Raw genomic sequence first — 144,179 nt, forward strand, 5'->3', positions numbered from 1 at the left:
ATTTACTTCTTGTCTAGCCGTAGGTAACACGGAGATCACACCTGAGAAAGTCACTTTTGGGTTCAAATGTCATTTCCAGGGCTACTTCACGGATCTTGGCACCTAAAATAGATCAGGTGACTTGTTTCCCCAAATTTCCTTCCTTTCCACTGTGAAATGCAGAGGACTGCAATGCAGTGACTGGCTCAGCAATTGATGCTTAGAGATACAAGAATGTGTGTTCTGTGGAAGCTTAATGTGCAGCTGCTTTCTACCAGTTTACTGTGCAGCTGGTACCTGGTTGATGCTGGGTCTTTTGGAACAGGGCTAGAAAAGTCACTTACTTGGGTAAGGAACTTTCCTTAAATGCTTTCAGTAAAGATCCTGCAATTGATACCTACATGTTAATTGCTGTCCTTGTTGATTTGGGTCCAGAGAGGAGAGCTCTCTCCTTGCTATGCAGTATTTTCAGCTTTCTGCTAGCTCTGGGATTGATGAAATAACAAGTATTTATAAAAGAAAACAGTAATGCTGTCTTTCTTGAAACTCATTATTTCAGAATGGATAGTTGCTTCTGTAGTGTAACATTTCATGGGTTTTTCTTATTTAGCCTAGATGCTCTAGGATTAAACAAAGTTTTCATTTTGAACAGAGTCTGAACACAGACTCAGGTATCTTGCTATTTTTTCGTGTTCAGTTTGGCCCTCAAATGTTTTCTGCCTGCCTATAATTAAGTTGTTCAACAAAGACATAGTTTTGCTTCTCATTTAGTTACAATAGCTGTTGTGAGCTTTCAGATTTCTAACAGCTAACAAAATACTGTCAGCAGGAGTATCTAAGTGTAAGACAAAGAACTGGAGTCGTCGAAGTTAGAAACTCCATGAATAAATCATTAAGGGTACTGCAGTACCTATTTTGAAGATTATATTATTTTTAAAAATATTCATTTTCCCTCTTCATTTCATTAGATGTTCACCTTTTTTAGGTTATAAAATGTATATTTTATACATTTTATAAGAGAAGAACCAAGACTTTTTTTAAAAAACAAGTGAATTTGGGTAGTTTTGTACTTTTGCTTTCTGTGTGGTATTCTTTCTCAAGTCCCCTCATTCCATCATAGCCATATGCCTTGTGTATTCTGGGAGGCTTTAAATGATGTCCTGGGAGGTTGTTGTTGCTTCCTAGGACTTGGAATTTCTTTCTTGGGTTACTGTTTTGGTTTGGGGGCTGTTATGTGCTTGGTTGAAGTAGCTTTTGCCACCAGACAGAGGCTGCTTACAGCTGTTGTGTGGGAGAGGCAAAGGAATTAACATGTGCCTGTTTCGGAGCATTTCTGGGAAACAAAGGACAAGGAAAGCAAATTGTGTCCTTTCACCACTCTAGGTCATTCAAGGTCTCATCTGAAGGTTGCTGATTTCAGTGAGCTTTGGATTACTGTGTTAGAGGCAAATTAATTCAACAGCTTCCATTTCATTAGAAGGGAAAGGTGTAAAGTCCCTTCCTGACGGCTGTGGATGAGCACACCACAAATTGGCTGGCTAATAAATTTCAGTGGGGCTTTTGTTAATCCAAGAGTGAGCTGTCAGTGAAGAGGACACCTCCCTGGTATCTTTCCTGTGCAGTCCTCTCCTGGCCAGTCCTGGAACACTTGCTTGGCAGCCTGATGCTCCAGCTCACTTCCTTGCTCCAGCTAGAAGCACGTCCTATGGGAAACTGCTTTCAGCTGAATCCCTTGCCCTTTGCTCTGCTGCTGGGCTCCACAGGCACCAGCAGCACTGCAGAGGAAGCACTGGGGAGGCAGGAGGTGGGACTGTTTCTTTCAGCAGTAGTGGGGTCTTTGTTGGACTTCTTAGCCTTTTGGAAAATATGTTCAGTGGAGCTGCATGGCAGATGAGAATTAAGTGGAGCACATCTTAGAGATTTTCACCTCCCAGGAGAGCAGACGTTTCTTGAGATTTGGCAGTTGTCCTTGAAGTTTGGTTTATGTGCTTCCTATCTGCAGTAATTTTATTTTACTTTTTATTACATTAATCTTTTTAGATCCCTCTTATCTTGCCTTTGCTTTTTATGCCTGTCAGTTCCCTGAGCAGAACTAAAATAGCTCCAGTTAAATAAAAACAATGAATAACTAAAATTAAGTAGTTTTACCTATGAAAGTTTACCTTGGATTTTATGTGAGCTTTAAAATGAAGTTACTATGCCAAAAGTCCTTTGACAGAGATAGGAAAAAGCAGCAATTTGCTAAACAATGCCTTTGTTAAAGTTTTGTTGGAAGAGCATTAAACTTTTGTTTTAAAAAATGGGCAATTTACCAGTGCTTATAGACAATGAATGTCTTGTGAAGTTTAGAATACAGATACAAATTCTTTTAACATAGTTTAGGCTTTAATGTACTATTTATGGAAACTGAATATAAGGATATGCAGACACCCACTGATATATTCTGATGTGTACTTTAGGTTTGTAGAATTTCCTGGGGATGGGCCACTTTGTTTTGCTGCTTTCTTGAGATGGACAGACATTTCCTTTTCAAGAGCTTTGGAAAATACCAAGCTATGGTCTTGGTACATGGAGAGTTACTGCTGTAAAAAACTTGATATTTTTGTCCCCCCCCTTTTTCTTTTTTTTTTAAGCAAGGAATACAAAGAATCATTCAAGTCTACAGCGGTGGTGGGAGGATGTGCCTTCTGTGGGGACACCCTGGTACATTCCATCTCATGGAATGCACTCGGTGTGGCATTTAGCAAAATGTGCTTCTCAACAGCTTCAGGAAAGGGCAGCTGAATTGTGAAGATGAATGCAATGGGAGCCTTTCCTGCGAGGTGGCATGCCTTCCTTGCACTCCTGCAGGAGGCATTTCTTGGCCACATAGGGAATGGGACTCTGCTGCTGGACAGCGCTCTGGAAGCCTTTGTGGATTAAACCAAATTACAGGAGGCACGATTCTGTGTGTCCCAGAAAGCAGAAGGATTACCTGCCCATATATAGTTCCTGGTGAGCAAATTGAAGTGATTCATTTGAGTAAATAGGATAAATTGTTTATTGTTCTTCAGATGTTTATGTAGTCATGTTGGAAACTGCAGCTAATCTGCAATCTTCTGCTGTCTGCTTTTTATGCTAATATGGAGTTATTTTGCAAGGGTTTGGGAAGGAAATCCATTATAGGGTTTATTGATCTTTGTGGTATTGACTGCCTGCAAAATAGTTTCCACAGATGGCAAAACAAACTCATATTTTTAACTTGAGGTGGCAAAATTGAATGTTGTCCTACGTCTATTTCATAATGAAATCCAACAAAGAGCATAGGCATTATGAGCTGTGTTTTGGTGTTTTCTTTCATTGTTTTGTTTTGTAACAAAGCTTACTAGAATATTTCTTAAGCCCTAAGAGTTTTATTAGAGCAAGTGTGGCTGTTTCTGTGCTTTGAGTGGGGGAGAGTTGGGAACAGTAACTTTTTATCTTCAAAAAGAAATTATATTGGTAGAATGTAGTGGTGATTATGGCATATAATCAGTGAGAAATAATTCCAGAATTAAGCTCCAGTGTATCAGTTGTGGGGATTTCTAAATAACAGAGTATTTTTAAATGTTAAAAGAAAAAAGAATTGTAGGAATGAGACATGTTCTTCAAAACAGGCCTGTCGCACATTTTTGATTCTCTACATTTCTTCTTCACTGGAAATACCAGATTGCAGTTAATGCAAGATGGCAATTATTTTTGGTGTCTCTATTTTGATGAGGGGCTACAGTTTTCAGAATTATAAAAATAGTTCAGAAAGAATTCAGTGAGATTGCAGAAGGAAACAAACTGGTCAGATTTAGACAAAATCTTCCTTCTGAATTGGCAGGCAGGAAGAGTATAAAATTTTATGTTCAAATGTGTGCTTTAAAGAAGAGAGGTTTAAGTCAAGAAAATTGGTTTAAAGACAGGTTTAAGCCAAGAATACGATGGTGTATAGTTATATCTGTGGTGTATGGTTATATCTGCATATCTGAGTATTGCTGAGACAGTGGGAAAACAGAAATACTGGAATAAAATGTAATTTGAAAACATCCTCATCAAAGCCTGCTTTATGGGAATGTCATATATTTTTAAAATAGAAATAAATTGTACTTCTTATTTAAAAAATCTCAGTGTTTGTAACTCTCTGATATAGACAATGAGCATCCATGGTGTAATTTTCCATTTCTATCTTTGTTAAAGCTTCATCTTTATTCAGAGTGGGAACATTCAGCTTCATGAAAATAATGGAAGTGTTCTAGTCTTCTGGAGAGTGCACCCAGAGGACCAGAGGAGCTCTGTGTGTGAGGAGGGTCCTTTTGAATTTTGTTGAAACTGATTTTTGTCAGATCTGTTTCCAGGTGATGGGGACGAGGAACTTGCAGTTGGCGAAGTATGTCGAGGCGTCCCTAATTCTTTGTGTCAGCCTGTACTTTTCTGCAGGAGCCCGTCAGTCCTCATTAGAGAACCAGCTCATTGTGGCATGCTGGTTCTTGGTTTTGAGACAAGGACTATCTGTTCCTGACCCTGCCTTCCTGTTCTGGGAAACCTGCAGGTGTGTAATACTCTCTTGGTATTGACTCTTTTGTTGTTTGTTTTCTGCATTTCCCTGCTCTAACGTAGTGAAGAGGTCAAGATGTGGAAGGAAAATAGTGTCATAAATAAATAAATTGTGTTCAACTTCTTCAGAAAGACCCCAGGAGCCCTTTGTAAAATGCTGTTTTGTAGCCACTTGGTCTCCAGCCTTTGCTGCATGGGCTTACTCCATCCCATGAGCCTGCATGTGCCTTTCTTGGGTGTCATGAGGCTTCTGTCAGCATTGCTTCACCCTCCAAGTGCTAGCTCTGCATAGCCTCTAGTCTAGTGTTGCTTCAAACTGTCTTAGCAAGTTTAAAAGGTTTATTAAGCTTGGCTTTTGGTTGAATTTTGCATTGGTTTCCTTTTTAGCTCTATGCTGTGGAGAGTGGCTGTATATGGCAAAGCACCCTTGAAGACAAGCCTGAATTTTAACATCTTGTTTTAGCATCTTATGAGCGCACAAAGTGCTTATCTGTTCTGGCTCAGTTTGCTTAAATAATATAATACAGCTATGAAACTTCATAAATTTGGCAAACCCAGAAGAGGAGTGCTTGTAGTATTGGATTTTTTTTCAAAGAATGATCGAGAGCTCTGTAAGAGAGATGTTTGTATAAATCTTTGTTGTTTATTGGGATTTTCAGTGTATGAGCTGAAATATTTGTGAGTAAATATTTGTTTTTAAAAACCTTTTTTTGTCTTCAGTTAAACCACTGGTACTGAAGATCTCCATTACTGTCAGTGATGCTATAGCAAAACTTCAAGCCAGCTACAGTCAACTTAAAAATGTCAGTGCAGGCATCTGGGATTGTCTTGCTCTAATTCTTCTGTAAGACTTTGCTGTGCTTGGCTCAAATGGTTACTTTTCCATCTGTGTTACTTTGATCTTTGTTGTGAGGGACTACAACAGCTTTATGAGAAAATCACCAAATTCCCTTTGCTTCTTTGTGGAATTTACTTGAATGGATTTTTTCTTTGTGCCACTTATGGCAATAGTTTATATGGCTTGTTTAGTTTTAAAAGGATATGTAGAAATGAGGGATAGATGGGGCAGCTGAGAAATAGTAAAGCCAAAGAATTATTCTTGGTTTTGCTGTATTTAAATTCATTTTGAGCTGCTGTCTCTATGGGGTCGTATTCTTTTTGTTGTAGGGGATTTTTTTTTGTTGTAGAGGAAAAGAAAAAGAACATAAAAGGGAAATTGTTAGGGGTTAGGAGTAACTTCTGTGTAAAATAAAAAAACCAACATAATTGTGCACCTGATTATAATTTATCTGTGGAGTGCAATAGAATGTCTGGAATCTGTTCTTCCTTAGAATTGCTTAACATTTTCTAGATTTACTGGCCTCTTACTCCTTATTTATACCCACATATTTATCTCCTTTTTTTTTTTTTCTGAGCCTATTCAGGGTCTGTTTTTTTCCTCTTAAAATGTGAATATTAGGACCATGCTTATAAGATGAAAGCATGCATTCTTAAGTCATTACATGATTCCAGGAGCTGGGGTCTGAGTAAAGATGCCAAATACCAAAATACCACCTCTGTTTGCAAATGGCAGCTCTTAGCTGCCTGCCAGAAGCTCTTTGTTGGCTTGAGGGCCATGCTGGCTCAGAGTATTGGGAATGTGTATTTCCCTGACTAATGCCACTCTGCGTGACTCTTCTTGCTGAAGCACTAATGAGCGAGTGCCTCTCAGCCAAATTTATTCCAGTGTGGTTGTTCTTGTCAGCTGTTCCATGGCCAAGTCTAGTGCTTATGGTGTCTTGATTAAAAATACATGAATGTTTCATTTAACATAATATTTATTTCTAGCATAAGTAAGAGCTTAGCAAATCCATCCTCTTTCCCCCCCTCCCACCCACACTAAGCACACCTAAGAAAAGCTGTGTGACAAGGATTGTGCTTACATTCTTTGGGGCTTGAAGGGGCTGTAAAAGAACTCCACTCTTCCATCCAAGTACAGCATTCCAAGCCTTCACTGTCATCCCTGAACAGTCAGGAAAGGTGATTCTTCATTTTGGGAACAGTTAAATATTGGAGTAGGTTGATGAGAGGAAGGGTGGAATTTCCCTTGCTGGAAGTAGTCAGGACTCAATTTGGATGACTCTGGATCATCTGAAGTCTCATTTTCAGCAGAAGATTGGGCCAGATGATTGCCTAAAACCTCTTGTCTAGACTTTTCTGTTTTTGTGATTCTTCACTGGGAAAGGGTTGGGCTTCCCCAGATTCATTTGGGGCAAGATTTTGGGTATTGCATTTCTCCTTTCATGGTTGAAGCAGGAATATCTTTTCTCTAGATTTAGATAATTTGATGCTTTTAACATCTGTGCCTCAGTAGGCTGGACATCCTGGCTGCACAGCTTGAACAGCAACAAAGTGGGTTTATCATTCTGGGACAATCTAAGGAATCCAGAGCAGGCTGGGATTCCTGACATGATGGACTTAGGATCATATCAGAAGGAGGTCTATTCCTAATGAAATTCTGTATGATAATTGAGCTCCTACTTTGCCAGCAAGAAGAAAATACCCTTGTCATTTATTTGGTTGGTGGGGGAGTAAGGAGGAGATTCCAGTCCTGTGGCTGGAACCCAGGCAGTTTAAGGACACAAGAAAAGAAGAGTTAAATCTACTTTGCACAGTAGCTTAGCAGGGTAAACTCATAACAGATTATCTTCTAATATGTTACAGATGAAAGACTTCTATTGAGAATTCTTGATTCAGAAGTTTTGAAGTTTGAAACAATTGTTTGCACAATTGGAGAAGTTCTGTGGGTTTAGAGATGTAGCAGAATCCAAAATATTTATTGATATTTACAAACAGCAACAAGTTCTTTGCATGAGCAGTGTTATGAAATACTGGTGAATTGCCTTTTGTTTCTAATGTCTGCAAGCAGATATTGACTCAGTTGTGTCTTCTGATTTTCACCACATTGTTATCTCATGGACTGATTAATTGCATCTGAGGTTTTTTTTTGTTTGTTTGAGGGCTTTTTTCTTTCTTTTTCCTGTATGTACCAGGTTGTGTTAGAAATAAATTTAGGGAACTCAAGGTTCTGACTTGCATTAACTAGTGGCAGTCTGGTATCTACTGGTCTCCTGCCATTCCTGGTTTTTAATGAAGGTATTTGTATTCTCTGGTATTTGTATTCCTGGTTTGTTTTTAAGCAGAGCAGTCCTACACCCCAGAGAACAGAGGGCTATCAGGTGTCACAGTGTCCCATCTTCTGTTGCTCTGCCTCAGACACCAGCTTGGCTCAACTCCTGTGTTCCCTGCCTGTGCTGTGTTTTACCAACCCCATGAGCCTGGGTTTGTTCAAATGGCAGAGTGCTTGATGCATCCTGATCTCTTCCCCAGGTACACAAAACCCTTTTTACACTCACCTATTTGATGGTTTCTGGTTGTGGATCATCTAGAATGTAGCATGATATTCTCAATAAAGACTTACTGAAACACAGCTGAAAGCTGCTTGAAATATTTCCTTGTCTCTTCTGGAAATACCTGTCATGCTGTATGCAGGCATTGAATTTTGTCTTTTTCACTGCCATGTTACAGAGGTGACTTATGCTGGGTACCTCCTGCTTACTGATCAGTTTACTGCTGGGCATTCATTATGCATTATCTCTGCATTGCTCTGCTGTCACTTGTTAGGTCATGCTTTGGATCTAATTTTGAATCTTCTATTTCTCTTGCTTTTTAAACTTTCAGGCTTTTTCTTCCTTCAATTTGTGTTCAACTAATTATCTCCTACATGGGAAAACTTTCAACCCATAATTGAAAAAAGATTGTTAATGCAGTATTTATCATGTTACATCTGTGTTAAAATGAGTGTTTTCTGATAGTTCCTAACAATGAGACACAAGACTAGAGTAAAACAAAATTGGGAGGGAAAGTTTGTCTTGCCAAATGCACCTTTTCATAATTTATTTTCTTTTTTAATTGACAGGCTGTTGTGCAATTCCTCTTGCTTCTTTTAAGCTGGTTGTAGGCTCTCATGTCACAATATGGCCATGAATATTTCATTATATTTTTGAAGTGCCTTGCTGAAACTGGTAGAGAAGTGGTGGTTTCTAATTGCATCTAGGTAGTTCTTTCACATATCTCAATTGCCATAATGTTTCTCAAACTAAACTAATGTTACATAAGGGAACAAAAAGCTGTAAATTCTTATAGGACTGCTATTATGATTTTTTTTAATATAGTAATGCACACAGATGTACATACCAGCAACAGAGTCTTAATTTTAGACTGTGATTTTTAAACCTAGTAACTGTCCCTTCAGATGGAGAACTTGGTTTTTTGCTCTGCTTCATCTATTCTGCTTCTTGCTGCTGATAATGAGGCAATCCTCCTCTGGAGCTCCAGCTGCTCCCAGGCTTTGCTGCTCATTTGAAAAATCCTGTTAAGCAGAGGAAATGTGGTAAAGCCCCGCTGCTATCTTGGCCAAAATAGCTGTACTGTAAAGGTGTATGGAGAAGACAATGCAAGGTTTCTGGAGGGATGATAATTCTCTTAGAAACCATAAATATTTGGAAGATGGGGTGTAATGACGGCTGCTTTTTCTCTGATGTGGTACTTGTTTGCTGCTCAGTGAGTGCAGTGCTTCAAAACAAGGTTGCTGCTGGTTTGTTTTAATCTTCTTATTGTAAACCCTCAAATTAAGATATGGCCAGTCTTTTCAATCAGTGTAATCTGAGTCAGATTTGAGAAAATTAGTGTTAACCACCCTTCTTTCCATAGTGCAGATAAAACAGCCAAGGCAGGAAAAGAGATTGGGAAAGCTTAACTAGAGCCAAAAAGCCTTTGCTGCTGCTTTTGGGTGTTACAGCAATGTTTGCTCTGTCCAGGAATACCAAGCCAGAATAAGTATATCTATCCTGTATTTCATGGGTTAGAAGCATGTTTTGTTTGTGTTTCTCCTAGCCTCTGTTCTATCTATACCAGACTCACAATTTTTGCATTTTTCCTTTCCTTACGGATTCTTTCAGTGTTTGTTAACATTTAGAAGTAGGGTGAGTGGCAGTTTATCTTCATTTTGATGGAGTCTCCAGATTGCTTCCTTTAAGCAGTTGGAAAGTAATCAGAGAGAGTGCAAACCTGCAAATTGGTAAGGTTCTTAGGTATATTTATGCAGAGGTAGTCAGTAACGTGAATATGAAATAAATCAAGGTACACTTCTGGTCTTTAAGCTCTGTGTAGGCATTCTTCAAAATGACTGAGGGCTTAGTGCACTTTTAAAGGCTGTAGACAGATATGAAACTTTTAACTGAGCAGGAGATTTGGGACATCACTCATTCTTACTGGTCAGTCTTTTCTCCTCCAGGAGCTTACTGTCCCCTTGGATCGGCTAAACATAACTTTATAACATAACAGCTGCTGCCTAAGGGATCTGGGTTCCTTTTTACTCTACTGTATGGTTTGAAAAAGTCACATTATTTGGATGGAACTTGGTTGAGGAACAGCTTGTGGTGACTGATCTGAGGGGAGCATTGGCTGACCTTTTCAAGTGGGAAGCAATGAGATTTTGGAAGTAGGAGCCTCAGCAAAGCCATTCTTGCAGCACAGTCTGAAAAGAGTGATTTGCCCTAGTAATAGCTTATAAACAAAGTCTTTCCAAGCATGGTGATGATCTTTTTAACCTCAAACCTATTCTTAATCAACACAGACTTAATTGTTGTAATTTGTTAATAAGCTGAAATCTATGCAGATTTTGAACTCAATGAATTTCAGGCCATATAAAAGTATACAACTGCCTGTAAATCTTAGTGATTTGTACACTGGGGAGGGTCAGTAAGGCAAAGTGCCAGATTTTCAGAATCCTTCTGGCAATGGGATCTTGCAAGTCATGGTCTTGTCCTTTTTGTAGTGCAGAAACACTAAAAGCAAACAGAACTGGATGAAAGGTAATCCAGTCCAGTTTGATTTTAGTGTTTTTTTAGTATATTCTTCAGAAGAATTTTTTAGTATATTCTTCAGAAGGAAGGAAGGTTTTTTTTAGTATATTCTTCAGAAGAACTTCATCGATCTTGACTGAAGCATTAACTTAGTGATTCACACAGATTTGTAGACTGTGCAGTTGTCATAGGCTTTCCAAAGTAGAATATACAAATGAGACAAAATCCAGTGGAATGTATGGGGAAGCTGCATAAAACTATCCCTTTTCAAAATACTCCATAGGGTAGCGCCTTATCTTTCTTCATAAATTGCAGGTGTGAAGTAGAATGGTACTCCTGTGGAATTCTGGGGACTGAATCTAAAGACTGTAAAGTAGTGTAAAAATGGCATTGTAAAGAGGGGGAATAAGGCAGTGAACACAATTTTTAGAGCAGCTGAGGTCGCACTTTTGTATGAGTAGGAATGTGCATTGTCGTTTGGCACTTCATCAGAATGGTTTATGCTGCCATCATGAGGAAATTTTATTACAAGTAGCTGTTCCTGCAGTGTGGTACTTGTTCATCATTTAAACAATTCCCAGTTAAGATTATTGAAGCACCTTTGAAATGTTTTTCGGCATCCTTACAGAATTAATAGCATACTTTAGGTAATTAAATTGGTTTAAAAATATTTAGAAATCTTTTGAGCTCGAGCATTTGGAAGTAAGATGAGGTGTAAAAGTCAATCTGGGGAGATCTGGTGTTTCTGTGCTTTTGATAATTAATTTTTTAAAAAGAAATCTGGTGAAGCCTTCAGTGTACTTCTGACATTTTGAATTAAAGCCCAGAGAACATCTTCTGTAGTCTTCTAGATCATTATTATGCTGTTTTTAGCCTGCAACGCAGAAGGAAAAGTCTTCTGTAATAACACATCACTTATGATGTGAGGTTTATGGTGTGTCTTTAGGCTGTACAAGCACTTGGAAGCTTCTGTATCAGAATTGCAGTGCTTTTCTCTGTCTGAAATGGCAAAACTAATCTGTTGGAATACAAGTAACCTGGGAATGGCTTTGTCATTTTAGTGTGTTAGATGGGAATAAATCAGAATTTGAAGTATCTAAACTCTAGTCTTAGAGGGTAGTAGTTTCACAGTCCTTGGTATTCCAGCCCTAATTTCTTCATAGTACCAAGCATGTCATGCTTGAGGGGATATGTTTTCTTGGTTTAGAGAAATCCATTGAAGAGATTTTTTTTTTTTTGTAGAGCCATTATGATTTTAATTGTAGCATCTTACAGAATTCTGTTTCCTTTGCCAAAAGCTTAGACCTAATGAAAACTGTTCAGACAGCTTCACAAGGCTTCAGAGTGTTTCTCTGTGTAGAAAAGCTGTTTAGCATATTGATACATCCTGTGTCTATTCTGTTTTAGATGTTGTCCCAGAGCTGGAAGACAGGTCCACAAATCATCAGGCATCTTAAGTACAATCCTGTTCTCTTCTCTTCAAAGGCCATCAGTAACACAGATCCCTTAGTTTAATGTTCCCATCCCTTAACTTAGTATAATGATCCTTTGGAAGTCTGAAAATTGTCTCATTTTATACTTAATACTTCCTTTTCCATCGTTAAAGACTAATCTGTCTCCCCTTCCAGCCCTGTTTTTTGAGTGAGAAAACTTGAAGGTGTGCCAAAGTAACCATGAAGTAAGGTGATCTTTAGCTTTTTTAATCTAAATGCTGTGTGAAAAGAGGTGGCTTTGTTTCATTGGGTTTCATGTTTTTGTTTTTTTGTTTTTTAATATGTTCATCAACTATTTCCTCTTAGAATTTAAAATTAGTACGTAGAAAGTTGTGTATGTCTTGGTAATGAGACGGTTCTGATTTTTGAGGAGTGGTGAAATATGAAACAGTATTTGTTCTTGGTTCTATTTTGGCTAAGAAGTAATAGTTCCACTAGGAATGGCCAGAATATCCTAGTCTTCTATTAAAAAAAAAAGAAAAATAAAAAATCTGGTTTGCAGATGCCTGGATATGACCACAAGTTTTCATAATTCAGCCAGTTCCTAAATTCACAAGGTGTTAGGGACAAGGGATGCAATAGGAGTCTTGGAAAATGGAGGAGAAAAAGAGGGAGTCACCAATATGGTGAAGTGGTGTTAGGGAAAACTGGGGGAATCTGAGAAGGGGTTGGTTAAATACCCAAAATAATTGGATATTTAATAATTGAGTCTAATCAACTCAACTGCTAAGTACTGTTTTTTAAACATCCCTACAAGCAAAAACCCCTTTTCAGGCCGGGATTGTAAGCACTGATTTTACTGATGGCTCAATGTGGAAAAGGCATTTTTGGCTGGTCCTGAGGAGCTGTTGGAAGGATGGCAGTGACGCAGGGGTTTCAGCAATCCTGTGCAGCACTGCAGGAAGGCATTCACCCCCTTCTGCCCCGTGTAGTCTGTGGGAATGAGCAATGTGGGAACTGGTGTCAGGCTAAGTGAGTAATTACTGCCACATTTGTATAAAGTTGAAGAGTGAAAGTTTGTCAGCTCAGCTGAGAGGCAACAGCTTCTTCCTGATGTTGCTTTTTTCTGGTCTAATGCACCCCTAGGAAAAGCTGTCTGGGACCTGTTTGCTGCTGCACCATTATGTAAATATTATTTCAAAGCAAAAGCAACTTACTGTCTAAGTGGCTGTCTACTGTTATGATTCCAGATTAAAATGTTCTGCAGGGAGAAGAGATCAATGTTATCTTTTTCAAACTCTGTGAGCACCTGCAATTAAATGCAAATTAATCAAAAACAAATGTTGAGTTAGGACAGATTGTCACTTACTTGCTAGATCTCACCTCTTGGTATATTCTAAGGGAGGTACTTGTATAACATTTGCTCCTAGAACCACTTCTTTGCATGTATTTTCATATCTCATTTATAAGGTAAGTAAGGAGTAATTGGATTATTTCCAAACTTCTGAAGTTTTTCATCCTGTGGTGATGAGGAAAATATAAGCTGAGGTAAAGGTTTAATTTCTCACACGTATATTTGGTGCGCAGGGAAGGAAACAAGGCTTGCAGTACCACAGATTTTTATTTTATTTTATCTTATTTTTAGAATTCTATCCCTTAGTAAAAGGAGTATGGTAGTTTTGCCTTTTTTTGTTTGTGTTGCATTCAGCAATGAGAGTAAAGCCACAGCAACTTGGTGATAAATGACACCCCCCTCAGCCCCCTTCTGCTCCCAAATGCAGGAAGAATTTCAGTCATGCTTTTGTAACTGATGGGATTTTGACAAAGGCTTCTCTGTGTATTTGCAGCAAAACAAAGCTCATATTAAACACATATGATTTGATGCAAGTGGCATTGAGTTGCCTAATATTTAATTTCAAATTAACAACTTTTTAGAGAAATTAATGCCAGCACGTCTCTTGCAACTAGATTTATTAGGAAGAGTTTTAAGGCAAATCTAATTGAATCAATGTGACCTACTTATTTTAGCATAACATGCTAGGTAATTGTTTTAACACAGTGTATTGTTGACACAAAATTTAGTTACCAAGAGCACTAAAAGCGAGTTTTCTGATTGGTTTGTATGGAAGTTGGTAACAGGAAAGTTTTAAACTTACTGAAGTGCTTAGACCAGAAGTAATTTTGTATTTTGAAAGCAATTTCAAAATAAAACATAATAATTCCTGATAATTTAGTTGCTTTGAAGTAGGAGTCGTGGAACATGTCAATGCTCCTCTAATAAATTTCATATCTCACCAAAGTGCAGGGATTTTTAATTCATGCATCTGAGGAGAAATTTACAGGTTTAATCCCCCATCCATAAAGTGCTCTCCAATTTTACAACAATTTCCATTAAAATCACGCCTGCTATAACTGTTTGTGCTTTGCTTCAAGTCGTTAGTCAGAGTAGGGATATTTTCCTGAAAGAATATATTTAATTTGGCTTTACAGAACAAGCTGATTAACTTGTTCTAGATGTGAGGAAACCCAGAAGGTTGTTGTCTGTAAACTTAACTCTGCAAAGCTGCTGTGATCACCACCACAGAAGCTGTGTGGCCAGGGACGAATGCTGACAGCTAATTAAAATGATGCATCATTTAAACACCTGTGCTCTGGGGTTAGGAATTACCTGGGATATAATATCATAATTATGGTTACTTGACATGTCTTGATTTAAATTTATTGCCTTTATCTCAACACACATGAGAGAATGATGGCACCGAGTGGATGCAGTCATGGGAGGATCACATGTAAGTCACATCAGTTAGATAAATCAAGTTAATTCTGGTTTGTTTCTCTTAAGCCAGTCTGAAGCACTGAAACCAACATGGGGACCAGTTTTGGTCCTTTTCCTCTGTGTGGCTGACCTGTTGGGAGGAAATGATGGCAGTGTGGGCGGCGTTCTGCTCTCATCTTCCCTCCCCTTTCTTTCTTTCCCTGGGCAGAAAGAGGAGTGAAGGCATTAATGAATTTTTTCCCAGCTAATAGGGAGAGCCCAAGCATGGTCCTTTTCCATGACTGTGCTTCACTTTTGAGTGCTTATGAATGCTTCAGGCTTAGTGATGAGAACTCTTGAAGGCTGACTGGAGCTGACGGGTCTGCAAACAGTGTTATGGAAAGGTAAACAGGGACTATCTCAGGCATGGAGTAGTGCTCAGTCCTTGCCAAAAACAACAACAACAAAAAAACCTGTAGCATTGCAATTGAAAGTGTATTTTTTCCTGTGTGCTGAATGCTTGAGGTAATATTAGGATTTTGTTCTGATGGCTTGCTAAACCTTTTGAGTTTTCCGTCCTGGAACTGTAAGTGTGCGCTGTTTACTTAATGACGTGTTTTGCACAGTTTGCTTGGTGATTAGAATACCTGTCTGAGAGTTGAGTGCTGTTATCTTCAATCATTAGGGCAGTGAATGTCAGATATTGCTGCCTTTCTCTCAGTAGTTACATTCCAGATTTTTGAGAAATTCTGGTTGCTTCTTGGTCTCTCTAGACTTAGCCTTCAAACTGGTGATTAATTCTTACCAAAGAAAATAAGTATTTGAATGATTTCCAAAACAATTAAACAGATTTTCTTATGAGGGAGAAAGAATGGAAGTATTTCTAATATCTTCTGAAGTAATCAAGTTGCTGTAGCAACCCAGAGCTTAGTTGCAAATCGAATCATGCCTTACCTTGGCTTTTTCTTACAATGCTGAGTCATAGGTTTCATTGTCCAAGTTTGAGTCTGTACCCTTCACTTTGTTATCCTTGTTGTTCTTAGGGGGAGGAAAAAGAAAATCCCTTCTCTTTTGACAAATACATGAGGTTAGGTGGTCAGATGTTGTAAACATGAATAATTTCATAGGCTTCAGAAGATTAATTGGAATATAATTCGTGATTTTTGTGTGTGTGAGTCAGTGTCCATTGTAAGGGATGCCCTGTTTGTCTGCTCTGTTTTGCATAGAGATGCATCTTCTGCCCTTGAAAGCACATGGCCCCTGCTACCTGCTGTGTTGTCATTCCTGGTGCTTTTAGATATTTCTTGGTTTTGTTTTTTGCAAATATCATTGTTCTTTTGGAATTCTCTGCAGTCTGTTCAGTTCTTAGCAGTGTGACTGTGGCTCAGATGTGCATTGTATAATGCCACGGTTAAGTCTAATTTCTTCCACTTCAAGATTGGGTATAATATGGCAATAATAAGCATGTAACAGATTCCCATGTAATGGATATAAAGGATTCTTTAGCACTTTTTTCTGAGATCAATGTAGATTAATATAGAAGAAAATGCCAAAAGTAATTCAAGTTTGTATACCAACACAGAATGAAGAGTTTCAGTGGTTCACTGCTTAAAAATACTTGTATGAAATAGTAACATTTCATAGAATAGATTTAATAATACTTTAGTTTGTAGTCCTGAATTGTCATTTAGTGGCACGTGAATTGACCTAGAAAATGAAAATTTTGCTATGCAAATTAAATTTATTAAGTGCAAATACAAGAATAATAAAAAGTGCCATCTGTCTAATTAAGCAAATTAAATATTTCTTCAGGGAGGCAGGGAAGACATAAAATTGGTTAAAACTATGTATGCAATGTTTCTGTCTCTTAACAAAAGAAAACTCACCCTTTTTAGTAGTCCAGGCGTGCCTGTGGGGACGAATAAGTAAAATCCCATAGATGTAATCCAAGAATGGATGGATATGTTGTTTCATTTTCTTTTAATGTACAGATTCTAACACATTAAGTTGATAACTATAAAAAAATCTTGAACTGATTCAAGTAAGGAGTTTTCACAACACTACTGTGTAGCTTTAGGAATGAATTTGATATTTTCCTGCATGTGAACTTTTATTTGTTTCATCCTTATGACCTTCAACTGGTTTTAATACGCTGGTGTTGATGCTAAAAATATTTTATCAAGAATATTTCAAATTACTTGTAACAGTGGTAATAACTGAATGCAAGCCAGCTCTGGTTTAGAAGCCTTAATTAGGAAAGTTTATTTGGGAAGTGGTTTCATTTATCACCCTGACCTCAGGAGTTTGTACACCCAAGAGTTTCTTTTTACTTTTGTTCTTTGGAGGCAGATTGAGTTACACAAAATGCCAGCTTAGAAGTGAGGTGACAGTGCTACACTTGCCCCTACTTGTAACACTTTTCTGTCACCTGATAGGTGATTTGCACCATTTGCAAGGCGCTGTGGTTACAGCTTATTTGCCAGCTTGAATTTTGAATAGGTTATTATTACAGATAAGAATTTATCAGGGCTGGTAACCTAAAAAATATTTTGATTAAAAAGCACCCTCTGTGGTGGCCCTCTTGTGCAGAAGACTTGGAGTTATCCTGAACTTCAGCAATAGACTCGTGTCTGGATTTGCAGTCCTACAAGAAGTATATTATTTACTCTGGAGCTTCCTCAAGGGCCAGCAAGCTGAGTGCCATTAAACAGGCATCTCTTTAGTTTGTATTGATGAAATGTGTCTGTGGAGAGAAGAATTTGTTACGTTCTGGTAGCCCACACAAGTTAATATTTGTGTCATGATAGAAAGTAACCTTGCTTTCTAAATTCAAAGTAATTTTAAAAATTGCTTATTATAGCAGCGTTCTGACTTCTACATTTGTTTGAGGTGTCTGTTCCAATTAAATCACTTCAGTCCAATTTACTGGCATGCATGCTCAGTAATTATGCAATACTAGATTTCCTGTTTGTTTTTAGTAAAATTTAGTTCCTTTAAAGTTTACTTGGCTGTCTCAGGGTTTTGGTGTGTGGGGTTTTTTTGGTTGTTTGTTTTGGTTTTGTTTTTTTAAATTCAATCATTTTTGTTAGTTTTCTGTTCAATATTTTTATTTCATACTTGACAGGGAGTATTTGTCTCCATCCTGTATAATTAATTTTTAAGTAGGATAAAGTAGCTTAATCCCATTTCTGGCTCTGCATATTTATTTTTTTTCTCTCTGTGTATATAGTAATGCAATGTCTACATGAATGCTATTTTCCTGGGTTTTATAAAAGCAATTTCAGATTTAAGAGTATGTAATTATTTCATACAGTGAGAGACTGTAATTTGATTCTCACATTATCTTTGAGCTGAAATGTGTAATACCTGCCGATTCTACAGCAGGCAAGATTTATACTCCTGTATTTACCAATGCAGTGAGCAGAAAATAGAACTGTCACCCTGAAATGGCCTCTGTAGAAGGTGTAGCCCTTAAAAAAAATAAAACCTTTGCTCTGTAGAGTGAACCTCTGGTTTTCCTGGAAGAGCAGTTTCACGCTTGCTGGTAATGCCTGTGTGGCCAGGTGCTGTTTGCTCTGTTTCCTGGGTAAAGGTCATGGGGATGGCAAAGAGTGAACGTGGTGGTTGAGGTAACATTTCCTTCTAGCCTTAAAGGTGAGATCATCCCCCTAAGTTCACCTAGGTTAGAGTTCAGGGATGTGCAGTGCAGGCTGTTTCACGTGCAGAATAACTGATGTCTGTGTGCCTCAGACTGTCCCCAGTGATCAGGAGAATCCTGGAAGTTAGTTTCCAGTTGTGGGTTACTTGAGGCTAATTGTTTCAGCTGGAATTGGAGTTGGAGAGGAGGGCAAGGCTCTAGGCAGGGTCCTTCACCCTTCTTGTCTCGGTCGTGGCCAATGCCTTTATGTCTGTGTTGTTCCATGACTTGCAGGAGGTTAATTTACAGCTCAGGTGATCTGCCCTGCCCCAGAAGACATCCTGATGTTTTACTGCTGACAAGAACGGTTCTCGTTCCTCCTGCAGATAGTTCCAGGCTGGTTCAGAGGGCTGCAGGGTGGAGTGGCCTGGCTGAGAGCACAGCACCGGGTTACACAGCAACCCCCTTGTGCCTTTGGGTGTGCAGGCAGGAGAGTTCACTGCTCTAGTTCAACAGGACAGGGTTATCTCTGCCAGGCACGGTGCCAGCCCTGCTCAGTTACTCATGAATCCACTGAGAACCTTTGGCCACAATGAAGAGTTGTTTAGCTTCTGCCTGAACACTTGCTGAACAGTAAAGAAACATGCACTGGCTGTCTGACATCTAGATGCAGATTGCAGTGTATTAATCTCAGTTCTAGTGCATGAATTTTACCCATGTTTGATATCACACAACATGTGTGAGAGCCATTGAGAATTTTCAGAATTCATAGCTGGCTGCTGAAACATCTGGTGGTAAAAGTTACCTAAGCTGTGGGGTAAGTGAAGTCAGTGATGATGGCTGTATAAATGTGCAAAGCCTGGAGAGGGGTGCTGTCTCTTTAGCAGCCAGAGGAGAGTAAAAGGAATGGAACCTTCAGCTACCTATAAATGAGGAGTGCCAACTTTCAGGAGGAGTGAAAAAGAAAAGAGAGGGAGGTGTGTCACCTCTGGTTTGGGCACAAAGGCTGGGATGGTGTGCTTTGAGTATTCATGGCAATGTGTGAACAGTGACTTCTGACTTTTTGAGGTGTTACTGGAATGTGTCAGGTCAGTGGAGGCTGTGCAGCCTGTCCCCTAACTCCTGGTACCTTTTGGGTAATGCTGGTTAGGTGGCCTTGCAAGTCAGGGCGATGGTGTTGGACTATGAACATCTTTACAGCCTTTCTAGTAAAGTAGCTAAGAGCAGTTTTATGTTTGGCTAAAAATAGATCTTGTTTAGATAAGACTTCAATAATTCCTTCCCTCTTGTTCCAGATTGGGGGGAAAAAAAATCCATTAAAAATATGACTTCTTAATCCAATAAGAATGTCTGGAAGGACTAAGGTAGCAAGTAGACATGTAAGTCTAGTAACTTCTGGATGCAGAAATGTGACTGTGCCTAAAAAATAACCTACTGCTATTTTTTCCTGTTGCTTTTACTTCACTATTCCTTGAAGGACAAATCCTTAATGGAAATAAATTCCTTAAATTTCAGGAACTTTATATTTCAAGGCTCTTACTATTTCTACTTTATGGAGTTCCATCAGTCTTGTCAGCTTGTGTGATTGCAGGGAGGAGTGAGTTGGCATTTTACCTTGCAAAGGATGTCTTCATATCTTCTTTTCCTGTCTTCACTGGGAGGGCAGTGAGGCTGGCACAGGTTGCCCAAAGAAAGTGTGGATGCCCCATCCCTGGAAGTGTTCAAGACCAGGCTGGATGGGGCTGTGGGAAACCTGATCTAGTGGAAGGTGTCCCTGTCCATGGCAGGAGGTTGATCTTTAAGGTCCCTTCTGAGACATTCTATGTGAAATCTCCTTTTGGAGGAGTTTTAAACTTGCAGTTGGGCCCCATGTTAGCCAGAGAGAGGCTGGGTAGGTCAGATGAAAAAGTACTGGGGAAATTAAAAAAAAAAAAAAAAAAAGATTAACCTTTTTTAACCTTTTCCTTGGTATCCACATATGAGATTTGAACTGTACTGGTTGTTAGCACTTATTAGCAAAAGAAACAATACTTAGTGAACCCTCTAGTCTGTCTCAGGGAGGAGTAAGAGAGACATCCATCAGCAGTGAGGTTAGATGACTTTTTCACGTGTTTTATTTTTCTCCAAAGTACTGATGTTGTTTTTAAGTCCTCTTTCCTTCCAGCCACCGCTTGTTTGGGTTTTGGGAATTTAGTTGGTTTGTTTTTCCCTATATAAATATCTGGGTGAGTTTTGAATTTCCAGTGATGGTGTCCTCCTTCATTTGCAAATTTGCCATTACTCTTTAGTATTGTTGAATAGTTCTTTATTTTTGTGTTTTGTACAGAAAGGAGGAAAAGACTTTCCATTATGTCATCTAAGTACTGCTCATTATATTGAATATCTTTGTAATATTTTCTTTGTGAATACTGCTATTTTCCAACTGCATCTAATTTTATTTTACATGTCTTGTTTTTGTTCTAATTCACTGTCTAATTTATTAGACACTAATACAGCAGGCAGCAAAAATATCAAATATAACACTTTAGATGGGAATAAATTACTGATTTATGGTATTGATGTTACAATAACTTTTGCGTGACACTTCATTCTATTTTTATGAATACTGAACATTTTATGTGATTGTATATCAAAATGCATATAATTGTCTACAGAATGCTCTCAGTTCCAGACTTGATGGAATTGATTGCTAGTTATGAGGTTAGTTTCTTCTTCAGCCTGACTTGGCTTTAAACAAATTTTCCATTAGTTTACCAAGGATGCTACTTGTTTGAAATAGCTGAAAATGGTCATGAATTTCTTCTTTTCCAATCTTTCAGCCTGTTCTTGCTTTTTGAATCTCAGTTAAGTATTTCGTACCTGTTCTGGTAGCAGCATTAAATGCTCTAACAGGTCACTTCCTTCAGTGCTGAGGTCACTGTAAATTCTGGAGCACACAGTATTTCTGTTTCAAACTTACTTTCTTGGTTTAATTCTGTTCCAGCAGAGTAATAAGTGTTACATGGCATGCTGTGCCAAACAATACTAAGGTGGTTATTTTTAAGTGAGCTTGTTGGCTCGGAAACACAGAAGTAAATTTCCAAAAGATGTGACTGCAGTTGGAATGAAACCCACTTGTCTCTTTCAGTGGAGGGGGTGTTTGGCAAGTTAGGTCTGGATCCCAAAAGTAGTTGTGTTCTGCAATCCAGCCTGCTTGTGGAACTAATTAAAAGGGGCACTTGACAAATGCTGGGTTTCATTGTGGGGAGGCTTTCTCTTTGGTCCTAACCAGATTTTCTCTTTCCCTTTTCTCTGTCTTAAGCCACACTTTCCCTTTTTGTTTCCAAATGACTGAAGTGGTATGATGCCTACCAATGAAGGGTTCTCTTTCTGTAAAGATCATCCTAAATACAGTTTTTGTCTGCCTATTGTCATCTCACTTATCCCCATCTTTAAATGCTGTGGAATGCTGTCCACCCATTTAAGAACTGCACTTTCCACCATATTTTAAAATTTAAATGGCTTTTATATTTAAATTGATATTTCAGAGCAATAATGCTTCTGTTGTGTTAGAGCTAGGAGCAGGAGACAAAAAAAAAAGCGCGCTATTCTGAATATTCCCACACATCTTTTCCCTCAAATGCTGCAGCTGTTTTATTCCTTCATAAATCTTTAATCAGAGGATTTCAATACTTAATTACAAAAAAAAAATTAACCTCACATCATTCCTTTGCTGTCAGGCAGTATTTTCCTTATTATGTGGATAAGCTAGGCATTAAGGGACTATGTGATTTTTGCAAAATGTCATGGCAAGCCACTGGCAACCTCTAAGGCTCCTAATATATAAGCCTGTAATCTGCTGACTTGATGCTAACATTCTTTTTCAGCTGGCAAATCCAATGGAAACATCCTAAATCCTGGTTGGGACTAGGAGGAGTTATTCTGAGATGGGAATTACTGCATAAATGTGCTAATGCTGCCATTATCAGTGTTGAGAAGGCACCAAATAGAAGATGAGTAAATACCAGAATAAAAGTGCAAGTGTTCCAGGGCTGTGCACACAAGGGGACTCCTCAGGGCCAGCCCCAGAGGGGCAGAGCAATCACTGGCACCTCCCTCAGCAGCTGTGGCATTTATCCCAATGTCCCTGATTAGGCAAAGGTGACTTGGACAGGTTTAGTAGAGTTTTCTCTTCCTCTCACATGCACACAACTTTTTTTTTGGAGTTCCCCAAGTAGTTTTTGAGAGTCATGAGTTTTTGGACTGAGTGCTCCCTACTAAAAGTGAGAGAGATGATGCTTTTTCAAGTTTGTTTGTAAAATTTCAGCTGATGACACAACATTATTTGTACTTGAATTGCCTTTTCAAGCTTGCTCTTTACAGCCAGGAGAGAGAGAAAAATTTATGCAAAATGATGTACCCAGAAGCTTCTTTGTTTTTGCAGGCATATCAGTTGGGCAAATAAAAAACAAAACAACCCCAAACTTTTTTGGGCAGACCGTGCTCTCTTAGTGTTCCTGGAACTTTTATATGATTTAAGGAATTGGAGCCCTATGCAGTGACTCACATTTTTTAAATTAGACTTTAAAAGGTACCTAGGATAGTGACAAAGTTTTGTACCATTTTTCTTATTATGGTAATGTTCGTTATAAACTTGGGATAAACCAGGTGAAACTGATTATTCTTTTCCAGAACTGAGGCAAAATAATATGAAAGTAAATAGTGTGTCATCGGGTAGAGGTATTAAACCCAACATTTTAATGTTTTCCAGTGCAGCTGGCATAGGTAATGAAATACTTTAAAAAAAAAATCTTTTCTTTAAAATTTTGCTTAAATTAAGGAAATCCATGTGTGAGGGCACTGTGCACCTTCCTTAAGAGTAGTGTAGGTAGATAATCATTTAAGTCTATTTGACATTAGTCATGCCACTGGGCAATACTGTGACTACTCACATGTCTTCCTTTTTCTCTCTTGAGGAAGGCATGCCCAAATAACTTTAATGTAACTTACCATTGTGCTGTATATCAAAAGAAATGTTGCTTTTGATATTTCTTTGATTTAAGCAGTAGTAAAATACTGCAGGGAGGCATGCACATAATTTTATATCTATATTCAGTATCTTAAATACCGTGGTTTAAGATTCCATCTTCCTGCTTTTCCCATAGTTGGGGGTGTAGCATTAGAAGATCCTCCTTTAGCAGGGGAAGCTCAGTATGATTTTTCTGTGCTGCCGTGGCGTGCAGTGCGGTCTGCTCTTGCCTATAAAACAGTAGTGTGCAGTGTCATGTTTAGATGACGTTTTTGTCCCCAAGTCCAAGGTCACGGATCGCGTTGGGAAGGCGATTCCTGCGGGGGGCTGTGAGGATGCTCCACCTGCAGCGTGGCTCCCGGCTCGCCCGCGGCGGGGATTTGCGGCATTGGCACCAAGTTGTGCCGGCTGCTGGCTGCCTGCCAGAGCAGGGCTGCTGCTCCAGCCGCGGGTCCCTGCCTGAAAGGCACCGTGCTGGCAGCGGGAATGCGGTGCGGGGCTCTCTGCCCAGCCCAGAGCCACGGGCTGCCCTCGCCTCGCTCAGACAATTGCGTGTTTATGATTTGGTAGTATGTGATGTCATGAGGGTGTTGGCTTTTAGGAATTTCACTACTGAGGAAGCAGTTTGAAATGCAGGCAGAATCCTCGAGACCTTCGGATGTGCGCTTGGTTTCTTTTTAGTTAGCTCTGAACGGAGGCACAGATGGATACGTGCGAATGTATTCTTTTAGCAAGGAATTAACATATGGAATATAGAAGAGGTTGAAGTGGATACAATACCTGAAGGCAATGTCGAGCCAGTCTGGATTTTCAAACTCCCTTCCTCTACCAGGATATCCATTCTACCAGGTGTCATGCAGGTATATCGTGTTTTAAGTTGTACCTTTTAATGCAGTTGCATGTAGAGCTGTAGCATGATGATGAATGTGTTAACTGATTTTTTTTCTCCCCCCCGTTTATTTGTTCTCAGAAAAAAATTATGAAATTGGGGAGTTAAGCTGAAAACCATAAATACTATTTTAGAAGGCTATGTGCCTGACCTTATAGTTAAGTTCACTTTTGTTTAAAGCAAATATTTTTATTTCTAAGCATGCTAAATATTTTCAGAGTTTTTCTAACTGGAGAAATGAAGTTGTAACCTTGGAGATTTTTTTAAAGTGAGTTACGTATTCAGATATTTCCATCATTTATTGGGATCCAGATATCTGTGGTGTTGAGGAAAGGAAATTATATAGATTTCTAAAACATGAATGATTTTAAGTCTTTTCATGTATAATTATGTAAGGTAAATAAACAGAAGTACTTTCTGAAATTTGCTTCCAAGACAATTCACACAAAACGTGCTCATGTGAAAAGGTTATAAATACCAGTGTTGTGGTAAAGCTAAATTGTAAAACCTTCTTATTTTGTCTTTTTGACTCAACAGTTCTGTTTTATTAATACTCCTTCCTTCTGAAAGGGCTGTATAACAGTTTTGTAGTGAATGGGCTGGATCCTAACCATGAAATTGCTCTTCCTGCTGTAGAATACTGTAATATTGCATAATAATTAGAGGGAATGTGTTACAGTACTTCTGTGGCTGAAAGAGCTCAGGTTTCTGGCACACCTTAATAAAGGAATGTAATCTCTCTTTATTGTGTCTAAATCTGAAGTCCCTGCAACAATAACAGAGGGAGGGGAAAATGGGAGTTAGGACGGGAGTTTTGTGCTATTACTCATCTTTCAGTAAGACATAAGAAGAGAAGGATAAGAGAATAAGTCAGTTATTAACATGCTCAGATCTAGAGAATGAATCTGGCAGCCTCCATAAACTGCAGCATAGACAGTTGTTAGTTTGGGTTAGTTTGGTAAGGCTGCAGTGATGGTCACTTATGAGTAGAAAAAAGAGTGATTCTGCATAGAGTTGATTTAAACATTTTTTACTATGTTTTTTGGAATAAATTCACATATTTGTACCTCTGTAGCACTACTGGGGTTATCTGCTCAAGGGTACCAGATTTAGCCCTTGAGAGGTCAATCACAGTGACTGCTCATAGTTGGTTGTCCTTTCGCCTGACTTCGGTGGATGCTGAAGTCTAGTAACATTCCTCTTTTTTTGTCCGGACATTTTTTGTGATAAAAAGCATGAATAAGCTGGAAATTAGACAAGGGAAATTCAGTAAATGGCAGCTGATGTGAAAACCTTGTCTTTCCACCCATGTGTTTGGTGCTTAGTCAAAGTCACAGCTTTTCACTCCTGCTCATTAAGAGCAGAATGTCCGGAGCCACAGCCCAGCTCCCAAGTTTCCACAGTGACCTTCTGGACAAGAATGAAGGTCTCATGAGTGGGTTCCAAGTCCTCTGTCGTGAAAAGAGAGAGATTAAAGTTCCTGAACTTTTGGATCCCTGTTGCTTATCTGCATTTTGGTTTTAATTCTCTCTTTCTGTTTCTTACATGGTTTTAAATAGTTATTCAGCATTTCAATGAAGTCTGTGTTTAACACGTTTCAGATAAGATAATTAGTTTCTGTTATGTGCTACTGAGCTTATTAAGATCCTGGTTTATGTATGTAAAATTGGGTGGACTTACTTCCTTTAATGACTAAGTCATTCTGACTTTGCAACTCTGCTTCAGTACCTAAGAAGAGACATTCTTTACATTGTCTGCAACCACTGATAACTGGAGAATGTGAAATTAGTACGCCTGCTTTTAGAGCTCATTCTCAGTGCAGAATTTTTCTTTCAGAATAGTAACTCACATCCATTTTTGCTTGTAATTTTTGTTTATAGTTTTGGGGAGTAATGTATCTTACAGAGACAGGGCTGAATTAGTCTCCACTCTAGTTGTCATATTCTGGTGAGTGAACTTTTCCCAGTAAAACAAATAGGCAGTGGGACTACTGTTTATCATAATTGGTTTGTGATCTCTAGTGGAAAGGTTAGTGTACATTATGCTAGACTTTGACTATGCTATATTGACATTATGCTAGACTTGACTATGCTGTATTGACAGAGGTATTCAATCTACTGTGTGGCTTGCTGTTGAGATGGCATGAAAGTCCTGAAGAGAGTTCTGGAAAAGCTCTCTCTTCAGGAAGCTTTTTGCCATTATTTTTGTAGACAAAACTAATTTTCCCCAGATCAGAGTTGTCATTGGGATTGCTTAGTGTTCAGAATGGATTGTGCTTTCTGTTACTCATAAAGAATAATAGTTTTGGAATAATATTTTCGCAGAAATTGGATGGGGTATTGCTGATAGCTGGTTCTGGAGGAATGCACAGTCAGTGTTTGTGGTTTTCTAAGATTGCTCAGGGCATTGTTTATCTTGGAGATGACCAAGATGCTGTCTCCGAAACTGGGTCACTCAGGGTAGCATGGTGTCCTGGTTGGCTGTGGATTATGTCATTGCATAAATCAGGAGTTCAGCTTGGGGACTGTGTTTTTTGTGGTTTTTATTGCAATTCATTTTTGGTATCCATGTAATGCAGAATTGCTGTTTCTTGCTTTTCCATATTTGAGCAAAATTTAGAGATTAATATAATTTAGTTTGAGTGTGATAAAAAATACTTCATTTTTTCTTTTATAAGGGTACAAAAAAAGAGATCTGATCTAGATATTAGTTATAGAAAAGGCTCTAAGTGATGGAAGTAATTTATCGTCTTTGTTCTGTTACTGATTTGGTATTTGATATAGAAATTCAGAGAAAATATGGCCATCTATTATTCATATGCTTCAAGATAGGTAGCAGCAAAAGTAGAATTTGTTGTTAAAATTTAAATGGTAAATTTAGCCAAAGCAGGCTTGCAACTAAACCTGTCATTACTCTGGCTAGTATGGTATCAGCCACAGAGCTTGCGTTTTTTCACCTGCTTCATCATGTAATGTTGGGTTTTCTTTGTATATCATACAGTGTAGAAGGAAGTCTGTTCAAAAGTCTTTCAAAATAGTCTTACCATGTTTGATTTTCATAAACTTAATCAGTAGAGATTAAGAACAAAGGCTGCACTCATGTCTTTCTCCAGTTGCCCTGGTATGGCAAGAGCTGTTCATTGTAAGAACATTTGCTATCTCTCGTTGCTTTAGGCTGCTAGACAAGAAGAGTGGAGTCTTGTGAGTATTTCTTTGGCAAAGAGAAGACATCTGGTATCCTAGACATGTTCCATGGGGGAAGCCAGAGCTTTCAGCTCCGCTGGGCTATCAGCAGATTGTAGCCATTTTAGAAAATAGTTATTGTTTTTGTTTGCCTCACAAATACATGTTCAGATGCAGTTTTGAATGGGAGTTACATCTCCTTCCTCACGTGGAGATGTGAGCTAAGACAAAACCCAGCTATGGAGCAATTACTGATGTTTTTGTAGTTGGAGTATTACTGGTGGACTGTGGTACCCTTCATAAGAAGATTCCCCTTTGTTCTAACCAAACTCAGAACCTTCTGCATGCCTGTGTAACACTGGAATTGCTGCTTCCAGCACTGCCAGTGGAAACCATGTTCACAGCAAAAGTCTCGGAATCGCACAGGCTGTTGTGCCTCTTCTGCCTGCTAATAAAGAAAAGGGGGAAAACACAGCTATCCAGTTGTTGATAGTGAAAACTTGTAATCTTGTGGATTCAAGACGAGTCAATTGCACCCGTGCAGTTGATTCTGAATGCAGTTCATGCAAATTCCATCCAGTCATAGCAATACCTAAGTTACTATGACTGAAACTAAGCAACGAATGTGCAGGGAAGGACATGTTGCAGCGTTAAGCCACTGCTTTTCTTTTAAAGAGGGAGCCACTGCCCACTTCAAATGTTGATTTTTATTAGAATCCGTTTCTAAAAAAAAAAAAGCTGCTGTATTTTAGAGAGAGAAATAAATCTTGATTGCTTCCATGTTGTGCAGTGTTAGAAGATAACGAACGCTTGTAAAGAAACAAATTTATTCTGTTTGCTTTGTAACATAATTTGATAAGTTTACCTAAATTAAAATCTCTTGAGAATTAATGTGCCCAGACAAATAGTAATCAAGAATAACTATATATAATATATATATTTATAAAATAATCAATAATAATAAATATAAAAATATATGACAGCATTTGTTTGTTAGCGTTTAGGGAAGTCCTGGGTAGCTATTTAATATTGCTGTTCTGAATATTCAGCAGCAGGTCTGTGTATGACAGGGATTTACAGTTGCATTTTTCTTGGCATAAGTAAATCAGTTGAGCAAAACTTCCTGTATTTTGTTCTTTGCTAGTTCAGAGCTGTTGCCTTTCCTCTGTGGGGAGGAGAAAGGGGAGGGCAGAGTTTTTGACTAAATGGACAAAATATATGCAAGAACATGGTGTGCTATATTCACGCTGGCCTTAGAAACTGCTTCCCCATAGAATTTGGTTTTTATATATGACTACAACAAAATGTAGCTTTCATGTTAGGAGAGGGAGATTGGTCTTTGGTTTTTAGAAAGATAATTCCTTCTTCAGGGCTTTGGAAGAACTACTAAAGAAAGCTGGTGCTGTAGGAATATATTAAATTCAGATTTAGGTAAGAGAGGGAATGATTAAAATCTGAAGAGGACAGTTTTATGTATTTTATCCTCTGCAATATTTAAAATGTGGGCAGGCTATTTTTATATTAAAATGATTTAAACATGATATATATATATATATAATTGCTTTATAGGCAAATGAAAAGATTTTAAGCAAAAGACCTTTTTCTTTTTTTTCTAAGGGGCCTCATGATTAGAGTGTCAGCAGTTATTTGGGCTTGACAGAACAAACAACGCATAAAAAAGCTTCCCATCATAAAAAGTAACTTGCTAAGCAAGATTGGACTTGAAAAAAGAGTTCAGCTTGCAGGGAATAAATCTTAAGCACAGGGTGCTCTTTGAGAAGACAAAATGATAGTAAAACTGTTAAAGATGAGGCAGGTTGCAAGGTCATCGTCTCTAACTTCTGTCCAGGAGACACAAGCATGAGGTGGTGGAGATGTTGATTGAGGCGTGGGCTGCTGTTGCGGCTCCTCGTGGCGCTGCACGGCTTCCCTCCGTTCTTCCTGGGAAAGGTGGAGCAGGTAGGAATGCATCTCATACAGAATGCCTCTGATATGGCAAATCCCTTTGCTCCTCCTGATCTCTCGCTTTCCTGCCCGTCCTCCTTTTTCCCTCGCTCTGTTTAGTCTCCTTTTATCCATATTTTTTTTCTCTCCCCTGTCTTGTCCCATCCTAATTGGAAATGAAAGGTGAGTGTGAGTGACCAGGAGATGGGCACAATCCTGCCCCTGACTCCCTGGTGACCTGCAGGGCCAGCTGTGGAGCTGTGTGTGCTGATGCTGTCCCAGGTGAAACTGTTGGCAGGGGTGCAGTGCTTGTTTCACCTCTGCTCCCCTGGGTGCTGCCTTCTTGAGGCATCTGCATCACTTGGGGCTCCTCAGGGCTCTCTGTGCACATTGCCGGCGTGGCTCGGGTTACACTTGCTGGGAAGGGTGTCATCAGATGAACGGGTGCCTGATTGCAACAATTCATTATAAATCATTCTGCCAGGAAAGAGGAAACTGAGGAAAAATGTGAGCATTATGATAATGTTGTCTATTAAGTGTCCTTAAAAGGAGGCAAAAAGAATGAACTGCATGTGGTGCAAAGCAATAGCTCTGATGTGGACTGCTTACTTTTCTAATTAATTCTGTCTGAAAGTTTGAATATTTCTTCTTGTTTACTTTGTGCTTTCAGGTATTTCAGGCTCTTATTCACAGAAATATAATTGCAGTTCTTCTAATGACATTGATATTTGGGTGGCAGAACCAGTTACAGCAAGTTCTGCATGGCTTTTTTCTTAACTGCTGTTTTCTAACACATTTTGTTTTGAAGAAAGGAAAAAGTCTGGTGTAACTAGAGATTCAGATGTCAAATGTTTTGTACTTTCATTATTCTGAGGACTTCAGCATGAAGTGGCAGTTTCTTCCTTTATTTTTGGAATATTATGCATTATTTCTGTTGATTTAGGGGAATTTGTGTGTTCTGAAACAAAATTTTGTCTGTGTTGGTATAAATGTAGGCTGACTTGGTTTTGTGAATGGTGATGGTTCTGAATTCTCTTTAGTTCTTTCTGTTACCACTTCTGCCTCAACAGGCTAATCTACTTGCATCATTAAGTTAATGAATTATCAAGGCTCTTCGTTTAGAAGGGTGCTTCCCAAAATTTCCACTCAGATTGATTCTTTTGGAACTGAAGGTGGCTGGATACCTCTTGATTGCTTTTTAAAAATCCTTACAGGGATGTGTGTGGAGGTTTTCTGAGATTTACTTGAAGTGTTGAGAGAGTCCAGGTTAAGCAGTACAACGTGGGTCACAAAATCACCCTGTAACACTCTGAATTTATGCTCTTAATAGAGTGGTTTTGAAATTAAATATGGAAACTAAGTTTGGGTCTTAGAAATTGAGCCTATATAGAAATACTGTTCTTTCCAGTATATATGAAGGAAATTTTGACTGGTATTAAATCCTGCAGTTTAATCCTGCAGATGGTCCTAGAAGTGGTCCTGGTTTGTGAAGCATTTCATTGATAATCTGAGAAATGTAAACGAGGAATTTGTTACCATTTGGATTGGAGGAAAAAAATCGGAGTACTGGCAGAAAATTTGTGAAGCATAAATTTGCAAGTTTCTTCTTTATGCAAATTCAAAACTTATTAAATCATAAATGAGGGCATTGCAAAAGCTTAGAAGTTGTTTATAAAACAATTAAATATAGGAAAATTAAAACTAATGCTGTGATTTATGTTGATATTTGAATAAGTGTCTGCTAATATTTGAGTTATAACAAATTGTTAAATATAGATTGTATCTATTCAAATCAGTTGTAGGTTATATTTAGTCTCACTTTTCATGCTGTTATTTTGGCAGGTGTGTGATTTATGACATTGCTAATCCAGTTTCATGAGTCCTGCAATTCATTTGAAGGACATCTTCCTGCAGAAAAAGAGAATAAATTTGAGCACTTAGTAAATGGATGCTTATATATTCCATTTTTAGACCTTTAGCAGAAAACCAGACTACTTTTTTCTCACATGCTGAGTGAGGAGAGCCATCTTATTTAAGACTCTTCCTTAAGCAGACTGTTGGTCCTGTTGACGTGGAAATGCCTCTGTGCTGCTGAGATGACTGCAATGCAGATAATGCTGATGGTGCTCGCCTTTTCAAAATTTACATCAGGTTTTCAGCTCCTGCAAGAGCTTTCGTTCACCCATGGCTTTGGGTGAGGAATAATCGTCTGCTGAAGCAGACAGTTACAGTGGGGAGGGCTGTGATGGCTGAGATTATGAGCGCACATGGGGAGGGTGCCGGGGCACTACACTGGTGTGTCTGTCTGGGCTCTGACCTGCCCCAAGTGAAAACATCTGATCCCATCGAGCACTTCCTCAGAAACTGACACCTCTGTCGTTTCCAGACGTTCTTGCATGTTGTTCTCTTTCCTTGGAAGCTTGGGTGTTGTGCCTTCAAACTTTGCTTGCTGTGGCATTGCTGGCTTAGTTCTCTGCTCCCTGTGGATCCTGCCTTCTCCTGTGGTGGGACAGCATCTCTGCTCTGTTCTTTCACTTTTCACATTTCAACTCTGCCTGCACTTTGCTGCCCCTGCCCCTAAAGTGTTGCAGACCTGCTCATTTTCCCTTTGGCTTGGTACAGTCTCCTGTTAGAGACCTTGTCTCTCTGCAGGGCTGCTGCAATATTCTTGGAGCTCTGTAGCTCTTCCCCTCCTCTTCCCTGTTCCTATCTAAATAATCCACATTTTACCTGCTGCTTTAACTACAACATCCATTTGAAAAATCCGTTTCTTGGCTCTCCTGTTAAACTGCATCAAGTTCAAGCTTGTCTTTCTTGCTTTAAGACATGTCATTAGCTCTGTCCCCACTCTGGTTTTTTACAGGTTACTCCCTCTGCTTAAGCCTATTCAGAAGTGGATGTAATAAAAATTACTTGCTTTATGCTTGTGTGCTGTTTACCAGGTAAGATTTCTGGATTTGAAATACATCCTGGTTTATAGAATTCATAACTGTCGGTTATTCGTTTATTACTGTTCTGAAAAATGTAATTGTCTGGTCTTTCCCAGCTTTTGGCTTTTAATGTTCTCCATTCCCTCTTCCTTTCCCCTTTCAGGTAAAAGCTAGAGTGTTGCCCTTCATTTTCCTACAGCTGCTCTGTCTTTTCCATTGCTCTTAAAAAACAAAAAAAGATTGCCTGAAGGGAAGAAGGGAAGTAAAAGAAAAACTTGGAGCATTACCCATAATTGTGGAGACTTTGAATTGTGCCTTTTTCTTCTGTTGGAGAGGGTGAGGTTTGAGGTGATTTAACAGGTCCAGAAATACTGTTCACAAGAGTTTCTCTGCTGTGACTTGTTCCCACTAATGAAAAGTCAGCGTGTGTGTATCGATTGGAAATATGTATTTGTATTGCAAATCAGCTGGGTTTTATTTAGAATGATTTTCATGTGTGTCCACCAGCTATTTCTGGTGTTTTAACTCCAGCTTTTCTGAGCTGTTCTGTATCCCTGAAGAACAGTAGGAAGTGTTGGTATAGCTTTTGGATGGCAGAAGATACAGTAAATTTTTCATTCTGATTTTGGCTTTTCATGTGGAAACCTTCAAGGCAGGTTTGTTTTCTCCCTGCACTGTATTACCATAGATGGATAAAATGCAGAATGTGGCCTGTGTCAACTTGTTATACTAAAATCTCAGTTCACAATTCAGAATTAAAGAAAAGCAGCATGGATCTATTAATGCCTACTAAGAGTCTTTCATGTTCTCTGGCAGAAGTGTTTTTCTTTTATGGATTTATTGCTGCTGTCTGCTGGGATTACTTTATTTCCATGTGCTGAAAACATTAGGCAAATGTGCAGTGGATTTGGTAATGTAAACTTTTCTATTGCTTTGCACCATGGGTCTTGATTTTGCTCCATTGTACTTGCTCTCTGTATTCTTTTCTGCCCACTCTCACCCTGCTGGGTCATGATGTGATGTATTTCAGATGCTAAAAGCTCCTGAAGATAAGCCCCTTATTTTTAAGTACAAGCTGTTCTGTAAACCTCAATTGCTTAAATGTCATAATTTTGCATGTTTTAAAACCCAGATTTTCCCAACAATCAAGGCATTGAATGTTTGTACTTTTGAAGTCTGCATAGTCTACTTACTGCAGTGATTTGAAATAAACTTCCTGTATACGTTTTCAGTATTAATGTATATTAAAACAGTATTATAAAATATTCTCTACTTTTTCTGGTTTCTGTCTAAACTTGAGTAAAGTGTGGTTTGTAAAAGTCCACAAACATACTCCTGTAATCTTTGTTTTTTGTATCCTGACTGAATTTTTTGAAATGGAAAGCCTTGCAGGTAGAGAGTCACTGGCAGCATTTATTCTTTTCTACTTGAGTACAGGATGTGTCAGGAACTGCAGCAGGAGTTTGGGCTGAAGTTCTTTGAAGCAATGCTGGTGCCTAATTAGTTCTGTTAAGTAGTTGTGTCCCAATATGTGAATCTATTCTCTGCTGTTATTTTTAAACTCTTGCCTATTCCTTGGTTGCTTTTCCAGTTGTGAATGTCCTCATGCTGCACATTTATTTGTCTTGACAATTTATTCATCTTCTCCTTGCATCACATATCACATAGTAAGCCCTGGTTGAGCGCTAGCCAGAACTTTTTTGGTAGAGTGATGATTGTTAATCTGCTGATCACGGTGAAGTGCACTGATTTGGAAGTGGAGATGTGTAAGTGTTGGGACATGTGTCTTGGATCAAAGCTGTGCATGTGTGTTTATTCACAGAGCTGTGATGAAATACTGGCAGCCTTGACTGGAGCCCAGCCGGAGGCACCTTGTGTTGTGCAAGCAATTGGGGTTCGGGTTTAGAAGTGTAGTTCAGATGGTTGAATCGGTTCTTTCAAAGAAAGAAACCCTTTCTGGACACTGGAAAGAAAAACTGCTGTAGACCAGGATTGATAAACTCAAATGGCCTGAATTGTCCTGTGACAATCTGCAGGAACTGCTTGGAATGTAAGAGTTGCTTTGACTAGGCTGCTGTGCTGCTGTCAGCTTCCTTACCCATGGCAATATTTATTTACCTTTAAAGCCTCCAAGTCAGAGCCATGCCACCCACCGTGGTACTCAGTACTAAGTCCATCTCTTTGAGCTCAAAACATCATTGGTTTCCAAGTGGCATCTCTGGCTTTCTTTCAGCTGCTGATTTATTCTGGACTCAAAGTTGTCATGGTAGGGCTTGGGTCATGATGCGCTCATTTGCGCGTTGCTGGGTTCTGTGGAGAGTTCTCACACGGAAACGGAGGAAGCTTTCTCTGGTGATAGCCAGGACAGAAAGCAGAAGTAGGAGATACCCATAGGACAGAGGTGACTTCTCAATATTCATATCAGACAACGGCAAAACTGCTGCATGCACATCAGTTAACACTTTAACAAAGCCCCCTATAGTTCTGCTATCTTCATCAGATGGGGTTGGTAATTTGGTGGCTGCCTAAGCAGATATCTTGCATTCTTCTGGAAAAATGCTGCCAAAGTAATGAGATCAGCAGCAGTCACACAAATGGTGCTTGAAGAGATGAAGATTATTTCCCTGTGTCCTCACAATATCTACCGTCATCCTTCCCATCCAGCTTGGTCTTCTGCACCCCTTCTTTGATTTATTCTGTTTATTTTGATGGGTGCTTGTTTGTTTGTTTTTAAATGAAAATGGTAATAATTTAGCCTTACTTTTGTAATGTGCAACACTCTTGTGTTTTGCAAAGTACCAGTGCCCTGCAGTGTGTTTCAAAAAATGTGTTGTCTGTTTGCTGCCTGTTTGGATCACTGTGTTTTGGTGCTTGCATGAAATCACACAGAGATCTAATCTGATGCATGTATGGCCACTAGGAATGCTCTTGTAAGAGTATCTCTGGATAAATTCCTTGAGGATTTCTTTTGTTGTTTGATTAGTGAAGAGCAAAAGATTTTTAACTCTGATTGTAGTGCCAAAGGACGCTTACATGAGAGGGACAGCTGGTGTGTCTGGGTACCGTTTTGATGCAAATAATTTTGTGGTGTAAACAAAGGAGAACGTTTTCTCTAAATATTAAAATTTCTAAGTATACAGCAGAGTATAAAATGTGCAGTTTTTTCTATTTCCTACTTTGCAAGAGGTGGTTATAGTTTTAACTTGGAACTTGCTTTCCCTAAAGTTAAACCGCATGCTGAAATTTCGTATCCTTAAAAATCTGATGTTCATAATTGCTCCTAAAATGTTACTTGCCTTTTATAACAAGTAGCCTGATGTTTGTGATTTTGGAAGTTCCTTTAAATCCTTCAGGAAAATGAGCTAATGATTGAAATAATTCCAGTAGCTTGATTAATATGATTAATGCTATAGGTGTCTGGAATCTGTTGCTTCTCCTTTCTGCTAGTAAAACTAGTGCTTTTCATTCTAATCAACAGAAGTGAAATGCTTCTGTGCATAGAGCAAACTAAAGTACTCACAGTATTTGAGAAATTGCCAAATATGAGGCCTTTATAAGCCAACAAATAAAATTGGGGTTGTCTAATTGGCTCAGTTTGTTTTAGTTTAATGAGTTCATGTTGGTAGTTGATGCTGGCTTCCATCACTTCATAATTTTATCTATAAATTTTAAAATATAAGGAAACCAACATAAAAGTGTTGTAGAGCACAAATGGAATTAGTTATTGCTAATAGATGAAGTCTCTTTCCCAGAACAGAGGAAAGCCAAAGACTGCAGATACAGAATTGTTCTTCTTTTCCCTTTTATGTATTATGTTGATGGGATATGATGGAGTTGCAAGTCAAAATGCTAAAGATAGCCAGGAAAATGTTTGGAGTGATTTAAGGTAATAATTGGGTAGTTGGCAGGATGCAAGTTTATTCCTTTATTTTAGATTTGACTTTCAGGGATGCTTCATCTTCAGTTAAGGCTATAGTAAATTACTAAGGAGCTAAGATCACTCCTTTCTCATCCCACATGTGATACTGGTTGAGCTTTAACACAGCATCAAATTTTACTGTGTAAAGGAAAGTACAAAATGAGTGTGTGTGTATTGTTGTTTTAGTGATTATTTCTAAAGGTATCATCTAAAACCACTGCCACACTGTGGATTGTTCATCTTGAATTCTGATCTTTTTTTTCTTTGCAGCGCTAGAAAATCTTATCCATTGTTGAAGTGAAATCCACTGCATCTTAGCAGATGAAATATATTGTATCACAAATAACTTGCACATCTCTGTGTTTCTTCCTAATAAGCACAGCTATGAGTGATCAGCTGTAATACAAATAGCTGGGTCTGACACTTCTTGAAAAGGCTTGTTGCTAGCAGTTGCTATCAATTGAGGCTTGTGTGAAAAAGATTGAATACCTTAATATGTCATAAAAACCTCTATTCAGGCACTATGTTAGGGGTTTGCTGTCATGATCCAACCCAGTCTGGATTCAAGGTATTGATGTAAATAATTCCAGGAATCCCTCTGAATTGTTTGTTTCCTGTAGGAAGTTTGACTGAAATCAGTGTTGGTTTTAAAGCCTCTACTGATTTTAATTATTAACTTCTATAGTATGACAGCTTAAACAAAGTAAATGCAGGTTATTAAGGATACAGATTCTTAATTAGATGATTATTCTAATCAGTACACAAGACAGATTTTTTTTTTTTTTTGGTGCTGATTTGGAGCATTCTGCCTGTAGAACTTGCTGGGCTGTGTGAATGAGCCTGCTGTTGTTAAATGGTGCATTTCAGAAAGGCAGTCATCACTCTTGCTTGATCATGGTTTGGACAATATGCAGAAATAAAGGGCTTTGACTCCCTACCACTTCTTGCCCTTGGAATAATAAGCAATTCAACACTAACTCTTCATAGAAGGCCGCTTCTTTTTGGTAGAAAAATATCTATGTATTTTCTGAGAATAGCCTACTTTTTGTGCTTTTCTGCTTCATTTGGTGCCTTGATGAGTTCTGGATGATAATAAAAGTGATGCCCTTGACTTGGAAAAAGTAATGAACCAAATCATTGAACTACATAGGAAGTTAAATAGTAAGATGAACAATTTTTTATGTACTGCATCTAACAGCCATGTACTTTTGAACATGTACTGTTCCTTTTTTGCCATCTGTGTTCTTTTTAATGACTTCATGGTTTAAATCACTTCCTGTGAAAAAGTTATTTCTAGACATTTTGGAGGCTTCTGCAATGTTTGTGAAGTGCTTGGCTTCTGTTCCATGCTGTCGGTACTATTTGTGGTATTAGTGAAGCTGTTTGCTTCAGACATGAATTCCTCAAATATTCCATTTTATGCATCCTCCCAAGATTTCAAGTTTCCTGCAATGTAGTTTTCTTTCAAGAGATCAGTAGTGAAATCATGATTCTCCATGTAACACTGCCTTCTCAGTCATGTCAGGATCTTACTGATCAATAAGGAGTTACTCTTTCTCACTGTGTGGAACATGTTTTTTGTTATTCCCATTAAACCTGAAACTTGTAGGAATTTATGCCTTCCAGGTGTCCTTGAATATTTGTTTTGGAAATCTTTCATTAGAAGATTTTTCCTTGGTTGAATCCATAGTTTGTAAGGACGTGCTGTAGTATCAGAATATTTGCTTTGTACCTATGTGTTTTTCTTCTGTAGGTTTGTTTTGTTCTTCATGTTGCAGTTGGGGGTCTTTAGCCTGGAGAAAAGGAGGCTCAGGGGGATTTTTATCACCCACTCACTACAGCTGCCTGAAAGGAGGCTGTGGCCAGGTCTCTCCTCCCAGGCAACCAGCGACGAGAGGACACGGTCTTAAGGTGTATCAGGGGAGGCTTAGGCTGGACATCAGGAGGAATTTCTTCACAGGAAGAGTGGTTGGGCATTGGAATGGGCTGCCCAGGGAGGTGCTGGAGTCACTGTCCTTGGAGGTGTTTAAGGAAAGACTGGACGTGGCACTCAGTGCCATGGTCTGGTTGACATGGTGGGGCTCATGGGTTGGACTCGATGATCTCAGAGGTCTGTTTGAATTTTTAATTGTCTTTGTGATTCTGAATCTGTGTGAATATGTTTGCATAATCAAAACTGAACGCTTAGTGGTGCAGTTTGGTTTTTTCCCCTTGTGGTGTGAACAAATGGGATTTTTTCTTTTCTGTGCAATCTATCTTCGTTCCCCATTCATTGATAGTCTCTGAAACATGTACAAATACTAGTTTCCCCATCATTTTGCATCTTTATCTTAATTTATATATTCTTGTATCGTAGGATTTTCTTTTCTCTGTGTTTCCTGAGAGGACATGTCATGGTAGATATAGGCCAAGAAGTCAAGTTTTTACTTTGTTGTGTGATCTAACCTGATCTTCAGTAATCCAGCTCTAACTGTTCACACAAGGATGCTCTTTTGATAGAAAAATATGTTATCTCCTGAGAAGAGCCAACTCCACTTCTTGTCCTTTGCTACTTGATTGATGTTCAGAATTTACTTTAAATATTATTGTCTGATGATAGGCTCTAGGACAGCTACAAATAACAGCAAATTATGAGATTACCAAGGTGTACCCGTTTGTGTGCTGGTTGGAGAAAAGCATGGTTATGGGGTTGTATAAATAACTGCTGGAGTTTGTTCCTTGTAGTAGCTTGGAGAAGAATTAACACAGAGCGTTCTGCTTTTTATCCCCTTGTGTATTTTTAGCAGGGAACTGAAAATATTTTCTAATCCCCAGAATTGTTTATGCATGCTGTGAGCAATGAATAGCCCTGTCAAGGTAGAGAATTATGTTTAATAATCTGCAGGATTCAAAGCATGATGGCTTTTAATTAATTTTTTTAAACAGTATCTAACCCATTATACTTTTAAAAGCTCCCAGCTGCATTTATAATGGTCTTTTTTTTTTTTTTTCTTCCCCAAGACTAGAAAAGATGAGATGTCTTGCCCTCAGTTTTACCTCCACTCTTTTGCAGGTAACCAACCAATCTGTGGGGATATTGGTTTGGGCAATCAGTCCCTGATAAACATTTGAGATTTCCTGCTGAGGTGAATTACAAAACTCAGTTTGCATTGACATGAAAAATATTCTGCCAGCTATCCTAAAAATCATATTTACTGAAGTATTTGATAAATAGCAAGTGTGAAATCTGAACATGCAGAAATAAATAGAAAGAGCAGAATGTTCAAGGGGAAAAAAAATCATATAAATCTTGCCATTTTAAATTGGTAGTTCAATTTTTTATTTTAGAAAGTAGAATTTAGTTTCACTCAAACTGTCAACAGAATGAATTTCAGTAATTAAAATCCCTATTGTCTTCTCCAGGCATGAAAAGGTTTTTGTTGTTGTCATGGTGACAGTTGAGTGACAAGTTAAAAGTAAGTAATTGCTACTGAGAGCTCCATTATGAACATTTGCAGTATTTCAGAAAGGATTTCAGGAAAAAATAGGATTTCAGGAAAAAATAGGATTTCTTTACCAGGTTTTCAAAACACGTGTGGTGGACATACACTCAGCAAGGGACATGCTGCATTCTTGATTTTACAGTCTCCACAGTGCTTTTACCCCTGTAAATTCCATGATGATTTTAAAGATGATGAGGGAAGTGAGATTTGCAAGGTACTGTTGTGTTTGTAAGTTGTGATTACATCAGATAGTGCAGCACCGAAGTTTGTGTTTGTCTCAAAGCTCTGTATTCAACAATAATCTAGTCACACACATCCTCGTTGCCACATACCTGATTTTCTTCAAATGTGAGATACTTTCTTTAAGTTCTGCGAGTTGTTTTAGGGGAAATATTTTAATTCCCAAAGGTCATTGTTATGCATTCACCTGGCTGCCTGAGTTCATATTCTTGCTGTTGGTAAACAAGAATTAATTTATATTAACTTACTGATCTATCAGCTTCCTGATAATCAGCTGAATTGAAGGTTTCTCTTGGATTTCAACTGGTGCAGTTTAACACCTTTAATACCTTTATTACATGGAGGACATTTAATCAAAACCTACATGCTGCTACCACATGTGTAAAAGATCAGCTTTGTGCATTTTGAGAACTTTAACCTTTAGGAAACCTGCGGGACTTCAGAAACATCTAGAGCCTCAAGATGAAAACCTCAAGTATGCACGCGTGTTCATGCATGTGTACATCTTATATGTGTGTTTCTTTTTGCATATGTATCTGCAAAAGTGCAAGAAAATGCACCTGTAAACATATTTGGGGGTGGGAGGGGAATTTTAATTTTTGGGTTGGGCCTCATAGTAGTTCAGGAAGACTTGTTTTGTGCAGACTGCCACTGAAGTAGTTGGCGAGCTGAAGGACTGCTGTGTTTGTGGAGGAAAACTCAATTGAAACTTTGTAATAAAATCTTCTCCATAATTGTGCATTTCACCAAATTGGACAAATTTTTCTCAGAGGTGCTGAAATATCTTAGATCTGAACTGTCATTCTGCGCTTGGTAAACCCTGACAGGATTTGGTTTCATTTGCTAAGGAATAAGTGAACTGAGGATGTTCAAAGCCTTTTTTTCTGTTTGCTTCTGATTCATGACTTTATGAGCTCAGAGATTCGGAACATGTTCCTACATGAAAAGCACTGTTTAAACATGAGGTTAAATACATTACATTAAGAGCACTCAAGTGTATTTTTTTACTGCAGACAAGCTTTAGGTATCATTGTTTTCTATATATATTCTCTCAGTAGACTTACACTTCACAAGGTTGCTACTCTCTGTTTTAACTCTTCCTGGGGGTAATGATTTTTAAGCTCTTTTTGCAAAAAATGGCACGTAAGAATTGTTCACAGACTGACACAAGCTGTCCTGCTTGGTGTCCATTGATCTTAATTCTGCAAGCATTGAGAAATGTGAGTTGTCCCATTTGAAGTGTTTGAACTGAGCACCTCTTTACACGGTTGTACGTAAATCACAGATTACAACTCCAATCAGTTTTTCAGTTGTAGTAGGTAAATGCCATCTCAGTTTTTTCAGGTTTCATTTGTATGGATTTATTTTGGTCTAGGAAGTAATTAAAATATTAGCAAGGCTGTAATTTAAAATATTAGCAAGGCTGTGATACCATGAATATGTCTCAGCTATGCAAAGGGTGTTATTATTATTGCACTCTTGTAAAAGTTCTTGCTGTTCTCTGGAAATTGTGGCTTCTGTCCCTGCAGAAATTTTTCCCTTCCTAATGAAGAGAATACATTTTCTGGTTAATTATCTAAACAATATTTAGTTTGTTTGTTTTAAACTGCTTTCTGTTTTAAACTGCAGTGTGGTTTTTTTCCTTAGTAGTAAAAATACCTCTGATACTTCAGTCATGTTGACCATTCTAATTACTTTCCACTAAGGGAGTTTTTAGTGTGATGGGTCGTTTCTAGGCATTTTCATTCAAATAACATACAGAGTACTGGTTCAGAAATTACAATAGCTGATTCTGTTCTTGTACTTGAGGGAAGAATGCGCACAGAAGTTTGTCATTTAAAGAAAAATAAATGGAAGAATTTCAAAATAGTTTTTTTTCAAACCTGATGAGTATAGGCAATATGAGGCAAAACTGTTTTGTGATCCAGTAAGCGAAAAATGTGATCTCTGCATTTGTGTAAAATAACCATATTTCACACTGGAAAATAATAATAAGGGCCTATAACTCATGCTTCATTCCTTAGTCCTCTGCAGGCACTTGTGCTTCTTGCCAGTTAAAATAATGTGAGTAGACTTTTAATTACAAAAGCATTTGATGGACAAAAGCATGTGCAAGCCACAAAAAATTGGCATTTTACAAGTTCTACCTTAATCTGTACTTTGTTACCTGCTTTGTAGTAATTCTTAATTTATGATTAGGAAGCGTTACCTGCTATAGTTCAGAGTTTTGTGGATGTTTAAGTAAATTATATGGTTTTAGTTGCAGTAAGTGTCATTCATGATTTTTAGAAGTCTTAGGTGTTAAAATTTGTTAGAAACTCCACAATGGAAATATAGAGATGCTGTAGTGCAGTTTTCTCTCTTTGGTAATTCTGACTTTTCAGTAACAAGAAAGTGATAATGAATGGAAACGTCTCTGTAAGAAAATGGTATTCTTGAGAGAGATGAGGAAAGTACAGTAAGGAGGAGAAAGTGTGCCAGAGCAATGTTATTTTGCATCTCAAGGGCTTAGATGCTAATTTTCTCTTTATGTTTTGGTGCCAGCTTGTTGCAGATGCTGATAGTTCTCCATGAATGAAGAGTGTAAGAAGTTAGTGAGAAATACTCTTGAGAAAGGTTGGGATGGGTGTGTCTGGAACTTTTGCTGGCTTTTGGAAGATAAACTGTGTCTCTGCTGTCTGTGCTCCTAGTTCAGGATTTCTATAGTGACCACAGTGTTATGACAGGCTGTTTGGATTTAAAGTAGTGCATAGGGAAATCCTGCTGGAGGGTGAATAGTTTAGAGAGACTGGGGGTAGAAGAGCCTGAAGCAATACATGCATGGTGTTACGTTATTTGGAGGTAGGAATGTCTGAAACATATTTACAAAATGATACTGTAAATACAGGCCCTGAGAAGATTTAAAATGGAAAGTTTTCCAAGACACTATTGTATTATGGAAGTTGCAGTTACAGTGGTGTTGTGAAGACTGAATTGAGAATCCCACTTCAATTATTTCCTGAGAAATCTGCTAATTGATACCATTGAGATTTAATTCCTAGATACAACTGCTGCTGCTAATGTCCCACATTCTGCATTCTAAATTTTCTGCATTTTAAAAAGTCTGCTTAATTTGGAACCTCATAGGTCAGTTAACACTTTGGTTTTGATTTGTGAATTTATGAATATATAGTGATCTCAATTGTAAGTGTGGTATAATTATACATTAATATAACCTATATGTTTATAATTTGATTATAATATTGTTGTACATTAATTGTTGTGTGAGGAAGAGGACGGAGTAATTCTGTGAAGAACTGGAACTACCTGTACTTGGAGCCCCAGGGAGCAGTTGGGAGTTCAAGGAACAGAAGAGAACATCTCAGTTGTGGAGGATTAGGAAGCAAGGAAAATCCCTGCAGCGTTTCTGTGACTTTCTTTGGTTGCTGGAATTCTGTTTGCCTAAGGGAAGGCCCTGTGACCTGAGCTGTGTGTGATGCAATACCATGTGCCTAATGAAGGACATGATATTTTTTGGTAGTCATGGTGGTTTTAGGTAGTAGTAGTTGGTTTCTGATGATAGTTTTCCAGTCAGGTGGGTCCAGAGGGAGGCTGTGAAGATGATCAGAGGGCTGGAGCACCTCCTGCATGAGGAAAGGCTGAGAGAGTTGGTGTTGTTCAGCTTGGAGAAGACCCCAGGGAGACCTTACTGTGGCTTTTGAGTATTTAGAGGGAGCTGATAGGTGGGGATAGTTTCATTATTGGGGTGAGGCGACAGGATGTGAGGCAATGGCTTTCAACTGAAGGGGGCAGGTTTAGATTACACACCAGGAAGAAATTCTTTTCTGTGAGGGTAGTGAGACACTGCAGTGTTTCCCAGAGCAGTGCTGGATGCATCCCTGGAAGTGTTCAAGAACAGATTGGATGGGCTCTGACCCACCTGTTCTAGTGGGAGGTGTTCTGGAACTAAATGAGCTGTGGGGTCCCTTGCAGTGCAAACCCTTCTGATTCTGTGAGGATTGCATTGGAGGGACGTTGCTTCCTAGAAAAGCATCCCATGACCTGAACTGAATGCTGCTTTAGTAGGATCCAGCTGAAAGGTACCCATGCTTTCTAACAGTTATGTAAGGTTACAGTAGAGCTAATACCTACTTCTAGTATCTTAAATGACCTCTTTTACCTATTCCACCAAATATACAGACATGCCAATTCTACAAGCATGTAATGGATGTCAGGTTGTGCAGACTATTAATGCAGCTTACAGGACAATCCTTGAAAAAGTTTAATTATTCCCTTGACTTATTAATGATTTTTTTAAGCTTCAGTTGGTAAGTTAGAAATGTGGCATGTTGCATGTGTCTTTGGAATGCGCCACTTGGCATTAGATGAAGGTTCCTCACTTCCAGAAATAGTTGGTGTTACATGTCATGGATATGGATTATTTCTCTTCTCTTGAGAATTTACTCTTAGCTAGAGCAGAAAATGTCTTCAAAACTGAACCACCATCTTTGCATTTGGGATTTTATGGATAGGGTAAGATCACTTAATAAGAAGAGTACATCTGTCCTTTTTCTTCCTTCAGGTAAACTTCTGGAGAACACTGTTAGGAAACAGCATGATTCTTGGTCCTGCTGTCACGGCTCTTTTTTTCTTCCAGCAGGTTTTCAATGCAAAATACAGGGAGATGGACTCACACACAATTCAGAGCAAAGTACCTGGCTGATTTCTTTCCTTTGTTGTACTTCCCTACAGGGCATTCTCACTAGTCACAAACATTTCTGTTGGAGCTTCAGTCTGTTACATTGTTTATTTTCCTTAGATCCTGTTAGTTAAAACAAAACTCTGTCTATTTCCAAAGTACTGTCTATTTCCAAATAGAACTTTAGTGGGTTTTTTTTCCTTCCCATTGTAAATCTCACTTGTAATTTTCTAAGGCATCAACAAAATAGCTTTTGTTTCTCTTTTGTAGTTCTCATGCTTACATTTATGTCAATAGAAGTATTTGAGAATGAAAAAAAGTATGTAAGGAATCTAGAACCAAACATTTTGAGGTGCCAAAAAGTTCAATCTGCTCTTTCTTTATGTCTTTAGAATACAATGTCTTATTCTGCAAACCTTTCCACATCCAAGGAATAAAGAATACACATGTGGTCTTTACAGGATTATTGAGTTCTCTGATGGTAGTTAAACTCAGGAGCCTTAAAGTTTGAAATCATGGCATATAACATGAGGACTCCAGAATACTGGATAGAAAAAAAGTTTGTGTTATGCAAGTTAAGAATAATGAATTTATTTTTAATTTTCCCTAGAGAGTGTCTTTGTATTCAGAAATGGGACCTTTTCCCTTTTTTCACTTTGATTTGACAGCAATTTGCTTTACAATGTGGCTGTGTCTATCTAGTGTTGTACTTTGAGATGAATGAATATTGCTGCTCATCATTTCTGGAGTTTATTCTGTTGTATTAACACCACTGGCTTAGATTTGGATTCTTAGATGGTTTCCAAAGAAGAGTAATGAAATGACAACACATGATGTTACAGAAGCAAACATTTTCTGGGTCATGTTAGGCTGAACTTGATGTTTCAGTGCAGTTATTTATAAGTTGTATCTGAGTGAATTAAGTTTAGAAGGACTAGGAAGTAACTGAGCAGGAAGATTTGATCTCAGAGTGAGCTTAGTTTTGGAGACTTATATTTGGAGATCCAAGTTTTCAGGTGGCATTAATTGGCTCAGCTTTGTAGAAGTGCACTGACAATTTAATCTTGCCAAATAATTTTGCTGAACTTGCTTTGTGGGTGTTGCAATGCTTTAGGATTCATTATGCTTGTACAGTCGTATCCTGTTTTACAGTGTGTTACCTCACAGCTCTGAAAGAGTACAGGAGGAAGAAAGGCAACCACCTTCTTCCCACATCCATACAACTAGTTCTTGAAGTGAAAAGGGCACTGATGTTGCCAAAATGTTATTTTCAGAATAAAGATGATTTTATGTTGGATGAAAATATTTTAAAGAACAAAGTTCTAGGTACTGGGAGAGATTTTCTGTAAATCCATAAGCAGTTAATCTGGAATGCTGCAGTGGGGTTTGTTCATCTAGATTCAGGAATTTCCACTTGTCCTTGCTTCCCAGCTTTGCTGGAATTCTTTGGAAAGGTTGAAGTAATCCTTTCTGCTGTTGAAAAACAATGAATGTTTTTGCTTGTATGTACTGCAGTAGCATCCTGAAAGCTGCAAATGAAGTTAAGTGTCTAAATTGGTAGGCACCTTTTCTCTCTTTTGAAGATCTTAAATGTTAATAAAACAATTATTTCATAAAGAAAGGAGGACTGTACGGGAAATCTGTTTTAGAGCTGGAATCTGAATCTTGTTCTCCCAAATCCCAATGCAGTAGTGCCAAAGCCATTAACTTTAATCTGTTAATGATGCTGAAGAACTTCAGGTATTGCAAATCTAGACATTTCTTTCACTTTTCTTGTGGGAGAGCTTAATTTCTCTGTAAAGACACATTTCTGAGTCCCAGCCCAGTTTCCAAAATAATTGAAATTCATCACTCCATGAATTCAACTTTTTTTCAACTTTATAATGCAAAACTGATGAATATAACTTCACAGCTGAATCGCTTTGTAAGTGAAGACTTATTCAGCAGAAATCAATTCTCTCTTTTCTTTATTCAGTGCTACTTTCAAATTTCTTATTGGTTTTAAAGTAGACTCTGCAATTGTAGTCTACTAAGTTTTATTTCAGGGACAGCATTCAGGGAAATAATTTGTGACATTTCTATAGTTTGTAAATTAAAATGCAATAGATCTGCTGAAAGCATGGAAAGGTATTGTGTTGCTTGTAATCCTCTTGATTAAATATTAATGGATATGATACTTCTCACGGTGCATTTGGAGTGTTTGCGTTTTAAAAATTAACATTGAATAAAACCCTTTTTACTATATGTTGCTCTGAATTTACCAAGAATGTCTAGCTCTTAGTCTGGCTCTGTTCAGTCATATGCTTTGGAGAACTTTATTTCTGTTCTTGCTGTATCTAAAAGGGAAAAAAAATTAACTCCCTGAATGGTGAAGGACTATTTAGCATCTGTATTGTCGAGAGATTACAAAGTTTTCCGTAAGCTAAAAGAGCCACATTTTTCAAAGGCATTCTATTATCGTATTTTCTGTTAAATAATTACCTGAAGAACAAATATTATTTCATGTGAAGTTACTTCACCCCCTTAGCTGCCAAGTTTCAGTCACATGCTTGATAGAGGCTTTCTTGGCATTGAAAGGACTTAATGCAGGATCTGAAGAAGTTGTTTGGAATTTCTTTGAGTCTCTAATCCCGTTCTCACCCCAGGCCTTGTCAGCAGTGTGAGAGCTCTCCTGCTGGCAGCTTCTCTTGCTCCAGCCCAGCAGAGCCGTGCAGTGCCCTGGCCCTGCTGTTTGACAGCAGCAAACAGGGGCATGCCCCAGGGTCAGGAGGTGAACCCACATGGGGCTGTCCTCGCAGCTTGGGGCATGTGGCAGAGAGCTCCAAGGTGAGACAGAGGTGGGTGTTGCTGCAGGTGCTGAGCTCTGGTCTGAGGGCAGGTCTCTGTAGTGGGGCTGTGCAGGCGGTGCATCCCCTGGGATGAAGCAGCAGCGGCAGGAGCAGCGCTCATGCACCCTTGGAGGTGTTTCCTGCTCCAGGTCCGCTCCAGGGACAAGGGAGGGCTCAGCTGGCGCCTCGGTGCAGATACAGGACAGGAGCCAGGCACAAGTGGCCCAGGAGGAATACAGCTGATAGCTCCCCTATATATAGTGGTGTGCTGAGAGCTGGCTTTTGGCTGGGCTCTGCTGCAGTTTTGCTCCCTGGAGCTAAGGAGCCTGATTGCATCTCTGCTGGCTCTTGGCGTTTTGGCTGTCCTGCGTGGTTGTTCGCTTCCAGCCACATTGTGAAAGGTGGTAGTTGCCTCATTTTCCAGTTACCTTAAAAAATCATAGCAGCCTCCATGCCTAAGGAAGGGATTTCCATCTTCTCCTGTGAAATAATGAAGTGTCATTCAGAACTGATTTTGAAGCCTCATGCAGTCCCCAGAAGACTGCATCCTATCTAATAATGCATATTGATCTTTGCTAATCTAAATAAAACCTCTGAACCACTTCACAGAAAGCCAACAATGCTGTTTTACAAGTGTATTTGCTAACTTAAGCATAGGAAGACTGAAAGTGTGCTTCTTGATATATTGCTTGTGCTGTTTTCCTTAGCCACTAGATCTACTTATTGTCATCAGTTGTGTGTAATTTGGACTTTTTCTGAACTGGTTGTTTGGGCGCTGTTAACGTGTCTTCTTAGTGACATTAACAAAATGCAAATGTTTCTTCTGTGGCTGGGTTGTTTTCAGTGCCACTCTCGTAATTATATTTTATTATTTTATTTTATTCTCAAATTTTCACCTTCTGACAGTACAGAATGTGTTGACCCAAGAAATGTAGCACAGAATGTTATTATATGAGAGTTTTCTTCAGCTTCATTTATGTTTGGTTCACATACTTAGACATTGAGTACACTAAACTCAGCATAACTTATGCCAGTGATGTAAATTGTTATTAACCAGCTGCTGTACGTTATATTGTGACCTGCATGCTTTGATTACATAGTGGGGAGTTGGGGGTTGTGGTGGTGACACTGGATGACTGAAAATAGTGGTGTTTCTGAAGAATTAGTTAATTGGTTTGTTTAGCAATGAAAATTCTGGAGTTACACCCACTAAAGTAGTTAATTTCCAAAAGTTTGTTTGACTTTCTGCATTGAGTAAAATAATGAGAATTAAATCAGAGATATTTTAGAGGTTGGAATTATTTAGTACAGTGTTGAAATGGCTAATGTATTAATGATTGTATTTCTTCTTCTTTGTATAAATGTTGTCTAGAAGGGTTGTGTATATTTTAACATATTTTCATTCTGTAGATGCCAAAGAAAATACCTTAACACTACAGCAATATTTCTCTGAGTGTTTGGAAATGTCTGAGAAGGTTCTGTGCTTGTCTGACTTGGAGCCACTGAGTATTTCTACATCTCTGTAAGGAAAAGTTGGCTCTAGGTTATTTCTTTGGGCAAGTTATACTGAAATAGTCAACTTCAGGTAGCTTTATATCTTTATAGTTGTGTGCCTATAAATGGCCCCTTTTTTTTGTAATGCTGAACTTTTTGTTAAATAACAAAGGTATTTCTGCATCCTTTATAAACTGTGCATAATCTAAAAAGAGACTCTTCCATGTCTGTTTGACAGTTCCAATCCTAAAGCATTAGTCTCTTGGCTCTGTGTGTGATTTGCAGGAGCTTTCTGTGAGCAGATGCTGATGCCATGGCTTTAGAGCATGTCAGTATTTCAGGGCTGTAGGTGCTGGGCTCCTTTGGAAAGGGAAGCAACAATGAGGTGTGTAATTCACAGCCCTGAAGAGTCAGCCTGAAAAGCTCCATTAATTCCTGCCTGTTGCTCTAGGCAAGATGATCTTGCATTGCTAATCTTCTCCGAGTAAAAACTTGGTATTATGTGCCTCTCAGGAGTACTGTAGTCCATTTAACGTTTAAGATTTGATAAGAAAAAACATTTTACAAATGCACTTAACTTTGGAGGAGATGCATTGCATTTTATCCAACACAGTGAATTGAGTGGAATAGGGGAAGTAGGAACTCCTATAAAAAAGTCAAGAATCACACACACCAAAAGAAATAACTTTGTTGCTGTAGTCTTTTCCTTTTTTTTCCCCCTAAACTGCAGATGAATAGAGTTTGAAGTGTTTCAGAATTTAGCCACAAGGATTCCATAGGCTGGAACAGTTTTTTAGGCACCAAGGAACTTTTATTGATTTGTATGCCAGTAAACATTGTGAGCTAACCCACGAGACTAGGTATGCTCTGTGGGAATTGTGCTTTCTTTATGCTAAACATTAATTCAGTTAATGCAATGCTGATATCCTTGTTTGTTCTTTAGCCTGCTCTCTGAAGGGCATCAGGTTTGTAGGATTATGGTCAGTACCTCAGTAGCACTGTGAAGCTGTGGCGGACGTGGGTAGGGCTACAGAGGGACTGAGAGAGACCCATGGGTGTTTTGAATGACCTTTACTGGGAAAGACTGGTTGGAAGCTGTGTCCTAGCAGATAAAAAGCACAGGAACCCAGCCCGCATAAATTCTCTGCTTTAATGGAATATTTATTAGTGGAATGTAAGTGGACTTTGGATTTATTTAGTTGCTGAAGGAGTTAATTAATGGTGTTATTAAAGACTGAAGGAAGAAACCATTTTTTAATGCTCTTTGGAGCTTTTCTTCCTAAATGATGTGGAGCTTTTACATTTTTCTCTCAGCAGAATCTATTACGTGAATCTTGCTTGTTTGTTTTGGGTTTTGTTTGTGTTCTGTGATAGAAATAGGAGTTGTACCTGGCCTTGTGGTAGTTGGGCAGCTTGGACTGTGTGAGGCCTCAGGTCTTCTGTGCAACCCTCTGCCCAGAGCGTGGTCAGTGGTGAGCTCAGACCGGGTTTCTCAGTTCTTCCTCCACTGCAGTGTTGAAAACCTCAAGGACGGGACTGCCAACCTCTCTGGGCAGCCTCTTCCGATGCTTTGCCGTCCCTGCTGTACACAGTTGTGTCCTGGAGGGGAAAAAGCTTCTCCTCCAAGCAGTCTGATGGTTTCTTGTTTCATTTGGTGCCTGTTCCCATGAGGTGCCACAGGGAAGAGCCTTGTTGGCTGGTCCTGGCAGGGCACTCTGAGCTGAGCAGGGGTTCTGCCCTGACTCCGCTCCCCACAGGTGCTCGGGACCATCTTAGCGCCCCTCTGCTGACATCACTTCAGTTTGTTGATGCCTTTCCTGTAGGAGGAAGTCCAAAATTGGAGTCAGTATTCTAGACTTGTCACCCTGGGACTCTGTGATGGATACCAGCTGTAATTCCTTCATTCCGTCCTGGACTCCTGTGATTTTGTATTTGATTAAAATGCCATTCCCGTGGTATAGGTGGTAGATAAAGCATTTCCATTTCATGGAGAGGTGAAAAGGGCAGTGTTTCCACATTGTCTGAGGGCACACACAGCAAAGTCTCAGTTTGCAATATTGTCCTCTGATAGTCACTTCTTTTGTATTATGGATTAAATTTAATAAATAATAAATCAGAAGTGCATTTCTTTTAAGTAAAAATCTATCTTTGGTGTTAAAAAGTCAATGAAGATAAAATGTTTTGATGTTATATGCCTTGTGGCAGCAGAACAAGTTTTCAAAATCTATTTTATTCAGTTCTTGTAGCTGTTGTGTTAAATTGTTTCAACTTTCTACACTGTATGGTTTGCTACATAAGATGAAAACTGGATGCTGGAAAACTTGTATTTGCTTTGATAGTTAGAACAAAGTGGATTTTGTTGTCTGTTATCATATGTTTGATGTCTTTGCATCAAAGTTTAATAGGTTCAAATAGCACTAGAGAGGGTTTTCAGTCTCCTTTGGTAAATTTAGATGCTATGCATGTGAACACCTATCTTGTTTTAACCAGTTTTGTTACAGATTAAAACCTGAGATCTGTGACATTTTTGTGTAAAGTTTCCCTTAAATACTTTTTCTGAAATGGTATCTTTATGTGGCACAGCTTGTTGGGCAGCTTCATCACCAAGCTCTTTGCATTGAGGTTGAGACTGGAATATAAGAGTAGGCTGCTTTTACATGGGGTTTTTAAATCATATTTCTTAAGGATATCACTACTTTTTTTTTTTATTAGAGAGTGAATGAATAATTTAGTTTATGTATCTGTGTTATCAGAGAGATTTTTAATTTAATTTTTGATTTTGAAGGCAGGGACTACAATTCTTCTAAAACTGCAAAAGTAATGAAATAGCATCAAATTCCTCTTTTCGAAGGATTCTATTCTAAAGATTTCTTTTGTCAAGACTTCCTTTTCTGTAAGACTAACATGCTTTCCCCCTTTAATTTCAAGTTCCCTGAATGCATTTTGTTTTTGTGAGTTAATAAAACCCTGATGGTTTCTCATGATATGCATCAAAAAGGATTTGTGAATCAGCAGATGACTTCAGCCTGTATTAGTCATGGAAATCTGTGTTGATCCTGTGATGATAGTGTATTCATCCTCTTATCTGTGCTCTTAATGACTGAAAATACTTGTAGTGATTCTGTGGCATTTTCCATATTAGCTTACTGTTGGTCTATTAGTTCTGTTTTTAAAAGCTTGTTCATTAACAAAACCTTTCCTGCTGAAACTACTACTGGATGGTATGAATTATCTTTGGTAGTTCATTAGGACAGGAAAAAAGAATTTTTTCATTTCCAAGAAAACATGTAGTTCCCATCTAACCTCCTCATCAGTGAGCTGGGTAGAAGGATGACACTATGTGAGGGCATGACTTTCAGTTTACTGTTCATTTCAAACTCTTCTTATCTGCAAGCTTCCACCAGAAGTGAAAATACAATAAAATCTGATGCCAGGCCATCTTGTCCCCTTTCATCTGTCTTTATAAGCCCAGACTCTTGTGTTGACTGCTGCTAGTCACAGACACAGCAGCTCAAGATACAGAATTGTATTTGGACTGAACAGCTAAACACTTACGAATTCTCATCTGAGAAGGATGTAAGATTTGAGAGAATGAATTTTTCTTATGCAGCAGTTTCTAGGTTAAGATACTAATTAAACTCAGTGGGGGGGGGGGGAAATTTTGGCCTTATGAAAGTCTCCTGGACACTGATTACAGTGGGGCAAGGATTTTACTGCTGCTCTGATGAGGCACTACTATTTTAAAGTAGTGCATCAACGTTCAGTGTCTTGAAAAGATGGAATTTTGTGTATGTGCAGCTTGTAGTAGGTACTTTTGCTTGAGTAATAGAATTCTAATCTTTCCAACTTATACCTGTATTACTCTGCTTTTTTCTTCCAGCTTGCAGAACTTTGAGGGCACTGTTTTTCTTGGACTATTTGTTAGTACTTGTTCTAACCAATTCTTGAAGCTAATATCCAAAAAAATACTGAGAAGGCTGAAACTATTTTGAAGCCATTGATGTATTTCAGAAATATGTTATGAAATAAAGCAAAGTATTCCTGGCTGTTTGCCTGATTAGATACAAGCACTTCCTCCTGTTTGGAGTAACAGCTCACTGGCTGAACAGTTCTTCACAGCATGAGTTCTTCTGTCAGCTGCACCCACACCAAAATCACCCATGGAAGTGTGGGTGGGTGCCCACATGTGACTGTCATCACCATTGGGGTATTCAACATAAAGGTGTTTATGCTTACCTTGTCCTATAGGTAAAGGAGCCAGCCTGCCTGGAAAATAAGTGCTGTAGAAATGGCTTGTAATAATTTACAGGGCATCTGCCCAATGACAATGTGAATTTTTCTCACAACTTATAAATTTGCTGTTAATGTGATGTAGACTTCATCAATAGTTGATTCACACATTTCAAGTTTCAGCTGCCTGTGCATTTAAATTACTCCAGAGACAATCTATACACTTGCTTGACTTCAAATGAAAGGTCATCAGCATCAGTCATGTCCAAAAATTAATAATTAGGACTTGGCTTTGACTCAAATACAAAATTAATTGAAGTCATATTAATTATGAGTTCTGCAAAAGGATCCATACAAGCAAAAGTGCCTGCCTGGCTCTGTTGTACTGTAGGGTCAGAGCCTGGTTTGCATCTGTCTGAAGACAGTGGGTGACTCAGTTCTTATGTTGGTAAAAGTTGGGTATACATGCTGTGAAATCATGGAATTTGTGGTGAGGTATCTAATTACAAAGAAATGGGTCTTGAGCTGTGGTTCTTTTATGAAGAGTATGAGTCTTAAGTATTACTATCCTTGAAAAGTGGTGTTCTCTAACTTTGAAATTCAGAATAATTTCTAACAGTCTGTTGTGTAATTTAATAGAGCTGGTAGTGGTAGGTAGTAATCAATGTAGTTTTCTGTGGATTTTTCATGTTTTTATACTTGCTGTGCTTTCATGACTCTGATTACCAGTATCTGTACAAAATCAGAATAAAATTAAAAGATGGTTGCTAGGAAAAAAATGCCACAATTGATCACACAGAAAATTGTAGTGTTGCTAGAAAACTTAGCTTGGCATTTGGAATGTGTGGTGTTGTACTAATGCAAGGTCTGAGGCATTCAGAATTCACATGGTGAAGCCTTTCCCGGTTTTGTTGAAGCTATTACATCTTTCTCTAATGAAAAAAAAGAACAAAGGGGCATGGAGAGTAGAACAGCTTACCATGTCCTTTTATTAAGGCACATTTATTGTGCCTGCTGTATGTGGTGGATTTCTGGACAATAGGAACACGTTCAGTAGTTGCCATTTGGAGGAAATACAGGTGATTAACTTGGGTAGCTGATGTGTGCAGACAACTGTGCCAGGTCTTTTCTTGGTCTGTGCTTAGAAAGGAAGGAAAACTTGCACTGCAACAAGTTTAGAGCACTCTGACTGGTGATGTTATTGTTATCAGTGTTGTGTAAACAGACATCACTGTTAAGCAAATGTTTAAAAGACATGAAAACAACAGCAAAAAATTGCCATTAAAAATCTAGCTGTTCAATTTCTCTCATCCTGATAAAAACAAGCTGCTGCTAATAGTCTTGGAATAAATCCCTTCAAATACTGGGAAAGCTTCAAAGAAGCTTTATTATAAGAATTAAATTGCATTTGCAGAGAAAGGATAGAGGGAGCAGCAGAGAATGACAGAACAGAATGATTTATGTTGGAAGGAAGCTCTGTACCCCATCACATCCAGCCAGGCCAGCTTCAAAGTTGGAACCAACTTACAAAGTTTGATATTTGGCTTGGAGCCTTATCTGGCCACATTTTGGATGTTTCCAAGGAAGGAGATTCCACAGCCTTGCTAGGCAACCTCTTCCAATGTTTGACTGCTCTCATTGTGAAGGGAAATCTCCCTGCTATCTAATTCCTTGTTGCAAGGCATTAGCCATCTGTTGTATAGGTTGTTTTGAATAGTATCGCTTAGTCTTAATGAGTCCTGTGAGGCAAAACACTTAAACTCTCACTTTTCAAATTCAAATAAACCACTGTGTTCTGCAAAACTAATTGTTAGTGGCAGGGGTTTCATTTCTTTCTTCCCAGTGAAGTCCTGCTGTTGAAGCTGCAGAAGTTTTGGGGCTATGTGCCCTCTCCTTGTCTGTGAAATTACCATCTGTGTTTCAGGCAGCAAACAGAGGCATCCTTCTGTTTCTCTGCTCATAGTGTTTGCTTCACATGCAAAACTTGTCCTAAAATGTATTGCTCAGATATTTTAAAAAGTGTTTACTTTCCAGCTGAAATCTTTATTATTAGTAAGTAATATTCAGTCTTGTTAGTAATGTACTTGCTCTTTATTTGCAACTAAGAGGACTAATTCCTCTTCTGGTGAATTTATTTCCTGAGATAGAATAAAGCATTTGTGTACATGCTAGTATGGTGTAATGGGAAACTTCCCTTTCTGAATAACCCTAGAGCACTTCTGGAATACAGTTCTTTTTCTTAGTCTTAATTGAAGAGTGAGTTATTAATGACTGACAGCCTGCAGATGAGAGCTTGTTGGCAGTTCCTCTGCCCCTGGAGAATATAGCTGGCAAGGTCCTTTCATTTTTTTAAGCTAACAGGGTCTCTGCACTTTTTTTGATAGCAGTCCTAACCTAAGCATCTAAGGTTAAACAGACTGCATCAGGCCTGCTTTGAAAGGAAAGGCTTTCAACTCAAAAATGGACAGTGTGACAAACGTGGAGTTCAGTTGTTAGGGTTATAGTTTATTTATTCATGATTTTCTTTGAAAACATCTCAAGTTCCTATCCCACTCCTTGGATGTAGACACAGAATTAAATCTCACATAGGAATGCTTTTTTAGGAAACAATACTCCTCAGTGGTTTTGTGAGGAAATAGATCCTGGTTGCTTTGTAGATGTTATTGTGTGCTTACTGAAGATACTTTCTCTGGATCTCTGATTTCATGGAAAAACTGAAGAGTTAGAAACTTTATTAAACTTTATTAACCCACAGCTGTAGGACAGATTAGTTCTCAGCAGCGTAGGGAGCAAGGGCCATCCCTGGTGCAGTGGAGTAATTGATAGCCCATATCTTGTTCACAGTTTCCAATGCCTCTAGGGTCAGGATTTTTATAATAGGTGAGGCTGGAAAAAGTCCTTCTGGTGTTGCATAAGTTGTTGCAGCTTTCTGCTTATCATTGGAAATGTTCATGATATGGGAAATGTTCAAGATCTGACTTGCTCAGGTGTAAGGAACCCAACCTAGTAGCAAGGTGTGTTGGAAAAGGGTGAAAAGTTTATAACACACCAAACATCCTCTGTGTTTATGGCCTGAGTGGGACTTAACATGAGCAGTTGGTGGGGTTTTTGTTGTTGTTAGGGGTTGCTTGGTTTTGGTTTGCTTGGTTTTGGTTTGCTTTTTAAATCAAAACATGTCCTGAGCCATTTCCATTGGCATGTTATGGCTGTGTGAGCTGTTTGATTGTTAGCTGTCCTTTAGTCAGCAGAGTGTTATCTCTGAGGAACTCATTGTTCTGAAACCTCAAAGTATTTTGTTATGCCTTATTCTGTGCTGGGGGGCATCCTGGTATGCTGGACAACAAGGTCCAATCTGTAATGCTTGAAACCAAACAGGCTTTACAAGAGGAAAAATGCCAACTCTTTAAACAAGAAAACACATCAAGTTTCGTTTTTGCCTATTTGGGGTACAATTCTTTGAATGGCCTCGTTATTTTTACTTTTTGAATACAATCAGATTGTGTTACTATTTTATTACTATTATTTTGTTACTATTTTATTTGATGTGAGTTCTGGTTTTGGGTGTTGTTTACCTAAGAATTGTTAACTAAACTCAGCAAAATTTAGAGTCTTAAATGAGCTCTTGGTTCACAGATAGGTAAGATACTTCTCTTTAATGAAATGTTTCACTGAGGATAGCAAAATGTCTAGATAGTGCTCTGAGGGAAAGTTTATAGAAACCCTTGATTTTAATTCAGTTCTGATGAAATACTAAAGAATGTTGTTTTATATAGACTGTGCAGCCACACAGCTAAGGTTGTATGTTACGCCTCTGCATGGAGGTGTAAAGAGAAATACCTTATTAGAGGAAAAAGAAACATGCAAGAAATGCCTTCCACGTAATTTCTCTCTGACCTCATTAAATAATAAAAATTGTGTAAAATGTTGCATTTCAAATTACTGGTTCTGTTCTGTGAAATTTATGGGAAACATTTCAGAAATGTATGTTGTGTAATTTCTATGCTTTATTTAAATAATCTGGTAACAGCTAGGTGTAAATAATCATAAATTCAAGTGTGTCTCACTAACTAAAGATTGCAACTAGTTTACTTTTAAAACATTAACCTGCTTAATAATTAAATGGCACAGTGTGCCATTGGCAAAGTCGACAAGAACTTTGAAGGAAGGAGCTGAAAACTTTTCAGACTTGAGAAGTGGCTCAGAAATATGTTTAATTTCTGGACTAGAGCAGCAAAACATCAATATAAAAAGTTCTGCTTTTTAGAGATCATATTTTACAGAGCATAGCAATATTAATTTTCTTTTTCCTTTTTTCTTTTTTTTTTCCTTTCAGCCATAATCAACAGACCACGTCATTTAGACATCCTGTGACAGGACAGGTTTCTCCAGAAAATATTGAATTTATTTTGCGAGAAGAGTAAGTAGTTTTATACCCATGTCAAGAGATCTAAAACAGTAACACATTTACCTGCAGCAGATTAGTACCTTAATTTATTGACAGTTCTTCCAATATTGTAGAAAAATTTAATTGAGGTTTGTGCTTAAAATTTTGCTTGTCATTCTGATAGTGACTACTTCCAAGTCCTAGCTTGGAATCAAAAACTGTCATTGTGATAGTTTTTGATTCCAAGCTAAGATTTGAGGGAAAATCTTCATCAAGTCTTCAAAAAACCCCAGACAAACCTAAAAATAAACAAAAAATTGCTAAATATACTTAAACAATAATGCTTTAGTCTTATATAAATATCAGGTAAACAGAACATAAATGTAAAGTGCATATTGGAAGGTTTGTACTGAAATTGAAATGCACATAATACTGCTAGTTTCAATTGTATTTCCTTGGCTTTCCTATGTTTAAGATGTTCTACATTCACCACCTGTTTTTCTTTGTTCTAAAGAAATGGTGTAGAATATATTTGTGTCCAGCATATTTTATCTCGATAGTCTGATCAAAAAAAACAAACTAAAGTAAGAAATGTACATGTTCAGTCTGGTGAATTTGGTCACCGTTGGGTTGGTGCTGGGTGGATCATGCACCATTTCTCTGTGGGCTTCAGCTCCTCCTCATCATCCTGGCTGCCTGCCAGGCTGCTCCTGCCATCCTTCTCTGGTGGAATGACTGGGTATCTTCCCTAGACAGAAAACAGAGTCCTGGACAAAACTCTACATCACTTCTAGAACTGAAGGGCAAGAAGAATGGCACAACACCAGATAGTTGGTTTTTGTTTTTCCAGGCCAATTTTCCATCACTGTTCAAGCAGCCTCTGTCACAGAGCCTGGGCATCCTGCTGTGATGGCTTGGATGTGAGGGTTGTGTGGCTGCCTGCTCTCTACATTTCAAATTCTGTGACCTTGAATTTGCTCTGCATTTTGGTAGGACTGCTATCAAAAGCAGCTGCAGCATTAAGAAAATTGAGGCGTAGAGGAAGGCTGTTCAGCTCTCCCTGGAGACTGAGCCTTTTCCATGTCTTCTCTTGGGACTTGGAGAAGCAGAACATGGCTTTTAGAGCTCTGAGGTTCTGCTGCAGCAATGAGGAGAACTTCTCAAACAGTTTAAAAGCCAAACCAACCAACCAAAACCAACGATAGCAGCAAAACCCCTAAAAAACCACAGGCTAAGCAGTTGTTCTCCCCCAGGGCAAAGCAAAGCCAAGGCCAAATCCTACGTTAAGATCCCTGATGAGAGCTCAGGTGAAATGTAGCGTTGTAGGAGAGGACTGTGATGGGGTGTGAGGGCTGTGGGATGGCTGCTGAGCTGGAGGTCACCCCAGCTGTCCCCAGGCAGGCAGGCACCTGCTCACTTACAGGTATGAAACAAGCTGCTCCACCTCACTGTCCTGCTGGGGAGAAACAGGCACCTTGCAAATCAGCAAGTCTCACAGAGAGCATGGACAGCAGCAGCCACTGAGCCTGTGTTCCAGCTTCCATCCATTAATTGGGTTTTAATTTATCTGTTATAAAGGTTCAGTCAAATTTAATGTGAATTTGAACATGTACTGCAAAATAGGTGTCTGGATAACCTCTTGGAGTGCCTGCCTGGATTAGTCACACTTGCCCGGGCTGTTTTTTGTTTTGTAGTCATGGCAGCTGATAAATTATTGAAAACAGAATTGACAGAAGTACTTGTTGGTGGCACATAGATTTAGTAATCTTTAATGTGTGTTAGAAACTTTATTGGAGGAGAAGTGGAAGTGCTTATTGGAGGGGGGTCTGATGAGCAGGTAGACTTAGTTACTCGCACTGAGATGCTATCAAAACCAGGAAGAATCTCACACTGTATTAGAATTAGTGGAGAGAGGTGGTTTTAATTCTAAAAGAAAAGGGAATGGCTGGAGGGATAGAGAGGAGAGTAAATATTTCTCCTCACTGCTCAGAAAACAGTATTTGCAAGAATGTTTCTCTAAGCTTTGTTATTGGCCTGAAGAACATACAGTGTTTTTAAAATCAGATGTTTTTAATCTGCCAGTTAAAACTGCTTTAAAAATGTCTTTTTCAAATGTGTGGGATGCTCTGGCTTCCTTAGCTTTGTACCACTTCTGTGCAGCGTTGGGGTTTACACAGAGGCTTTTCACCATGGTCCTGTGGAGACCTGAACTCTTCACCTGAGTTCCTGCCCGGTGATGATGTTGGCATCTGTGGATGTGTCTGATGAAACCAGAGGAGCTCTTGGCACCTCCCTGTCCTAAGGCCTAGGAGCTGTGATGGAGCTGTGCTGTGTTTCCAGTCCTTTTCCCTCTGGCACCAGGGATTTCTTGCAATCAGTGGTGGTGGTGGTGTGTCAGTTTGGAATCAGTGTTGTAGATCCCTGTCCTGTGATGAAAGGATTTCCAGCAGCAGGACTCAGGTCAGACAGGCAGTCTCTGGATTGGCATGGTCTGTGGAACCTTTCCATCGTGGCATCCTTTGACCAGGACTGCTTTTTCCTGTAGCTGGAGAACCCTGTCTGAAGCAGTAGCACTCTCAAGGGTTTCATAAAAGGAGATTTGTTCTTTAGTGCTGTTGTGACGGGATTTATTACCGACTGGTTGATTTTAATTTAAGATTAGGGCCAAGGGGTTGTCAGCAGATGTTGACTGGGAGCTAGTGGGGAAAAGTGAGCACAAACTGGTTCAGGCTGCAGCAGACATATCTATTTAAAAGGACACATTTTGCATCAGAAAAGTAATTTACAGTTGTGTAGAAATGATGAATGTGGGGACTGCTCTGGCCATTCCTCATCCTGGAGGCAGTGTGCTGGCAAGAAGATTTGGAAAGAAGTTTTGGAAAATGGCACCAAGGAGTGATGTAATCCTAGCTTGATTATGACTCAGTTGTGAACCAAATGCCCTTGATTCACTTGATCAAATGAGAACTGGACACTTTCAGTAGAAGGCTGGGACTGTATTTCACTAGTCTTTCCCCAGAGTGTTTAAACAATATCACATCAATTTTGCTTTTCAAGCTGTAATCTGGTTTTCTCAACTCCATTGTAGCTGGAACCTGTGACTTTTGAATTACATTTTCTTTTGATCCTTACACTGTTCCTTCTTCCTAAAGGTGTTCTAATTTAGGTTTCTTTTTTCTTTTAAACAGTGAATTAGTAATTCCTTATTTCCTAAAGCATTCTTAGCTGGGACCACTATCAAATCCCTTGTACTCTTTTTCCAAGCTTAGCAGCTTTGCTCACTTGGTGTTTAAGGTGTGTGTTCTGTATCCTTCACTAGCTCTGCTTGAGAGCCAGCTTTTCTGCATGTCACTTTTAGGTTTCTTTTTTCCTCATGGAATGGTTGGTCATACGTGACTGCAAGATTCAGCCTATGAGCTCATTGTTTGTTATAATAATTTATTGGACTTTTACTTCTCTATTCCTTTACTAATAATTCTTAATGTTCTTTGGCTGCTGTTACTCATTGAGCTGATATTTAAAAATAGCCTTTCCTTGGCAATGTTGTTTTGAGTGATAAAAGCTGCAGAGGTGTGTTTTATTTCTTCCTCCTTTGAATTACTTTTCTGTTGTTGGCACTGAATTCAGTTTGGCATCATGGTTTTTTTTTGTATATTAAGTTTATTTTTTTATCTGTTTCTGCCAGCATTTCAGTTTTTGTCTAGAATAATTTTTATTTTCTTTTGACTTGTTCACCTCCCAGTTTTTAGGATCACATTGAAATAATCTGAGTATCTTGCTTTATGGGAAGCCCCTCCATTTCACAACTGCCTCTTGATCTTTGTGCTTTGCTTTCATGATTTTAATGAACCCTTAATCCACAAAGGGACCTTTCTTAAACAACTGCTGGAAAAGTGGGAATTAATGATAAGTCTGCTAGACAGGTGTTTGGTTTTTAGTTAACTACACTGTTACACATGCATTTCTCTGCAAACAGTCCATGATAGAATTACTGATGATAGCTGTATATCATGTTTACTGATGATAGTTGTATATCATGTTTAGATTTCTCCTCTCATATCTTTGTTGAATAACAGCTCTTTAAGTAACTGTGGACAGAAAGGAAGAATCAGGCCCATGCAGCCATATAACTAATTAAACATTACTATTTGTGTATTAGGAGCTGTATAATATTTGGCATAGAAGCATGTTTGCAAATGAGGAGATAGTACTTTAAAAAATACAAGAACATAAATGTAGACATATGGGGGGAAAAAATATAGTGTGCTTAATCCAATGAGTGCTATCCTCTTTCTTGCCTGTTTTTGTGTGCCTGATGAAACCTGTGTACCACCTCTGGGGAGAGAGCCATCTTATTTTATCTATTGCATTTGGTTACTATAGCAGCAAAAATATCAGGTGGAGAGGAAAGAGGAGGCCCAAACAACCCTAAAATAAGTATCTACCTTGTTTACATGTATAGAAACACTAGGAGGGTTGGTTTTTTTGGTTTTGTGGGGTTTTTTTTAATCTAGCTGATTAGGAAATTTATTAGTAATAAAACTACATTGACACAAGGTTATTGCATCATGTCTGATTCCAACAAATAAAATTTTAAGTTGCCAGTTTGGATGTGGATCTTCCAAGTCGACTGATCTTTATGGTCTCTCGTGAGTATTGCATTTTCAATATGGGCTACTGGTGTAGTCATTGTTTTTTATTGTTCTTCTTCAGTGTCAGGGTTTTTTAATAACCCAAACGTTGGCTATGCAATTTTTTCAGCTGGTAAATATGGTTTCTGGAGACATACTAGCAATGTTTAAGTAGAGCAGGGAGTTGCTTGACAGGAGATTTATTATCTAGAGTGTTATTTTCAAGTACTTAAAAATATTTACACAGTATTGGAGCTCCAAATGGACACACTGCAGTTCTGTGTGTGTATTCACACACTTGTGGGAGGCAGTAAAAACTTGCCTGAAAATAGTAAAACAGCATCACTATGAAGACAGAATGGGGTATCTTGGATAACAGGTATTATCAAACATCTTTGGGAATAGTAACTTTGAACTAATGTTTCTGAATGCACAGAGTCAGTGCTGTAGTCACTTATTTTTGAAGTTGAATCTGTAAATATTATTAGGACAATGTTAATTCCCTTAACAGGTCAGGATGTTTCAGGCCTGTTAAGGGAATTAACATTGTCCTAATAATATTTAAAAGCATTTCAAATGCTTTTAAAAACACTGAGAATATTCATTAGCTGTTAAAAGACTTGCATACCTGAGTTTTATGTTCTGATTTCATGCAAAAATCCTACTGTATCCTTGAAATACTATATACAAATACTGAAATGAATTTGCAGTATTGTTTTGTGTTTTCTGTTAAATGTTGGGTACAGCAAATTTGCATCACCAGGTTTGCTGCTGAAGACTTTTTATAGCAGAATAATAATGTATTTTCTCTTTCAATGGACTTGATGTGTCTTTTGCTTGCTGTTTGAATTCTTCCATGGCAACTACCTCACATTTTTTAAAGAGTATTTTTCTTCTTGTGAATTTGAAGTTCATCATTAATTTGATATTACTAGAAAGGGAAAGCCTGGTTTCTTGGCAGTGATTACTTGTAGTATCAAGTGGAGGAGCAATCACAGTATGATCTCATAATAAATGCTCAGAAATTACATTTTTATCATTCTGTATTGTATTATGATTTTCTTATGATGGTATTGTTAAACATATAGCTTATTTTGCTCTGTAATTCTTCTATTTTTTTTTAAAGTGCAGTATGTTTAACCTGCTGTGAAACAGCATTTTTGGGAATAGAGAAAATCTGTTAAATCAGAGTAGAAATTTTAAGTTAAAACCATTCCTCTGGGTTTTTTTCTTCTTCATTAATTTTTTATTGGAAAAAATAATTCCAGTTTGTCAAAGTTTAAATTGTATTTTTCATTTTAATCAACAGGAATAGCTTAGGCAGTGTCATATATGAGAAGTTTCTTAGTCTGAATTTTGCATAGACTGGATTAAAAAGTGATTAAATGTTGAACCAGGGTACCTGGTCCATAAGAGGTGAGGCAAATTGACTCAAACTGACATGATTAAGTCCCTTTGCTTTAAAGGATGGCCAGGAATTTTAGGGGCTTGCTGTAGGTTGTTCTTATATCTTGGACCTGAAGTTATATATAAAATCTAGAAAGAAGGAATTTATGTCAGATATGCAAGATATAAATAAAATAGGACCTAACTTATATTACTTACTTGCAAGCTGCATTGAAACCCTGGTCACAAATGGAAAAATATGGAAAATCCACCTGTCCAAGCTTTTGAACAGATAATTGTTCAGGTTGGAACTGAGGAAGAGCAGAGGTGGAAATTATTTTGTCCTCTGTTAAACTTTCTGTTGAGCTACTAAAATCACAGACTCTTCTCTGTTCTCATGATAACTGTGGTAACTCCCCAGAATTATTCTGTTCTCTGTTGTGTTCAGATCTGGATTTCAGTGGTAGCAGCAACCATGGTTGGTGTAACTTGTATACCATTTTTGGTTTTTCTGATAAATGGCTTTGGTGACTGGGAAAAGGAAAATCAGGTGTTAATTGTTTGTTTTGTTGTGTTTTCTTTTCTGATGTGACTATTGCTACTTGTTATTTGCTAAATTATGTTGTTAATGATTTTTGAAAATGCCACCTGTGGTTTTAATTTCATTCGATGCTGGTGTTGAGTTTGGCTGCTGCAGCTTCTCTTCACAGAGATTTTATTTTGCCCTTCCATTTATCCTCTCAGTTCTTCATCTGGGTGGCTGTGCTGAATTCTTACTTGTTGAACAGGTTCTTCTGGTAGGATTGACCTCACTTATGCTTTAAATGGATATCTGAGCTAGTTATCAGGATTTCTGGAATCTCAGGATGACTCAGAAATTACCCATTTCTAACAGCTATCTGCCTTGAATTGCACCATTTTGCTTAAAAGGTATTTTAATAATTCATATTGTGCTATGAATCATATTTTGGGCAGATTCAAAGATACAGCATTAAGTTAGTGAAAGATCTAACAGCAGTCAGGACTCAATTTGATTTTAAATAAAAAGCCTGTTACTGCCAAGTGCTGATTCCTGTCCTTTTCTCCCCAGTACTGGCTCTTTCACAGGTTTGGCCAATTCTCTAAATTGGGCACTTTGGTTCCACTGCCTAGGCCTTACCTTCTCTCTTCCTGCACTCCTTGTTAGATCTTCATTCTCTCCTGGGCTTGCAGATAATTTGGCAGGTTTCTCCCTCCTGATGCATAGACAAATACCAATCATCAGATGTCACTGCTTGAGAAAGACCTGAGATGGAAATGACAGGAGTGGTGCAAGGGATCTTGCAGACACAGGGAATGTTTGACTAACTTGTTCTTTTCACACTGAATTTTAAACACAAAAAGGCCAAGCTGAATATTTGAAACAATGTGCTTTAGATGATCTGGTTTTGTTTGCTTTCTAGACAGAATTCATCTATGTCCAACCAACAACTAAACCAAAGGCCTTCCAGCATGGTCAGTGAAACGTCCACTGCAGTAACCACGTCTGCTGTTGATACAAAACCTGGCTCTAAGGTAAAAGGAAAAAGCTGTTTTTTTCAGCTTGTTGATCACAACTTCACTGATTTTAAATCCAGTGTTATGCTGATTTAGCTGGAAGTTTGGTAAGACCTCAGAGAAGAGGTAATACCTTCTATGCAGACACAAACCTTCTGACAGCACTGTATACAGCAGTAACAGCCCTGGTACAGCTCTTTCAGAAGCACTGTATACCCTGACAGCATTGAATGGTAACTTCTTACTTTATTGGGACATAGAAAGTTTGAGTCTTACAAAGTAAATATATGTGATATTAGTATTCCAGCAAGTGTTTTAGTACTCCAGTGTATGTGGCAAAAAGTGATGTATGATACCAGGCGTTTGCAGTTCTTATTTTTCCATGAAATCTTACTGCTTTCCTCCTCCTAGTAACAATTAAATCCTTTTCTGCCCTCGCTGCATTGCACAAGCAGTGCAGGCACCAAGTTCACACACATAATGTTTAATAATAGAAAACTCCATTCCTTGTCATTGACAAAGGACCAGTGTCCATTATTGAACAAAATATAATAAAGTGCTGTACTTGAAGTGTCACCATCTATTTTAATACTTCTTTGACCTTACAATAAATTACAGAACAGTGAGAATGGTAGTGGGTGGATAAAAAGGGATAGAGCCATATTGAAAAAATTAACAGAGATAATTTTCTTAACTTTGACTGCAGTTCTTAAATTTCTCAGTTGGTTTTTTTTTTAAATGCAAAAGTGGGCAGCCTCTTATGTAACTGAGTTCAAGAAAGGACTTCACCGAATTGATTGCAAAGATGTTTCGTTTAGTTGGAATATTTAAAATCTTTTACTAATGTTTTGATGTGCTTGAATACAGGAGAAGATACAATTTCATGAGAAGCCTAAAATTATTTTTTAAAACCCTAAGTGTATAAGTTACTGAACCAACACAAAGGTTGTGATGTATCATATCTCAAGAATGCATTTATCTTTAAAGATGAACTTATCACTAGATGAACTTATCACTGCAAAGAGTCTGCTTAGTAGGTTACTTGAATTATTTGAAACACTTTTTTGATTTTTGAAGAGTTGAACTTACTGAATTATGTTGGCATTTATTTTTACTGTATTTATCCTCCTAACTCTGATTTTTTAAAGCCTGCATTAGAGGCAGAAAGCTCATTTTTTCCCTCTCTAAACCAGCAAACTTACTGGGGACCTGATAGGGGTCTTTGAGCTGGGGAGTTCTCCAGTGACACAGTTGGCTTTAACTTGGCCAGGATCACACTTCTGCCAAAAAGTGTGCATCCTCTGACCCCTGCTCCTGCTGCTTCCCTCGGTCACCTGCTTGCACTGATCCAGCAGAGACCAGAAATGGGGACTGGATTCCACTCCCAGGCCAGCCACCTGCTGGGGGCTAATTCACTGGGCATGTCAGAATCACAGAGCTCAACAGGAGGGTAATGCTTTTTTCATCACAGCTTAGAGAATGTGCAGAATCACCTCCCATGGCTGTGGTTGATCTGGTGTTGGTCTCTCTTTCTGTTCTGTTTGCAGTCCACTGTGAGGATGGCTATGCATGCTTCTGGCAGGCTCCCAGGTGTGGATTTTTTTAACACATGGCAGCTTTAGACTTAGAATAAAGCTCTCAGAGAGGCTTTGCCAGTACTTTGCTTCTCCACCAAGTTTGTTTTTATAAGATCCATTCTACTTTGGGTCCTTAATTAAGGTGAACCAGCATCTTTCCTACATATGCTGTGTTTCATCATTGCATGTGTTAACAGGCTTGAAATCACTTCTCTTGTTTTGTAGAGTGAGAAGATCTGTTGAATTCCTTCACATTCTAACACAAAAATTACTTCAAGTGAACTAGCAGTGAGAAAAAAGGATGTAAAATAACCTGTGTCCTCCACTTTGAGGTTGACTTTTAGGAGGTTGAGAATAGATTTTAAGGTCCTTCCATCTATTTCTAAATGTTTTCTTCCTTGAATTCCATAATCATTCTTTCAAAGAGTTAGTTCAGATGCAGACATGAAGCACAGTCATGAAGCCAGAGGCATGTTCATGTCCTCTACTTAGTCATGGGTAATTATAAAATGTTTTTATTAAATGCTTCTATAATTTGGTCTTGCAAATGCCATCACAGAATGGTGTGTTTATAGTGTTGGAATCCTGGCCAAGTTCAGCCTTTTTTCCTTTAGAGCTGTGCACATTTGGAGCCAGTATTTTGATGCAGGAACTGTCTGAGTAAGTCATCTAAAGACTTTAGGCCAATGCAGTCTATGCTGCTCTTTGACATTTGAGGGGTATGGGGTGGAGGGAATGAAAAGCAAAGGGGCATTTTGATAAACTGCAATTATTCTCTTGTCCCAAAAATCTTGTTCATAGCCAATTCAATTACATGATTAACTATATTAAAAGCCATTTATATTGATTAATAATTAAGGTTATGGAGGAATAAGGGTGTGCTTCAGTTTGGCAGTAAGGTGCATTTGGAATTTATTCTGTTGAAACATGTGGTGGTGTTTGGGGGAAGTTTGTAAATGTTACTGTGCCACACAGGACTTTGGTCAAGTCAAAACTGAAAGGACAGTAGGGAGTGTATTTGCAATCTACATTTTGAGAACATGTTTTGGATGGGTTCTGCATAACAGAAGTGATTGAATTGTTGATGACACTGGTAGTTGTTGGTATTTCTCAGAGGTAAACTGGTGAGGAATCCAAGTAAAGAATGTGTCTAGCAGCTGGAACAAGCAGTGGTGACAGGAATGTGATGTGCCAGCTCTGGGACTGTCTGGAGCTGGAGTGCAGCACAGGGTCTAGTTCACAGCCACTGCATGTTAATGCTCAAAATTTGGAGATTTTTGGAGACTTTCAGTTTTTTCTATCTGAAAAATATCTTATTTTCTTGGAGATACTGAAAGGATTCATAAGTTCATTTCTAACTGAAACACTGAGATTTTTTGACATAATGAGTTTGTGACTTAAACAGGTGGCTTTTTATGGATTGATTTTTTAAAATTCCTTCTAGGTTGAAAGTTCCATATGTATTTGCATATTTTGACCAAAATACAGTATTCCTGTTTACTATTTTAAAAATCTGTTCCAAAAAAATGTCTGTCTGTACATTTTTGTTTGTCCTGTTTAAAAGAAAGAAATAAATTACATAACAAGTTAGCAACTTTCCTCCTCAGCTTCAAGCTACTGTAAGAAAGAAGATGAGACACTGATGGAAAGGGATTTGAAAATTTTGGCTTTGACATTTTTGAGTTTTGTTGCAAAAACTCAGCAGTCATTCACAAGCAAGTCAGCATAACAAGTGTACTGAAGTCAAAAGTGACTTTTGTGTCTTCAGTGATACAGACAGCTGTGCTGACCTGCATTTTTAAACTCCTGACAATGATGCCAGAAGAATTCAAGTTGGGAACAGACTACTGCAATGCAGGGAAATAGTTTAAAAATACACACCTGTTCTTTTAAACCAATTTCTTAGTCTAGCCAGTGGAAACAAGGCGTGACTAAGTATCTGTTATGCTTTGTTTTATTCCAGAGCAGAATGAGATGATCAATACTGAAGATTATATGAGAATTTTAATTACATAAAGCACCATAAAATGATAATTTTGTTTCCATTATGGGTATTGGATTGACATATAATACACAGCCTTTGGAAAAATTTTCCTACTCCTGTGCCATAGAAATTATTTGGTCGTTTGACCAAGTCCAAGGATGATTTTTCTACATTGTGGTCTGCATTTTTAAATTATTAAGATGAGAGAGCTTGATTAAAAGATCTGATTAAAAAAAAAATCAAATTTAAATGCTGCTGTAAGGCTAGATCAGCTGCGCTTCAACTGCTTTTCAGTTCCTTCACCCTTCCAAAGATCTACATGAGAGAAAGATTAGGAAATTAAATTCTGTGCATTTTGTAAATTGATTTGTGTTCGGCATCAAAGCATAGATAAAGTAAAAACAAAACCAGATTTTTGACTTTCAGAGCTTTAACAAATTTGGGCCTCATTATTTTTCATCAACCTTTTAAATGTAGCTGTTGCATCTTAACATTGGCAACAATTTTTAAAAACTCACGTGTATTGTTGACTTCTCATTTTTCTTTACAAAAGCCCCTATATGGCTGTGTTTGCCCAAAGCCAGAGCTCTGCAGCCTGTTGGCTGAGTGCCCTAGCACAGGTCTGGCAGAGACACAGCCTGGGGATCTTGGTGGTACCATCCTGACCTGACTCCTGCTATGAACTGCCTTTTGCCAGCTGGATGGCAGAGGCACCTCCTCAGAAACCTGTTCTGCAGCCTGCTCTGCTGGGTTTGTGCCAGCAGCCCTGGACAGGGGGACAAGTGTGGGCTTTTTCCTCAGGCGACCGCCTGTGGTGCCCTGGGTGCTGCAGGCTCTCCTGCAGGCTCTCACTGAGCTGTCTGGGGAGGTGGCACTGCTGGGGAAATCCTGCTCCTCACTCCTCTTAAACCTGCCTTGCTCCTTCAGATGCTGGAGCACCCAAAAATGAAGTGCATTTGTCCATACTGGTTTTAGCTATTATCTTAACCCTGCATTAAGACAGGAAATTTAGTGCAGGTTGGTCAAGTCTGGCCTTCATAAATCAATCAATAGAATCCATTTAAAGTTACAATATTTTGATAGAATTATTTCTATTATATGTTGTCTTCTAGTCCAGATGTTGCCTGACTGGCAGGAGCAGTATACTGAGATATTTTTCTGATGTTATCCCTTGTGTGTGGTGAATATACTTGTTTCAGAACTGCTGTTTGCCTGCAGCCCACATCTGGACCCTGACAAGCTCAAAGATTAAAAAGAGAGACACTGTAGGAAAGAATTTGGACAGCTCTTTTCTTGGAGAAGTTGGCAGCAACTGTTAGAGTAGTCTGTCCTGAAGCAATTGGAGGAGCAAACTGGGCTGAGGCTGGAAAAGAACAGGCAAATTACTCATTGAGTGATTCGTGCTTTTTCACACATGGATGGGCCTTGCTTGTTTGTTTTTGAAATAGTTTTGTCCATGTGGGTCAAAACTGAGGTTTCAGTAAGACACAGATCATTACCTAGTCCTGTGATTCCCACTGGCTGCTGCGTAGTTCTCTTCCCTGGCAGCCTCACTGTCGTCTCCTTTTGTTTGCAGGGCCAGAGTCCAAGCATTTTATTAAGCTATCAATGTTGTTTGAATTTAAACAGGAAGGAAAAATTAAAATCCACCCAAAAAACCCCATCCACACCCCCCCAAAAAAGCCAAACAAAGAGCAAGAGTAAGATTCATCTGCTCACAGTCCTCTGCATGTGAGAGACTTGTGCAATATTTTCCACAGAGACTTGCATGCAGCTCTCAAAAATTCTTCCCAGGCACACTAAAATTTCCACAGTTCTGCCTTCTGACTTGACACACCAGTGCTGCTGCTCTTCAGCAGGAGCTGGCACACCACCTTGATGAAGGTGGAAGATTGACTTTGCTCTGTTGTAAATATCATTGCCTGTTTACTTGCCCTTGAAAATACCGTGAGTACTTTGTGGCTGTGTAATGAAGTGTAAGTTATTGAAGTGAGAGTATTTGTAACGTGAAATGAGTCTGGGTATGGTTTAGAAACCACTGCTGCATTGTACCTTACAGGTTGTGAAGACTGGAAACAAAGTTCACAGCTTTGGAAAGAGGGAGCAAGCCATCAGGAGGAATCCCAATGTTCCTGTGATAGTGAGAGGCTGGCTGCACAAACAGGTATAGACTTCAATGCGAGCATCTTCATCAGCTGGGAAAGCAGAAGCTCCAGTGCTGGTGGCACAGGGCAGTGCTGGGTGCTCCACAGGCTTCCATAATGAGGAATTCGGGCTCAGCAAGCAGGAACACCAAGGTGTACAAATGGGTTTGATTCAGAAGAGGAAACTGATAAATGGACATCACCATCACAGCTCAATGTTCAGGCTGTAACTTGTTATTTTCCCTGGTTTAGCCTGCTGGCTCATTGTCAGGCTGATCTTTGACTCCCTCAGAACACAGGCAGCCTGAGGCTGGCTGTGAAGGCCTTATTCTATCTACTTGGTTATGCCCTTCTATGCTGATCAAAGGCTTAATTCCAGTCCCTATGCCTTTTTGTTCTCCAGAAGTAGGAGGGAGAAAATTGTGGGAAATGGGGACATGTAGCCAGCAAAGACTGGATTATGGAATTTCATTCATTGAACAGAATTCTACAGCTGCTATATCTTGAACTCTTAAGCTGACAGAAACACATCTTTGAGTGCAATAAGTAAAAAAAGCTGTTTGTTATATGAGAATAATTCCCCTGCTTCTCATTTGGCAGCCCGTGTCTACCAGATTATCACCAGAGATCCAGCAGCTAGATTTAGGGGTGGGCAGGAGAAGGCTGAAATCTGAGGCTTACAATTATGGTTTTACATGAAAGTGAAATAGCTGACAGCTGTCTGCTTCCTCCTGGGTGGAGGGATGTAATTCTGCTGTGCTCCACTCCCAGCTCTGTTGACATTCACTACCCAAGTCCATTAGTTCTCAGGACAGAATCAGAACTCAGACACAGTATGTGTTGCCAGCCTTGTGGCATGAAAATGGGAAGGGAAGAAATTCCTTCAATACTTGATTTGATTGCAGAAAGGAGGAGAGAAATAGCTAGGGCAATGTTGTATATCCTATTTCCTTCTGTCCCCTAACCTTTGCTTGTAAACCCTTAAAATCTGAAGGTGCTTTTTATCCTGGTGGTGCCATTGAAGCCTACCTGACCTGAAGAAGTTGCACTTGCCTAGGTTATAGTCTGGCAGTTTTAAAAGCTTCAGAAATTAATTTCAATGCAAATAATACTCATTCTGACAAGGTTATATATATCTATATCTATATATATCTCCACAGGCATATTATATTATACTTCATTAAAATTTGCACATTATGCATCCTGTTTTATTTCCTAAGGAATATTTGATTAAATTATATTTTAGGCATGGGTAACATATGGTGATTGAATTATAGGATATCATTGCCTGAAATGTGAGGTCATACTTCACAGCTGTGTAGTGATTTTCATTTGGTCTGCAGGCAATCTTTGTTGGAGTTTGTGCCATCCAGAAACACTCTTGGTTTCCTTATTGCAGATAAATCTGAGCAGATAAAATAAGTGTTGGTTGTGTACAAGGTTAATCTGAATGCTGTTAGGGGATGAGGGTTTAATTACTTAATGAAAATTAGCATTTGACTATTCTGCCCTCATTATTTTATAGCTGGATGGTTTGACTCTTATCTTTCTTAGTACACAATATTTTGCTAAGATAGAAACCATTTGTTTTGCACTTAGCATTCACATTTAGGTTAACTTCTGGTAAACTACTCATTGGATCAATGCTGTGTCTATTAACTTTCCCTAAATGAAAAGTGTACCACATTTCTTGCATTTCAGGATAGCTCTGGAATGAGATTATGGAAGAGACGATGGTTTGTGCTTGCTGATTTTTGTTTGTTTTACTACAAAGGTGAGTAGGTATTAACTGTTTTGAGTTAGTCTGAACAGTTCACCTGTACAAGCCATGGTGAATGCATGAACTAATTGAACTCTTCAGGTAAAGTTAGTTGTTCTGAGATGAGCAGTCAAACAATTGCTTGGCCAGACCTCTTAAATGCACAGCAAATTCTAGGCCAGATTAGGGGAAGCAAAGGATGCTGTATGATATTTTTTCACATCATTTATGTTTGGTGAGTGCCACAGTTTACATTGCAGAACGTCTGACTGGAATAAATAAGATTTATCCCATCTCTGGTCTGTGTTCTGGTACCTACTTGCTTGCACTTGGATATCTGAGTTTTGTGAGAGTTTGCTATGGCCAGATCAGGGCATTGGTTCAGTTTTAATCCAAGGGACAAAGTAAGAGTGAGAACTTCTGAATCCAGTGATTCTACCAGAAAAAAAAGGTTAAATGTGATCTTAGACCAAACTAGATATTACATAAGGTTATTTTCAAGTTTTGAATGCTTCATGTGCTACAATTTTTGGAAAGCATTACAGAATATCAGACTTGGAGTTGATATTTCTAGACACTGCATTTCTGCTGTCGATCACTTGGAGCCAGCAGTAAGAGAGGTTTCCTAATTATAGCCATTAGCCTAGATGTACAGTGCTAAATGGAAGGTCCATCATGTTTTGCAGCTTGTCACTGTTCATTTGGCACAATAAGCTTTATACTTGAAGTGTGTTCTTCTGGCTGAAGCTAAAAAGCAGCATCCAACCCTGACCTCCCCAAGAAAAAAAGAAAAAAAACTCAGTAAAAACTGAATCTGTTTAAGAAAACAAACTCCAAACTTTTCTTCTTTAAAACGAAAACATATTTCTTCATGTATTATTGGTGTTGAATGATAAGTGAAATTGTGTCAGGAGGGACTTCAGGAAGTGTCCCATCCCAGTGCCTGGTGAAAGCAGGGTCAGGAAAGGAGTCACCCCAGGTTGCTCAGGGTTTGATCAAGTCAGGCACTGGAAAGCTCCAAGGATGGAGATGGCACAGCTTCTTCCTTGCCCTGTGCCCCTGCTGCTCTTTTCTTGGGAAAATGCTTTTCCCTATGTTGAGTTTGAACCACTGTTGTTTCTGCTTAGTGTCTGTTTTCTCTGTGTCCATAAAGGAGAATATACTGTTAGCCCGTTGAACAGGGCAGGGAATTAAATTAAATTCTATTTTTTTATTCTACAGACAGCAGAGAAGAGTCTGTTCTGGGGAGCATCCCATTGCCCAGTTATGTCATATCTCCAGTCGGACCTGAAGATCGGATAAATCGCAAATTTTCTTTTAAGGTACGTTTGCAAATCTTATCAGCTAATCATAGTTTGTTTGCATTAGAAAAGCTGCTGTTGTAAACAAGACACCATCTGTTTTCCTATTTTACTTGTTATTAGCTTTTAAAAGCAGACAGGTTTATTGACTGCCTGTTCAAATGTGACATTGCATTTTTTTTTGCTTATGAATTGGCATTCATGTCAATGTTAGTTTGTAAGTGTCCTTAGAGCTTAATGAAGTGTCTCTGAGTAAAGAGCCTGTTTCTAAAATCAGAAATTAGCATTGACAAGTTGTTCCAGTACTGTGTACAAATTGAAAGAAAAGTCTTATTTACTTTGTAATAGAGTACTTGATCTTATAATGGACTGATATCTGTTTGGTTTTGTTGTGGTTTTTTTAAAAAGAAAAGAATCTACTCAGATCTGAGTTAGAAAATGACAGCACTTAGACATCCTAAGGGATATGGACTTTTTAAAAGGAAAAAGTACTCTTGTTTGATATAGTTTATGGGTGGTTTTGTGTTTTTTCTTTTTCTAAAAATAAATTTAATTTTATAATTTGCAGTTCTAGTCTTCGTTGTAAAAGCCCACAGGGCATAGTTCTTGTTAGTGCCAAAAGCTGACTCCAAATGATTGTCAGAACTGCGGCACTGAGGCAAAGTTCAGAAACTTCCATGCCTGTGGCAGATTCAAAGTCAGAGCAGAACTTGTTTTTCTGTCAAGCAAATCAGCTATGTACTTTAATTTACAAATCAGGTTTTGATCAGGTATACTTTAGGAGACCTAGAAGGAATCTGTTTAAATATTTTCTATGCTGAAATTATGAAAAACATGTGACTTTCTCTTGCATTTTGATTTTTTGAGGTGTTTTAAAATTGAGACTGCCTTTTTTACTTTCAGTTCTATGTTGAAGTGGATAGCAGTTTGAAATTTATTAAGCAAATATTAACTTGGGAAATGTATTTTAAAAGGACCCGGTGCACTTGGTGGAAATGTTTATTGTACTTTTTCAAATGCATTGAGCAGGAGTTATCAGGATAAGGCTACAAAGAAATCTTTGTTTAAGAAAAACATTCCACCTCCAGTATTTACTGAGTGTGATTCATAAAGCCCTCCTTTTCTAGAGCCTTTTCCTTGGAGGAAGCATGTACTGAAAGAGGGGAACTCAGTGTACTCTTCTAGGGTTCCCTGATTTCTGTTTTATTCAAATAGTGTTTACACACGCTCTTAAGTCACCACTGGCCAAGGGGAGTGGAATCCATGGTTTGGTCATGGTTAAACCTTTCCAGAAGCAAATGCAGACTTCCCCTGTTCCTTTAGGGATATCATACCTGTATGAGCTCTACCAGGTATTTAATCTGAGACTTTTTCTGGAAATACCATGAGACTTTCCACACAGGGTCTATCTGTATCTATTGATATAGATAGAAATAGGGTGTTGATAGCAAAAGAAAGTTTATGCTAGAAAACTCTGTAAAAAAAATCAGCATTTCATCCATCAGTTAGTCAGGCCAGTTGTAACTGGTGTTTGATGAGTGACTGCAGGCTGGATGCTGCAGTTTGAATTTATTCAGACCCAGCTCCAAGGGCAGCAGGAGGATTTTGTGCTGTTCCTGTGGCACGGACCCTGTCCAGCACTGATGCTCAGTGGTCACAGACTTGGTGTGGGCACCCCACAGCAGGAGCCCCCCCGTGCTGGCATCCATCACTCAGCAGCCATTGCCTTTATCTCCTCTCTTCAGAACACCTCCAGACCCAGAGCCCAGCTGGACATTCTGTCTCGCAGCGTAGTGCAGCCAGAAATAGAACACATGAGCAGATTAAGCCCAAAATAAAGATAAGACTTTTTTTTTTAATTGAAGACCTGAATGAGTGGGAGAATGTGCCATGGCACTTTTTTACATTTGGCCTGTTCTTTGTTGAGATTGTTGTAAATCTTCTGTTAAAACAGAAGGATTGGCTCCCATTTGAAGTAGCGGTGAGTTTGGAAGCGAGGGAAACAGCAAAACTGGAAAAAAATTCAACTCTTTTGTTTGCAAAACTAGAGGAAGGAAATTTGCTAAGCAAATACATGGGTGCTTTTTGCATATGATTTGGTTAGAAGGAAGCTTGTAAAATACATGCTCACTAGGGTCTGTGTTAAACCCTGCAAAGCGTTAAAATGTGTACTGTAGGAGTTCTCAAAATCCTTTTGCTTTCATGACCTCCTGAGGTCCAGCTTAAGTTTTTGTGTCTCTTTGGGTATTTAACAATTACAGGCCTGCAGAACAGCCTGTAGGCTTTTGAAATCAATCAAACCCCCTACTGTGAAATATATCAGTATTTGCATTTAATTTTTTTTTTGTTTAGAAACTGTGCTTTTAGGTCTCTATCTTAATACAGTTTTTAAATCTTGACAATTTTTTCACTTCCTCTGTTTGTGCCAAGCAAAGTGCTGTGACTAGCTGGAAGCCATTGTCACTAAGCTGTGTGTGAGCCTAGAACTCAGGGTCCTTACTGCATTTTTAGTTCAGCACTCTCCTCCTAAAGATGTTTAGTTAACCTAATAGCTGCATTTTAAAAGAATAGCTTTTTGTTGGTACCAATATGAGTGAGCACAAATTCAGTGTTTAATGTAAAAAGGCTTGCAAAGCTGGAAATACTTCTGTGATTAACAGAGAAATGACTGTACTCTGTAGTAAAACAATGTAGTAATACAATAGTTTTGGATAGGAATAATATCAATTTATGTAGGTTCATGTCATCACAGTCTCTTTAGAAACCTTGTTGTCTTCAAATAAGGAAAATTATTTTTAATTGGTCTTATTAATGGAAGTATTTGCTCATGGCTTAGACCACTGAAACCAGGAAAAACTTCCTGTCTGTTTTTTTGATCTCACTGGTTTTCCTAAAAAACAAAACAAACCAAACAAACAAACAAAAATATTTATTTTGTTCCTTTGTGTTTCGAGTCAGTGTTGCTTCCTTAGGCTCCCACATTCCTCTGGGTGTGGGGAGTTACGTGAAGAAATGACATGGGTTGTAAATTTGAGAGGTTCTCTTTTTGAATTTGGAAGAGGGGAGGGTTCAAGCTTCTAGAAATCCTCAAAATACTCAGTATTATTTAAGGGTGAAGGATGAATTAGGTTTGTTAGGTGTAGTGGGCTGTTGTTGAGTTTGTAGTGAGGGCTCCAATTTTTGCTCAGGAAGCGTTCATAAATACCAAAATTCAGAAGAAGGAAGAGTTTTCTGTATATTATGGGTCATTGACAGAACTAACTTGGAAAGATTACAGTTACTAGAAAACTTTTCCTTTAGTTATTCCTTTGTTCTGTGAATGGTGGCTTTTCTTTCTTAGGTATTTTGAACAAGTGGAGGTGAACATAACAGCTGTAGGCATTAGTTACTTTTAGTACACTCTTTTGTTAAGTGGATTTTGGGGTTTGGGTTTTGGTTGTTTTTTTTTTTTTTTAATATGGATCTTTTAATGATTTTAACTTGTTTAATTTTTTGTCCTTGTCTTGTCCTGTGTTCTTGGGGTTTACTGTCCATTTCTCCTACTGTGCATTATGGGAGAGAGACTGCTTTTCTTCTCAGTCTGTCCACATTAAGGCCTCTGAATGCATGAATAGGTACCAATATTATTTTTTCCCTGTTGTGTGTATGGTGTACACGTGAGCATGTGCTGTGTTCTAGGCTTTTTAGTATGCTGTAGCCATCCTAATAGCTTTGGCTTTAAAAAATAATTCCCAAACCCAAAAAGCCTGCTAGCTTCTGTCTGCCAGCAGGGACAGCTACAGGATGTTGGCACAAAGTTGTTTTCTTGCATTTAAACGCGCTACTAATAAATAACTAAAATAAATTTGAATTTTCCCTTAACCAGTGTTATATATTGTGAACTTCAGGATATTGTGTTCATTGATAATCACACACCACCTCCCCTATCCCCTCTGAAGCTGGGAATGTTTGTGGCTGTGGGAGCTTCAGTCTCTCAAGAGAGAGGGGTGCAGCACAGCTTGCATTTTGATACTGTTTTCACCTGCAGCCTCTTAGGCAGTGCTTGCAGCTGTGTTCAGAGAGAAACCTAAAACACAAGTGGGTTATGTTGATCAGGGCATACAGGTCAATTAAGACAGCTGTTTAAATCCATTTCTTGGTGTGCTATGCAATCTCTACAGAGAGTTCTCCAAAATTCTGGTTTTTTTTAAGCAAGTATAAAACCAGTGAGTGGTTGGGTCCTACTGCATCGTCTGCAGTGGGACATGCCTGGTCTGATTTGCTGCAGGAATTGATTCATTTCTGAATTTTAACACCTTCTGTGGGATCAACCTGCTCCGTGAAGGAACTCTGTAGTCATAAGGTCTCACATTAAAGTCACTGTTTTCCTCTATTTCTGGAGCTGCCAGTTTTTGGTCTCTTCATACATTGAATGGTAATCGTAAATTATAACGAATTAATGCTTCTAAATCATATTTGAGCATTCTCATGTTCTGAAAATGGAGATAAAAGACAACCCCCAATAACAACAAAGAAAAACCAAAGAACTCAACCAGGCAAACAGGAATAAAGTCCTTTGATTTCTAAATATATGATTGATCAGAGCTGTTGTTTAATATGTGTAAATCCTGTTTTCCTGTGTTCAGGTGGGCAGCTAATGGTGGGAATTGAGAAGAAACCACCTTGTATTCCCTTTTTGGCCAATATTGTTGGGAAGTGGAGACTCTTCTAAACAGGAGAGAGTCTTGACTTCTTTATGTAACTTTTCCCTTCTTTCTCTTCCTCCTCCTTTTTCTAGCTGGCTGTTCTACTTCAGTCTCCAGTTTTCAAAACAAGCTCAGGCTTCCTTGCTTGAGGCACAGAAGGGAAAGGCCACATTTCACACATTCAGGGGAACAGCCTGCCATAGGAAGGGAGGAAATTCTGCTCAGAACTTGCTTAAAAGCACTGTAATAGCAAGCACATATTTTGCTCTTTGGAGTTGTTGATGCCAGTCTCTAAGGTCATGGTAATTTGGGAAATTCTTGGTAAACAACTCAAGTCATAATGTTTAGAAAGGGCTGCACTGCATTAAATAGCCCGGGTTTTGGCAAAAGTATTGTATTTCTGAAGCCATCTATGATTGTCTCTACAAGAATTTTTTTAAAATTTGATTCAGAATAACAAGGGGGAGAGGATTTCGTCAATATAAAAAGACCAATTATTTAGGCAGGATTTACAGAGCACATTTACCCTTTAGAAACAGATGTAGCCAAATTAAAAATTTGGTATAATTCTTTTTCCTCTTAAAAAACCCCATCTCAGCAGTATTTAATGCTATTAGTTTTTGTGTGTGATAGCAGGCTTAGTTTTATAAGTTTTAATTACTAATTTCATTTTAATATCATTACAAGAGCTTTCAAGCAGAGTATACTGTCTTCAGGTTTTTTTGGAAAGTAAAGAGATGAATATCTCCCTGCTAATCTGAAATGTTGCAGGGTTTACATGATTTTGTAATATTTATACTATTGCTAATACAAATATGGATGAGATTTTATTAAATTCAACTAGCCTAGAGTTACAAAGATATTCCATATTGAATCCATTTGAATACTGAATATATTTATAGAGAAATTGCTGGTACCTTTAGTTTGCAGTGGAGTATTTTAGTGTGCGGAGATAATTGTCAGTATTTTATCTGCTGTGATAATTCCATCACTATTACTAACTTTATCAGTAAGTCTTGTGAGTTTGCAGCTAATACATGCTCAAGTGCACGCTTTAACCAAAAGATCATAACATGCATTGCAATAAATTCTTAAATTAGCAGTGTAATTGCTTAAAAGATAAGACTTTTGTCTATTTTTTGTCTGAATAAATTTATTTATTAAATGGGCTGGGTAAACTGACTTGCTGATGCACATCTCATTAAGAATTCCTTAAATTTGTTCAGTATAGGGATTTCTTCAATTTGTTTAGTATAGTATTTGTGGCAAATGAAATGTATCAATTTTTAAAAAAAGCTGAAATTTCCCACTGTGAAAATCAGAAGCTCTGGATTTTCAGCTTAGTAGTTCTAGGAAGAGGCAGAAGAATTTCAGTAAAACTTGGAGCGTCTTTTGAGTTTACTGCCCTTTTAGCCCACTGTGGCAGTGCGATAATTCACCCCAAATTCAAGAAGTGGTCAAGGAAAAGTTGGGTTTAAGTTAATTTTTTGGAGGAAAAGGTGAAAGAGCTGTCTGACTTTTACTTCTTTTTTCTTCCAGGCTGTTCACACAGGTATGAGGGCATATATTTATAACAAGAATTCTGTCATTGGCTCTCAGGCAGAGCACACAGGGATGAGGACGTACTACTTCAGTGCTGACACCCAGGAGGATATGAATGCCTGGATCCGGGCTATGAACCAGGCTGCTCTCATGCAGACACGCTCCTCACTGAAGAGGCAAGTTACACTCAGAAGCTTTTTTAAAAAAAAGTTAATATCTTACATTAAAAAAAAGTACAATCTTAAAAAAATTTAATATCCTCCATAAATCGCACCCGTCGTGGTATCTGATGCTGCTGTTTGTAGATATGTAATAAAACTTTCCTATTTTAAATAATTATTTTTAATTTATTTCTCTTTATTTTGAAATTTAATTTCTCTTTAATTATTTTTAATCTATTCTGTTGCAAAATAGTTAACTGGTATTAATTAAGGAAACCTGGTGTTCAGTATCTGTGTATGCCTGCAAGTTGTGTTGCCCACATTTAGTGGCCATGATTAATTTCTCTCTATATATAATACTTTAGGGAATTTCAGGTAAAAAGTTTCAGTTTCTGTGGGCACATTCATACACCTGCCACAGCAAATTGGCAGCCTTTGGGAGAGAGAAGTAAAAGAGAAAGAACAGAAATTTTATGAGTTGTTTCAAAGGAGTGTTTAGAATTAGAATTGAAGTGGTGTTAAGGGGAAAAAGAGTTCTAAAAACGGGTGAATCATAAGTGCATAGAGTTATTGGATATCAACTAATTTATGCAGGTATGAACTGATAATGAAAAAATTCAGCTGTGCCAAAATGTGCTTCCAGATTTTTTCCTTTTCTGTAAATTGATGTAGCCTTCTTGATGTTTTGGCTTTGGAATGTGATTCTTTCCCTGCTCCTCCACATGAAGGAACACTGCAGTGTGAGACAGCCCTGCTTTAGCCACTGTGAGGGTTGAAATGTTATGCTGCAGTTTCTCTGAGTATCTCACACTGCTTTCTTCTGGCCAGTCAATATAAGGAAGGGAGCAGTATCTCTTCCAGAGCTTTACATTCCATATGATATTGTGCTAAGACTTTCTAGATTTAATATAAAGTTCAAGAAACAATCTGGTACTTCTTTCTTTATCTTCTTTGTAGGGACAGGAATAAATGAAAGAAAAATTGGAGAAGTCTGGCACATTAGAAGTATTGATCCAATGTCCTTACTCCTAAGTAGACTATTCTTTTCTAATTAGACTGAAGTGAAAATAATTTTATCATGGCACTTCGAATTTACTTTCCATAAAGCTTTAAAGAAGCTGAACTTAGTTTCAGAGATGGGGTGCTACCCTGAGATCAGTGAGAACCCATTACTTTGTGAGAGGAAAAAAAGTTGCTGAGAAGCTTATTGTTATAAGAAGATGAAGAAAATTGCAAATGAAGTATATGTCAAAAGCAACATGAAACTTCCAGAATCCTCAGACATTTTATAGTGCGTTCAAATTGAATATCAAGATTTCTGATATTATTTAGGCAATGAGGTAGAGAAGTAAACTAGTGTGCACTGCAGCATGGAGCAATTTTTCCTTCAGGAGTAGATCCCAAATAGAAATTCCCTGGGCAATAGTACTGACTTAAATGTTGATATTGCCCTGTCCTCTTGGCCAGAAGTGACTAGTCCCTGAGGCGTCTACAAATATATGAAAGACTTTTTTTATATTTTGCCACGAGCAGTTGGCAGCTTAGTTTCAGTTTTTTGGCTTTCTGTGTTTCTTAGGACCCGAAGATTTTTTTATTTACAGCTTTTTTGTACATAATGTAATGTTGAACACTTCTTCCATACAATACTAATATTTTCAGTCATTTTTAGAGATGTGTATAAGTCATTTCTACTTGCTTGACAGCACAATAAAGGTAACTTTTGTCTAACTGGGATAGCAATTGAGTTTTGCTGAGCATATTTATTGTAACATGTCAAATTTATCACAGTCTGCAGACAGTGATTTTGTGGGGATCCTTTGTAAAAGAGACCACGCCAACTTTTCTCAATTGAACAGTGTTCATCACTGACACCTGTTTTCTTTCAGGGAAACTGAAAAAGTGGATCAGCAAGCTGTTCCCCAAGTCAATCATGTGGATGCCTGCAAAGAATGTGTGAAGGCAGAGATTGCTGACACAAAAGGAAGTTATCAGAAATCAGCTGAAATGCTCGGATACGATAAGCGGGAAGAGATAAGAAGAGAAAAGGAGCAGGAGGAGCGTTACATCCACAGACAAGAAACTCTGGAAAGCAAAAAGGGAAAGGCCAAGCATGTAGTGGCAGAAGCTGATTCATTATTTCCAGACTTGAGGAATGCATCCTGGTCCCAAGTAGCTCAGCCTCAGCCTGCTGAGAAGAATGGAACACTCCCTAGCTCATTGAGTGTGGGTGCTGGCCTAGTGGACCAGAATGGTACTGGCTCATATAAAAGAGGGTTTGTTCCCAGAACAAATCCAGATAAGCAGTTCCAAAGGAAAAGTAACATGGCTCAAGTGGAACACTGGGTAAAAGTCCAGAAAGGAGATACAAAAAGGTTAGTAATAGGCCCATCTTTGAGTAGATGGCCAAGTGGCATTTTCTGAAATTAAAGGATAATGTGTGAAGGAAAATGTAAAAAGACTTACTTTTTCCTTCAGTGCAGAATGGTATTTTTCAGGCATTTATCTCCTGGGAAAGCCAATATGGGATTGGCTAATCAAATGTCTTTAATGTTGTTACAGTGTTGCAAACACAATAAGTGAGATTAGCGTGCTATTTTATTTTCCTTCTTTTAATCACTGTGGATGCTTAAAACTTCTTAAAATTTGCTTAAATTTTGAAGAGCCAGAAAGTGAAATGCAACCCTCAGTTACCTCTTATTCATAAACAATTACACAATATAAGTTACAGGAATTGTTTTCCACTTCAAAAAGTAAAGAATGCTCATTACTTTCTTTCCTTCTTCTATTCCTGTTGCAAACACAAATTCACTGCTCTATATCAGATCACTCAACTCAGAGTCACAGTATATTGAAAGTCTCCATATATTCATTTAGTTAATGAAGACATCCAGGGATGGTCTCTGGGATTCTCTTTTCCATTTTCAGTCCCTGAAAATGACATCAATAGCCCCAGTAGGTGAAATGCACGCTGGAATGCTTTTGTAGTTTGAAAATCTCATAATTGTTTTGCTTTCAAAGTCAGATTAAGTACCAGTTGGAGAAATGAAGTTATGAATATGTGTCTGTTCAGAATGTCACCTTGTGTCAAGTGGCAGGAAAAACAGTTTGGCTTGATGCTACTTGTGAGGATTTTTCAAATATGCTTATTCTACTGAATTAGTGTTTTATAAATCTGCTCAAATCTAATTATAGTATAAACAAACAAGAGACATTGGCATGTGGTTTTTAGGATGGAGAAAACATTTTGGGAATTTAAAAAATTCTTTTTTAAGCTAATGTTTGTCAATTTGGAGCCAGTAAGACACTTAAGGCTTGCTAATTTTGTGTGGAAGTCCATTCTTCTACTCTTTTTTTTTTTTTCTTAATTACCCTTGAAGAAGCTTTCTTATTTTTTTATATTATTTGATATTCTTTTAAGCTGCTAGTCAATTAACTTCCATATTTTTTCACTTGGATATCAATCAGGACTTCCCAAAAGAAAATGAATTTAATGAAAAAAAGTAGGTGGTAAGTTAGTTCTTATTACACGCATTGATTTCCCCAAAATAATACAGAAACCAATTGAACTAATGAGCTAATGCTTACAAAGTTTCTGTTGATGGTTTTTACATCAGAAGTCCTGGCAGTGGCAGGATTGACTGATAGCTAAATAAGTATGGTTTTCTTCCAAATCACTCTTAATTTACTCAAAAGTAAATTAACTTTAGGGGCATGCATGTGGTGCAGTGTTAAGACAGCTTTGTTGCAGGTGCCAGGCTTTGTTCTAGAAGAAACCAGCTACCTCAGTTGGAGCTGCTAAGTATTCAGTGAAAATAAAGATAGATATATGTATGTATGTATGTCTGTGTGCATCTATTTCTAGATGTAGCTCTATATCCGCATATACATATCTCTAAAAATGGCTATTTTGGTTCAGTTGACCTTGCTTTCTTTGCCTTTTCCTGACAAATGCCATTATGTTCTCTGCATTCAGGATAAATTCCATGTTACCTTCCCAAAGATTAACAGAGTCATCTTTTAAATGGCACCTTCTCTTAGCCTGCTGAGGTTGCTGCAGTGTTGTTAAATGATGGATAGAAGTGGAATGTTAGTTGTCAAATATCTTCCTGATTGCATGGTGTAGAAATTTAAACCAGAGATGCTAATTTGATTGACATTTCATTTTGATTTTAGAAGGTGGTAGTAGAGCACTTAATTTCTAAAAGCTCCATGTTGATTGATATTCCAGCTGAAATGTTACAAATAGAGAACCTCTGAGGATTCAGAGGGCTGGGTAGTTCTTGAACACAGAATGAGTACAGTTTTTGTTTGTTTCCTGGCTCAGGTGTGTGCAGATGCAGTGCTTGTCAGCAAGTTGCTTATGACAAGAAAGATCTCTTTCAGCTGAAGGGTTCACACAAATACTGAGGTTGTTCATATGACTGCTTCTAGGAATGGCACCTTTTGTATAGATCTTCAGACCTTTCAAAGAGATGTTTTACTTCCCTTTTTAATGAAGCACTCTCTTGGCTGAGTTGTAAATGTTAGCTGTCACTTTGGAGACCCTTCTCTCTTAGTGACCTCTCTCTCAGCTGCACTCCAGTGGCATCCAGTGTAGCCATCTAATCCCACTCTATTCTCAGCAGATGGGAATACCTGCTTTGGTAAGATTCATGCCAGCCTTTCAGAGAGATCTCAAGAACTGGAAGAAAGTTTGAAAGGAGGCTTTCAGGTGGTTTTGGGTTTTAATAATTAAAGGTCAAGGTCAGGACCATCAAATGGCAGCTGTTCAGAAATTGTTAGGTTTTGATTTGATTCCAGTGGCTAAACTTAGTGCATAATTATGAAGAATTTGCTATTTCTAACAGTTTACTTGCATTTTAGAAATACTAAATCCAGTTAAGCTTAATATTTCCTCACTAGATACAGTCATGTAGATACTTTTTCCCTTGCAAATAGTGTTAAACCCTTTCTTGTTATGCAGAACTTTCTGTTCCTTCCTGATTTGCTTAAGAAGAAACATTACTTGTCTTTGTTAGCTTCTGTGCATTCCCATGAATGGGCACAGTGTTTCTAATAATAGTACTTGTTGTCTTTTGAACATCTTTCTTCTCTTTTTACACTATCTTCTGTGTGATTGCTTCCCATTGCAGACCCTGAAGGTTTTCATGGCCAATGGTCATATAATATGACATCAGGCCATTTATGCACTCTTTAATGTCTGCTTTCCTTTTTATGTTCTCTGTACCTCATCATTCAAATGAGAGAGATTGTCAAGAACAGCTGCTTTTGCTCACTTTTAATCTCCAAAAATAGTCCATTGTGCACTAATTTGAGCCATGTGGGACATGGTTCTTTACCTAGAAATTCATGTGTTGTCTCAGAGCCTGTTTTTATATGATGCAAATTATCTTTTAAGCATCTCAAACCTTGTGTGGTAGAGATGCCACCAGCTTAAAGCCTGTCATCTCATCTTGAGGTTTCTCCCTACTTCAGCTACTGAGAAAACACAATGTGCCTGTATGTAGGCAGTTGCCTCCAAAGTTCAGCTCTGAATGTGACTTTCCCTGTGCAATGTTATCCATATTCAACTTTGTTCTCTTTTTATAGCAGGCTGAAGTATTGCATGAAACTGGCTTGTATCAGCTGCTCCATGTACTGCTTTCAAAATAACAATTTTTAGTTCTTCTCAGAAAAATTCATTCTTTTCTAGAAGGAAAGCATGACTGCCCTTGCCCCCAACAAAACTCATGTTGTCTTTGTTTTCAGGTTGGTTTTGCTCCTAAAGCTGCCAGCCCTGGTGGCTTCATTGTCTGCCACCAATTCCAGCTGATCTCAATATTCTGCATTTTAGTGTCCAGTTAGAAAATAATCACACACAGGTGGTTTGCAACATCTGATAGTTTGCTTAGGCCTTCATGAGATCTTCACTAAATTGGGATATAGAAGTGGTCAAGTCCCCCTTGCCTGTTTTTCCACAGAGAAATCACCAAAGGAATCTGTCTTAGCTTCATGCCTGCCTCACATGTCCTTTTGAAGCATTATCCCCTCCAAGCATTCTTGGTTCTTATTGCTATCTAGAGGAAATACATTTCTACCAACTTTATACCACGTTTTCTTGTAGAAAAATTGGCATCCAAGTACAGTACATTCAAAGTGCGCATAATGCAATGAATTAGAGAATTAAAAGAGGTTCCACGACCACTGTATGCTGATCTTTGATTTGCCTGTGTTCATACTACCTGCCTGAAATTCAAGGTAACATCAAGATTTTGTGGTATGAGAGAGCAGAGCCTTTACAGATTTGTAACCCTCCAGGCAGTGCAGGCAATTATTCTGCTTGCTGGCATGAGGGATTTTGTATCCTCTTGAGATTATCCATATTTCCAGGCAGGCCAACAGTGTCAAATCCTGCAAGTAAAAAGGGATGGTGGCAACTACTGAGCAGCAGTTGCTGCTAGCAATTCTTTCCTCCTTGCTTCAGTTATTCTTGGATGCTGAACAAAGATGTTCTTTTCCATCCTGGCTTTTTTTTTCATGTGGAATTCCTGTATTTTCCAAACCATGAGGTCTCCCTCTCATGCAGAGTGGAATTTATTGAGTGAAGTGCTTAAAAGATGCTTGGAGTTTCTTTATTTGTGTGGTTTTGTGCTGGGTTGGCTTTTTTAATTTTATCTTTTTTTGGTGTTGATGCTTTGTAGCAAGCCTAGCAGAGTGGTTTTCTCTTTGGAGATTCTAAATCAATGGGCAAATGACTCCAAGTACAAAACCCCCAGATATCTGATTGAAGAATCAGAAATTAGACAGGCAGGCTCTTATACATGAGGCTACACAAAGATTTTGTCTTCAAAGGAGGAGAGGGAGCTAACTAGACTTTGTCAAACCTTTTGCCAGTTCTACCTACTAAAAAGTCTAGTTGGTACAGCTTAAGTGTTTTATGGGTCCAGTACTAAAGCCAGGATGTAATACTTCTTTTTATATTCTAATTTGTCAATGACCTTTGTTGTAAAAAGTCTCATGTTGCTCAAATCAGTAGGACCAGTGGCATTAGGTGAAAATTAATGATACAGACCTTTGGACTTTGAGCAGTTTCTTTGTTTTTGCTTCATTATTACGAACAAAAACTATCTGAGATATTCTGGGATTGGTGAGATTTCTTATTGCTTTTAAAGATAGTTATTTTGAACACGCTTTTGTTTTCGTAAACTGCACCACCTAGTGGTCAGCACACTTTCTGTGAAAAGGAATGTTTTAAATCCAGACTCACTCGATAAACATGACAATTATTCCTTTCTTCATGTTCTTGATTTTATTTTTAGTTCAACTACATAATGCTGCCATTCCTTAAGTTTGTTAATAGTAGTTCATCACACTAAATTAAAATCCTGTATTCCTTTTTTTTTTTTTTTTTTTTTTGGCAGCCTCGCTTCTGATCAGACTCTTACACGTCAGGGTCCCAATCCTCCTTTTCCTGAAAACTACCACACTTTGCCAAAGAATACCAGGCAGCCTTCAGGGAGCTCACCACCACCAAACCGCAATTTGCCGAGCGACTACAAATACGCGCAAGATCGCGTCAGCCACTTGAAGATGTCCCAGGAGGAGAGGAAAGCAAGTAAGGATGGAACTGTTTGGCAGCTGTATGAGTGGCAGCAGAGGCAGCAGTTCAAGCATGGCAGCCCCACGGCCCCGCTTTATGTAGGTTCTTCAGACTTCATTGATCGGGCTAAGTCAAAAAGCTCATTAGATGTTCCACGATCGATATCTGTTCCGCCCTCTCCATCTGATATCCCTCCACCTGGACCTCCAAAAAACTTTCTCCCACGGAGACCACATACTCCTGCAGAAAGGCTCACGGTTAAACCATCTGATGAGAGACAGACTGTGGATGTTCCTCTTGCTGGATCCCCCAGGAAGATTCGGAATCGTGCTGTAAAGGTCGGTGTCCGTTTAACTGATTGCAAACAGTTCTGCCTGTGGTGTCACACACGGGGGGTTTATTTATCGTGGTTCATTGCGTCCTTCCTCGTGTAGGAAAGATCATGTGAGTTGTAAAAGCTAATACAAGGAATAATTTTCTCCTCAAGCTCTTGCCATTCTGGTCAGATTTATTAACTTTTGTTGGTTAGGAAAGGAAAATTGGTGTCACGTCGCATAGGTTTGGAGTACTTTTACTAAAAAACCAGAAGGCATATGCTTACATGTATAAAGATGGTAGTATTTTAATGTAGAGAGTATGAAGGCAAGAATATAAAACTCAGCAGGATGGAATCTTCCTTGATTATTTATTTTTGCCTGTAGCTTTGTCTTTGCTCTCTCTACATGTTTTGCTATTGTAGTTAGTCACACAGCTGATTCTGGTTTTAGCTATGGTAAAGCCCATATTATTATTATTACATATATTAATACATATATTACTATTTTAGGTCCATTGCAGAGTCTTTATCAGTGGGCTAACCAAATTCAAATAGTGTTGGTCTGAAGCTTCAACTTTCTGAATAGTTTCAGTGTGAGGATTTTTTCTAGGGACTTTTGTACCCTCTTATCCAGAGGTGACAGAGGTTTCCCTATTCAGTATTCTAAATGCTCTCCTTGCCTAAGGGATTTGGGGAAATTTGTGTTGAATCAAGGATTGATTTGTCTTGGTAGATTTGGAATAATTGGTATTGAAAGCCTCTGTATTCACTTAAATCTTCAACCTCAGCCATGGGCTCTGATAAGGGAAGGTTTTTGCAAAGGGAGAGGCTTGTAAATCCAGATACCCAGTGTGGGTTTAGGACCATGACTTTAGGCTGCAGCTTCATGCACAGTTTAGATTTTTTTCCAGTGTATATGTGGGGCAGCTGTTGGGTGTCTTTCTGCATTTATAGATTTATAATATTCTGTCAGAGGGTGAAATAGTCAAGTGATTTGCAGAACTGGAAATTAATATTTCCAACCTCTGATTATATTCTCCCACATATTGGTTTCTCCACGTGTAAGTTGAAGGACCATTACATCCTTATAAAGGCATGTACAGCAGTCTTTTCCTTTCCTGTGCTATGGAACTGCATAAATTTTAAGCTCTTTTTATGGCATCTTTGCTTTACCAGTATTGGGAAACACAGTTCCTCATCATAAAAACTTCTCTCTGGAACTTCAGTGAAAGTTTGTAGAGAAAAATGCTCATGTTTTCCTATGAAAGCACACAGTATCATTCTACATTTAAATGTGTCTGCATAAATCCATGATACTCCACACTCCCTGTACTGCTTTATTAAATTCCATCCACTTACACTTAAAAAAGAAAACCAAGGCAGGTGAGGCAAATCCAGTGAAATTCAGAGACAGGAATGAAAATAACTGAGACATTAATTTTGCCTTGAGGAACCCACAGAACTTTGGCTTTAAGAGAAAGGTGAAAGAATGAGTGTGCAGTAAGCTTTCTTATTGTAAGCAGAAAGGGGCAGATCAAGAATGATCATTAAAAAACCCCTTGGTATTGATTGCCACAAGGTGTCAGTCATGTCAGTAGCTTCATGTTCCCTGGATAAAAGAGAGCATTCACATGTGCAGTACGAGCCTGCTGTGGGAAGGCATCATCCAACCAAGCCTTTTTCTGGGAGACATTGTGTTGGGGGATGGAAACTTGGTGAATTTCTTTTAAATTTGCCGAGAGCTGCATTGCACATTCTGCTGAAGCATCTCATGCTGCCACAGTCCACTGCTCTGCCCAGCATCACAGGTGCTGAATTTGTGTTTGTTCATTCATAAGTTTTTTTATCATCAAAGGATCAGGCTGGCCAGTGTGCGTTACCCTGTTCTGAGCACGCCACGAATTCAAATAGAAAATCTGTGGCAGGGCTGCAGAGTGAATTTGCCTCAGCTGGCACTTAACCCAATCCTTACCTTGTGGCTGTGCATCCTTGCAGAGCTCCACCCACCTGGACCGCCGCTCCATGCCTGCCATGGGCTACATGACACACACGGTGAGCGCCCCCAGCCTGCACGGCAAGTCGGTAAGTGCAGAGCTCGGCTCCTCTCGTGTCCTCCCGCTGGTGCAGCCGAGTTTTGAGATCCCCAGTCTTTGATCTTAACTGTATTAGCTAAAGCATAAATAACTCGAATGAGAACTTAATCATAACCCAGTAAAACCTGTAGGGTTTTTGCCTTATCTGCAACGTGAGCTTTCTGTTATTACAGGATTCGAGTTTTATTATGTTTGTTTGACCAAATGCAGAGTTAATTAAATAATTGCTTAATCATGTCAAGTAACTGCTTTCTGGGCACTGAGGTGAAAAATGTAATTATAGTTCCTCTCCCTGAAGACTGCTAATTTCCTCTTTACAATGTGTCTAAATACCTGCAGCCTGAAGAGCTAACATTGCTTCTCATTCGATTAAGGAGACATCAGGCTAAGTTGGCTAGTATAAGAAATTACACAATCGCTCAGTTACTGCAGCACTTGCCAACTAATTCCACCTATCAGGTCAGCTGCTGCGTGGCTCATCTGTGACATTTTGTGACTCTGCAAATGCTTCATTAGTGGCATGCTTGAGTCTGTGCTTCCTTGCCCATTCTTTGGTATTCTACAGTGCCCAGGTCGTTTGCGGTTTTTCTTTGCTTACTGTATTTGCTATAAAAGAGGAGCATTTTTAAGTTACAGGGTGCCAGTGCATCTGTTTCAAAGCGTCTTCTTCTTTTTATACTGTGTATTTATACTATTTCTGAAAATGCTGCATCTTCAGAAATGTGGGTTAAAATACTGTATAAGTTCATTCTGAAGCAAAACCATTTCTTTGTGCTGCTTTCATGGTGGGGTTGGCTCCCTGTGCCACGTGCTGCATCACCTGCAAATTGAAATGCATCAGCCAGTCTGTACATTCATATGAGCTTGTGACTGTGTCAGTTCTGCAGGTGAACATTGGTTCATAAAAGCTCAGGAGCGTCTTGGATCATCTACAGTGCTCTTGATTGCACTGGTGTTATCAAACTTGTAAATGTGAAATCAACCAGAAATGTACTCACAGAGCTCTCCGGTTCCTATTAGAGCCTTAAAAATGGAGCCACCTGGGAATAAAATCTGGTGACTCTTCTTGGAATTGGTGAAGGCTTTAGCCCAAAATTAAAGTGATTTTTTGGAATTGAAGAAGTTTAATATCCCGACTACCTCACCTACAGAACAATTGCACTAAGATGGGTGGTAATAACAGGGATCTCTCCAAAAACGGGCAGACTTTCTAGTCGAGTCCTCAGCCAGTCTTACAAGCTGATCTGACAAGAATTGTAAGTGAACACCTCTAAAGAAATGCAAGTGTGATCTATTGATTTTCTGGCATAAAGGGTTTTTCTTTTCTTTTTCTAACTACACATTCTCATTGGCTCAAAACTTGAGAAAAGGTATAGTTATGTTTTTCTTTTATTCTGAAGTTAATTGCACCCAGGATATGAAATGCTGACAAAATAGCAGCTAAAATTGTAGGAAGTTCTGGGCATTTTGGCTAATTACAAGTAGCACATTTGCAACAGTTAAACTTTATTTTGTACTGCAAATATCCTCTCTCAACAGAGGAGAAATAACTTTGTTATGACTTCTGTGCATGTTTTCCTTGAAGGTACTGTAATAAAGATGTTGCTAGATGAGTGTAACTATGAGATTAAGCTGATAGCAATTGCAGGTGAGGCAATGAAAAATAAGGATCAATTTGAATGTTTTTACTTAAAAGACAAAATGGATTGTCTAATCATATAAATGAGATCTTTTTCAGAATTTTATTCACAAAACTTATTTCATACTTTCCCTATCTTAAAATGCATATAAATTGTGATCAAAAGTATTCTAGTGATAAGTTATATGATGCCTTCTAGTTACATTTGTCATTCAGTCACACCACTGTAACTTTTTCATTGAAGGGCTAGTCAGTGGAAATTGATCTTGAAAAAACAACTTTTGAAGATGTATTGTTTCAGGTAGTTCTGTGTCCTGTTAGAGGTGGAAACAAAAATCTAGGTGTTTGGAGGGGGTTTAATGAGGCAGTAATACTCTTGGGAAATATTTTGCCCATGTTTTAGCTGTAAATAGCAATATGCTGGTGGAGCAAATGTGCTTTTTTTTTTTATGTGCTCCTACTCTGTTATTTTGTTCTCTCTTCCATCTGTTTTCTTGTATATAGTAAATCCAACTATTCTGAAATGGTTCCAAACATTCAAATACATTGCACTGTTTTTTCCCTATGTACTTGCCTGAAGGCGGATGACACTTACATCCAGTTGAAAAAGGATCTAGAGTATTTGGATCTAAAGGTAAGATTTTAAGATGACTCTACCTAATTTTTTATCTTTTTTTCAACCCAGTTGTCTTTTTTGCATTGTGTTTGTACCTGTAAATTTTAAAGTAACTTTCTAGTCTGAGATGGAAGCTGTCTTTTGCTTGTGCTTAGAGTACTGAGTGTCTTTTTAGTAGTGACTATACAATTAAAGTGGAAACTCAGAAAATGTGTTTGCTTTAGTTTGAAAGAACAATTTTTGTTCCTGGTACTGAGGTGGATGATATGTGGGTTTAGAGAAATCAGAGAAAAAACAGATTGAAAGTGTTTCTCTGCTGTGGCATTAGTGCTAATATGAAGTCAACACCTGTAAGTTAAAACTCGTGTTCTTTTAATCCAGCTTTTCCCCTTTAAATCTTCTTAGACTGACTTTTCCATTATTTGTATAATGTGCCATATGTTCTTGTGAAAATGTGATTAATTAGCACTGTCATTGTTTTCATGTTATTACAGCTAAAAGATTTCAAATGCACCCATTCATCCATCCATCCATAGAGACAATCTGATCAAGTAATGTTAGGAGATATTTCTTTTTGAAAAAGAATTAAATATTATACTGAGGGTTCTGTCACCTGTCTAAATGACTTCTGTGTCTGGTACACTTGAAGGTTGGCAATTTGAAGGCAAATACAGAATTCTTAGTACCAGGTTTTGAAGGGCAAAAAACCCCAGCAGAAAGATATCATTGTTTTGCTTAGCAAAGTAGTTTGCCACTTTCTGTGGGATGTAGGATGTCTTGCCATATATAAATCACGTGGTGTTCCTGAAAATCAAGGTGAAGGGAAATTTGACACCTTGTTGTCTGTCTGGTTTGCATGTACAGAGCTCACTGATGCCATGGGGTGTTTCCTGTGAGCTGATTGCATTTTGAGGATGTGTATTTCAGTCTTATCTGATGTTTGAATTTCTGAATATATAACCAAATATATACACGGAAAATATTACTATAGAACCATATATGTATTTAGCATATAATACAGGTGGTGTATATGTAGTCTAAATGATCAAGTATGTAAACTGTTGGAATCATTAATACACAAATTTAAAATTGGTTGGACACGTTTCATTTTAAGCCTTGTCCTTGGTTTGTTCATGGCTTTGCCAAATGTAACTGCAGCCCAAGCCATCCGATGAATTTTATGACAAATTTTTTGCAAATTATTACAATTTTTAAAGTCCTGCGAGGTGAGAAATTATTAATAATAGCAGTCTTTTTTCCATTGTAAAACACAATAATTTTCACAGTTGAAGTGACCATGGGTCAAGCTTCTGAAAATGTGATATGCTTAGCAAAATTCTTGGGGTGGGGGGTGTGGTTCTTAACTTTTTGGTGGATTCTGTCCAGATTAATTTGTTGCAGTCTGGAGCATGAGGAGATATTTGGTCCCTTAGAGTTCCCCTTGTGCCATCCTACTGCCTGTAGCACCTAACAAAAGCAGCCAGAAAGAAATATGTGTGGAAGCACCTGATACTTCTGTGCAAAGAAACTTAATGCCAGCTGGGTCCCTTTTGAAAATCTTGACACTCAAAATGTCAAATGTGTTTCTAAAGGAATGATGAAAATTTTCCTAATGGGCATTCCTTAATAACCTTCTTTCAGTCATGGTCCAGAAATGTAAAATTTCAGGTCAGGTTGCTGAGAGATTAAAGAGCCCATGTGAAGCTGGAGAAGGGGTCCCTGTACTGGTTACATTTGTGCTTTGCCACTAAATGTAGCAACGGTTTGATTTGTGATACAAGGAAAAAAGAAGAGTGCACTGCATAAAAGGAAGCAAATTATACAGATTTTAGTAACAGCAAGTTCCCAGGTCATGTGTGTAATATCTTCCATTTAAGATGCTGGAAACTTAGATAGAAAGCCAATTAGTTCAAGTATCCCTTCTGACTACACTGGGCTTTGAATTAGACCCGCCCTGATTAATCAATTTCAGTTAGGACTGAACATTTCGGAACTGGAGTTAAACTTTTTTTTCACTAAATCCATTATTTCTGGAGATCTTTTTTAGAGGTTTTGAAATAGAACTTTTCAGTGTGGAATTGTGGTTGAGCAATTAACTGCAGAGTGCTTAGGTGTGACCTGGGAGTGTGTGATCACTGCTGCTCATGGAGTTTGGAGTTCTGAGGTTTGGGGGTTTAAATCTTGACGTCCGTAACAAGCTATGACTAAACTTTTGTTTGAAACAGATAGAAAATAATGGACCTCTGATCAACATGATATACAAAGTGCTAAAGAACTCAGCACAAGGGTTACTATCCAGTATACATGTAAGACTGCTTGCATTGAAATGTGCTCATCCCATCGCTTTTTCAAGTAGCAGTCAGTGTTCTGGCTTTCTCAGGTGTCTTTTGGTGCACAGTAGTGCTTTCTCTAAGATTTTATTTTTACTTCCCTTTTTTTCCCCCTCCCTCTTTTGGAGTCTGTATGCAAAATTATGGCTGACCTCAGTGTTTGGTTTCATTTTATCATGTTTTGGAAATGAATGTGTCAAGTAGTGACTCCTGTGTGGAATTTGGAAAATGTGAGAGCATGCTTAATCCTCATTATGTTGTCATGTTCACTGCTTGATAGTTAACAAATTCCTTACAGTTCTGATTTTGTAATTTAAAGTATTCCCAAATTCTGAAGACCTGTTTTTGTGTTGATTCCGTTGCTTTGAAAAAGGCTTTTGCATTGTCTTAGCTTGCAGGTAATTAAATATGCAGAATTATTACTTTTGCTATGCTGGTATTTTATGTTTATATTTAATTAATTGTTACAATTATCTATAGGATTTTGCATTTAAATAATTTCATAAATAATTTTGAAAGACAGTTTTTTCTTCTATCTAACAAATTGTTGAAAAAAATCAAAAAATTGAAAGCTTCTAGCAGCAATAAAACTATTGATTTTGGTGGTGCAGAAGCAATATTTCACCACTCAAAAGTACATGAGAAGTCTTCAAAGGGAGTCTGCCACTGGAGGAGAGAAGATGATATTTACCTCACTTAGGGTAAAATTTAATTACTTCTAAAAAGCTAACATGATTCTGTAGGTGACTCTTAGGTTAATAAGTAAAATATGTAGCTTCAAGTCTGGAGATTGCCATTTGGTAAAAAAGCAAACTGCCTCTTTATACCCCTCTTACCTCACTAAAAAAAGCCACAAAATTCAGCTTTTGAATCAAAATCTCTCCTGTTATATTACTGAAGACAATATTGAGGTGAATTTTTCTTCTTAAACTTTTGCCTGTATGTGAATAAGAATATGCTGTATATGAATACTACTAATCACCAGCTGGTCCTGTGGTAAGATAGTATTTGCTCTAATGAACCTTCAAAATGTTCCAAAGAGGTGATTTAAATCATTAGATTTTCAGGCCTTTAAAAAAATGTGTTATTTACAAGCTTTATTATATTGCTCTTCACTTAACCTCATTTATTCACAAAGAGGGTCCTGTGTAGGCAGTGGAAATAATAAACATTTCTACAGACACAGACACAGGCATGCCTTAATTTTTAAGGTTGATGTGAAGGTTGGAAGTACAATTGAGTATTGTTTTGGTACTGATTCTAAAACTGTGTTATGTGAGAAGATAGTCTCACCAGAAATGGAATATGAAACCAGTGATTTATGGAATGAGAGATTTGGTACGTGGCAGCCATGTCAAAATAGATTAATTACATTTAATTTCACTATGGCATTTTTATAGCAGTCTGCCTTTAGTAAATCTGCCCTGTGCTGAGGAAGATACTGTCCTTTGTAGAATGAAGCACTTGCCAAAAGTTGTATTTTTAGTCATTCATGAATGCTGCTATTGTTGCAACCGTGCATTTAAATCAACAATTCCATTCCTTTGGCTTCAAGAAGGCTATTAGAGCAGAACTGTTCAACTTACTAGATCTTGCAGGAAAAGGACTTTTGTAACTAGAGACAGGTGAGATTATGCTGTTTTGTGCAGAATTCCAAGCTGCTGAAAGAGTTACTAAATAGCCTAATATAACTAGTAATCCCTTTTGTTAACACTTCTCAAAAAATAAAGCCAGATTTGAAAGAACTTCTATCCAAATTTTTTTTTTTTCCTTAATAAAAGTGAATATTTAACAAAAGCTTTCTTTTCGCTGCTGAAGCATCATTAGGTTTCAGTTTGCTACAAATTTCTTACGTTTTGAAAATCTGTTCCTCTTAGGTGACAGGACGTGACACGTTGAAAGAAAGAAGCGCAAAACCTGTCAAGGTTGCAGAAAGTGATATTGATGTAAGTATCAAACACCAGCACCTCTTGCACTGATTTGTCTATTTCTTTTGTTACATGATCATTGTTATGCTCCTTGGGGTGAAGTATTACAAGGGGATACTTTTCTGCTTGGTTTTTAAAATCTAATCTTATATATGTGTATGATTTCATTTCCAGGTGAAACTGAGTGTTTTCTGTGAGCAGGACAGAATTCTGCAGGACTTGGAGGACAAAATAAGAGCCCTTAAGGAAAATAAAGTAAGCAGGTTAAAAAGGGCATAATAAAACAAAACAGAAACTTTTATCTAATCATGAAGCATAAAATAGGAAATTATAAACAATAAATTGAATTAATGGATGATGATTGCACTGTATTGTGTATATACTTCTGTAATAACAAGAATTGGGTTTTATTTTAGGATTGAGTAGCCATTTTGAGAAAACATGTTTTTGAAAGTGAATGTTTTAAACCCATCTACTTCACTTCCTGTGAGCTATAGCTGTCAATAAACTGAGGTGATTATAAAAATAATAATTCAAGAAAATGTGTATATCCTAAAATGAAAGTGCTGTTCAGGTGGATCCTGTGGAAGAGCTGCTGTGCAAAATTAATTCCATCTTATTTACTCCTGACTAAATGAATTGGGCCTGTTTAATGTTTTAGACAGTATTTTAAATCCTCACATGACTGTTTCACCCACAGCAGGGAAGGAGAACCTGTCCTTAAACAAACAGCTCATGCTGGGCTGTGGCAGAGCTGTCATAGTTCTATAGTGCTTAAGGGAATTCTTCTGAAACTGTAAATTACACTTTTGTACAGAGGGTAAACACTGCTTTGTGTTTTCAACTGTTTTGGGTGCTTAATGGAAGATTTAATAGGAAATACCTGATAATTTTGGATACAATAGGTAATTCAGGCTGTTGCAGTTTTTGTTTACATGTGAGTCTCCAAAACAGGAGGCCAATGCTAACCTCTGTTGGTTTATAGGGAAGACTTGGGGCATGGAAAACACCTTTCATATTCCTGCAAGTAGATGCATAAATTTCCGTGTAAATGTTGTAAACTTGCTGCTGCCTTCTTTGTTAGGATCAGCTGGAGTCTGTTTTGGAGGTTTTGCACAGGCAGATGGATCAGTACAAAGACCAACCACAACATGCAGAAAAAATATCTTACCAGCAGAGACTTCTGCAAGAGGACCTTATACGTATTCGGGCAGAAATATCCAAAGTTTCAACGGTACGTGTGCTTGGTTGCTTCAAGAAAACCCAGATTAAAATCCCAGTTAGACTAAAACTGTGTTGGTCATTGGATAGGGGACTTAAGACCTGTTCTGAACAGTTTTGGTTAAGGTACAGGATACTAAACCAGACCAAAAAAATGAAACAATCTCTCCAACTTTGTTTTCAATGCCTGCCTCCCACGCCCCCAAACCAAACAAAAACCCCTAACCTTTTTAATGTCTATGTTAAGTGTGGGCTTAAATTGCAAATCTTTCAGCAAGTCCTTTGAAAATATAAATGTGATTCCAGGATGTTTTTCCAGCGTAAAAGGAGTTGGGAAAATCTGTTGATATTTCAGTAAAAATTTACCATTCATATTATAGCTTAATAAAAATAAAATCTAATTTAATACTGGTTTCACTCTATTATTAGTGCCTCTTCATGAATATGAGACTAGCTCTTTGTAAGACTGTTTCTAAAATTGCATGAGCACCATCGTTACAGTGAGGTCTGATCACTAAAATGACAGTATTATTGAAATGTATCTAGTCAGTTTGTGTCTCTAGAAAAATATGTGGCTTTCACAGTCAGTGTGTAAAATTTATTTGTGGGCATAAATAGCAAGTCACTGGAAAAAGGGCTGTACTCTGGTGCAGGGATTCTGTTACATGCCAGTTTGGTTTTTTTTCAGGAAGCTGGCCAGAGGTTTTTAACTACAGGTTCTTGACTTGATCATGCAAGCTACGAAGGGTTTTCAGGTGTACAGTCAAGTCTAAGCAACAATGTAGACTGAAATGGATTCTTTACTTCTTTTTATAATAGAACAACAGTAACTTAAAATTCTTTGGTGCTCAATTACAGGATGGAGAAAGTGGTTTTAAAGTTAGCACTGTATTAGAGTATCCCTTTTGTTAACAGGAGATGGAAAATGCCTGGAATGAGTATCTGAAATTGGAGAAGGATGTGAGCCAGCTGAAAAAAGCCTTACAGGAGCAGATGAGCAGTTCATTGGTATCTCAGGTGAGTCCATTTCCAGACACTGTAAGCACTTAGAGGATGGTTTAGTCTGGACTTGAAGTTACCATTTCATGAGAGAAATTTTCTTGGCCATTTTTGCGGTGCGTTGGGCTGTCACGGAGTTTGGTTTGCAGAGTTCAGGCACTGTGCTCAGGCTGTGCAGTGAGAAAAAGCACTGCATTGTCTTGCAGCACATGCAGTGGTGCAGTAGTTTCTCACAAGTTGTCTATGCAAATTTGTCATTATTTTATTACATTTTTATTACACGCTGACATCTTGACACTGATAACCTATTCAATTTATAAGACTGTGCAGGACTTCTTAGCCTTCCATTTATTTGATCTGACATTGTTGGCTTCTTTATCCATTTTTAAGAGCATCAGTCACTGGTTGTTATTGTCATTACTTGTTCTTTGTCATGTTCTTCTATTTATGGAAGATTTATCTGTGCAGATTGTTTTGTGAAGTGGAAAAAGTGTTTAACAGCCATCAGTAATTGAAAGGCATCTCAGTTTTAAATCAATTATTCACTTTCAAATTTTAAAAAGAAGCTTTGTTTGAAGCTGAGTTATTTTCTTTGCTGAAATGGATGTGGAACACAAGATTATTTCTACATACCTGCTTACAGCTGGTGACTTTATTCTCAGGGAATACTGGATAATTTTTCCTTTGGGCTGAACACAAGAACACAGTTAATGTATACATTTTTCTCAAATCTTAGTCTACTTTTCCAAATGTCTTGAACCAAAAGAGCTCACTAGTTAAATTTTTTAGCTTGTTTGCCTTAAGTATCTGATCAGCTATAATTTGAAGCCTGTTTATTTTCACTATAATGAATAAATGTTTGTATCAAAGCAAGAGTTGTAAAACCTTTTCTGATTGCATCAATCTTCAAAGTATATTTTCATTTACTTTTCATTTTGGGGTGTGGGAAGTGATTCAGTTTCTGGAGTCAGACTATGTAATTGAGCTCAGCTGCAGAATATATTTTAAAGAAAAAATCCTGGGAGAATATCAGAATAAAATGGTCCTTGTATGAAATTGCTTAGTTTAACATAGGCAAATTACACCTTTAAACAAAATACACCTTTTTAGACTACTTTGAGATAAAATTTCCAGTTAGGTGTTAAACATGCTTAAAATACTGGATGTGTGGCATGGGATTCACCAATACCATGGAAGGGAGTGTGGTTTGCCCAGGAAAAAAATGTTAATTCAGTTTGATTATCACTCATATCACATAAGTGATTAATTATAAATACACACACAGCCATAAGCACATTATCAGTTATATGTGTGTATACTTTTATATATCTATATATATATAAGTATGCACAGATATGTTTGGCTAAGTTTTAAAAAAATGTTTCTGAATACCTATTTTGGAGATTCTAAGGGGAACTGTTTTTTTCAGAAAGTACTGAATATTCTAAAAAACTGTACTCCTTCAAAGAAGTCTCACTTGAAGTACCCATAGTAGTTAGAATTTTTTTGATCTCTGCCCAAGGGCATGTAGACTCAAGATTGTTTATTTAGCATTTTCCAATAGAACTAAATTAATACACACTGTATTTTAAAAAAATGCAGTCTTCGTGGAATGTTATTAAAAATTCAGTAAATTTGCAGGCTCAAGTTGCTGTAGGAGACCACTGATGTTGTTTCTATGTGGCATTAATTAGGAGGTTAAAGCCTAAATGTTTAAGCAGCTTGGTCAGAGTAAATCTTGCTTTTTAGAATGTAGCTTCAATTGTCTTTTGCTGAAGGGTTGGGGAGGATCTGGGCATGCTGAATTTAACTGAGATGGGTTATTTTATCAGTGATGACTTCTTAGTTGGTAAGTGTTTCTCCTCTTGCTTTATGTCAGTATAAATTATGTTTCTGTTTGAAAGAAGTCAGAGAAATAAAATTTTCTCACCAAGGTACCTTTTCCTGCTTCCCAATAAAGTGTATTTATACCCCTCTGTAAACAGCAATCTTGGCTTTCATAATTTTAAAATTATTTCATCTGCTTATCGTTCAGCCTAGGTCCATTTTAGATGTAAAATATTCTCTTCACATTGATATTTAAGTAATGGGAAGAAATAATACTAAAAGATCTGGCTTTTCTACATTGCTAATCAAACATTTTCTGAGTGGTTTCAGAAGCAGGATGTTCAGTGCAACATCGTGTTTTTTTCACCAGTTCTGAGGCTTGATTCTTGTAAATCCATCATTTGGTTCCTTGTAGTATGATTAATCTCAGAAAAATGAAATGAAATGTGCAAATTTATAGTTTGTGTCCTGACAATCTTTCAAAATATGTCCTATCTCTCGAGTGAGTTTACTACAGGCAAATAACATTCTCCATCATTTAAATGTTTGTGTTCTTGGCACCCTGTTTGCTGATCTGTAACCTGGCTGAACATATTTCCTGATTTAAGACAGAAAGTGGAAAGCAATTTATATGCCTTCCTTAGCTCTATGAGGTGTAACAGCTTTTACTGAACTTTTTTTCCACCCTCAGCCTTATAGGATTAATTAGTAGCTATTTTGCAGCTCGTGGCAAGTGATGAATTTCTGGAGTTCTTGAGCAGTTTGTGAGCAGTTCTGAACTTAAGTGTTTCACTGCCTTCGCTTTCTTTAATGGTATTGGTTTTACCAAGTTAATTCTTGATGCAAATTTTTGAAATCTGTGTTACCAGGCTTTAATGAATTAGATGACAGCAGCTATTTAAGGGGATTGGAATGACTGAAATGGTGGCTTCAGGAGCCAGGCTGTGATGCAGCTCAGTCTTGTAGACAAAGCTTCCCTTTCTTTCTTTCTTTCCTCCTGGAAAAAAGCCTTGGTAAAGAAAATAGGATGCAAGATGAAACCATGTCCTGGAGCAGCAGCAATATATTGTTTTAACTTGTAATACATCATGGCCAGTAGGCCTAACAACTGAAATATAAGCAGAAATTGAAATTGTCAGCATGTCTGAGTTTGTTCTTGTTTTTTTTTTTTTGCTTTTTTAATACTGGCTATTTCCCCTAAAAGTATTGAGATGCTTTTTAAGGTCGCTTTAGCAGTCTTAAGTTTCAGAGGTACAAGATTTAAGAACAAAGTTCAAATTAAAGGGTTCTGGAAACACATTTTATGGAGAATATTAAACTATATTTTTGCAGTCTGAACAATATTGTAGAAAAATATAGACTTGCCTTTTCCCCTGTCTTCTATAGGAAGTCTTCCAAGAGTCAGAAAATGCTTTAATACATTTTATGGACAAGATATGTTTGGTGTTTTGTCTTTATTAATTTATATTTTAAAATAATTATTTAACTAATTTCTAAACTCCTAATTTTCAGGTAAGTTCTGTAATTGTAGTTTGGTGGTATCAAAAGAAGGAAAGGCCCATCATAAATTCTAACTGAGGTATAATTGATTTTTTTTTTCTTTTACTACAAACAACAGGAGAAAACACAAATACAAAAAGACTTGTGGAGAATTGAAGATGTTACAGCTGGCTTGAGTGCAAATAAAGCAAACTACAAAACCATAGTAGACTCTATAAAGAATCCAGGTAAGGAGAACATGATGAAAAAATAAACAATACACCAATGCAGCTGAGTCTTTGGGTCTGTGCAAATAATCTGGAAATTTGTTCTGCTGCAGAAAATCCAGTGAATTCTGCTACTGGATGTGTCAGAAATCTCTGTTGATGGAGTGCATTAACTTGGTGTTTCTTTGCCTGAGGTGATAGAAAAGTTTTTTCTTGTTTGTTTTCACATACCAATGGTTCTAAAATGTAACAAGCCATAAAAAAAAGGGAACAACAATTACAATAATGTGCTACATTTTTCAAGTTGCAGAAGGGGTTCCTGTCAGGTGCCAGGCCCTTACCAGTGTAGTATCTGTTCTGCATCCTTTTCTCTGTGTTTTTTTCCTCTGGGTTTATTGGTTTTGGTTTATTTTTTTTTTCCCTTGGATGCAGCCCAGCTGCTCTTGCTGCAGTTGTCTGTTCAGGCAGGTGTTTGGTGGGCAGAGCAACATCAGCTCTGGAGGAGAGGAAGGGAAGGTGTGTGTGCTCTGCACTGCAGTGGCTTTATTACATTTCAAAGGCAGGACCTGATGTGCTGGGGTAGCAAGAGTCTGTTAACGCCTGCTGCAAACCTCACCTTTCACATACAGAGATAAAATAGCTCTGAGATGGTCTGGATCTGCAGGAATCTGTGGCATGGGGGCAGCTGTAGCTGATGGACTGATTTCATGTAACTCCGAGGCTTTTCCTTCCTTTGCTCCCACTGCCCTCCACCGGGAATTTTACGGGATGATACCGAACCGTGTGGTTTCATTTTTGGCCTGATCCTCATCAAGAAATGTTTTTGTCCGTTTCTCCCCTAGAGAGAAAAACAGTGCCTTCATTTTCTCAGTCTTCAGTGCCTTCCTTACCAGCTTCCCTTGCTGCCGTGGAGAGCAAGCTTTCCGTCCCGCAGAGCCCTCCGCGCAGCCCGGTGAAATCCCCTCTGGAGGTCAGGCTGTACCCACAGCCTTATTTCCAGACCAGGGCACAGCACCAAGCACAGCAGCTGAAAAAAATCGAGCCACCTCTTCAGTCACCAGTCAAGCTCAAGCCAAAGGTTGTGAGTAGTGCTCTTGTGAGATTGCTCAGCAGTGCTTCCATTTCCCTCTGCCAGGAGCAGTGGGAGTGTCACGGGTGGGAGGTGCACACACTGTGGAAGCGCAGCGGTGGGTGTTTCTGTTGGAGCTGAGCAGCAGTGCTTGCAGCACAACACATGTGGAGCCTATGGTACAGTGGCCATAGACTGGTTTAGAATGGGTTAATATTCAGAGCCTTCCTTGGAAATGCTTCGTGGTTGATTTCTTGGGTCTTGCTTGGTCTTTAAAGCAAGACAAAGTGGTGTGGACAGAGGAGAGCACGCTGAAGCAGTCACAAATACTTCGCATAATGCACCGACCTTGATTTTGCAGTTTATGCCAGACTGTTTTCATGCTCTTTGCCAAATCCCTGCGTTTTCCTCTTCCCAGGAAGATGAAGCACCGCCCAGACCTCCTCTCCCTCAGTTGTACAGCCCTGAGGATCAGCCACCAGCTGTCCCACCCCTCCCCAGAGAAGCCACTGTCATCAGACACACCTCGGTGCGGGGCCTGAAGCGTCAGTCAGACGAGAGAAAGAGAGACAGAGAGCTCGGCCAGTATGTAAATGGAGATTACAGGGTGAGCACTCACACTCCTGCACCCCTGCACTTCAAAGAGATGGGAACCTTGGATAAAATATGTTGTTGTTGTTGTCTGTAAAATATATGGACCTTTCATAAAGTAATCATGATATAGAATGGCAGAGCGATAACAATGACATCATAATAATAATGCCGTATGATAATAATGGCAGAGAGAGATGTAGCAATCCAGAAACAAAGCTTTAGGATTTGTTTAAGGATTATTAAGACTTGGTATCTGTGATTTCACTCGAGCTGATGAGTGTTTTTCTGTATAGGTGGAGCTGCGTTCATACGTCAGTGAACCAGAGCTGGCAATGCTAGGGGGTGACCTCAGCCATCCTTCCAGTGCTTTAATAAGCCCTGACAGTGGATACCAGACATTACCTACCCGTGGTAAGCCAGGAATTTATGGAATTGATCCCTAACATTACTGTCTGTATAGGAGCTTTTCTCTTGTAGGGCTTCCTGGAGATGATCTTTATCACCAGATCACTGTTTTTAGATTAACTATTCAGTGGAAGTTTTGAAATTTTGTGCATTTTAATGGTGCTGTTACAGACAATCAGCCTTTAGCAAAGCAGCTTAATATAGAAGGCTTAAAAAACCCCATAGCAAAACATGGAATTGGTTCTTAGAATGTCTCTTTGAATATTCAGAGTTATTTTTCCTCATAAGTTCTGTGCAATCTTTTGCAAAGTCCAAGTATTTTTAAAACACCTATATTGCCATTGAAATGTAACTGATAAAGTATATGAATATAGTGCTCCAAACGTTATATCTGACTGGAACTCGATCCCCACTGTGCTATTGTCCTGCAACTGTTTTGGAGATGAGGATAGAGATGATATTTGGGCCAAAAGCAAATGATTTCTTAGCCATTTGCTTCTTATCTCTTCGTTTCTAGCTGTGAATGTTAAGGTTTTATTTCCTTAATAGAATGTGATTATTTGTACCATCTATCTACTCTTGTACAGCTGAGTTCAACCTATCCCTCCTTTTCTATGAACTTCTAAATGATTATAGATTTTTCTGACTTTCAATCAGTAGTGACCTGAAGCGCATTGTGTCCAGCTGAAATGAAATTTCATGCCTCTTATGATCATCTGAATTGCAAAATGTGTGCTCAAATACTGACCAGAATGCTACTGAAACAGTATAATAAAATTTAAAAAACCAAACCAAACTGATACTTGTCTTATTTTTTCTGTCATTTGATTTTAAGGCATTCTCTTTTTCCTTATAAAGGTTTGTCTGGATCAACTTCCAGATTGCACCAGTCATCTACCATTTCATCATTTGCAACACTTCGAAGGGATAGGTCCAAGGTAAGTTTTAAATTAACTTCTGAAGGCAAATGTCTGAACTGCTTGAAAAAGTTAAGCCCAGAGTACATTTTGTGTAGCACGAAGTGGGATTGCAGTAGCCTGGGAGAGGAGCAAGAGCTGTGATCTAACGGAGTCTCCAATTCTTCACTTTCCTAAATGAATTGGAAAACAGACAAACAACTTGCTGCATTTCAAATAGATTTATAAAACAAGGTTTAGAACCCAAAATCAGCACTACTAATAGGAAATGCAGAGTTGAGAGAGTATATACAAAGAAATGCAAAGTTAATAGAATAAAATTTAGTAATGAGATAGGAGAAGGAGTTCATTTTTTTTTTGTATACTTCTTATAAAGTATTAATTACACCATGTGTTTTGTGTGCCTTGTGACTTCTCCAGGAGAGACCAAAGAGTGCCTTGGAACGTTTATACTCTGGAGACCACCAAAGAGGAAAGATGAGTGCAGAGGAGCAGCTAGAAAGAATGAAGAGACATCAGAAGGCATTAGTGCGGGAACGCAAGAGAACTCTTAGCCAAGGAGAAAGGCAGCCTGTTTCATCTCGCTCTTTCATCAGGCCCGTGTCTGCAGACGTAGGCTCAGTATGTTAGATATGCCTTAAAAGGACTAAACTAAAAATATCTTTGGATTTATTCTTCTTTTTTTTGTTTTCCCCTCCCGGCAAGCACTTTCACTTGAGCGCGTGCGATGCTTCTAGTCCAATTAAATTAGTGTTCTGTGGTATCAAATGAGTTCAGAGAGTGTGAGGAACAGATATTTTTTACTTATTGTAAATGTAGAAGGTTCAGCAGGTAAGTTGGTCAGAGGTTAGTGATGTGTGGAGATATCAGTATTTTGGGGTGATTTCAGAGCCATGATTTTTTTTTTTCCTCCTTGGAATTGTATTTAGAAAGTGACAGAAGCTTGTACAGTTTTAAAACTGCTTCATAATGGAATGGGCCTTTTAGAATGTTGTTTCTCACCATGGGTGTTTCTCCTTTTAATTCATAAATTATCCTGCAAGATAGTCGGTGGTAATATCAGACAAATGTTTGTTTGTTCTTTTTAAAAAAGATAAATGGATAATCAGTTTTAAAATCTAATCATGCTGATTAGGAATTGATGTGAGAGCCAATGTATTCTAATTGATACAAATTCTTTAAATCTCAAAATGCAGAATATTCTAATAAGGCTCAAATTTAGGCTGCTAAAGAAAAGTATTTTTGTTGCTTTCTGAGAGTAAATGCTGTGCAGGTGAGAAGTTTATAATGATACATTTTGGATACTAACCAAAGCAATTCTGATTGGTGAAGTTACCCAGTTGCTCACTTGGTGCTAAACCAGGACTGTACTGTAACTGCACTTATGCTGTGGTCTTTTAATTTATTGTTTTATTTGGTCCACTAGAGCTTTAGAATGATCACATTGTTCTACCTAATTCATTGCACAAGATCTCTCGCTTTTAAATTTTTAAATTTGTCACTCATCATACCTAATGCCTTTTTTTTTTGTTTGCTTGCTTTTAATTTGCAGAATTTGTAGCTACTTTAAAATTTCTAACTGGACTACTCAATTTTTACCAGGCTTAATTGCATTTAGTACATGTGTGTCAATTGCTGGCATTGAAAAAACCTTATAATCAGCTTTTCATTCCCACTGTTCTGTAGCACTAATTTGCAGCCAGTTATTTGTATTTACTTTCCCAGTAAATACAACTGCACTGCTTGGAGACATTCATCTGTTTTGTCTTCTGTTTTGCAATCACAAAATTTTTAAAGACAGTGCATAATGTTTGGGAATTGTAGTACTATGGTACCACTGTTACTTTCATACTTTAATTGAAAGAAATAAATCTCAGCTTCTCATGTTTTCTGACTCACATAACATACCCAAGTTGAATTGAAATGCTTTCATAATACTCATTATTAACATTTGTGGCAAATACTTTATTTATAAATTTGGGTGCCATCTTGGTCTATTTCTTGCTGTAAAGAATTCAAATAGAGTTTTTCAGCCCTAGTAGTGTTTTGTAGAGGTCATCTCTTGTACCTATGGGGCTTTGATATGCAAAAGCATGTTTGATAGCACAATTACTTACAGCATTACAATTCTTTAGCAGCCACAATGGCAAACAGTTAAATGTATAATTGAAGTGCTGCTCAGTGTGTAACATTTGCTTTAAACATACATTGTATGCGTAATTCTAAATTTTAATTGGTCAGCTCTCAAGCGTAGGATGACATTTTAAGTATTGATCACAGTACATGAATTCATTTGTTATATACAATGCCTTTTTAATGTAAAAGTTGCAACATCAAAGCCAATAAAAGAACTGCTTCATAAGAATGGTTTGATGTTTTTTCTTACCTATTATATAACAACAACTTGAAAATGATACTGTGTATTTAAAATATACTATCTCAATCAGGCCTGGTTCGAATATGAGTAGAAGGATGAGTTTGGAGTACTCATATGAGAAAAATCTTATTTTCTCTGTTGAATTTGGTAATGTATTAATTTTTGAGATATAATTGCCTCTTACCTACTTAACTTTTTAATATACATGGAAGATACTTATCTTATGAGTGAATACTGAGAGCTTGTGCATGAATAGGTTTCAATTAGATTTATTAATGCAAGTGACATAATGAAGTCTAAGGACTTCATGTGGAGTTCAAACTTCATCCAAAACAAGACAAAGATTTGTACTAGAAATACTGGAGATATTTTTAAGAAACATACAAGTGGCACATTCTCCTGCTGATTTCCTCAAAACCTTGAGGAGATAATTTTGTTGTTGTTGTTTTTGTCCCTTCTTTTTCCTACTGCTTTTAATATCATGTATGGTAAAGTTGCTCAGATCTACTGGATGGAATGATGCTACAAATGAACTTAATTTTTTGAAAAAAAGGTATTGGTAGTGTCCTTAAGTGTGAGTTTATCTGTAACTTTATTGTGTGCAGTTTTGTAGGGACTACTATGCAGTGCTATTGAGTACTCTACATTATGCAGCTTAGTTTAAATATGCTAAATTTAAATATCAATAAATATTAAGTATTTATTATAACATATAATATTGCTAAATATTTACATTTTAAAGACTGTGTGGAGGACTTTTGCAGGTAGCTAGAGTCTGCTGAAGAGCTTAAAAGTCAATTTAAAAAAAATTTAAGACAAGTTAATGCTAATATATGAAATATTATCAACTTTAAACAGTAGGTATTATCCTAAAAAAGATACATAAAATTTTCAAGTTGTCATTCTCAACCAGCACTGTAAATAGCCTTCCTGTGCAGTGATTCAGAACCCCACAGCACTGCCTCTTTACAATGCCAAGGACTGCTCTGCCAGCCTCTGGGCTCACTGGTAGTGACAACAAAGGTGTTGTCCTGTGCGTGGCTGGTTCCATCTTCATCAGCAAATGTAAAATTGGGATTAATAAATTTCTTAGAATCTAACACCGCCGAACATGTAAAATTAAACAATACTCTGAATTCCTCACAGCACAGCTAGAGATCAATACTCTCACCCTTATGTACCAAGAAATGCAGTTTTATTTTCTTTCTCTTGTCAGTTCAGGGGTTTGCCCAGCTGAATCCTTCAGCAGTGTAGCCTTTGCTGCCGTAATGTACAATGCTGTATGGTGAGTTTGGCAGTATGCTTGAATGCTGTTAATTGTTTTGTATCTATTACCAGTGGAAACGAGAGCAAGAATTTGATTTGCAGTTACTTGAGAGGGCAATTCGTGGAGAAGACAAGGATGAAAATGAATGGTTAAAAGTTCAGCCAGGAGCAGTGACAGAGACAGACCTGGAGCCTCAAGACTATGATTTAGATATCAGCAGAGAGGTAACATTCACAATCTTTTCCCTCTTATTCTCCGTCCCAAAACATTAACCTTTCTAAGTTTTAGGCAGTGAATTCAGGTTGCTGGAAGTTTGAACTAAAAGGGATCTTTTGAGTACTGAAAATTTTTGACCTGGCACCTTTGAAAGGTTTGTGTTCATAATGTGTTTTAGTAGAAAGAAGAAATTGAAAAGTTGGCTCTAATCTTTTAGATGCATATCTCAGGATTTAAAGGAAAGAGTGATTAAGTTAGGGAAAGTTCTGTAAATTGGGAAAAAAAGATGAGAAGAAAACATAATGAGTATTTAAAAATAAGAAGCAGGAAAGAAGGACAAGTTAGTTCCCCAATTAGTTCTACCTTTCATGCTGACTGGCAAATGATGATAGAGAAGAGGAAGCACTGCTTTATTTGGGCTTGAACAGAAAATGTATTTTTGTCAGCTTTTGGAATGACTTGGTCGGTGTTCTGGGCACACCAGAGGTCTTTGCTCAGCTGCAGTAAGGGAGGAGATGTCAGTTTGAAATGCGATTGAGCCATCTGGTGGGAAGGAGAGAACACAGCAAGTGGAAAGGCTGCAGGGGGTACCTTGTGCTGTGTTAAATGCCGTGGGAGGTGACAAACCAGTACAACTGTTAATGGTAATTAGATTAATAAGCACCTGTACTCTTCTGAAAGCTGTTGAGAGAATATCATTTAGCAGAGATATTTGTAAATGGTTTACTCTGTGAGTTATCTGTTGAACTCTATGAATGGATTTATCTTTCAGTTAATCTTTGTATAATTTTTACAGAAAATACAGTGCTTCTGTAAACTTCAGAAACAGAAAATAACTCCTGTTCTTCTGCCTTTCCTTGTTGCACTCTGCTAACAATTCTTCTTTTCCAGAAGGCCTTTGGGGCTATGGGAATCACTTTGTACTTCCTTTAAGCCTTGAATTGGAGACACTTTTGCTCATAGGCATTTCTGTCCTGCTTCAGAGTAACTGAAGTAGGTGTGAAGCTCTAAGTGTAATGCTTCTTTCTCAGTTTACCCAGGTTAAAATCATACATTTGTGTTGGAAGGGACCTTAAGGATCATCTAATTCCAGCCCTCTGCCATGGGCAGGGACTCCTTCCACTCAACCAGAGCTCCATCCAACCTGGCCTTGTTGTCCTTTTCCATTTCATGTGGCCATTCTCTTCACCTGGCAGGCACTTCTGTGTTTGAGGTACCTCTGTGCCTCAGAAGGAAACATACTCTGTTCTGTCTTTAAGGAAAACCATCTATTCTTGCAATGATTAATGAGTTTGCTATTCTGAAAGTGATGGGATGAGCTAATGTATGGAGATAGAGATACACATTTAAAAAAAAAGTCTGTATATGTCTATATCTAGACCTTCAGAGAGGAATTGGATTCAGAAGTAGGGAAGTGTAGTGGAAAAATGAGGATTTTTCTGAAAGCATTGGCTTTGGGTTTCCTGAGAGGGAAGTCTAAAAACTTGAGGCTGTGATTTTAATATTGTTGAGTGTGCCAGTGTGTGTTCTTGGCATGAGATTTGCTGTGAATTACTCAGCCTAAGCACTGGGGGTTAGGTCAGGCCACTTTAAATAATCCATTGAATTAGCATGAACCAAGGTCAGTGGTGAAAAAATTTAGGATTATTTTCATTGAAAACTTTAAATTTTGAAGACTCATTGCCTCATGAGTGTTTTAACAAAATCCCAATAATAATGAGAAAAAATAGTTATCCTATAATTGATTTCTCTTTATTCACACATCCTCTATTTTCATTTTCAAAAGCAGTCTTTTCTGTATGATAAGAATTGATTTTCAAAGTTTGTAAACTGTATTTTCATTGGGAGGAGTGAAAAGTTCCCACAAAGTAATTTATCTTAGTAAAAAAATGTTTCTAGATTTTTTATGCAGTCATATTAAAACTTTCAGTCTATAGAATTAATTTCTGCAATGTGTTGTTACAGTCACACAGTGTAGCGTATTTCTGTTTGCCTTTTTTCCCCCTCTGCTGCTCTGATTATCCAGTCCCAAAAGAATGACACCCTAGGTTAAAACCCTCAGTAATATTTCCTTTCAGATGTTGGAAGTTCTGGCTGGCATGACACAAATATCATGGCATTGATATCTCAGGGTGTCCTGTCAGTCTCAGAATGGTTGCTTCTTTCTACTGTAAGAGCTTTAGACAGCATCCTATTTTGGGCTATAAGCCTGAACTGAGGAAGGGTTTTCTGTTGATTCTGACTTCTTCTGTAATCCCTTTAAATATTTGTTCAATCTGTCTTCTGAAGTAACAAGAATCAGAGGGAACACTGTTGAAAGGGCATCAGCTAGATATCCAGAAGCAGTGTTAAGCGTCAGGTACATGTACTGACTGTGAAAATCCATGCTTTATTCTTTTCACTCTGTTCTCCCATTGAGGAGGATTTATCTCAATTTCTTTTAAGTCTTTGTTATTGAAAACTCGATGCTTGCTTTCTTTCTGCAGTTGTCAAAACCTGAGAAGGTTGTAATTCCAGAACGTTATGTTGAGCTGGAGCCAGAGGAGCCTCTTTCTACAGAAGAACTGGCGGCAAGGCAGCGTAAAGCAGAAAAGATAAAGAATATTCTTACTAAATCAAGGTTAGGTTTTAGGGTTTTTTTTCCAAATCTTTTTTCCAAATACACAGGAATTCATGTTAAACATGGAGAACTAACATCATACAACAATCTTTATTTCTGTTACCTGATTGCAACTTGTAGCTTTGAGAAAATGCACTCAGAATTTATGTGGCATACTCAGAGCTGCTTTTTAAAGCAAGGTAGGAGACATACTGATGAATTCTGCATATGTCCATTTTCTTGTTTAGAGAGTCCTAAAACAGTAGTAAGTCCTTACCAAACAACTCTCATCTGAGAGTGAGGAGGTGGGAAAGGCACAAAGCTGGCTGGCCAAAAGCAGAAGAAAAGTCAGCGTGAGAGCAAGTTTGTTGTGGCCAGAGAGCTGGAGTTGTGAAACAGCACTTTTGGCTACTTAGAGCTAACACAGTCAGCTGAAACATTCCATTTCCAGAATTTGATATGTCAGGTACCTGCTCTCTCTTTGGAAGGGGTACAGCCTGAGGACCACCAGGTCTTTCCTTTTCTTCTGAGCACTAGCAAGGAATTTTACTAACAATTTTAAATAAATAGCACTTTTGTAGTGCTTTCATTTAAGCACATTAAGGATATTTCTAAAAAAGGACTTTCAGATGTTCTTAAGGCTATGCAGAAATTGTGACTGAATGTGGGGTGGCTGTGTCATTTTTCCTTGTGTGCTGTAGGTGTTTGCATACAACATCAACCCTGTATTAAAGAACCGCAGTAAAATACGGAGCTTGATAGATGAGATCTGAAAACTGCTCTCTGAATCCGAGCTCGTTCTTATCTGCATGGTGGATTCTTTATGTTTGCAAATGTTAATGTTGTTTTTCACTCTCCCCCTAGTATGCACAATCTGCAGCCTACTGTTGCCCAGGACAAACACAACTCGATTGATTTAGATTCACAGCTGCAGGAGCAGGAGCGCATCATTACCATTTCATATGCTCTGGCTTCTGAAGCCTCTCAGAGGAGCAAGGAGGTAGCAGGTAATGCTTAGTTATTTACAAAATAACAGCTATTCCTTACCAGCTTCTCAAGTTGTGTGGGGTTGTTGCTGAACTCCTGGCATGAGAGAAAGTTTTAGTCATTCGTATTCGAAATAGTGAAAAGTGTGTGTAGGTAACAAATGGAGAGGGGCTAATGATTTGCACTGAGTATTTGGCCTCCAGTGGACAGGATAAAGGAGGCAAGATACGATGATCAAGTTAAGAACTTGGAAACTTGCTCTAATAGTACTAAAAAAATTAGCATTTTAATTATCTATAATTGCATTAAATCAAATATTTCTATGTTCATTTTTTGAAAGTAAATGGATCTGTGACTTCAAAAAACAATCAAGGAAAGAGGATTTAAAATATTTTTTTATAGAGAAAAATTCCCTGGTCCAGTGATGGAGATGAGGCTAGAATCATTTGCAGCTTGAGCTGCGTGCAACAGGCTGAAAAAGAGCTTGTAAAATGGGGATTGGCATGTCTGGTCACCAGGATGAGAGGTCAAAGCAAGACAGCTGTGCAGGAATTCTGCTTGATGCCTAGAAATTAATAGATCCTTTGCAATATGTTGCTAAAAGTGATAATTTCACTCTTGATTGCTTTATAGTTGCAATAAGTAAGAAATGTCAAGAGATTTGTATCACACAGTAATCCACGCAGCAGCGATTTCCCCAAGAGCCTGACTGGCCATTTATAACTGGCACCATTCACTGTTCCAGTGGAGAATGGAAATAATGGGAACTTCAACTATGATGGAGAAAAAATATGCACATTTCTCATCCAAAGTTGTCAGTTTAAACTTATGGCTCTTGCCACAGCAGCCCTTAAGACCTTCCCATTAAAGACAGATTATTCCAAGTATCGGGATGCGTGACGTGCATCTGCAGTAACAGTGTTGATTGAACGTGGCTGTACTCTCAGGGCTGCAGTGCCAGCTGAACCTGAGGGGAATGGCATTTTGAGGGGATGGAATGCATTTCCAAGATAGGAATCTTGAGACTTCAGAGAGTTTCTGTGGGTAATTTAACTGACTGGCAGGGAGAAAATGATTCGCTGAGGAGGCCAGACGTTATAAAGCTAAACCAAACAAACAGAAAAACAGAATTGTAAAATCATGGGGGCAGTTCAGGATGAACCTTGTGGCTCCTCAGGCCATGGATGTATCAACAGGGCTTTTCCACAGGTGCTTTGGTCCCAGTTCTAGTGACCAGAACCTTTTAACAGGTTCCTTTGGTTATGGAATGGTAATTTTTTTCATGAGGTGTGAGCCAGTGGAGCATTTTGCCACTTGAGTTCCAGCTTCTGCTGGGAAAAGGTCGCAAATCTGGGCTAAGATCAGCCCAGAAGAACACAGCCAGTACCTGAAATTATTCCATTACTATAGGTTTTCTATTAATATATTTTAATTTTTTATGTTTAATTATCTCAAAAGTGTGATTTGTCAAATTTTTTTAGATACATGTAGTCAGAAAAATCTTCTTAATTCTTTTGTTTCCTCAAAAAAGAAATTAAAGTGTGTATTGGCACTGAAATGTTTAAATGCTGCTTCAGAAAATTTGCAGTCAGTTGTGAGATAAGTTTTAGTTTCATTTTTTTTTGTGAAGCACAGCAGCTGCCTCTTTTGTCTTTCAGACACTTAAAGAACCCCTAACACAGTAGCCAAAGGCTAAGGTTTTTAAGGAATTCCAAGCTTTTATATTTGTGCACAGCTTTTGTTGCCACACTTGTGCCTCAAAAACTCTCTTCTTGAAACACGTCTTGCTTTGATTTCAGTTATTTCTTACTCCATTAAAAGTAAACACCTTCCATGGTATTCTTAACAAAAACCAAACAAACCAGAGTAGTTTGGTTTTAATAGAAAATCTACAAACCAGAAAAGAGTTCCATTTTTTTTAGTTATGATCTATTTTCTGATGAACTAAGGTGATTTACAAAGGAGGCACTGGACACTTTACACAGCTGACTTTACATTCTCATTTAGTCCCTTGTTACAGATTCCTTCGTGTTCTTGTTTTTGGGGTTTGATTTTTGAAGTATTTATTATTGTTTACTCCTTGATCATGAAGCCGACCACTTCTGAAAATCCCAATCTAATTATGTAGATTGTGTTACAAAGATTTGTTTATGAAAAAGACTGTGAAGCTTTACTTTGCCCATTTTTCAGGGGTGAGCAGTTATGTTAGGATATTATGCTAATATAAATCTTGTAAGATAAGTTGTAAATTTATCTAATCTTAGCATTTTAGAGTTTCCTCTGTTCCTAATAAGAAATCAACCTTTTGAGTGGAAATCATGCCAAGAGTCTGGAAGATTAAAGTCAAATACAAGACTACTAAGAAGTCGTTTCCTATGTTGTGTGCTTTGGCCCTCCAAAACATTAAAACAGAATTTTAGATCAAGTTTCAATTTCTTCAATTTTAAGATTGTCTTCCAATACTATACCATTACTCAGGTTTATAAACAAGAATAGTTTTAAGCATTGTATTCTTTATCCTGTATTTTCAAGCTGAGATATGAAAATGTGTTTACTGTATCATGTACTGCATTATGCAAAATGTTTTATGTATATATAATTTTGTGAACATTATTTTTCTATATATTATTTTGGTTTCTGCCCACTAGCATATAACAAAGGAAATGTTGAAAACCTGCACAGCCTCAGTGAAGTCTGGAATTTGAATTAGCAAAAAATAGGTGCTGGTCCAGAGCTTTAAAAGCTTTAAAAGCAGGGCTGATGAGAGTATGTCAGTGTTGTGTGCCTTCATAGTGTTCCTTTAAATTTCATGTCCATATTCTCATGCAAATAGAAATCTTTATTTGTTTGATTTATGCAAGGAATAGAAAAAAGCAGCAGGTAGAAATGTTGTTTACCTTGTGTTCCATGTGGCTACAATAGTGTAGCACCTCATTCATTGCTCATCAGGGGGTAGAAAATTAAGGTGACTCCGTTTATGATGTGAATGTTTGATTGCGCAGCCTAATTCCTGTGTGTGATCCCTTCTAGCTCAGCAGTTGACCTATCCACCCAAAGCACCCTCACCTTCTGTACCACAGCCACCTCACTCCCCCTTAAGCAATGGATTTCACTACACATTTGTTTAAACACCTTCCAAGTAAGAACTAACTGCTCTCGGCATGTCTGATCTGCCATCGTGCCTGTGCTGTGGCTTGCTAAATTTTAACTCCTTTACTAAACCAAGATTCCATCCGAATGAAAGCATGCAGCTACTTTTTCAGGAACCTTTTATTCTTGTAAATATTGCTTCTGATGAGCTAACACATGGGCTGCTGAAGTCTTCAGTTGAGTGCTGTTGCTCTGCAGGTGAGGTGCTTCCTCAGTCCTACTGTGGTGAAGGGAGGAGACGTCTGTGCTCTGGGTAACGGGGGGCCAGGTTTTCAGCAGCCTTCTGTACTCTGGTGGCTGCTCAGGGCATGCAAAGAGAGAATCCAAAGTTCACCCTTGTACAAGCAGGGGCTTCCTTTGTGGGCTGGTATCCTACACATGAGCTGGCATCAGAGTCTCAGCTGAGGTGAGCTGAAAATGTGGCCCTTTGTAACTAATTCCGCAATGTTGTGTTTGACTTCAATCGTGCCTTTCGTTGGATCATGTTAACAAAAGATTGAGTTTCTCTCTGGTTAGGTTATTTTGCCACTTCAGGTATTAAAATTGTGATAATTTTGTTGTCCTTACAAAGAAACATCTGTATCTTTATCTCTTCTTAGTAGAATTTGCAGAGATTTCCCTGTTTGAAATTGCAAGTAGGAAAAGGTGTAAATATTGTATGCAACTGCTGAGTGTGCCCCTAGTTAAGACGGATGCTATGCATCCATATTTTCATTTTATATTATTTTTACCTTTCTGATTTTTTTTTGGCTCAATTTTATTGCCTGAAACTGAACAAGAAGATAAAGCAGAGATGAAGCAGTAAAGAGGGTTGCTTGAGTAAATAATTGTACAGTGCCAGAGACTCAAGCACGGGGCTGGGGCTGACCTTCAGAGTCCCTTCCTACCCCAAATGTGTACAAATATATACACATAGATATACAGTTACAGATGTATATTTATATCAAGTTATGTTTTCTTCAGAAAAAGAAAGTAGCTGTGATGTGCTGGGGACACAGGAGCTTGAGCATCAGTGGCATCATGAGAGAGCTGTTGGCTTAATGTGTCTGTATGAATTGTTCCTTCTGTCAAACTGCAAAAGGCTTAAAAAAAAAAAAGTTCCCAGCAATTTCTTACTGCTTGGCATTGGCTGACTCCCTTCAATATTTAACCCTGTTTTATTTTCCTTCACACCAGCCAAAGCAGTAAGTGAACACTGACGTGAGACTGGAGGCAAATCCTGCTTTGTGACACCACGTGGAGGACAGAGGAGATTCTTTTCCAGGTTTCTGTGGAGGTACTCGTTGGCTGGTGACACCTTCTTCTGGAAAGACATTCAGAGAATGATAGGGGGATTTTCTATGAAAATGAAGAGAACTGCAGGTCGTTTTTTATTTACTTCAGTTTAGTTCACACTTTTTATACGAATAAACGGCACTTTTAATAAACTCTGTAAAATCCTGACAATGTATTTTTAGAACGGTGTATTTTAGGTTTTTTTTTTAATCAAGGGCTGAATTCATTTTAAAAGACATTTGTTGCATAGATACTTAAAGATGCTGTTGCTTCCCCCTCAGGCTCAGATACACATCGTAAAGTTTTGTGAGAAAAACCCTGCGAATTTGAACAAACCTAGAAGCACATTGATAGGGTATGGATAGAGCTAACACGGGTGACAGGTTTGGTGAAAGGGTGTTTCAGATGGAATATTTTTGTAGAGTTAATCACCCACCCTTTTGCCCATTAAATAATCCATTGCAAGAACTGTTAGCTTGAATTTCTAAATATTAGTGACTGCTGTAGAGCTGAAATTTCCCAGGAAAGCCATAACAAAAGCCAGTTTTAACTCCCCTTTTTAATGATCCCAGATGATTAACTTAGTGGTATCAATTCAGTTTGTTAGGTTGCCCTTGAAAGTAGTGCTGCCCCCTCTATAACAAACAGCTAACAAAATTTTTTTTTTTTTGGAAGCTGAGATGTGAAAGAAGATGATTTTTAATTAAAATATGTGAAGTAAGCAATAAACAATTACAATGTGTCATTTGGCTAGTAAATACATATTTTTCTTCTGATATTTTTTCAATAGACATTACAATATGATGTACTGACTAGTGTTTATCCTAGAAACAGCAAAACTAATGGAATGTAGCACCTGCTAATTTCCTGTGTATGTTCACCTGGTGCTTATCTTTGCCAAACTTGGAAATTCTGTGCTGTACTTATGCATAGGGCAAAGGGTGAGCTGGTTAAAATAAGGAGAAAAGAAGATTAAATTTATTGCTGCAACTAGACTTAAAAAAAACCCTGTGTATGCATTGAATGCAAGACAGGCAAAAACTTCCCAATGTTATGTAATTAGTAGCTGAGTTCAGCTCTGGATGAGAAATAACTGAGAAATACTTCTGCAGTATTTTGTGAAACCACTAACTTGTCTATTCCCTGTATTCAAGTAGTAGCTAAAAACCCCTTGGAATTGACCTTTGTGTTTCAGACTTTAAGAAAAATCATGATATATTAACACTATACTCAGAAATATTCTTAAAAGTATATATTTAGCTAATGCAATCTATTTTACCTCAATACTGCCAGTATCAACTTCAAAACCTTTTGCCAAAATAATGATTTATTTTTGCCTTTATAAAAAAAGTTTTGAAAGCATAAATGAATATTTTGCAAGAAAACATTAATTTAAATAAAATGTAACTGTTTGGAAAATGGTATATGTACAGATTAAAATATTAACATAACTGCCTCCTATTGCCTCTGTCTTGTCTGCTCTCTTATCAGTGTCCAGCAAGTTGGAAATCTGGAGTCATTTGTGCTTTTATCACATTTTGCTCTTCTTTGGTTCAAATCCCATTGAAGTTCCCCGGTTTTGCACTTATTTTACTGGGGTTTGAAGAAGGCTCTCTCCACACCAATTCGACATTTTGTTGTTGATTATTATTGTTAGTTGATTTTCTGTTTTGCTTTTAGAAATGTTTTCTAAGCAATTGATGAAATCTGTCTTTACTCTTGAATAGCAAGAGTGGGGTGTTGGCTGAGGGGAAGGTGGTGGGCGCTGGCAAAGCTGCAGCTCACTGGCAGCATTTGACTTTCCAGCAATTCCCTCAAAAGCCACCCAAGTTGATGGGGAGCACTGGACATGTTGAATTCCTCTGAAAAAAACCCAATTAAAAGTGTTTCTGTGGCTTAGTGTTGACTGCACAAACTTGAGGGTGAGTGTTTGAGGCTGTGAGTCCTTGGCTTTTGGATGTGAGTTGCAGAAATTGGGAGCTGAGCTCCTTTAGGATGTGCTCATCCCGTTTTTGTGGGACACAACAAGGCAGTGAAGGGAAAGGAGCACAGGCAGTGCTGCTCTGCAGGATGGGACAGATGCTTATTCTCTTTTCTTTGATCACACACACACAAAATCTGCTCATTCAATCTTGTGTGGAAGAAAAGGATTTTGCCCTAAACAGTTACAGCATTAACATTTTCAACGAAACCAGTCTTGATTGAAAGATTTTGGTCATGTCCCTAGTTAATCCCATATTTGGGAAAAAATGATAAGGTATTTTTTCTTCCAAAACTTTTTGTTAAATATGTGAAATGCTGTTCTTAATGACCATCTTTTGTAAGGATGGGTGTAGTTTTTAAATAGGTATAACTAGTTTTCCTATGCATAGAATGTTTAATTTGGGTCAATTTCCTTTTTCAGTTCTGTTTCTTTTAATCTGTATGCTCTTTTCAGTGTTACCAGCTACTTTCTAATATTAAAACTAGAAAAAAAAAAGTGAACTTGCAGATCAGTATAATTTTGGTCAGAAAGTGGACTTTTTTCCCCTCTGCCTATTGAACAGAAAAGTGTTTGGGACTAATTGAACTCACTCATTAGAAAACAGTGTCAGTTCTTTTGATTGTGCTGGTTTTATACCAAGCAAAAATTTTGGAGGCTGAATTCTCTTCCCATACACTGAAGTTTCCAATTTCTTCAGTCAAAGTTACTAAATGTTTACTGCCCAGCTGCAGTTATAAAAGTACAGCCTGATAGCTGTAAGTGGCACCTCTTTCACCTTTCTGGACTTGCACAACAGCCCCCACCCCTGTTTTTCACTATTATTTTTAAGTTTGTGTGATTGCTGGGCTGCAAGGAATCCTGCTGAGCTGTAGGACTGTCTGTGCATCTGTATTATGCTGTTTGTTTTAAAGGACTGGGCAGGTAAGCAGTACTTAGAGACATCCAGGCTGTTTTGGAACACTTGGGAAGAAAAAAAAACCACACCACTAACAAGAACAAGCCCCCCACAAACAAAACCCACCAGAAGTTAGATACAAAGGTTTTTCAGGAAACTACTGAGAGATTCTCTTCTGAAGAGTATCTTAGGTGTGGAAGGAAAAGCTGCTGAAGGATGCTACTGAACTTGTGTGCTGCTATTTCAAAAGCCCTTAAAGCCCATCCAGGGTGGTCTTGGGTAACCCACAGCCTTTGGAGGGAGGGGTTGGTGTTCTGAGAAGGGAGAGCACTCCCAACCCATTCTGGTACTTAACACCATTGTTTTTCCCCCTGCACCATTTACTCCTCTGACTTCCAGATCTTCAAATATATATATATGTATGTTTTTTATATCAGCATCTGTTCCCCTCTAGGAAACTACCTATTTCCCAGGTGTCTTAGCAATTAACTTCTGGATGTTCTATGAAGGAAAGACCAGATTTACCCAGTGTCAAAACTTAGAAGATGCAGAAGGCAGGATGTGATGTTACCCCTCTGATTTATGTCTGTCTGTGGGTATTTTAAAGTGTTTGCTTGTGCTGTGTGTGTCTGGGTGCCCGTGTACTGCGTGGTTATAAAAAGAACAAAGCCATGCACAAGAAAAACATGAAAAAATTGCTATATTTTCCACACCTGGTAAAGATTCCCATTGGTTATTTGGCTGTATTCAAAAGGCTAAGATTTTTATTGCTCTACTAGCAAAAGCAACCTTTCTTCATAGTGGAGCAGTACAAAGAAAGAGCACAAAAAATCCCCACATCACAGTGCCTGAAATTCTGTTTGAACAACTGTATTGATTGGGTCTGACCCCTTTACATTTTTTTTCCCCATTATTTGAAAAGGTGCATCTAACTGCAGCTGAATTGAACCAACTGCAATGAACTTTCCATGAAAACTTCTTGAGATATTTCTTTAGTTCAAAGCTCTGGAATTTTAAAGAGCATTTTTAATACAAGTCTGTTGAGGTATCCTGTGCAACAACCACACTTGGAATGTTAAACTACAGGTAAATGTAAGAAGGAGGTAAGATTATAAAAGCTGCAGTGAAATTGCTGGGAGATGGTGGAATAACTTCAAGTGCTAATTATAAAGTAAATAAAACCAGAAAGTATTGAATATGTGTAAAAAGTAAGTGCATATAGAAAGTATATGCACATTTGAGCACTGTTGACTTGTTATTTACATGCCAGTGCTCCTGGTTGCCTTACAGAGAGTGGAAAACAACCTCCAAAGAAAACAGAATAAGCATTTTTGGGGCAGCTGTTGGTGAAATTGTGTTACCAGATGGAAGCCTGAAGGACAATCATGTTTTCTTGAATCCTCTTACCAGGAGCAGTAGCATAAGGAAGCACTAAAAGAAGGAAGATATTAAGAAATTCAAGGTGAGTAGTGAGATTGTAGAAAATCATGGCAGAGATGTATCTGAAAGCAAGGTGTAAGTAAGAGGCTGAAGGCGAGGGTGGAGAGCAGCCTGGTGGTGGGAAATGAGACGTAGTAAAAAGATGCAAAGAGCTCAAATACTTAGACTTGGACAGCAGCAAAATGCTTCCATGAAAGGACTTGGTCTAAGTTGTAGTGGAGAAGGTAAGAAGGAATAGCTGGGAAATTAGAATGTTTTATGTCCCAGTACAAAAAATACCTTGTGAAAGAATCAAACAAGGGAATGGGATATTGGTGGTAGTAGTGGATGAAGGAGAATCAATGATGACTTCAGTGTAGTCTTTTGGTAGCAGGACAATTGTCTTTCCTATTGCCAGTTGCTGTGTTTTTTTCCTAGACAGCATTTAAAGTTCTTTTCAGTCTTACCTTTTAATTTTTCTTCACTGGATCCTCATATGGCCACCATAAATGGTGCTGGGTTTGGATAGATCATAGCACAAACTGTAAGTGTGAGCTCCTTCTGCACCTGCACATCAAGTATTACCAAGTATTGTGTTTCTTTAATGCTGTGCAAAAACTAAGGAAACTCACCTCCCATCATGATGCTGTACACCTCTTGCACTAAGATATTTTTCTCAGGAAAAGTGCAGAGGTGACAGGCTTAAAAGCAAACAAAACCAACTTTTGCTCTGTCCCTTCAGTTGAGGGTACCTTGACACATGGTCCCTTCTCTTAATCCCCTGACAGCTTCCAAGAGACTGATGCAAAGAGCCGTGCCAGGCTTTGATTATGAGATATTGCACTGCCACTTATTCTCTTTGTCTCCTGCAGTTTACAGAGGCAGCTTCAGTGCATAATTTAATCCCTGTACTGGGGACTGTAGCAAATCCACGGAGATTTCTACCAACCGTCCTCTCTGGCATCAGAACAACATGTGCACATCGTCTTTGATGTGAATTCCCCAACCAGAGCCTTAGTGGGACCTATGGCTTTGAAGCTGGCCTATAAATTGTGCTTTCAGGAATCAAGTTGTCAGCCTCCTCTTCAGGAAGAAAGGGAGAGTAAACTGCAAAGCAGTTGCAAGAAACTACAGGGCAACTTACAGATCTGGTTTCCTTGGCCTCTGAGAATTCCTGTAGGATGTTGAGAATCCCTTTTTACCTGGCTCAGAAGCACCCTCTGTGGTGACTGCCAGGCCCGTGGGCACAGGGGCTGTGATGGAGCTCACCTGGAGGGGTTCCTGGTTCCAGGGCAAATGGAAGGGGGAGCAGGCACACCAGTGTATTTGACCTTGTTCAGGTGTTTTCAGTCTTCCAAAGCCAAGTGCGAGAATGCACCTGAATTGCTTTTTGCGTAAGCAAATTTTCAGCGTGGTTTAGAAACAGATGAAAACTTAGCAGATGTGATGGTTGTTCTGTGACAACCCTCTGTGGCCTAACTTCAGTCCTTTCCTGAGGTGTAGGGGAACAGGCAGATTTCTGCCTTTCTATTGAGATGGAAATTAACTGGTCTTTGAGTTGAGGAATTTCAGTGGACAAATCTTGTTTTAATAGACAAATGCACTTGCCCTTCTTGTGTGTCAGTGGCTGCTTATGATGTGTTCTGCTGTCATCTCTGGCAGCTCCTTCCATACCAATTTGAAAAAGCAAAGGGCTGCCTGGAGTCAACCAAGACATGGACTTTTAAGTTTTCCTCTGTCCCCTGTCTCCAATGAGCTGAAACCATCCTGCTCCTATCCATGCCACTACTGCTGATACTGTTGTAGCAAATGTTGCTAAAACTGACTCCTGATTCGAAACATTCACTGTACAAACTGAGCTAAATCAGCCTTTCATGGTACGTAGGGAGAAGCTTATGCTGCTTCATCGATCAGTCTGCAAGTTCTTAGAATGTTTATAAATGTTAGGCAGAAACAGACAAGACTGTGTAGAATAACTCTTCCTATTTTGAGCAGGTGAGTCTTAGGTCAGCATCACAGATGTTACCCCAAATCTCATCAGATGTTCACATTTGGTGTTCTACTTTTGGGAGATGGAAGCCCTGCTGATTTTTTCTTTTTTTTTTTTTTTTTTCCAGTCAGAACTGTATCTAGAATAGTTTAATCAGTTTATTTTTTTTTATCTTTGTGTGTTCTATTTATTTATAACTGAAACTGATGGCCTAATCAGGGATGCAAGAGGCTGAGTAGGAGAGCCCCTCATTTTGTCTGTCGGTAAAGAGCTGTGCAGGGCCCGCCAGCTGGATCTGCTTTTCCTGGGTCTTTCCAGATCCCACCATGAATCTCTGCATGGCTGCATCCTGGTGGAAGAGCTCAGAGAGCAGCACTGCTGGGACAGAGAAGGCAGAGAGGTGAGTGGCAGCCGCAGCTAAATGATTTCAACAGTGAAATGCTGGTTCGAGTTCAGCCTGAGTGTCTAACCAGGAAAACTTGGAATGGGTCTATTAGGAAAGTGATCAGCTGATCTCTTAGTGAGGCATCTCCCTTTCTAGGCATCTATCTTTCCTAGATAAAGAGCAGCTTTCCTAAGTCATGGTGAGGTTTTCTCTCTTCACAATGCACAAGCTACTCAAATTTTTTCCCTATGTATTAGAAGCTTGCAGTATTGGGAAAACAGAAAAATCTATGCAAATCAAGTAAAAACGACTGTTAGTGGCTGCTGGAACATGGTTCTTGAAATGGGATGAGTGGAAGAGCTTGTATAAAATGCAGATGTACTAAAACACAGTAATCAAAATCTACACTCAGTTTCTATTTACAATATTACTTTTATTTTTTCCATACTTATTCCAAGTCCTCCTCCAGTAGCTGATGCTGCAATGTTTACATTCAACTAGGCAATGATAGTACAAACTGCTGCTTTCCTTCAGCCGACTGGCTTGGAAATGTTGTCTGCACATCAGGAATTGTACACAGAAACAGAGTCCCCAGGAGCACCCCGAGTGTCTCCTGGAACACTGCTGTGGAGGTACCAGAGGTACAGGGCAGATGTCCTGTTCTCCCAGCCAGGAGAGGCAGGTGATCTGTCTGATGTACTAAGAGGAAAAAAGTCTAAAAAGCTCTGAAATTTTATTCATTACATGAATGCAATGACTTTGCAGAGGAATGGATGTGTTTAATTCTTGCTGGGAGGAGTTGCTGAACTCCTGGCTTTCTAGGCATATCAGCTTGACTTGACAGATACAGTCTTGTGCTAATTGACTCAGACCTCCAAGTGATGCATGTGCAGGGAGAAAAGGAAGAAGGGCTCGCATACTTAACTCTTTATTCTATATTTTAAAAAAGCTAAAATGATTTGTATATCCTTTTCATTATCAAAGTATACTTTCTCTTTCAAAGTAAACTGGTTTCTCTGGGAGGTGTTATTTTTAATAACAGCCCAATGCTCTAGCCAGGAACCAGTAATTCAAAAAATCACTCTTTTATACTGAAAGGTAGAAACAACTACAGCTCCTCCCCCTCATTAGAAAGCCAAAGAAGCAATTAGAGCCTACTGCTGTATTACTCTTTTCTAAAACATATTCTCTATGCAACTGCTGTAGGACTTCAGATGGGTACAGTGATCAACGCTGTCACAAAAGTGAGCAATTTCTCCTCAGCCCTGCCAACACTAGCGTCTATAGACAAAATCATTGTTTAAAGCTCTAGTACATCACAGAATAATGCTGATATTGGTATTTTACAACTAATGCAACATCACGTAATTCACATGTAATCTTAATAGTCAAAAATTCAAGACTGGGGGCACTAACTGAATAAACCACTAACATGAAGCTTCCTTATCTGGCATAGAATAAGGGAAGGGATAGTTCAGATAACATTGTAAAGATTGGGCAGGAACAAAACAAATTTATTTCTCCATCCAGGATTTTATACACTTTACAAAAACCAGTAATATCACTGTGCCCATAAAAATGTTATCCGTGGCAACAGAAAGCAAATACTACTTTTTGTCATCTAACAGGGTCTTTTTAAAATCAAAATACAAAGATCTGTGCTGTAGCAGTCCTCCACTTTGCACTGTAACAATAAGGCTTACTGTACTTTAAATACAAAGCTGTTACATCTGCAGTTATGAACCACTGGCTTTCACAAACATCATTTTATAGTTGCTTTTTGATTCTTTTTTGTTTTCTGGAACCTCAGCTTCCTCATGTTTTTCAGTAGCTTGTAGCTCCTCTGCAGATTCCTCTTGCTCTGAATCAGAGCCACTTTCAGAATCATCTGAACTCTCATCAGAGGAGTGTCCAGCTGCCTCCTCTTCTTGTTCATCTTCCTGAAACTGTAAGTTCAGATTATGAGAGAGATAAAATATTTTAAAGGCAACTCCTTTAAAATTTCCCAGTGAGATTGTTTCACTTAATGGCTTCTTTCATTTTGGTACTAAAATGGGTCATGTTGCTAAACAGAGGCCCATAAGACACAAACTATTAGACAGAAAGCAACTCCCTGAAGTGGTTAATCATGCCAGCTGTGACATGAATTCATCAGCCCCTGGTTTATTTAGTTACAGCAGAAACGCTAAAGACACCATTCAGTGAGTCTGAAGTTCCAGATCACATCAGTTCAGTAATTCCAGTATTGACACTGGAATATTTGTCACAGAGTGACACAATAGAACTGAAGGCTAGGCCATCCAGAATTCACCTTTGTGACTGACGTCTGAAAGGACACTTAGCGAACTGCAGCATGAAGAATGCTGAAGTAATCCAATGATACTGCTAACAACAATGCAGATGGTTATCCTGCCTACTTATACATTGCTCAGCAGCAGCCTGATTTAATATATTAAAACTGTCACTCTGTGTCCTAACAAGACTGCTCTGAAGCAGAAGTCTTCACTTCTCAGAACAACAAGAAGCATTTATGACCACCGCAGTGTACACAAACAGCAGCCAAGTGGCTGCAATAAGTTTGTCCTTTTACCCAAACCATGGAAGTCTGCATGGATTTTTAAACCCTGTACCACCTTGTCTCAGTGAAGTGAAAGCCAAATCATTCAGAAATAAACTCAGTACCTCACTGAAGCCGAGCCCGCAGTGGCGCCGGTTCCGCCCCGACATGGTGCTGTCCATGCTCTGCTGGTACTGAGACTCCAACTCCTCGTTCATTTTCTTGTCTTCTTCCCCTGCATTGTCCAGGGTACTTTTGGTTATGGTCATTCAAATTAACAAAGACACCAAATTACAGGAAGTCACATTTTCAAAGGCAAGAAGTTTAAATGCAACCATTCTAAACTAAGATCCAGTATTACTGCATACAAACCATCAGACTTTAAAGCAACAGTACCAAGGGTGCAAGCAGGATGGCTTTGATACAAAGAGGACTGGGAAGTTCCTGAGACCTGATGCATTCCCCAGTTGCACTATGCAGTGTTATGTTCTACAGAACAAGGTAAATGTAATCAGTGTGAGTTCTCTGTGCTTCCAGCCAATACTGCAACATGCCCCAGCAAGGATAAACTTTGTGACCTTCACTACATAACGTGGGATTACTGTGATGAAATCATCCCTCAGATATAGCATCATGCCTTGGGACAATAGCACCACTCTTGTTTATGGAGCTGTATCTGAAACTGTTTCATGCATGCCAAATCACAAGGAGCAGCTCTGTATTTTTCCATCCTTCCATCCTTAGCAATTAGCAGAAAAACAAATTTTCATGAGCTACTTCTATAGCCCCTTTATTTACTTAAGTAAGTGGTCTAAAATAGTTAAGGTTCCTATGTACTTGGAAAAGGTAATAACCTCTAATTCTCTCCAGGAGGCCTACAACACTAATTTAATTTGTATCTCTGTGAAGCTGAAAGGTTCTACTGCAAATCCACACTTCCTCATTTGGAAATTAGAGCCGTATGTTGGACAAAGAAGTGTTAAAACCCCCCCAGCATTTTAACTTCTTGCTATTAACAAATGAGTAGTGATTCTGTATGACTTCAAGGAGAGGCATCAGTTCCTTCCTAGAAATTCAGGTATGAAGTAGTGATTCTCAGTCTCTGTAAGCTAAGAGCAGCAGCACCTGGAACCAATCCTCAGGCTTATTTTGGGCCACAAATAATTTTTCATCATGTGAAAAATGATCAGTGGAGCACATCAGGGAAAGCTTTCTGGAATATGAGGGAAAGTTTTCTGGAGTGCTGACAGCTGCTATTCCACAAGGCTTTATCAAGGCTTCTCTCAGGCAGTGCAGTCCAACCCAGCTTGGTGCCATATACTTTGACTTCCCAAGAAAGCATGCTAAGGAGTTACCATGGTCCTACAAGACATCCAATTATTGCTGATTGCCTTGATCTTGCAGATGACCTTGCAGCTTTTACCTCACTGCTTTTCAGCTTTTTCCTTATTGCTTTAGGGCAGAGATCTTTCTATTCAATAGGTAACCAGGTCAGAGACAAATCAACCCCTGTTCTTTTCTATGTACATAGTTTGAATATCCTGGCACATACTGGACTTTAAAAGGCAAGTGAGTGCAGTCACAGAAACCATTTGTCAGTAATCTAACAGAAATAAGGAACTTCTACAACTCACAGCCTGACCCATCTTCAGCTGCAGCCACGAATCCTGAAATCCCTCCCTGCCATATCTACCAAGCTCAGAGCACTGGAATGTTCCTAAATAAGGGTTAGATTTCCAACTTTGTATCAGCTCTTGGATAAACTGACCTGTCCTGAAGTGAGAGGTTGATCTGTGGTCTCCGATAACAAGGCGGCCAGTATGTTCTTTCTAAAAGAAAAGGCAGTTTGTTTTGGAGCTTTAGGGTGCACTGACAGCTCTGCCAACATCCTGGACATCTTGAATGGAAAAGGTTTGCTGTCAAACCCTGCCACCCAACTGCAGGACCGGAAGCTTTCCTAGCTAACAGCTGCTGCCTCTAGGTAAGCTTGTTTCATCTTTCTTTTGCTGAATTTTCTGAAAAAGAAACCCCAGCAGCTACACGCTCTTTGCTCTTCCCAGACCCCAGAGATGGCTCTGTTTCACTCTGTTTCTTGCCACTGATACAAAAAATTATACTATACCATGCTAGATGGATGTGTATTCAGGTTCTGATCATGTACCCTTTCTCTGACACTCTGCAACAGTTCAGGCCGTGCATCTTACGATGCTCCCACTTTCAGACTGGTCACAGTGTCAGGTAAGCCCTTCACAGTGATGATTAATTTATTGGCTCAGTAGTTGCTCATTAGCAAATGCGTCCCAATAGGCAAGAACTGGCATTACACAGCAAGCAGCATTAAGTACCCAAGACATATTCAGATTAGTGGTGGTGGGATGCTTAAATGGGGCACTGTCCCTGTCCACTACAAAGTCCAAACTTTCACCTCTTTAACACAGTTAGCTATTTTAGCTTACAAAATTACCGTATTCAAGCAAAATAAGTTACTACAGGTAAAAATGGTTTTTTTTGAAAGTAAGTAAAAGTGCAATACTAAACCACCATTTTATACATGAAAAAATCATTATTACATTTAACCAGTTTTGCAGCAAGCGTAATAGAAATTTAGTTTTAGCATATTTTCTCTTCAAAAATATTCCCTAGGTTTACTACTTGAGTGGTTTAGTCTTCAAGCTACCACTCTTTTAAAAGCTTTTCCAGCGACAGAGAAATCTACAGACCTAGTAGGTGGGTTTGTTAATTTGTAACAAGGCCTGTCTCTCGGAAGCGTCAACAAATAATTTTACAAGCTGGTCCGAAAGCATTTAAGGTGTGGGGTGGGGATGAAGCTGCGGCGCAGGACTCGACAACTTCCGAGCGCGGTTTTGTGTAACACGGCTGCTGACCCAAGAGCGGTGAAACCCAAATCCTCCTAGAGGAGAGCCCCAAAGCCCGGCAGCTCGGGGTTGCTGTCGCTCGGCTCAGCTCGCCCCGCAGAACCCCGGTCCCCGTGCCCGCCCCGGTGGGGGCGATGGGCAGCGGGGCGGCCTCACCTTCGCGGCGCCCATCAGCCGCAGGAACTTCTGCTTCCGCTCCTCGTTGCCCAGGTCCGCCGCCTCCCAGCTGCTGGAGCCCTGCGGGAGCACACGCTCACTGCGCCCGCCCGCCCCGAGCGGCCCCTCCGCCCCGCCGCAGCCCGCCCGGGCGGCCGCGGCCTGCCCGCGTCCCGCCGGGGGCTCCGCCGCCGAGCCGCGGCCCTGCCGCCGCCCCCCGCGCCGCCAACCCCCTCCCGCCGCGCCGCCGCCCCGCGCCCGGTTACATCGGGGGAGGCCGCTCGCTTGAGGCCGTGGTGGCTCTGGGACTCCCTGGCGGAGCTCATGGCCGGGCTGGGTGACCGGGCCGCGCTGCCGCCTTCCTGCCAGAGCCGCTCCTGCGGGGGCGGGCGCGGGGCGCGCCGGGACCGGTAGTTCCGGGCGGGCGGCGGCGGCGCGGCGCGGGCGGGCGCGGACTGCATGTCCCAGAAGCCTCCGCGGCCGTGACGGCCGGGCCGGGCCCCGCCTCGGGGCGGGCGGCGGCACTGCCGGGAGACGGGTGCCGGCACTGCCCGGCGCTTCCCGCTTCGCTCGGTGCTCGGGAGCGGGGATGGCGGAGCGGGGACCCTGCCCCTCGCTCGGCTCGCTTTAGTGCCCGCCGGTCTCTGTTCGTGTGCCCCGCGTGGAGCCCGGCGTGCGCACCTCTAGGTGTGCCCATGAACCCCTCAGGCCTCTGGCTGTTTGCCGCCTGTGTTGTGCCATCACCCCCACACGTGTGCGGAACACAAATTGATGCGCTGTCCCCAGATTTATCGTATCTCAAAGGTGGCTGCCGAGAAGGGGATGCCAGACTCTTCACAGTGGTGCGGGACGAGGAGCAATGGCCATGAACAAAAACTTCCCCTTCACGAGCAGAAATTTCCTTACACTGAGGCTGGCAGAGCACTGGAACAGGCTGCCCAGGGAATCTCCCATCTCTGGAGACATTTAAAACAAACGAGTGATTTTTTTTTTTTTTTTTTTCCGACAAAGAGCCAAAGTTAGTGTCTTAATTAGGTCTCTTTTTGAGCAGATTAGATTCATTCCAACCCAAACTATGATGATGATATTATATATGTCATGAAATATATGTAGAATATATTTATTTTCAAGGGCTGTTTATACAGACTAGCACTAGGATATTGATGTTTTATTTCATGTTTGTGTTACTGCTCTGCTTCAAGGTGCAAAACCAATCAGAAAGGCACAGTTACATTCGCTTTCTACAGCTTCTGTGGTTCTTGTTTAACAATGATAAATAGCAGAAACAATAATTAATTTAAGAGAATCACATCTTTGCATCTTTAACCTCATTTTATGTATTTAAATGTACAGACTATTATATAGAGGCTGTAGTAATGGATTAATTTAAGTTTTAGCATTTAAAAATTGTTTCTAACAAGAGGAGTAAAATTACAAAAAAAAAAAAAAACCCTGAAAATGATATTACTTTGTAAATTAAAAACTCCATTTTTAGTAGTATCTAGCAGTCTTTTTAGTTTGTTTAACTTAATAAGAATTGTGGTAATCTAATACCAGTGAAACTGTATTTTTCTATTGTTTTTAAAGTTTAGTTGTCATTAGAGTTTCTGTACTATTATGCTTAAAGACCTGTATCTCAATTAAAAAAAAACAAGGGTGAAATTTTAACTTCATGGCTATATTTCCCTTGTGGGACAAACAGAGAAGGTTTGTCTGGGAAAAAAGGTGTAAAAAATAACACTGCTCAAATCAACTATTATAACTGTGTCTTAGTTGTGGCTTATTGTTAAGTATAAGTCTTTTTTGGGACAAATAAAATGAACTAATATGTATGTGTCTGACCAATCGTTTGTTAATTTTGTTTTTGTTTATATTTTGAATAATGATGTGGGGCTGATATTTTAGTGAGAGGCTTTTACAATTTTTTTTTCCTCCCTTAGGTTATTGCTCCCTTGTTTAAAATGCTCTGTTTTTACAGGGAAGAGGTACCTTACCAAACAAAGACATCCTAAACATTAAAAGGCAGCCATCTACCTATGGTGGGATCACTTAAAAATGGAGTCATCTGAATGCTAACAAAAAAGCAGATTCTAGTAGCAGAATGGTTATGTGAAGGTTTTGCTTATCTTCCTGAAGATATTACAGATATTTGTGAGAATGCGTGACTCATGAGCTTTATATAATTCCAGTAACACTAATAAATGATAAGAAAGGAGTTCTGAAAATCCTGTCATGCTGGGATTCAGTGTTATATTTGCTGCATTCTTTTGAGCAACAGAGAAATGTCATTATTCTCAGAAGAAGGGACACTGAGTTTCTAAAGAGAAACGTCTTCTCCAATTGCCGGACTGTTCTGGAGTACAGACAAAAACAATAGGTAAGGATTCTGGGCAGTATTTGTGAGCGTTTTCCACTGTTTTGCCATAGTCTCTCTGAAGACACTGTCCTGAAGGTAACATTCAATTCACAGGGGTGAGGTTTTGTCCTGGAGCACAAACTGGCTGTGATGCAGAAACAGAACCTCAAGCAAATGGCTGCCTGCGTAGAGGGAGGAACTAGAGGGAGGAGCAATGAGGTTTCTTTTTGGTCATTAACAGAGGCAATGAGGTAAGAGTGAGATGAGCTGAAATGACAAGTAAGGTAACAGAATTATTTGCTGTCATGTACAATTATCCCTTTAGAGTTTTCAATATATTGCTGCTGCTGTGGTGAGCTGCAGGTGTTCCCTGTGGATGGGAACCATCCGTGTGGGTGCAGGGCAGGTACACACCAGCTCTGTTACAGGACATGCCAGAAGAATCATTTGAATGAGGAGCTTCCAAGTTTTGAAGCTCAACAGTTCAAAAAGCATTATAAAAACTTTCAGGCAGACAAAATCTTGTCAAGGAAAAAAAAGATAGTTCTGGAATTAAGTGAAAATAATTAGATGGAATGGCAGGAGGTGAAGTGCAGTGAAATTAACTGAAACTTGCTGAAATGATACTTGCTGAAATAATGAGATCTCATTTCCTTTCATAGAAAGGGATGGGGGTGGGAAAGCTGAGGCCTAACAAGATCTTGTGGAAGCAGTTTCATGAGTGAAGATCCTGATATACATTCTGCACAATTATTTTTTTATTTAATTGGGTTTTAGCGTTTTCTGTAGAGATAGGGTAGAACCAGATCTGACATCCAAATAATTTGTCATAGCATAATGTGGCAAGGATATCTTTGCCATGCAGAGATTTACTGAGCTGTAGTAATACAACTATCACATAGTGACCAAGATAGTGGTTAGCCCTGGTTTGGAAGCCATGGATACAGGGTTGAATCTTCCCCTGGTTAGTCTTGACTCCACTCAAGACTAAGTGGCTTTTGGCAAATTATCTCGCTTTTCTGATTTATCTGTGAAATTAGGATACACATGCATGCCAGCATTAAGAATTAATTATCAGTTGCAGAGTGTGTGTTCAAAGCAAAGTATAAGTGCTAAATATTAGCTGTAGAGTAATTGGACTACTGTAATTTGTAATATGCTCACTGACATTGGCTTATAAAAGAGGATCAACCTCTTCTCAAGTGCTGTAGAATGTTTAATTGTTACTAATGAACTTCTGATACTCAAAGTCGCTATCACCATGAGGCAGGGAATGCTGCCAGTACCTGTCTGCGAGAAAGCTTAACAAGGAAATTAATGCCTTTTTTTTTAGCTTGGAAAAAACTCAAATATGTATACATACACCTACTTTAGGTGCACAGTTTAAATTACATTCTTTTTAGACAAAAAGCTTTATTTTATATCAAATAGAAACATGACATTACCCTACCGTTTCATCTCTCTCAACCTATTTGAGCTGAAAATGCTTCCTGTTTTCTGAGCAGCTTTGCTTACTGCAATATATGGAGGGTGCCACAGGGAAGAGGGGAAAATATTCTGAAAGTGTAGGAAAGAAAGTGTATATCACTGAAAGTGAGGAAAGAAACTCTTTTACTGAAATCTGACTTGCCCAGCAAACTTATTCAATGCATTTTAGAGGCTCTGTCTGCCAAAAGTTCAATTCCAACCACTTGTCTTCTCTTAAAGGGTTGGGAAGGAGAGACAAGCTGAGAGCAAAGAAAGAGATGTCAACAGAAGGGTTGCTGACAAGGGAGCATCAGTTGAGCGAGGGCAGTCGTAGCTGCTAACATTTAAAAAGCCCTTTCAAGAACTAACAAAATAAAGGATAGAGAGGTCCTCATCCCGAAATGGCTTTTATATTTCTGAACCTGTTGTAAAAGCTTTTTTAGAACACTTCCCATCTAAAACCAAAGTCATTTCTATCATAAACAAGACAGACTGCACATCAATACAAAGACTATCTTCAGTTACTTTTATTTCTGGACTAGCAGAAAAGGCCGTTATTCAATACCACAGAAAAAAAGCATTGTTGCCCCTGTTTAACAAAGGAAGAAAACAAAGATTAGAGAAATTATGTCCTTGAACCTAGGTCTGTGCAGGCTTCTAGTAATCCTGCATGTATTAGGCTACTACAAAGATTTTTTTTTTAATTCCCATTTTTAACACCATAAAAGGTAGGTTAGCAGCTTTGTTTTGATACAGTCCTAGTGCAGACGGTTCCCAGGTAGTTTTTATATCAGTGTAGCCAGGCAAGGCCAACAAAGTATCTCTGACTTGGAGTTCATGTGAACCAGCTACCCCAGAATAAGGAAATAGAGTGGTTTGCTTTCTTAAGATTTTACATTGTATTAAACTGACCAGGCTTCTTCACCTTCCACTGTACAGGGTACAGTGCTGGAATACTGTAGCTGAGTAACAATCATTTTTATTGCAATGAAGTTACAGCTTTATATATCTCACTTCTTTCCTTTTTTTTCTTTTGTGCTTGCTAGCGTATAAAAGCCCCAGTAAAGACAGGACATTTCACAAAAAGTATTTGCCAAGTTCAGTTGTTCTACTGTGTGTCTGAATGAGGAGAAAGTCTTCAGTATTATCAAAATTAATTGTTTGTTTAGAGTGGAAACTCTGTAGATCCTTCCTTGGGTGTATCTTCTGTTTCCTCTGGTATACTGTTTCATCCGTCTGTAGTAAATCAGAATACTTTAGGGAAAAGAGAGTCTTAACATTTTTATCTTTTTTTCTTAATGAATTTATCTTAGGAGTAATTTGAAGATGGTGTGAATAAACCACTGCTTAACATACTCCAGGTGAGTAACACTGCTGGAAAAGGTTGAAAAAAATTAACATTGTCCTTTTTTGAGTCTCACAGTGCTGTGTAAGCCAAAGTCTTTGAAGTCTGCTGAAAATAGTCTGTAAACAGAATTTGTCTCTTCATTTAACTGTTTCTGTTCCTAACAGCTTTGAATCTTTTATTGGATGAACAAAGAGAAGTTGGAAGGAAATATATGTGCTATGGAAAATCTGTGACTCTGTGTGTTCCCCTTTCTAACCTGTATGATTGTAGCAGTTTCTTTTCCCTAGGAACTTCAGTAACATTTGTGGAAATGGTCAGTGGAAAGGAGTAAGAAATAGCACCTGGTATCTTTATCCTGCTGGTTTCACTTGATCGTTAGAGAAATATTTTAAAGCTGTGAAAAAAACAGGTGTGCTAAAGCTCTGATGTATCTGCACAGCTCCCAAGTCAGGGTCCTTTTTGAAAAGAAATATTTCTCCTCAACTTTCATCATCAGTAGAGCACACAGACTTTTCATATGTACCTAGTGTCCAAACAACCATTGAAGACTGCAGAAGACGATTTTTCCTGTCAATATCTGCACCTCCCTGGTAGAGCTATGTTATAATACTGTCCCCTGCCACTGCATCAAAAAGATTTTTCCTGCTGCAAAAATAGTTTCATTAATTTGTGTCCTGACAGTATCTGGTTAAAATGTGTATCACTCATTACCCCTGTTATTTAGCCAGTTTGGATGTGTTCTGTGACTTGTGTTCCTTAAAACACAGGCAGAGTGTCTCTCTGGCAATGCTGATTTTTGCTCCTCTTAGCTGCTGGAAGATCTCTATTCTACAAAGGACATACAAATACATATTTGCTTTATCCCTCTACTGGGCTCATGGGTTATTAATTGTGTTTCAGTCACAGCCTATTGGCTTTGAGTGACTGCAAGAAGCACAAAAATAAAAGAGAAACTCATTACTCTCTTTTACCTGTTTAATACCAACATCTTATTTCTTACATCAAGCCTTTAAAATTAATGTAGTGATCTTTTCAAGATCTACACTCTATTAATAAACTATAAACTACATGGCAGCATTGCCAAGAACCTACTGTACACTCTGCCTGTACTAAAGTAGACTTTACCATTTTGATATTCATACTCTTAATAATAAATGACAGTAAGTTGCAGGTGCAATACTGTAGCAATTTATGTACATTTTGACTTTGAGCATGGAAATTTGCAGCCCAAGCATCAGGATATTTTTATTAATCTGAAATAATAAATTTTAAATCAATTAACCTAGGCGTGAAAGAGTATGTGCACTTTATATGGTGGTATTTATGACAAGCCTGAGACTGTCATGGAATTGTGGGCAGGACAAAATCCTTTGCATTAGGATAGTGGTAGTGACGTACAGGCACAGTGTGACAGGAAGAAAAATATGCTGTTCCACTGACTTTATGCCACCTTCCCTGTTTTGCTGGGGGCATAACAGGAGCCTGTTTCTATGTAAAGTAATGCATCATTTCTAAAGCATTTGGGATCCAAAGTGGGAAGTTGTAGTATAAATGCCATGTCTAATGCTGTTAATTTGCTAGAAATAAGTTCTGTACAAAAGACTGAAGACTTTGTTTGAAGGAAAAGACAAGAAAAACAAATGTAAGGCTGGCTGCTGGCCCTGAATAGCTTAGTGATTGCCTAGAGTGTGACACTCTGAAATGTTCCTGTACGTTATTAAAACCGGGATGTGTATCATACAAAATCCTAGCACATATTTCACAGAAATATGTAGATGGGAAAGCACCACCCGGGGGCCATCCAGTCCTACCTCTTGCTCGGTGCAGGTCCAATTAGAGCAGGTTACACAGGGCCATCTCCAGTCAAGCTGGACTGTGTCCAAGGATGCTGATGCCACAGTGTTTCTTGGCAACCTAGCCCAGTGTTTGACCACCCTCAAGGTAATTTTTTCTTCCTTGTATTGAATTGGAATAGTTCAGCTTGTGTCCATTGCCTCTTGTCATGTCCCTGTGCACCTCTGCAAGGAGCCTTGTTCCATCTTCCCTACACCCTCTTGTTAGGCTGTTGCAGGCAGCAACAAGCTCTCACCTTCAGCTGCTCTTCCCCAGGCTGTGCAAGCCCAGCTCTCTCAGCTTCTTGTCTATCTTGTATATCAAACTGCAGCCTCCCAGTTGTCTTGCTTCACTGTTTCAGTATCTGTCTTGTCCTAGGAAGACCAGAGCTGGACCATTGCTCCTGATGCAGTCTCTCAAATGCCAGGAAGAGGGAAATTACCAGGTCCCTCAACCTGCTGGCAATGCTTCTCTTAAAACAGCCTGGGATGCTGCTGGCTGCCTTTGCTGTCAGGGCACACTGCTGGCTCATGCTCAGTTTGTCCACAGGGGCCTCCAGTTTTTTTCCCTGCAAATAGGCTTTCTAGCCAGTTGGCCCCCAGCCTGTACTGTTGCATGGGGTTATTCCATCTCAGAGGCAGGACTTTGCATCTTAGTGTATTGAATAGTAATTGCAGAATTCAATGTATTGAGTTATAATTTTGTGCTTGTAAGAATTAATAGCTCTGAGTTTGTCATTTGGGAATAGCAGTGGTGTGCCTTCTGAATAGCCTAAATAATGCGGAATTGTGCATAATATGACTCATTTTTGGATAGCCAGTTTAACAAAGCCACCTAAAGCTGACCATGTTTCAGGTACATCCTGGGATAAATAAATTACAGAAATCATAGTAAATTACCAAAGAAAGGATAGCGAATTGTTTCCTAAAAGCTGGTAATTTTTTCAAACTAGCAATGCTTCATTTTTCTTTTGTATATTTATAAATTAAGTAGGCTGTGCTAATTTGGAGTCAAAACCGACACTACTCTGTGGCTATTCTGTTTATTGATCAACGGAATATTTAATTTTTCTTGTTAGACTAATATAGTGAGGAATATTTTTATTAATGAAAGGGTTCAAACTGTACTTCATTCTGAGGATATTGAAATACTATTTAATGTTATCCAGTGTTGTCATTGCATGTTGAATGATTTTTGTGTAATGGCTGTTCATGACTTTCACGTGTACATAAATTCTCAAACTAGAAACTAATGACCTTTTTATATTGTATGTCAGTCTTTATAAAAATATTTTATAGATGTTAAGAATTTTAGAATTATATGAGCAATTTGATTTAAAATAGTTTTAGTTTTGGTTTGGTTTTTTTGGACCATCATAATGAAGATAGTTTTCTTTGTGGTGCTAGAAACCCCCTCAGAGGAAACACAAATCTTTATTTACGCTTTCCCCCCACTGTTAATTCATGTGCCTTTTTTAAGAATCTTGAAATTTGTCATAAATGAGTCTGGGAGGATGAATTCAACAGATCTCTGTCCATGGTCTGCTGCATCTTGCTCCAAAGGGCTGTATGGCTGCAATGTTAGGAAAATTTGGCGTATTGTAAATTAAACCTCGGTGCTGCAGGCTCTCAGCTAGGAGATGTTATCCAGAAAGCCAGCATTTCTGGTTCTGCCTGTGATTTTCAGCTGATGACCCCCTTTGCTAATGAAGCGTGCAATCCTAATTTGGCATGGGCCACAGGTAGGATGGTCCTCTTGCAGGTGAAATGTCATTTGCCACATTTTGCAGAGTATTAGTCCAAACCTATATTTGGTTGGCACCTGTGCTCCTGAACTGGCATCCCACCTTGTGAGAAGGCAGCATGCCACTCTGACAGATGGGAAGGAATGTGAGCATGCCAGCAAACCAGTGTATGCATCAAGGGGTCACATTTCTCTCCAGGAATGTTGAAATACCGGTACACGCAGAGCTTCTGTATCTGAGGCACACGTGTTTCTTGGCAACGACCAAAGTTCCTGCTGAATATCTTGGCACGGGACGTAAGGAAGCTTAGTGAATTTTCACGGCTTTCACAGGGTTTCTACACCATGGGAGCCTACATATAATTTCTGCTAAGAATGGCCCTGTGAATGTAAACAGAAGAGGGAATCTATTTTGCAAATTATTCTTTCTTATTAATAGATTAGGAACTGTTAAAATGCCATCATAGCTTTCATGGATAATGATCCTTTGATTAGTTAATGGTTGGTTTATCCTGGTCTGAGAGCAATAGAATGTGTGGTTTGGCAATCAACCCAAAATGTGAATGTCACAGCTTAAACTTCTACCATTTCTTTCTTGTACTTTATTTTATTTTAACTTACAAGTAAATTCTGGAATCCCATTACACTTTTGGGCTTCATCAAGAAATTAGCTTTTTTCTGTGTTCCCCCTAATGATATAATGTATTAAAATTAACTCTGGGATGTTCCTTTCTTTTCCTGAAGGTAATTCTGAATGGTTTATTTCAGTGTTTCTACTTTTTTTCCTCCAGAATTACTGTAAAGCTTTCTATTTCATCCATTACAGCACAGTGTTTTTCACATTTGAATAGCTGCATCAACATGAATCCTTTATAAGGACCTTAAAAACAAACTTTGCCAAGTCCCAGAATACAGAAGCTGATTCACATCCCAATACTCAGCTGCCTCATGAATAAAGGAGAGTCTGTGCCTGACACTTTGAAGCTGTAGCTGTTAAACCATACAGACTATTTACCTCAATAAATCATTATAAGAAACTAAGGTACAATTATACCCACAGAGAAATAGAATTCAAAACACTGATTTATGTGGTTCAGTGCCTGTTCCTTTTTCCATCATGTTTTGAATTTTATGCATGTTTGTCATCTTTGGCTGCTTCCATGTATCTTTAAACTAATAGGTCTTGCTTTTTTAACATTCCTCATTAGGTTTGTTATTTCAGTTTGACATACAGACATGATTTGCACACTGTACAAAGTTTTGCATTTAAAATTAACTATCTAATTTCTTATGCTATAGACCAAAAATGGAAAATGTGAGTAATTTGTTTAAACTAACATACAGCCTTCTCTGGTTAATTTGTGACCATCTAAGCCGAAATCCCATATTAGATGAGATTTTTTTTGTTGCTTATTTGTGAGATCTGCAGAGAAATCATGATACAAAGGAATCCATCTTTGTGCTTTTCAGAATGTGCTTGCTAATCACAAAGAGATAGAAGCGTAGGAAATTACATTTGGAATAATTTCCTCAATTTCTTTACCCCTTGAAGAGGCAAAATGAATCTAAAAGATAAAAATTCAGTGAGATGAAAGTGCAGACTCGGAGGAAGGAATGGCACTGAAACCAACAAATAATTCCATATGAAATGGTAGGAGTAAGGTAAATATATCTAGGAAGGGAAGTCCGAGAGCAGCCACAGACTGCTGGGCCACCCAAGCCTTCAAGAGAGTCCAGTGTTGTTCTCTAGAGCAACTGGATGGGGAGTGATTTAATAACCAGCAAATGTTCCTCAATAAAACTTTAGAAAGTCACCAAATATTGAAACCAACATTTCAGATACGAACAATAGTAAATATGGTGCAGCTCCAAATGCTTTATGCCTGGCTAACAACTTTCAGTGCTGATGCTTGGGTGGATGCAAAGGGTCTGAAGTGAGGGTGTGTCAGGCCACCTGCCTGATCCCAGGGGTTTGGATCAGAGTAGTGCTTGTCTGCACTATTGAGAGGGAGCTATAAATCCATCATTATTTCTAGAGTGATTTATAACTTGAAGGTTTTTGGGCTGTGTGTATCTTTCATGTATCCAGCTAAAAAAGCTGTGTCTGTTGTAGACAGGTTTGGCCATTTCAGACTATTTTTGCTTTACAGCCCATAACAGTGATTTAAGTGAAAAGTCTAAACACTCCATCTGTATTTTCATTATCTTACACTGAATTTCATAAGATATTAAATTCATAAGAGAATACGCATCTATAATCTTTATATAATACATGAGTAAAAGCACATAGTCTTTTTTATGCAGTCTGTGATTTGCATATATACATATATGTATATAAAACTCTTTTTGTTGTGTTTTTGTCTCTATAAATCTACAGGAATGGTGTGAGGAAAGAATATTATACCAAAAAGTTTCCACATGCAAATGATGTTGTTTATTGAGCACTGAAAACTCATATAGAGTGTTCCATAACCTTGTCCCCAGTTATCCAAGAGTCTATAACATACTGCTTTTACAGTCTACTAGCATTTAGAATTTTTCTGTCATCATATCCATGGAGTTAATAATGCTTTTATACTATTGAAGTAGAGCATTGCTTTGCAGCACAAGTCATGTGGTAGCCACACTATGAACATTTCTACTGCTTACAGAACAATCTATTTATTAAAACCTACCTGTTGAAATTCTGTTATTAAAGCTACATACTCTAGGGGTTTGTAATATTTTAATGCTATTTTTCCTCTGTTCCTAGTGTCCTAGAATAGAGATTCCTGCACAATTATAAAAATTGTGCAGGATCATTGAGTAAGATTCTTATTCGGTATTTCCATTAATAAAATTTAAGATTATTGATGTTTCACATTGTTTTATAGTTCAGTGCTACCATGTAATAAAGAGCCATTTCATTTTGCAATCTACTGAAAAGAATCTCATCCTAAGTTGAAAAAAATCTGAAATATTTTCAGCACTTTTTAAAATTCCAAATATTTACTAGGTTATGTCAGCTCAGGTGACTTTGCAGCTTCATTTTTTCAGTTTACTAAGCAATAAATAGAAATGCATCCTGAATGTTATTTAGAGTTAGGGATTTTTCACAGTGAAAACTGCAACACCTTCTCAACTATTGGGATGCCACAGAAGCTCAGGAAGTTGGTTCTGCCAGAACTCAGACCAGAGACTGGCTATTACATGTGAAACTTTGCATCAGCTCTCAAATAATACACATCCAAAAAAAGGAGAGTATTTTAATTCCTGGTAGAATCTCTTACCAAGATTTCTAAGGGCTGTGTACTCTCAGATGTGTCTCAGGTTTGAAACACAGGTTCTAGAGCAATATTAAATACTTTGTGCACATCATGTTTTATTTATGTAATTGTGCAGGTGTAGCCAGCACGTGGATGCAAATTTAGTAGTGTAGAAGGGTCATGTCCATCTTCCCCAATGAGGAACTTTACATGTAGAAAGCAACCTTATGATCTCATCACAGTACAGGGCTTGAGCTGATTAAATTAAATCAGTGTAATTAGGCATAACTTTTGTATGTAGACAAATCTTCAGCATTACATGAACACAGACCAAGAATAAACTTGCTCAGTTTACAAAACAGACTGTTAGCTGCAGCCTATCACGCAAATAGGGAGATGGGTTTTAAATAAACTTAATGAGTTAATGATGCAACACTGGATGTGTTAAGGAGGGCAAGATATGTCCCAGGAAAACACTGTGAATATTAACCTTAGGCACCTGAACCAATTTGTTGAGGCTGGATGCTGTTTTTATGGCTAGTTTGCAAAACTGGTAGCAATAAGGAAATACAGTTTTCTGCAGGTTTTTTCCCAAGCTTGTCTTCTATTAGCAGATGCCTTTCACCCACCAAAACTTTTAAGTTCAAACAAAGGTTCTTTAATTCTAGCAATGATTCTTCAGAATATCCAGGGATTACATATAATAGATTGTAAGTATAGCATGAGCAAACAAGGCATCAATAATAACCTTCTAGCATGGTTTTATCTGGATGTACTGAATTACAAGGAAAACAGTTTTGGATTTTTTCCTAAGTCTCGTGGATCACAGATTGCGTGTTTAAAAGTGGAAAGGGAGTAGCCAGACAAAGAAAAAGAAACAACACAAAAAGCCTTAAGTTTGCATGAGTTTCATTATGCTGAAATCCTGACCTCAAATCAATAAGAAATCCTTTATCTGACACATATTGGGGGATTATAGACTCAACATTTTAGAGGATGTGTTTGAACAGCATTGACATCAAAACCTTCTGAAAACTGCAGGTGGATTATGAGCTGTGTACTGTTTATATCTGCAAGCAGCTGAAAAATTATTTCAGTCTATCTATGGTTTTGCAACTATGCTACATTTATTTCTTAGGAAATAATTAGTAAGGAGTGTGTGTGGGTGTTGGTCAAGTGGTTAAGGCATAGGGAGCTGAGAGGTCAGAGTTTTCCTTGCTGTTATGAGACAGATGGGTTTTGTGTGTGGGGTAAATCAAGTCCGTGTTTTGTATCTCTGTTTCTCTGTAGGTACAGCACGTGTAGACACAGCAATGGTTTATTGGCAGAACTCAGTGAGCTCTTACATCTTAAGTTGTATTTTAATATTTTTGAAAGGTGCATGAGGTTAGCTTTAAAGGTACAACATGGCTCCACAAAGTGTTGGGATTTGAAAAACATTTCATAACGGGCTGCTGTTCCAAAAAAGTGATGTCTTCCAAGAATCTCTGCTCTGAGTCTGGGAACCACGGTGAAGACATGCTGCTTAAGCAGTTGTGTTTGAAATGGACCAATACAGGCTGCTCTCTTCATTTTAGACTGTTCAAACAACTTTGGTTTGGTGTGGACAGTGTTAAAGGTGCTGAATGCTTCAATGCACTAACCATTTATTTCCATGCTTTGTGAGCTGTGTAACTTATTCTGGAACATTTAAAACAGTGTTTATTGGATAATCTCTTACCATAAAGTGTTTCTTGGACCGTCCTTAACATATATTCTCTGTTAAAAGAAAGATAATAGACACAAATGTGTACCAAAAACAAAAGAGGAACTTGAAAACAGAAGAGAAGGAAAATTACTGTAATGAACAAATCATTGGTCTATATCATACATATTATAAACTCAGGGAAATGCTCTAATATTTGATTTAGGAGACACCCATTCCAGAAAGCCTTTGGGAGTCTGCACAGTGTCTTGTCAATTATTTTAACAATTTCAGCCCTTTGTTCCCTATTGATGGCCGGCTGTCCTTAAACAGAAATGTAGGGGAGATATACTTTAAAGAGGAACTTACATAATGAATGTTTGCTTTCTCCTTGGTATTCAGGAGAAAAAGGTTTTGCATATTGAATAAAAACCTGTGATATACTTCTAGAAGGAGATTCCTAAAATATTCCTAAAATATTTATAATATTCCTAAAATTAGTCTTCTGTTAATTTTCATGTCAAATGCAAAGAGACTTACCAGTGGCAGCAGTCTTGTTAATGCAAATCAGGAAAACTGTGGACTACTGAAAGTAAAAAAGGAACAGCCCTGGATCTGCTGTTATAATATTCCTTCTGTTTGACAAGTCTATGCATTATAGTTCATGCATATATTTCATATATGTTTTCTGTTTTAAACAAGCATTCAGAGTGTTCTCCTTGACTGCCACTGTGAAGTACAGCATTTAGTTCTGTGTTTAAGTGATGTGTCTTTTTTTTTTTTTTTACATAAAGTTTTAAATCTGTATTTCCTCATGTTTCTGTCAGGATAAATCAAAACTTTCTGTTTTAAGGACTGACAAAATTTGAACACAATACATGTGTGATCAGACTTTAGCAGGTAAGCTTTTAGTACATCCAATGTGTAAGGGGAATTTCTTTGGAGCT

At 38.5% G+C, this 144,179-nt stretch overlaps 2 protein-coding genes and 1 long non-coding RNA gene across 6 annotated transcripts; 1 reads left to right on the forward strand and 2 right to left on the reverse strand.

The window, feature by feature from the left end:
* Positions 1 to 6,442: 6,442 nt before the first annotated feature.
* LOC311155341 lies at positions 6,443 to 16,735 on the reverse strand. 2 transcript variants are annotated; one of them, XR_014616263.1, is made up of 4 exons: positions 16,520 to 16,735; positions 14,785 to 14,854; positions 13,096 to 13,187; positions 6,443 to 8,950 (listed from the first exon to the last, which is right to left on the reverse strand). It is a non-coding gene; the product is annotated as an uncharacterized lncRNA (long non-coding RNA). The 2 variants fall into 2 exon arrangements; XR_014616264.1 differs by having other exon boundaries at positions 6,443 to 11,319.
* PLEKHA7 (pleckstrin homology domain containing A7) lies at positions 14,861 to 118,641 on the forward strand. 3 transcript variants are annotated; one of them, XM_084208416.1, is made up of 25 exons: positions 14,861 to 15,037; positions 57,428 to 57,511; positions 64,938 to 65,049; positions 70,652 to 70,756; positions 72,438 to 72,510; positions 73,717 to 73,817; positions 80,081 to 80,199; positions 82,071 to 82,556; positions 87,585 to 88,101; positions 90,075 to 90,161; positions 92,392 to 92,445; positions 96,635 to 96,703; positions 96,860 to 96,940; positions 97,770 to 97,919; positions 98,822 to 98,923; positions 102,351 to 102,459; positions 103,281 to 103,519; positions 103,926 to 104,114; positions 104,395 to 104,512; positions 105,365 to 105,444; positions 105,844 to 106,044; positions 109,139 to 109,291; positions 111,770 to 111,903; positions 112,747 to 112,889; positions 117,196 to 118,639. In XM_084208416.1, exons 1-25 carry the CDS (start codon positions 15,030 to 15,032, stop codon positions 117,216 to 117,218), a joined length of 3,537 nt encoding a protein of 1,178 aa, XP_084064542.1. In that variant the 5' UTR covers positions 14,861 to 15,029; the 3' UTR covers positions 117,219 to 118,639. The 3 variants fall into 3 exon arrangements, with proteins under 3 accessions (XP_084064542.1, XP_084064543.1, XP_084064544.1); XM_084208417.1 differs by having other exon boundaries at positions 103,281 to 103,516; positions 117,196 to 118,637; XM_084208418.1 differs by lacking the exon at positions 14,861 to 15,037 and adding an exon at positions 24,099 to 24,138 and having other exon boundaries at positions 117,196 to 118,641.
* A 5,779-nt stretch (positions 118,642 to 124,420) lies between these two features.
* LOC311155099 (small acidic protein) lies at positions 124,421 to 129,934 on the reverse strand. The gene is made up of 5 exons (XM_084208009.1): positions 129,823 to 129,934; positions 129,557 to 129,637; positions 128,293 to 128,353; positions 126,650 to 126,759; positions 124,421 to 125,913 (listed from the first exon to the last, which is right to left on the reverse strand). The coding sequence occupies exons 1-5, from the start codon at positions 129,880 to 129,882 to the stop codon at positions 125,704 to 125,706; spliced, it is 522 nt and encodes a 173-aa protein (XP_084064135.1). The 5' UTR covers positions 129,883 to 129,934; the 3' UTR covers positions 124,421 to 125,703.
* Positions 129,935 to 144,179: the final 14,245 nt, after the last annotated feature.

Source organism: Fringilla coelebs (genome assembly GCF_963513975.1).
Source record: "Fringilla coelebs genome assembly, chromosome: 6".
Classification (NCBI taxonomy): Eukaryota; Metazoa; Chordata; class Aves; order Passeriformes; family Fringillidae; genus Fringilla; species Fringilla coelebs.

Excerpts from the sequence above, each read along its gene's own strand:
- PLEKHA7 (XM_084208416.1), top strand. Across the intron at positions 88,102-90,074 it reads TTCGGAATCGTGCTGTAAAG|AGCTCCACCCACCTGGACCG; the intron begins GTCGGTGTCCGT and ends GCATCCTTGCAG. Across the intron at positions 96,941-97,769 it reads GAGCCCTTAAGGAAAATAAA|GATCAGCTGGAGTCTGTTTT; the intron begins GTAAGCAGGTTA and ends CTTCTTTGTTAG.
- LOC311155099 (XM_084208009.1), bottom strand. The coding sequence starts at position 129,882 with ATGAGCTCCGCCAGGGAGTCCCAGAGCCACCACGGCCTCAAGCGAGCG. Across the intron at positions 129,638-129,822 it reads AGCGAGCGGCCTCCCCCGAT|GGCTCCAGCAGCTGGGAGGC; the intron begins GTAACCGGGCGC and ends GTGCTCCCGCAG. Across the intron at positions 126,760-128,292 it reads AACCTCTCACTTCAGGACAG|GGGAAGAAGACAAGAAAATG; the intron begins GTCAGTTTATCC and ends TGGACAATGCAG.